Source organism: Pipistrellus hanaki, assembly GCF_964339955.1.
Source record: "Pipistrellus hanaki genome assembly, chromosome: 9".
NCBI classification, from domain to species: Eukaryota; Metazoa; Chordata; class Mammalia; order Chiroptera; family Vespertilionidae; genus Pipistrellus; species Pipistrellus hanaki.
The window spans coordinates 54,935,356-55,073,744 of NC_140511.1; the positions used below are offsets into that span (position 1 = coordinate 54,935,356).

General features: G+C 48.0%; 7 protein-coding genes and 3 pseudogenes across 11 annotated transcripts; 1 reads left to right on the forward strand and 9 right to left on the reverse strand.

Moving 5' to 3' along the window:
* The first annotated feature begins 4,322 nt into the window (after positions 1–4,322).
* On the forward strand, positions 4,323–8,974 carry TMEM86A (transmembrane protein 86A). 2 transcript variants are annotated; one of them, XM_084895507.1, is made up of 3 exons: positions 4,323–4,481; positions 6,877–7,141; positions 7,492–8,974. In XM_084895507.1, exons 1-3 carry the CDS (start codon positions 4,461–4,463, stop codon positions 7,926–7,928), a joined length of 723 nt encoding a protein of 240 aa, XP_084751633.1. In that variant the 5' UTR covers positions 4,323–4,460; the 3' UTR covers positions 7,929–8,974. The 2 variants fall into 2 exon arrangements, with proteins under 2 accessions (XP_084751633.1, XP_084751632.1); XM_084895506.1 differs by lacking the exon at positions 4,323–4,481 and adding an exon at positions 4,841–5,383.
* Positions 8,975–10,182: 1,208 nt separating this feature from the next.
* Positions 10,183–31,085, reverse strand: IGSF22 (immunoglobulin superfamily member 22). Its single transcript, XM_084895511.1, is given in 28 exon segments — positions 10,183–10,418; positions 11,692–12,021; positions 12,736–13,035; positions 13,722–13,809; positions 13,811–13,900; positions 13,904–13,933; positions 14,131–14,219; positions 14,689–14,790; positions 14,793–14,984; positions 15,647–15,743; positions 16,051–16,082; positions 16,276–16,449; positions 17,372–17,674; positions 18,713–19,009; positions 19,132–19,273; positions 19,373–19,497; positions 20,144–20,428; positions 21,296–21,568; positions 22,112–22,274; positions 22,791–22,904; positions 23,560–23,734; positions 23,942–23,973; positions 23,975–23,982; positions 24,064–24,211; positions 25,278–25,414; positions 25,650–25,784; positions 28,392–28,460; positions 28,463–31,085. Coding segments are annotated over 28 exon segments (4,032 nt in total). The 5' UTR covers positions 28,494–31,085; the 3' UTR covers positions 10,183–10,347.
* A 132-nt stretch (positions 31,086–31,217) lies between these two features.
* PTPN5 (protein tyrosine phosphatase non-receptor type 5) lies at positions 31,218–75,413 on the reverse strand. Its single transcript, XM_084895502.1, has 14 exons — positions 74,871–75,413; positions 60,845–60,921; positions 44,072–44,265; positions 43,528–43,611; positions 43,224–43,301; positions 42,623–42,864; positions 40,938–41,127; positions 38,318–38,402; positions 35,392–35,471; positions 35,068–35,205; positions 34,434–34,544; positions 32,925–33,085; positions 32,715–32,828; positions 31,218–32,301 (listed from the first exon to the last, which is right to left on the reverse strand). Exons 2-14 carry the CDS (start codon positions 60,867–60,869, stop codon positions 32,208–32,210), a joined length of 1,596 nt encoding a protein of 531 aa, XP_084751628.1. The 5' UTR covers positions 60,870–60,921; positions 74,871–75,413; the 3' UTR covers positions 31,218–32,207.
* Positions 75,414–87,745: 12,332 nt separating this feature from the next.
* Positions 87,746–88,753, reverse strand: LOC311627240 (mas-related G-protein coupled receptor member X2-like; the record flags this gene model as incomplete). The annotated part of the gene is made up of 1 exon (XM_084893562.1): positions 87,746–88,753. The coding sequence occupies exon 1, from the start codon at positions 88,724–88,726 to the stop codon at positions 87,746–87,748; it is 981 nt and encodes a 326-aa protein (XP_084749688.1). The 5' UTR covers positions 88,727–88,753.
* A 10,651-nt stretch (positions 88,754–99,404) lies between these two features.
* LOC311627298 (mas-related G-protein coupled receptor member X1-like) lies at positions 99,405–100,415 on the reverse strand (the record flags this gene model as incomplete). Its single annotated transcript, XM_084893665.1, has 1 exon — positions 99,405–100,415. Exon 1 carries the CDS (start codon positions 100,392–100,394, stop codon positions 99,405–99,407), a length of 990 nt encoding a protein of 329 aa, XP_084749791.1. The 5' UTR covers positions 100,395–100,415.
* A 5,951-nt stretch (positions 100,416–106,366) lies between these two features.
* LOC311628445 (mas-related G-protein coupled receptor member X1-like) lies at positions 106,367–107,333 on the reverse strand (annotated as a pseudogene). The gene has a single exon. The product of its transcript is annotated as a mas-related G-protein coupled receptor member X1-like (transcript).
* Positions 107,334–113,510: 6,177 nt separating this feature from the next.
* LOC311627299 (mas-related G-protein coupled receptor member X1-like) lies at positions 113,511–114,518 on the reverse strand (the record flags this gene model as incomplete). Its single annotated transcript, XM_084893666.1, has 1 exon — positions 113,511–114,518. Exon 1 carries the CDS (start codon positions 114,495–114,497, stop codon positions 113,511–113,513), a length of 987 nt encoding a protein of 328 aa, XP_084749792.1. The 5' UTR covers positions 114,498–114,518.
* Positions 114,519–118,376: 3,858 nt separating this feature from the next.
* Positions 118,377–119,337, reverse strand: LOC311628446 (mas-related G-protein coupled receptor member X2-like; annotated as a pseudogene). The gene has a single exon. The product of its transcript is annotated as a mas-related G-protein coupled receptor member X2-like (transcript).
* A 6,595-nt stretch (positions 119,338–125,932) lies between these two features.
* Positions 125,933–126,937, reverse strand: LOC311627300 (mas-related G-protein coupled receptor member X1-like; the record flags this gene model as incomplete). The annotated part of the gene is made up of 1 exon (XM_084893667.1): positions 125,933–126,937. Exon 1 carries the CDS (start codon positions 126,914–126,916, stop codon positions 125,933–125,935), a length of 984 nt encoding a protein of 327 aa, XP_084749793.1. The 5' UTR covers positions 126,917–126,937.
* A 3,840-nt stretch (positions 126,938–130,777) lies between these two features.
* Positions 130,778–137,401, reverse strand: LOC311628447 (mas-related G-protein coupled receptor member X1-like; annotated as a pseudogene). Its single transcript has 2 exons — positions 137,279–137,401; positions 130,778–131,643 (listed from the first exon to the last, which is right to left on the reverse strand). The product of its transcript is annotated as a mas-related G-protein coupled receptor member X1-like (transcript).
* Between the last annotated feature and the right edge of the window lie 988 nt (positions 137,402–138,389).

Sequence of the window (138,389 nt, forward strand, 5' to 3'; positions counted from 1 at the left end):
GATCTCCTGCCCTGGCCCAGTACCACACAGCCTCAGGTCCCTGCTGAATGCTCAGTTAATGCTCGTTATAGGAACTTGGCCTCTGCTGTGGGCACAGCCATCTTGTTACGCTATGATGGTCAATTTTCATCTTCCCTCTTTATTAGATATAATTGATTTCAGAGAGGCAGAGAGGGGAGCTAGAAACATCCCTTATAGTAAAAGGCTAATATGCAAATTGTCCCCTCAGGAGTTCAACGGACCAAGAGTTCAATCATTCACTATGACATGTGCTGACCACCAGGGGCAGCACGGAACAAAGGAAGGCACCAGCTGGCAGCTGGAAGGCCCCGATCAGCTCTGATCGCTGGCCAGGCTTAGGGACCCTACCAGTGCACAAATTTCATGCACTGGGCTTCTAGTCAATGATAAGAGAGGATCACTGATGGGCTGCCTGACACGTGCCCTGAACAGGAAGCTTCTTAGGCTTACACTGGGGATCTAGCCTGTAATCAAGCCATGTGCCCTGACTGGAATCAAACTAGCGACCTTTTGGTGTATGCAACTTCTTGGTGTATGCAATCTCAGTGTATGGGAAGATGCTCTACCAACTGAGCCACACTGGTTAGGAAGATCCCTAATTTAAATTCTTTAAGAGAGAGGTACTTGTTTTTGGCGAGCCTACAGGGTATTGATTGCCTTTAGCTCAAAATAACTCATACTGTATGCCAAAGTGGCAAAATGGGGCAGCCTGTTCTAAATCCCTCCTCTAAAAGGTCTTGAGAAATCTCACTTTCCAGAAGTTTTAGTACACTATTGTAAAGCTTAATTAAAAAAAGTTCTAATAAATTCATTCAATCTTATCCAGCTTGATTTCATATAAAATTTCCTCTCTCAAGATTCCTTTTCATAAACTTTCTACAATTTTCTGTGTCTTTTTTAGTTGGTCTTTTGTTCTCTTACCCAATTCAGAAATAATCAGGATAAAAATCAACTTTATTTCCCTAATGAAATACATCTCCATATATCATATATATTTTTTAAAATCTATTTTATTGATTTTGTACAGAGAGGAAGGAAGAGAGATAGAGAGTTAGAAACATCGATGAGAGAGAGTCATCGATCAGCTGCCTCTTGCACACCCCCTACTGGGGATATGCCCGCAACCAAGGTACATGCCCCCGACTGGAATCGAACCCGGGACCTTTCAGTCCCCAAGCCGACGCTCTATCCATTGAGCCAAACCGATTTCGGCTTCATATATCTTTTTTTTTTTTTCCCCTCAAGCTGAAACATACTTTTTTTTGGGTGTATGTAGCTGTTTTTCCTTTTATCATTGATTTTTTGTAGCTTTAATTATATATATTAAAATTAGTAACTTTTTTTTTTTTTTACTACCAAGACATCAAACAAGTTTATTTCAGATGTAACAGCAATGTTAAAATCAACAGATTTAATTCTTAACGGCATCAAGTAAACTTAGTTATTTAAGTATTTTTAAGTTATTCCCTCCAAAAAACGGAGGGAGCTGTTCTTTTTCACCCCACATACCATGGTTTCCCAATAGTTCTGTTTTTGGAGGACTTTCAATAAATTAGTAAACTGCTTTGGGGATATTTTAGAAATTCTTTCCCCAAATAAAAATGAATCTGGACAAATTATATATTGCATTGATTTCTCTGCAGATTCTTTTCCATATGCAACTTCCATATGATGTAATTTCATCCCACAGTAAAAAACTATCTGTACTGAAAAATATGATGAAATCATATTCTGCAATCGTCGAGTTAATAAAATTGTTTTAGCTTAATGATAATTTTTAAATCATATTTCAAAATAACCAACTCAACATGGGACATTATTTCAGTCTTTACTGACTCATATGAATATGAACTAGTACCCAGCTCTTCCATAACTTCCTCTTCCATAGTGGATAGAATTATTTAATACAAGTTTGATGTAGGACAATGAATTCTTTACAAAAAATTACAATTTAGGTTAAAGTCATTGATTAGTGTGGAAGAAGAAACACTATAATGATAGGGAGCCTACACCCTCAATTCAAAATTTAATATTTTTTTCTTCCTTCAATATCATGTACTTAATTGTCATAAGGCAGCTATTTGGTTTTCAATAACCACATTTAGGAACACATTCATAGGACTGATTAAAAAGTCCAGATGAAATGTTTATAGAAGTAGAGGCAGTGTTATCTCAGAAAACTCATTTATATTTCAAAATTTATTTGATATTTGGAAGTTTACAAAAATGCTGAATTCTTTAAGAGTAATAATGTGTTCTATAACTCAAGCAGTCTTCTCTTGGCAAGAGGAAGTTAAAGCTTATCCATGCAGGTAAAGGTGCTTAATGTTGAACTTTTCTTCTAAGCTTAGATTTAGACTGAATATACCCAAGAAATCAACATCGTCTTTCTACATTAGAACCCTATAAAGTTATTCATCAACTATCTTCCTTTTCTGTATTATTCTTGGCATTCAATTTAGACTATCTTAATTGAAAGTCTATTGTACTTTCACATACAATTCTTAACCTTTAAAAACCTTAATTTCTAGTGAAAACTAAGAAGTAAGCAACTGTGAACTGTCTGTTACATATTATTTTAGATTGACAAATTTCTGAAAATATTTCATAATTTCTAAAATTACTGCCATAATATGATAATGCATGATAATGTAAAAGACTGTAAAAATTGCATATGGAATAAATTAAATTTATCTACTTTGATGGCAGAAGCTTTTTATTATTAGTTTTTTTTGTGGAGAAAACTATTAAGATTTATTTGTATTTGTCCTTGGGGTCAGAGGAGTCATTTGTGCAAAAAACAAACCTTTTGGTTTCCTTTCCCCCCTTTCAGCCTTAGGAACAGGGGATGATAAATGGGCTTTGAACTGCTTCTACAGCTGTATTTCTGGTTTTGCAAAGATTTGTAAGATAAGAACAACTGCCCTCAAAACCGTAACTTAAGTAACATCATCGGTTGATCTGTTTAGCTACTGGTACACCTTCCTAATTTGCGTCTTTTCCTCTAGACACCTAGTTTTATTTTAGCTTGAGGAGGAGGCTCAAAGATTCCACATACACGAGAGGTTCAGGGGCAGAAAGTTAACTGAGATATATATGACTATGGATGAGGTAAGGTGTCTTGAGGGCTTCAAGAGGTCATTACAGGATGATAAGAAGAGCAGATGTTTAGAAATTAAAAGTCTGTCCTGTCTTATAGATAGATCATAAAGAGGTATTTCTGGGAATAAATCTTTTGTGGGCAAGGCCCCTGATTTACGTTCATTAAGGGAGAGGTTAAAGTTTCTCAGGAGCCTTCAGGGTCTTTATTGCCCTCAGCTCAAAATAATCCACATTCCAAAGGGCCATAGTTGGAGAGGCCTCTTCTAAATAAACCCTTGCTAGTACACTGTCCAGTACATGTTGGGCTTGAAGGAACCTTAGAGATCATGCACTCACATAATGAGGAAATCAAAGAATGCTAGAGGAAATGATTCACCCAATCACACAAATGAAGCAACAAAACTGGGACTAGATCCCATTTCACGTGACTGCCTATCAAGTCACCCATGTAATTCCCATGATTCTGAACACAGTTTCACATGTGCCTGTGTACCTGTGGTCTGTGTAATACCAACATGAAATCTGCTTAAGTTGTATTTTTGGCAAAATTCGTTCCCACTCACTTGGGTCCATAAATATGCTCAGGTTTGCCTGTCCACCCGTCATTTCTGGTGTGTTCTTATGCGTATTGCAGTTGTTTTATGGCTGTTTTAAGATGAAAGATGTGTGTCAGCCTGCGGTTGCTGGTTTTGTGTCTTATGTGATTACTTGGTGCCTAAGGGCAACTGTGACTATGGTAGGATTGTGGTCCCTATTTATGTGCCTCCTTTCATGTTGAGAGGTGCGTGTCTGCTGACCACTGTGCGTCCATCTGGATGTGTGTTTGTACACAGTGAAGGCGGTGGGTTTATCTGTGGCCACGTGGACTGCATGTTGAAAGGCGGAGGGGGAGCCTGTCCTTTTCTCTTATCCCCGGATTATGAGAAAACGTGGGTAAGCCGTGTGTCCGAGAGGAACGTCTGTGTCTCACCCAAGCTCGGTCCTCCCCCAAGAACTGGGGTTCCGTCTAGTTCAGGGATGCTTTGGCATTGCTTTCCCCGGAGGCCTGGCCTCCCCTCTGCTACCTCCCCTCTGCCACCTCCCCTCCGGGAGCAAAAGCCCTTGGGGACTGGGGCGGTGGGGGGCGGAGGGGCTGTGAGCAGCCTGGTCCCGCCCCCTCCCACTCCAGCCTCCCTATTGGCTCAGCCCGCGGTGACGTCGCGGGGATCGCAGCCCGAACCCCCGGCGCCCGGAGCGCGGGAGGTCTTGTCCGTCACCCCGGTCTCCTCCTCACCTTTCCCCAGGCGCGTCCGTGTCCCTGCAGCCCGGAGCCGGTGCCGGCGGCCGCCGTCTCCGCCATGGTGTCCCCGGTCACCGTGGTGAGTGAAGGAGCCAGTGAGCCGGCGTTCTGCGCGGCCCGCGCCCACCGGCCCGGGGACTGCCCCGCGGCGGGCCCAGCCCCGGGGGGGCCGGGGAAGGCGGAGGGGTCCCGCGGCGGCGGCGGCGGCGGCGGCGGCGGCGGCGGCGGCCTCCCCGGCCGGAGGCGGCCGCTGTCAGGGCCTCCCGGCTCCCCGGGCCCACGGCGCCCTCCTCCGCGCGCCCCCCGCCCTCCGCGCCGGGGAGGGACACCACGGGCACGTGACTCGGGAGCGTGACTCTGTGGATTCGTGCGTGTCTGGCCCCGGGCCGGCGGGAGCGCTGCCGTGGGTTCCCGGGGAGGGTGCGGGCGCTGGCCGCTGGGTTCTGCACGGGGGATGCGTGGGAGAGAGAGCGCGAGGGTGGGCGGGAGGGTGACTGGGTCCTCCGGGGAATCCTGTTCCCCCAAATTTTTCTCCCCTTCCTCATGGTATAAACAAATCTGGGTCCGGGTGGGGACGCACCTGAGTCAAAGCTTCGACAATAAGACGAAGCAGCAGGAAGAGGGTTTCATGATCTATGGACCCCTCTTCCTGTGCAGACTTTCTCAACTCTAACCCTTTCCCCATATTTTCTCTAAGGCTGGGCTCTTTACGACTGTCAAGAGTCTCCCCAGCTACTACTGGCTATTCTAGAAAATGGGGGGCTGGGGGAGGGGTTCGGAGCAGATGTTGCTGCTTGCAGGGGCTGGCTGGCGTGTGCTGGGGAGATCTGGGTCCGGTGGGGGCTGTTCATCTGTCTCTTTCAGTCTCCTGCTCTGCCTCCGCCCTGCCTCTGCCCTGCACTGCCCTGCCCAGCCTGGATGGGGGAGATATCTAGAGGAAGGGACTTAGTCATCTTTTCTTCCTGTTCTCGCCCTCGCAGAGTAAGGGCAGTCTTAAGACCCTGGACCCACCCATCTTCCTCTTCCCACCCTCCTTCATCAGTCTGAGCAGTCCCCAGGTGTAACTGGTGATCTGGAAACTGAGCGTGTCCACTGAGCCCTGTGCTGGACAGCTCACCCAGACAGAGGCACAGTCAGTTTGGGCAGAATGTGGGTATACAGGGCACCTTCGCCACTCTGAATAAGCTCTTAGAGACCTTGTACCAGAAGCTCAAGGAAAGGAGTTTCAGGGGATCACATATCCAGACTATCTTGGAGCTTGTTCCCCATCTCCTCCCAAGGATTATGGAGCTTTGGAACAAGCTTAGAGAGTGCCTGCAAGTGACCTTGGACACAATCTTTCTTTAGCTGCCCTCCCCCCCTGGTCCAGCTGAGTCCAAGTCAGCTGCTCTAACTTCCCCCTCATAGTTCCCCATGTCCTTCCAGCCTGTCTGCTGGCTTCAGATCAAAAACTGGATAGAGAACCCCCACCCCTTCCTGCCTCTCTTTCTGTTGTGCCTCGAATTGTGCTCTCTGGGAAATGAGACTGACACCCTCTCTTCCTCCAACCTCCAGGTCCCTGAAATTGCAGGTGTTTCAGGGGCAGTTTTGCTCCCAACTCCTGGGTCCATTTCTCTAGCCCAGTGGTCGGCAAACTGCGGCTCGAGAGCCACATGTGGCTCTTTGGCCCCTTGAGTGTGGCTCTTCCACAAAATACCACATGCGGGTACGTATGTACAGTGCGATTGAAACTTCGTGGCCCATGTGCAGAAGTTGGTTTTCGGCTCTCAAAAGAAATTTCAATCGTTGTACTGTTGATATTTGGCTCTGTTGACTAATGAGTTTGCCGACCACTGCTTTAGCCAATATCCCTAGCTCCTAACCTTGCCCATGACGGTTACCTTTACACTGGAGCCGTTGGAGTGGAGGCTGAGGAGCAGACTGGCTGAGGAGAGAGCCTGCAGGGCCTGGGGTGGTTGGCAGGTACCACCTCACTCATCCCTGGCACTCACCTGGTGTTGCCAAAGTCCTGAGCCTGTGCCCTGGCCCCACTGCTGAGGATCATGAGTTGACCAGTTGGCCAGGTGTCTCTGTGGTTTTCTGTTGACTGCACTCCAGACAGCTGAGGGCTGATGCTGGCAGAGAGGAGCTACAGGGGCTTTGGGGGAGGGACAAGGAGGAGGGAGGCAGGAAGGGTGAAGCGTCTGGGCTGCAGGAGAGGACATTATCCCAAGATCTGCTTTCTGCCCAGTGAGTGACCATTCTGGTCCTGCCCCAGGGTCAGCAATGCATATGCCCAGCAGGAATAGTGGAGCCCTTCCCCTTCCTAATGAGTGAAGCCTCAGGGTAGCGATGGGTTTGTTCACATTCTGCTGGCTGGTTGGGGCAGGCCAGACTGGTTTGTGTGTGGGAGGTGGGCCTGTCTCTGGGGTGAAAGTCCGGGCTGGCTCTGAAGTCCCGAGCTCTGAGTGCTGCCCTTGTCCTGTGTCCTCCAGGTGAAGAGCGAGGGGCCCAAGCTGGTGCCCTTCTTCAAGGCCACCTGCGTGTATTTTGTGCTCTGGCTGCCCTCGTCCAGCCCGTCGTGGGTCAGCGCTCTCATCAAGTGCCTGCCTGTCTTCTGCCTCTGGCTCTTCCTTCTGGCCCATGGCCTAGGATTCCTGCTCGCCCACCCCAGTGCCACTCGCATCTTTATAGGGCTCATCTTCTCCACCCTAGGCGATGCCTTCCTCATCTGGCAGGACCAGGGCTACTTTGTACACGGTCAGTTGCTGCAGTAGCTACCTGGGAGGAATCCTGGGGTTGGGGGCCAGAGAGTCCTAGAGGGCTAAGGATTTGGGAGCTTGGGAATAAGGATATGGGGAATCTGAGGGGTTTTGAGACCAATAACTGGGGGGTCCCCTATTGGAGGATGACCTGGCTGGTGATCTAATGATCAGTTTTGGAGTTCCTCAGGGGAGTTGGGGTCTTTACCTTTGTGGATTTCCTCCCACCCCTGTTCCTCGCTAAACAGAGCTCCTGGGTTATCCCAAATAACTCGATTCCCTCCCCGCCCCTGTACTCATCACTCACCTAAGCCTGCCCTCAGCAGCGCCTCATTCTCTCACTCCCAGGTCTACTGATGTTTGCTGTGACCCACATGCTCTACGCCTCAGCCTTTGGCATGCGGCCATTGGCTCTTCGGACGGGTCTGGTGATGGCAGCGATGTCGGGCCTGTTCTATGCCTTCCTCTACCCAGGCCTCTCGGGTCCCTTCACCTACTTGGTGGGGGCCTATGTGGCCCTCATCAGCTTCATGGGCTGGCGGGCTATAGCAGGGCTACGGCTGGTCGGGGCGGCCTGGCGCTGGACTGAGCTGGCGGCTGGCGGTGGTGCAGTGCTCTTTATCATCTCTGACGTGACCATCGCTGTCAACAAGTTCTGCTTTCCCGTGCCCTACTCGCGGGCACTCATCATGTCCACCTACTATGCTGCCCAGATGCTCATTGCCCTGTCAGCTGTTGAGAACCGGGAGCCAGTGGAAGACTACAGACTGAGCAAGGCCAACTGACAACCCCACGGGCTAGGGTCTGGTCACCTGTCCTCTCCTGGAACTGGGGTCCAGAACCTGGGGAATCTGCAAGAGTTGGCTCAGGATGGCTGCAGTTTCAGACTGAGGCAGCAGGTGCCACCTGGAAAATGGACACGTTTGATGGGGGGAGCCGGAAAGGATCTCTAGCAAAGCTGGTGGTCGAGGACAATGCTGAGAGCTTAAGAGTCAGGCCAGTATTCCTCGCTGGAGCCAGAAGTAGACATCTCCCCGCCTCCACCCCATTGGGGTTGTCACAACCCCTCTGGAGGGTGATGGTGCTCAGCTTCTTGACCTCCCCGTACTTCTTCTAGATGGAAGAGTCTGGCTCACCCACTTTCTGATCTATGTGGAATTGAGGGGGAGGGGAGGAATCTGTGCTAAGGCTTGAAGCCCCTTTCAAAGGCCCATAGTTGGGAAGATTAGATGGAGTGGAGTCTCCCTTTCCCTCACCTATCCTGTTACTTGAACAATCGCAATCTCTGTGTGGTGGGTAGGAAAGTGTGTGACCAAGTAGGCAAGAGAGGGGATTCATTGGCCTGGGAGCTTGTAGTATCAAGGACTCACGTTGGTCCCATCTCTCTCAAAGGCCAGCCTAGAGCTCAGGCCCCATATCACCACCCTCAGACCCTATCCCCAGGGCTAGGGTGAACCATGCCAAAGGAAGGGGCCAGCCTGTTTGTGTCTGTGTGTGTGCAATTTTGTCTCCCAGCCTGTGTCTTTCTCTGCCATCTGTCTTTGTACTGCTGTCTGTCAATGTCTTATAGGGAGAGGCCTCAGGGAGCTGCTGAAGGGATATTGAGCCTGGCTTGGAGAGCTGGGAGTCCCCCCAAAACACCCCCAAGTTCTTTCTTCCTTCCACTCCTGTACTGGGAGCAAGAGGAGGGGGGCTCCAATGACACTCTAGGGTCACAAGACCCAAGGCACATTCAATGCAAGGTGAGCAAGGATGAGACAACTCCATCCTTTATACTGTTCATATGAAAAAATAAAAATAAAACCAAGGGCCGCTGGCTGCCCTGCTTGTCTGTCTGTGTGGCGCTTGCCTATCCTGGAGAGGAGGGTGTGGGGCATGGAGCCAGGGGCCCTGGATGTCCTCATAGTCTGGGTCACAGTACTGGCCAGTGCATCTTGGCGCCAGGCTGGTTCCCTGGCTCTGGTAACACTGCTGGTTGGAGTGGGCCTCACTTCCCTGGTCACATGTGTGGGTGAGAATGTAGTTCAGGAGGATGGGGGATGGGTAGAATTTTCCTCTGTCCAAATTTGTCCTGAGGCACTTGCCTGTGCATGGGTGCCCAGCACCTTTGGTGGTCCTTAGTTACCCAGTGTCCTCCTGCTGCCTACCTCCTCCCTTCCTCACCCTAGGCCTGCTGCCTGTTCCAAACGATCCAGATTCCCTTCAACCATCTTCTCTCTTCTTAGACCCAGGGCTCAGTTGAACAGCATGGAGGAATGGGATTAGACTGGGTCATTCATGCTTTTGATGGGAAGCCCTGGTAGGATTATCTTTCTCCCATACTCCAGGGATATTTGCATCTTAATGGGCAGTGCTCTGACCCAGAATTTGAAAGGGAAGCCTTGGGTGGTTTTGAATAGTAGAGAGGTTGTATAGTTATGGGGATGGACAGAAGGCAAAGCAGGTCCCTTGTGGGTATTGAATGAATCAGTGATTTTCAAAAAAGGGTTTTTACAGAAAGCTCTGGTGGGAGACAGCAAAAGAATAAGTAAAGGAGGGAGGCTTAAAGACCTCTATCTCCCTGCTTTTATTTTATTTTATTTATTTTATTTTATTTTATTTTATTTTATTTTATTTTTTAAAGGGAAGGATTCCACTGCAAAAACAAGTTTGAAACCAAGAGCAGGGAGATAGAGGACTGGGATGACTAATCCTTTCTAGCTCTGAGATGCTCTAGTTCTCAAACGTTGGGAAGGTCCCGAAGCCCTTTAAACCCCAGAACTTTGATGACAGACCTACATGATGTAAAGGAATGGGAGGGAACAGGATGAGGAGAAGATGAATCAGGCAAGACTTGCCCACCCATGCCAGGAGAGGAGGGGAGGGTGCAGTGTGGCTATGGAGGAGAGGAAGGGGAAGGCAAAGGCCCAGTCAAGTGGAGGCTGGTCACTCTCTCTGTGGGTGGGTTTGGACAGCAGTCTGGGTTGTGTGAATCTCCATTCCTCTTCTACTTCCATCTCCTTGATCCCTGCTGTACACCAACTGTACACCACCCTCAGAGACAGGAAAGGATGAGCTTGCTCAGTTTATTGTTCCATCCCTTCATTGAATGTTTACATTGACAAGCACCAGAGAGCAAACTGGGTTTCCCTCAATGGAGCCATATAGAGGACAGGCCAAGAGGACCCACATCACAACATCCTGATGCCGGGACTGGGATGGAGCTCACATAAGGTACTTTGATTTCTTCTGCAGGCTCTCGGTGACTGATGCTAGAATTGTCTTGTCATCCTTGTCTGAAACAGCAAGGCAAGTGTTTGTTAGTTTAGAGATGCCAGGGGTAAGGGAAACTCCACATAGCTGGTTACTAGGCAGGAACTGCCTGGGACTCTCAATTCTTCCCTGGGGCTGGGCCCCAGTTCTAGTCTTCCAAGGTCAGCTGAGTGTGTGTAGCCAAGAGCTGCCAGTTATTCAGCACTTAATTCTGTGCCAGGCACTTCCATGCACTATCTCACTTAAGCCTCACAACAGCCCTAAGAAGTAGATGAGAAAATAGGCACAGAATGGCTTGCCAAGGTCACACGTCTGGTCACTGGTGGAGCCAGGGCCCTGGCCCATGTGTTTAACAACCAGAATTGAGTTGTCAGGGATCTCTCTCCAGCTGTGGTATGAAATCTAGCTATCTCCCACAGTGCCTTCCCTGGTCTAGTTCTGTCACATAGTTCAGCAGCCACTCTGAAGGCATCACCTCAGTGTGGCAGGCATGTCGCTGATTTGAGAGCCAGAGCAACAGGACAAGGTTCTTTCCCCAAGGAAAGGCATCTATCACAGGATGAAACAGATCTATAACTAGGGAGACCATGGACTTCAATGGACTGTCATGGAGAGTTCAGGGAGTGACAGTGGATGAAGCTTGGAGAGGTAGTTGTGGGCGGGGTTGGTTGAGATTTTGTTGAGAGGATCATGGGAAGGCGAGGGAAGTTCAGCAGGAGGGAACAAGGAAGGTCAGCTTTGCATTTAGCTATGCTACTAGCTGTGTAGCTGTGAAGACAGTAGACTGTGTAGGAAGGCATAACATACTTCCCCTACATGTGCACACACAAGCAGAAATGTGGCACATATATGCAGAGTGTGGGCATCCACTAGGTTCCCTTTAGCCCTCTCCTCATTTGTGCATCCCATTTCCCCTTATCCAAGACCAGTAGTTTTCAATCTTGGATCACTTGCAAACATTTGTAACCTGAAGATTCTTTCCATGACTCTGCCAAAGAGATTGTGACTGGGGAGTCGGTGTCTTTTTCAAGGCAAGTCTAGGCCTACCAAAGGTGGCAAACTACAATCGCCTGAGGGTTTGCCAACTCTCACATCTGCAGGGGCCAACCACATAACAAATGGAGAGTGGTACCAAATACGGCCAATGTTTAACCACCTGGTGGCAGATTAAATACAAAACATTGCCAGCCATGTGGAGTCAACAACCTCCAGGACTGCCATTTGGTGCCTCTGCCCCAGATGGGAACCCGTTTCCCATGCCCACTGCACCCCCGGCTCCTCCCGCAGTGCTCTCACCATAGACAGTGAGTGTGCAGCCGCTGCGGTCCTTGCCCAGCTTGTTCTCCACCAGCACGCTGTACTCGCCGCCGTCCTTGAGTGTGCAGATGGGGATGACAAAGGTGCACACCCCGCTGGTGGAGTTGTACCAGAACTTGGAGTTGGCTGTGATGTTGACGTCACCCTTGTAGAGGGTCACGGTGGGCTGGGGGTTCCCGAGGAAGGCGCAGGTCATGGTGCAGTCCTGGCCGCGCACCACCGTGTGGGGCTTGAGCCGAGTCAGGAAGCGCGGCGCGTGGCGCCAGTCCTTCTTCTCATACGGCTTTAGCTTGGCGCTCAGGTCTTCGACTGCGAGGAGGGGACGCAGAGGCCGTGAGCATCTCTGGGTCCCTACCAGCTCAGAAGGTGCCCTCGAGACCCAGCACATGGAATTTTGATAAGCTGGGTTAGATTCCCAGATGCCACCAACTTTGGGGACTGACTTTTTATTGCTTCCTAAAGTTCTCCTACCACCCCCTTCCCACCCACCTTACCACTTTAGGGTTTTATACTTTCCAGATCCTGGAGTCCTAGACTTCTTTCTAGCTACCAGCTTCCAAAAACTGAGGTGTTCTCCTGCTTTTAATTCCCCCTCCAAGCTTTCCTTAGTGTCCTCTCAGTTATCTATATAGCCTTGCATTTCACATTTCGTGACACTGTCCCCGCCCTTAACCCCTTCTCTCCACAGTTGCTGGACTTCATGCCCACTCCCTGCTCCTTGAAGGCCCTTCCCAGTCCTCACTGCCTTCAGCCCCTGGGCTCAGGACCACTCTCAGCACTACACCCTGCCCCTCCCCCTGGCCCAATACTGTCCCCCCAAGGGTACCTCCCCACCTCCATCTTAGTCTTACTCCTCAGTGTACCCCAAAGGTGGCTTCTCCCCTAGGCTTCCTGACCTTAATTGCTCTGCCCAGCTTCCCAATGTTCCCACTCAATGGTTCTCTGATTTTACCTTAAATCCCTGGTACCCTCTTGCATCAGGGATCTCAGGCATAACCTGAGCCCCTAAACACCCTGACTCACTCTTGTCCTTGTTGATGTGCCAAGTGTCCTCGGAGTCCAGTGGATCACTGTCACCGATTTCGTTCCGAGCCAACACGCGGAAGTAGTACTTCCTGCCAGGGAGCAACCCGGTCACCATGTGCTTGTTGCTGAAGACGCGCTCGGCTGCTGTGAACCAGGTGGCGGTGCTCGCATCCCGTTTCAGGATGACGTAGTGGGCCTCACCGTCCTCCTGCACATCGGGGCTGTGGTTCCAGTTCAGGGTCACAGTGTTGGGAACCTCCTCAAACAGCTGTAGGTTTGTGGGTGGCCGTGGGAAATCTGGAATAGGCAGAGGGTCCATCAGCCCTGAGGGGTTTAAGGCTTTATGTAAGCTTCCAGCACTCTCTAAACTTTCATTTTTTAAATAACTGACTTGTCTTACAAACTGAGTCTTTTTTTTTTTTTTTAGTATGTTTTTATTAATTTTAGAGGGAGGAAGGGAGAGAGAGATAGGAACATCAATGATTAGAGAGAACCATTGATTGATTGCCTCCTGGACTCTCCCTACTGGGGACCCAGCCCACACCCTGGGCATGTGCCCTGATCCGAAATGACCTGGTGACCTCTCAGTGCATGGGAGACACTGAACCAATGGGGCCACACTGGCCAGGGTCACCCCAGTTTTTAACCGATTATCTTCCTCTGTACCTCCTGCCTGTCACCCATTCTCTGCTGTTTTTCTGAACTTACTCTACATGTGTCCTGAAGCTCACCAGGTATGGTAGCAGAAGCTGAAACAAGGGCTTGGTCCTAGTTCAGTGCCCTTGGAGCTTCAGGACAGTGAGGAAAAGTGGCAACAACCCTTCCCATTAAGGCAAAGGCAGATAAAGTCTTACTCCGTGGCACCAAAGAGGCCTTCACCTCCTGAAGGCAGGATTGTACAGTGGTAGGAAAGCAAGCACAGAGGGAGCTACACTTTGGAGACTGTGTAGCGATGCTCCTCGAGGCTTCTGCCGCCGTCATACCTGCCACTCTCACGTGGATGTCATAGTGTGCCTCTCCGAACTCATCCTGGAGCAAGATGCGGTACACCGCCCCCCCCCCCCCCCCCCCCCGAGTTGGAGCGCTTGGTGCTGTTGATGAGGAACTGAGAGTGGTTTTTGCCCTTGGTGATAGCTTCCCTGCCCTTGGTGGGGATGCCATCTTACTGCCAGATCACGTTGGGAGGTGGTGAGCCCTGGTGGTGACAGGAGATGGCACCAGGGGTCACCCAGGTGGTATTTGGGGGCAGGTTCTCCCCCAATGTTGAGGAGTCTCCTGCCAGGCTCTGGTGTCAGGTGCCTGGCGAGGGGCAGAGGCAGAGACCACGGAAACTACAGCAGCCATCTTGGTTAAGTGGTGCACCTCTGGGGGCCAGGGTCCGGAATGACTCATGGAGAAGGCAGCATGGATGCAGAGGGCTGTCCCAGCACGAACCACCATGTGACTCTTCAGCCGGGCACTGAGGTCAAATTTGGGGGCAGCTGAGATGAAGGAGACAGAGATTGGGACATGCATCTCTCTTTCCAGAAGCCTCAGTCTAAGCCTCTCCTCCAAAGCCTTTTCCAACCTTTCCTCCTTTATGCCCTCATCATAGGCCATAAAGACATCTAACAGCTCTGCATGGCCGTTTTTTTTTTAATCTGTTTTCTCATCGGTCTTCCTCTAATTGTATGTAAAACCCTTGAGGATAGGTCGAGTGTTTTATTTGTTTCATTATCCCTCACACCTCCTTTGGCACACAGTAGGTACTATTTGGCACACAGGAGGGTTTTTTTTGTTTGTTTGTTTTTGTGGGGAAGCCCCTAGAATCACCCCTGGCTCTATCCAGGCACAGCAAGTATGGATAACTTTTTCCTGATCACAGTATGACCCAATTTCCCCCTGTGGAATGAGGTCCCAGCGAGGAAGGTTTGGAAGCTGGGATAAACCCCTGGCCCTCTGTGCTCTCACCTGGGGGTGGCATGGCACAGACCCCCTCGTCCAGCTCCACGGGCTCCCCAACCCCAGCCTCATTCACAGCCCGGATTCTGAAGAAGTATTTCTGCCTCTCGTGAGGCCTCCCATGGTGTAGCAGATGCCCGAGATGGGGATCTTTGTGCACTTGGACCACTCTTTGGAGTCTTCAGCTCGCATCTCCAGGATGTAGCCAGAGGGTGGGTCTCCCTCTGTCGGCTCCCACCAGGCCAGGGAGATACTGGAGTTGGAGGAATCAGAAACGTGCAGGCCCTGCACCAGGCCTGGGGGTTCTGGGGCACAAAACGCATCCAGTCAGCCCCCAAACTCGTTTTCACTCAATCCTGTGCCAGTTCCCACATTCAGTGGCCCTGAAAACTAACTTCACAACTTCTCTCTCCATTCTCACAGTTAATACCCTCAATACCTGACCTTGCACACTCAGCAATCTCCAAGTTCAATTCTCCCACTTGACTCAACACGTTCACCCTTGAAGTCAGTGTCCTCCAAATTCAGCATGTTATACACATTCCACCCCTCTACATACAACCCCCCAACCTTTAACCCAACTATCTCCACCACATCCTTTCACATGCAACATCGCCACCTCAACTCCTAAATTCAACACTCTCCCACCATCTACCTAGCACCACTACCCCATCCTCAACCGTGCTTCTACTACCTCACTTAATACCAGAAATACTCGGAGTTTAATAAAAAAAATTTTTTCCCCCAACCTGCCTCCTCATTGTCTCTGGCTTTCAATATTTATTTATTGGCTTTCTTATGTGTCTGAATTCTGTCTCTCTGATAGGCTGGAAGCTCCCAGAAAGTGAAGACTCCTTGATGCTTGTCCCCTCCACACCCCATTACACTTTCCCATAGAAGCATTCCTCTTTCTACGGTGAATAGGCTAATTCCACTATGAGTTTGGGCCTGGAAGCCCCTAACTCACTGACAGGGTCTCTGGCCACCACTGAGTTGGATGGTATACTGGGCTGTCCGGGGCCTGCCTTATTCACAGCTATAACTCGGAATTCATATTCTGTATCCTCCAGGACAGTGTTTCCCAAACTTCTCTCATGATGAGAATCACCTGGTGGAGTTGTTAAAACACAGATTCCTGAATCCCAACTAAGAAGTGCTAAACTAGAATTTTTGAGAACATATAGGTAAAATTGCATACCTAACTTAGTGCTCTGTATATAAATTCTGTCTGAGAGCACTAGTTAAGTATACAATTTTACCTATATGTTCCCAAAAATTCTAGTTTAGCACTTCTTAGTTTGGATTCAGGAATCTGTGTTTTAACAACTCCACCAGGTGATTCTCATCATGAGAGAAGGTTGGGAAACACTGCTCCAGGAGACCATCCACTGTGCATTTGGTGCCTGAAATGGGAATTTGAGTGGTCATGAGGCCAGGAGGTCCATGCAGTAAGAGGGCAAGGAAGAGGCGGTCTTGGGTGCTATTAAAATCCCCAAAGGAGTTGGGGAAGGGAGTATGTTCAGATCAACAGGGGTCATGGTCCATCCAGCAAAGCCTCTCTTAGTCCCTTCCTGGACTCCGTCTCCAGGAACTCACCCTGGATGGGGTCCTTGTTGAATGGCACCCACAGATTACTGCCTTTCTTCCTCCGTTCTACAATGTAGCTGAGCACTGGGACTCCCCCATCCTGGGTGGGTGCATTCCACGTGATGGTCACGGTCTCTTTGGTCACATCAGTCACTTGAGGCTGGGAGGCCAGACCAGGGGGCTCTATAGGGGATGGAGAGAGGGCAGAGGTTAAGAGAGGGAGCACATAGACAGTTGCCCACCCCATGCTGACCTCTGGCTGCCTCTTTAAAAACATACGCTCAACTTAAACCCATGATTCTTAACTCTGGTTGCATATTAATATGAAGTGGGAAGAAGAAAAGAACAAAACACACCCCACCAATAATTAGTGTCTAGGTCCTACCTCCAGATAGTTTAAATTAAGATTGAGAATCACCCACTTAAACCTAACAACATGTGTCCCCCAATGCCCCAGTTTTTAAAAATGTGTGTGTGTGTGTGTGAGAGAGAGAGAGAGAAAGAGAGAGAGAGAGGCTGTTATACTTATTTATGCAATTTATGCATTTATTGGTTGACTTCTGTATGTGCCCTGACCGGGGATTGAACCCACACCTTGGCATATTGGGGTGACACTCTGACCAACTGAGCTACCCAGCCAGGTTGCTCCATTTCTTAAGGTACTGTCTTGACAAGTTGGGACATGGGATCAGTTGGAAGGAGTGTAGCAAATAATTTAGTAATCTTAATTGAAATATTGATGTTATCAAGGGTTTTCTTTGGGAAAAGAAATCTTAGCATGGATTAAGGTTATTCCCAAAGTAACATCTCTCACTTGGGTTTGGGATGGTTTCTGGAGTGGAGAAACCAAGTGGAGTCAGGTGCCTTGAATTGTGCACAGTTTTGGAAATATACGCAGGAGTATGTTGTGCATGTGCTCTGACTGGGAAAAGTTGAGAATTCCTGCCCCAGAGGATATTTGGCTCTTACTCTGGAATCGGTCTGTCTCACGGGTGACTAGAGAAATGACCCTGTGAAATTCCCCACAGACCAGCATTCCTCACTGGCTAAAGGCCCCCGTCCTGAATCCTGAGTGTGCCACTGAGCTTGGGGCTATCTCACTGACCGATAGGATTTCCTGCAAACACTTCATCTGTCTCCAGAGGGTCGCTCACTCCTTCTGAGTTGACGGCCAGGATGCGAAACTGGTAGGCTTTTCCCTCTTCCACTTTGTTGGTGGAGAACTTGGTGTCTTTGCTGTCCACTTCGCCTATTTTAATCCAGGACTTCTTGCCGACTGCCCTCCGTTCCACTATGAACTGTGTCACAGGCCGCCCACTGTTGTCCTTTGGGGCCTTCCACTTCATGTGCACACAATTACCCGAGAGCTCCAGGAACTCCACTCGGCCCTGGGGAGGCTCGGGACAGTCTGAGGACAGAAGATGCCGTCAGCATGGAGCTTTGGAGCAAAGAGTCAAAGGGATTCATCCCACTTGCCTGTGGCCCAGCCAGATTAAATCATAGCTAGATTCTGAACTTTCCCTGTGTCCACTAGCCTTCCTTCTAAGACCTGTCCAAAGATTTGATCCTTGCCCCTCTGCCCCAGTCTCATGTCTGCCTCAGAGTGGGTAGGCTAAAGATCTGAGGGGCATTGTCAGACCCCCATCTTGTCCCCTTCCAGACAAGATCTTCCCCTCTTCTGAGCTTCCAGAACTCCAGTGTTCTCTGGTTATTAGACATGTTAGAATTACATGTCTACAAGTTTCCCTTTTGGGTTGAGGGACTGCTGGGGATACTTCACCTCTGTGTCCTCGGGACTGAGAACACAAAGAAGGTGCTAATTTTGTGACTGGATTGAACCGAATCCAAACCTTCCCACCCCACGGCTTGATGGAAATGCAGGAGGAGGAGGAGGAGGAGGGAACGGTGTCTGTGTGTTACATGTGGAATATGAGTTCACAAAGGTCAGCTTCTCATCTCTTTACTCAACCTTATGCTCTGACCCATCTCAAATCCCATTCCCACTCATATTCCAAGTTTTTCTCCAATCTCATTTTATCCTCAATCCCAACTCCAATAATCTCCCCAACTAACCTCACTTCCATCCCTAAAATCCCACTTTTTTTTTTCCTCATTGCCACCATACTCCCAACCATGTCCTCATCTCCAAGTCAAAAATAATACTTAAGTAACATTTGAAGGTCTATTATATGTTATGCACTGTGCTTTATTCACTTGAAGTAGTTACTTTAAAAAAAATCACTCTCTTCCACAGAGAAACTGAGGCTTAGGAAAGTTAATTGACTTGCCCACGGCCACCTAGTTAGGAAGTGGGGCTTCTGGCTACAAAGCCAGAACTCTATAGCCATTCTCAACCCAAATTCCAACTCTGTCTCCAGTCTGCCTCCTACCCTGAGCACTGGACGCAGGTGCCCTCAGCCCAGCCCACCCAGGGTCCTGCCCTCACCCAGCATGTTGAGGTGCAGAGTGGCCGTGGCTGAGCAATGGTCATTCTTGAGCTTGAGCAGGACAAGGCCACTGTCCTCATGCACGCAGTTGGAAATGGTGAGCAACGCCTGGTCTTCCTTGCGCTCCATGGACACGCGTTCCTCCTCTGTCACCTCCACGCCATCCTTGTACCATGTCACTTTGGGAAGTGGCTTTGCCCAGAAGGGCACCTTGATGTTCGCAGTGTGGCCCACCTTCACGGTCACTGGATGCGCAGCAAGTGCCTCCAGTAGGGAGGGGTCGATAGTAGGAGGATCTGCAGGGCAGGGATGGTAGGGAAGACTCACCCAGTAGGGATGGGGGAGGAGTCGAGGGGGTGGAGGAAGAGCATGTGGGTGGGGCAGGAGTGGCTGAAGTTTGTCTACAGTGGGACCAGACCTGCGATGAATACCGAGGCTTCACTCTCAGCGCCCTTGGCCCGGAATGTGTACTTGCCCTCATGCTCTGGGCCCATATTGGGGAAGATGAGCTTGTGCACTGCACCCTGCTTCACGATCTGCAGGCCTGGCAAGTCCATGATCTGGGGGCGGGGGGGGGGGGTGAGGGGAGGGTGTGAGTGTGAGTGTGTGCCCGCTGTTCCCCTTCCTCCAGGGTCCCCTTCCCTAGCCCCTGCTCCAACCTCTTTGCCATCCTTCAGCCACACACCCTCCACCTTCTCGTCGTTCAGCACTACGCACAGCTCAGCCGGGCTGCCTGTGGCCGCATGCACATCGGACATCTCATTCTTCACGGAGGCCAGGCGCTCTAGGGAGAAAGGGAATGCGGGCTTTGGGAAGGGGCAGGTGTACTGTATCTTTCAAAAGCATTTATGATGAGCACGAGGTTTGGAAATGGTCAGTGTGGGAATTGGAGCAAGTTAGGTGAGGGTTTGGGGAAAGGTCAATGGCACTGGGAAATGGCTGCCAGGAAGACTAGGAGATGACTAATGGGGTTGGGGTAGGGGTAGCCAATCGTTTGAGAATGCTTAGTGGGACTTATGATGCTCAGTCGAAGAAGGAGAATGGATGGTGGGCATGCAGGTGGTTGGTGGAGTTGGGATGATTAGTTGTCGTGTTGCTGGTCTGTGAGAGGCCCAGGGTCATTGGGAGTTGAGGGTGGTAAGGGTCAGTGGGCAATGGTGGGGATTGGCCAGGATCAAGGGGTGTGGGATGATCATGTTTGCTGGGGATAGTCAGAGACTAGAAGTAAAGGATGAATGAAGTGAAGGGATTTTGGATAGAGTTCAAGAGATAGGGGATGATCAGGATCTAGGTAGAGATGGTCAGAGCCTGGGAAGTCAGAATGTGGGAGATGGGGGTGGTCAGAGTGGGCAGGTAGAAACTGATCATGGTCTGGGGGAGGGTTGAAGTCATAGGGGGCTGATCCATATCCAGACTGACAGGGTGCATACCCTCCATGGTGACTGTGGCAGTACTGCAGTATTCAGTGGGGTCCCCATCCTGCATTGCGACCACGGTGTACTCGCCATCGTCACTGAGCTGTGCATCCTCAATGATCAGCTCTGCTCGCTTGCCCTCATGGCTCATGCTGTACTGGTTGCTGCACTCCAGCAGCTGCCCATCCTTCTTCCAGCACAGTGTCATGTTCTTGGATGTCAGCTCACACTCAAGACATGCACGGCTCCTCTCTTTCATGCGTACATTCTTGAGGGTGCTCACAAACTTGATGGGGATGCCTGTGGACAGAGAAACACTTGGACCTGTCCCTGACCACCTACATCCCCTTCTGCAGCTACTTGCTGCCCTGATCATCTTTTTGGCCCCAGAAAGTACAGGGACTTGTGATGTGGAGTGTGTTTACTTGCTAGCTGACTGCAATGCACTTATTTTCTGAGTCTCTGTTTCCTCATATATAAAATGGGATAAATGTCCCCTGGTAACCCCCCAAATAACTGCATCCTCTCTCCGTTGTCCGTCTTTACACATACTATTCCCTCTTCTGAGAATGTCTCCTCCTCTCCCTCCTTCTCTGAAAGCTGAACTACGTTTTGTTCTTCTTGGTAAAGCTCGGCCATCACCTCATCACATTCTTTCTGACATGGCCAGGTGGTGCCTCTTCTTTGGGCTCCTACAGCTTCTTTGTCTCCCTCCATCACAGTAATGATAATTCCATGTCACAGGTGTAAAGTGTGGTTCCCATGTACGACATGTTTCTTGGTGTACCCATCATCATCAGGTACAATTCTCCAAACCAGTTACAAGAATGTGAATAGTCAAGAGTGATATGCTGTAATATATTTAATATGTGATATAATAATTTCTTGGCCCATGATTTCCCAGCTGACAATAAGACCTTCATATATCTTGACTTCTTGCTTGAGAACGTCTGTTCTAATTCTATTTCCACATGTGCCTCTCCCACTATACTAGGAGTTAGAGGAGAGGCAAACCCTCTCTGTTTCTAGTACCGATCAAAGGGCTTTGCAAAGAGGAGATGAGTGGAGATGAATGGATGAATGGTTGAATGGATGGATGGATGACTGCCCATGTGGAAGTTGCTGTGTCATAAAGCCCACCCCTCAAGCTCTGGCCCAATCACTCATGGTCAATAGTGAGCTGGGCCTTCTGTACCAGGTCCCCCACCTGGGCAGAGAACTCGCCACTGTCACTGAGTCGGGCATCCTTAATCTTAAGTGTGTGGGTCAGACCATCCTCAGACACTGAGATTTCATACTTTTCATCCCTCTTCAGCTCCTTCCCATTGAACTTCCACACAAAGTTGGGCACTTTCTTAGAGAGGCGTATCTCAAATACAGCTGTCTGGCACTCTGTCACCTTCACTGGCTGCATCTTTCCCAAGAACTTCAGCGGCTCATCTGCAGCAAAAAGTAGGAGGGCCAGTCATTGGACTGCAGCCCTGGTCTCTTCTTAGCAGTGGGATGATGAAGGGAACATAGAGACTAAGGTGTCATTGGCCTCCAGTAGCCCAGAGTTGGGGAAAGTATCCTTCCTTTCATTCTGCTTGTAAATCCTCTCACAGTGTTTACATGATCTCCTCCCCAGGGAACTTAATGGCAATTTAAAAAAGCATTTGTGCAGTTTTAGATATGTGCCAGGAACTCTTCTAGCCAAAGTGTATATAGTAATGCATTCAATTCCCACATAGATAGATTCTACTATTGTTCCCCATTTTACAGATGGGGAAATGGAGGCAAAGAGAGGTTAAATAACTTGCCCTAAATCACACAGCTCATAGGTGACAGAAGCTAGGATTTGAATCCCAAGAGTCTAATTCCAGAGATTGTACTCTTAACAACTATGTTACACTGGCCCATGGCACTTATGATCGCATAGTCCTCTCCCTAACACCACTTGTCTCCCTGCTACATGAACTCCCATTCCCATGCCCACAATCATACCCAGCACTCTGAGCTCTGCAGTCATCCGCTTGTCACCCACAGTCAGGCTGTAGATGCCTGCGTCGTTCATATTCACGTTGGTAATGACCAGCATGTACTTGGTGCCCACCTGCTTCACATCATACTTGCCCAGGGAGTACTGGATCCTCAGTGGCTCAGTACCCTGATATATGAAACAGGTAGAAAAGCTGATGAAGTGGTTTAGGAGACTTTCAGAGGTCCCCATTTCCCAAGGCCAGTCTGAACTGGAAGACTGCCATGTCTACCTCTTTAAGCACCTAAAACACTCCCAGAGGCCCATAAGATCTCTCTAGCCTCATCCTCTGGCTCATTGGGATCCAGGGGCCCTGCCTTCCCAAAGGCCTGAACTATTACTATGATGAGTTCATTTGATGCTTTCTCTTAGAGGCACAGAGACCTCCAGGACCATCTAATCCAGTCTTTTCAGATGGGCAGACTGAGGCATAGAGGAAAGCAAATGTCTCAAATTAAGCTGCAAAGTAGTAGAACAGCTAAGAATAGAGTCCAGCTCCCAGATAGTTTTAACCATATCAGGCGGCATCCTCTTGATGGGATGGAAGAAAAGACATGGCTGATGGAAAATGAGAGGGTCTGTAAAGGGAGGGGGTGCAGAGAGGAAATGATATTGCAGGGTTGGCCCCGACTAGGTGCTCCCCACCTTGACCCATGTCATCTTGGTATTGGGGTCCTTCAGCTCCATGATGCACTCAAAGATCACCGTGGTGTCAATCTTGGTCTCTATGTCTTCCAGGGGCTTTAGAATCCGGATGGCCTGAGAGATTGGGATAACAAAATGGCAGTGTCAAGGGTGCCTGAAGCCTGCCTAGTTTGTGGCCTCAATCCTGGAGGAGCTCCCCAAGGGCCTTGGGAGAAATGACTAGACTGATTAGATAGCTTGCTTCCCCTAACTCCTGCCACTGATCAACTGGAGGATTTAGGGGAAGACAGTTAAGCTAGTCAGGGGATGAGAAAAGCAAATATGATGTAAAGCAGATGAGCACCATTTGCAGGTCTGTTACTATGGACCTGGATCCATTACATAGATTGTTCTAATTCCATTGTAGGTGAGTAATAATGACAAATTGGTCGAGTAAATGAATGAAAACAACACAAAAACAAATGAAAGCGAAAGTATAGTTTTCATTTGGTAGATGAGGACACTGAGGTTCAGAGAGATGCCCCTGTCTAGTTAAAAAGACAGTAGAACTTGGATTTGAACCTAGGTCTGTCTGACTCCAAGTCCATGCAAGTATATTAGGGAGTGAAGGGAGGAGAGGTAGAAGGGAGGTGACTTGAGTGCCTTTTCTGCTTTTGCTGTAGAGTGTGCCTTTGAGTACATGTGTGCAGGCCAGGAGACACAAAGGTGTTAGCCCTTTCGGCAGGACCCAGGCCCAGCCTGCAGACTCTGCCCCCCCATAGGCACTGACCTCCACCTCTACTTTTTTCATCCCTTTGAGCTTATTGAGCAGCCCCCGGAAGTCAGTGAAACCGTACTCCATGCAGACCTTCTCAAAATCCTTCTTAGGCACGTTGGACAAAATCTCCAGCATCTCTTTCTCATCTGTCACTTTCTTCTGCTGCTTCTTGGGAGCAGGGGCAGACCTGGGAGGAGGTGGGGACCAAGTTTGGACTCAGCAACTCCCTCTGAAGACAGAGGGAGCTTCTCCTAACCTTTAGATACCCCTCCACACTCCATGGATTCTTGGAGCAAGGGCCATTAAATCAAAGCCTTGTTGAAACACCTTCAAGAAGCTCTAGCCTGGGGGATGGGGGGACAGTACCCTGGGCAGAGGAGCCTTCCAGTCTCACCTCTTCTTCAACATCTTTTTGAAATCCATTTTTTTCTTGACCTGAGGACAGGGAGAGGGACAGGGTCAGGCAGGGGAATTGGGTTCTTAATGAGAAAGACCAGGAGGAGGAGGTTGACTCACCCTCTGTCACCTGCAAGGACACGGTATAGATGGCGTCTGCATAGTTGTTGCTTGCAATGCACTTGTAATTGTCAGAGTCGTCCGAGGTCAGTGGCTCCAGCTGGATCAGATTAGTAAGGGACAGGGGAGGGGACCATAGGGAGACTTTCTGGAAGAAAAGAGGGCATATTTGGGAGGCTGAGGCAGGAGCTGAGTGTGGCGGGTGTATGTGCGGAGGATTGAACAGCCTCTATGATTTGGAGGTAGCAGTCAGTGTGAGTGTCTGTGTTTGTAGCCTAATTCTGCATGGACTCTCCCTCTTGGTGGTGAACTCCTGGAACACTGACTTCCTCTGAGTTGTAATTCTATCTGCAGTTTCTGGCACAGGGCTAAGAACTCCTTTCTTTAACACATAATTACTCCTCTGTACCAGGGGCCGAGCCCCTGAGGAACTAGCGGTAAGACTGTCTTGGGCCTATAGCGTGGTATTTACAGCCTAGTGGAGCTCTCAGAAAGGGTTTGCTGAGCGAGTTTGTGCAAGGGTTGGCAAATAGGGGACTCTGGGTCTTTCTCAGGAGAAGGAACCAACTTTGGTTTCTGGGGGAGCAGCGAGGCTCTTTGCTTTTCACAGTGGAAGTTGGGGGCAGGACCAGTTGGGACAGGAGTAATTATAGGTCTAGGTCTCCTAGGAATCCATCTCTCCAGACTAGAGGTTGCAGAAGCTGGTTAGACCTAAGAATTACCAGCCCCTGGCAAGACTCTTCTGGAAGACTCTCCTGAAAAGCCCAGGAACCCTACCCGCATTCCCATTCTATGACCAGCCCCTCCCCCATCCCTCCACTCAGCCTCCCTCTACTCACTATGGGCCTGCCCCTTTCTGGCCACACTGGCAGTTTTGGTCTTCTGTTCCTTTAGGCTCACACACCCTTTGGAACACTCCTTCTTTTCCATTTGTGCTATCCCCCTTCCTGGTTCTGCCTTTGTTCCGGCTCTGCCTTGTCTCCCCCTGCCCCTCCCCTACAGTTTGTTCCCTTGCTCACCCTGGGAAGGCCCCAGCTTCTGACTGGCCTCTCTTATCCTGCCCCTCCTCTAGGGTAATGACAGCCTCTTTTCCCACCTCCCAGTTCTGGGGTCTCGCTGTGACTGTCTTGTGGGTGAGAGGACCCGCGGCTCCCTGGAGTAGGGTACCCCCCTCTGGCCTCCCGGGTAACTGGATCTCAGGCGGGGCCCGGAACCTTCAGCACGTGCTCCTTGTTAATGCTGTCGTAGAACATCTTGGCAGACTCCTTGATGGGGATGCCACTTTCCCGCTTCCAGGAGATGTTCGGCTTGGGGTTCCCCTGCACCTGGGCTCGGAACACAGCTTTATCCCCTGCAGCGGGCACAGGACGCATGTTCACCTGGTAGTCTCCAGGCTGCACCTGCTGCCTGCTCCCTGCCTCCTCCCAGGCATCTCACTCCAGCCCAGGCAGGAGGAGGAGCCTCGGCCTGGCTCTGACAGTGTTTGCATGTGGTGTTGATGGTGGTGGTGGTGGGGTGGCTGGGTTTATGGAAAAGAAAGGGAAGCACCTAGGAGCATGGGGAGAGATGGGATGGGGTCAACATACCCTCAGGCACGGTGACCGGCTGAGGCTTCTCCACGAACTCAGGGACGCTCTCGCCCTCAGGGATGTTGGAACTCCGAGTCACCAAACTGAAGAACTGGACAGTGCTCGACGAGGACGACTTAGTCATGACTTCCTCTGTGGTAGAGAGGTCAGAATGAACAGAGCTCAGGCTGGTCTTAGAGAACTGGCCTTTTGTTTGAGGGGATGGTGGGATCCTTCAGGCCAGTGCCAGCAGACCAGCTTTTACCAAGTAAGGAGGCCCTTAGAGCCTGGAGTCATTGTATTATGGCACATTTCAACCACTAGGGGGAGCCAATTTCTCTCCCATCCCTCAATGGCCAATCACCCTTTTTGAGCCACCTCCTGAGTACTTTTTTTTTTTTTTAAAGGAGACTTCTCTTTTGGGAATTTCTTTTTTTTTTTCTTTTCTTTTCTTTTCTTTTCTTTTCTTTTCTTTTCTTTTCTTTTCTTTTCTTTTCTTTTCTTTTCTTTTCTTTTCTTTCTTTCTTTCTTTCTCTCTCTCTCTCTCTCTCTCTCTCTCTCTCTCTCTTTCTCTCTTTCTTCTTTCTTTCTTCTTCTTAAAAATATATTTTATTGATTTTTTACAGAGAGGAAGGGAGAAAAAGAGAGAGAGTTAGAAACATCAATCAGCTGCCTCCTGCACACCTCCCACTGGGGATGTGCCCGCAACCAAGGTAAATGCCCTTGACCGGAATCAAACCTGGGACCTTTCAGTCCACAGGCCGACGCTCTAGCCACTGAGCCAAACCGGTTAGGGCTTTTGGGAATTTTTTAATCTCTTGTGATTGACTCATGGAAATCCTGGTCCCCCAGCAGCATAAGGAGGGGCTGGGCTTGCTCCCGCTTGGGAGGTCTGGTAGCTTAGCTGAGCTCTGCTGTGGGCCTTCCCCCTGCCCTCCTGTGGTTCAGCCTTCATTGCCATGGAGTAGGGATTCCTGACTGAGGAATATTCCTGACAGGAGATATTCCCAGCCCAGTGGGACTATATATGGGAATCTCACATCTGAAAGAGCATATTCAATGTGGTAATATAATTTTACATTTGGGGAAACAAGTTGTTTTTTCAATATAAACTTCACAAAATCTTATTGGCTTAGTGAGTTAATGACAATTGCTCTGAATCACGGTTCCCTTTTCTTGTCAGGAACTGTGCTAAGCACATTTCAGACATTATTTTATTTCATCCTCATAGTGACCCGGTGAAGGAGGTGCCTGTATTATTCCCACCAAGCTGAATGACGGAGGAGAGAAAAATGTGTTAAGAAGACCCGTTGCCTCTGTTCACTGGTGTCAGAGGTCTCAAACGAGAGTGTGCAGTCTGCACCCAGTCCATATATGTCTCATTTGACCTCCACAACGTTTAAACAAAAAGTATCCCTATATCTAAAAATTATGAGATTTCATAGAAGTTCAGGTTTCTGGATTCTTGTATTTCCATATGGTAACAACTAGTGGGAGGTGAATATGGCTGCCCCTTTCGATGGGGTATGTCCTCTCGAGTTGACCTCAGTCTCTTTCATGCATTTATGTTCCCTGCCTGGACCTTGAGGGTCAGTGGTTTTAAACTCTGGCCACATATTAAAATCTCTGAGAGTTTTAAAAACAAACAGCTGGTTTAACAGTTGGGTGAGGCTCAGGTATTGCTATGTTTTTTACTCCTCTCCCTCTCGTGCCCACACTAAGATGACTCTATCTCCAGCCAGTGCTGATAATCCCTGCTGTCATCACTTGAACTTGCAACTTCTGCCCTCAAGTCCCCAGTCTCCTCTTTGCTCTGCGTCACTGACCAGGAGGGGGTGGTGTAGCATGTTTATCTGGCTTTGACCTCTAAGCACAGAGGACTCTGAAGGACGGCCTGTCCAGGACTTGGAGGGAGGAGCAATGGCCGAGAGGATGGGGATTTAATATCCTGGCCCCTCGCCATTTCCTAATCACTTTTCTCTAGAGACATGACTCAAACAATCTGTTTTGGTCTGAGACCATTTCTCAGCTTTTCCTTGGATCTGTCCTCCCCAGGTCTGGTCCCCAAGGGCTGAGAGCTGGAAGCTTAGGTCACTTGTTTGGCTGTTTGTCCTCTCTTGGCTGGCAGCTCAAAGCCTTCTATCTCTTAAGTGGAACAGGGTCAGCATTACTCATATGTAGATAAGGTGGCAGCCTCCCGAACTCCCTCCATGCTGAAATTCTACCTTCAGGGATGCATGTGTTTGCCTACGGCTCTGATCTCCTCAAGTAATTAAGAGTTCACCATGCCCTGACTGGTTTGGCTCAGTGGATAGAACGTCGGCCTGCGGACTCAAGGGTTCCAGGTTCGATTCCGGTCAAGGGCATGCACCTTGGTCACAGGCACATCCCCAGTGGGGGTGTGTGCAAGAGGCAGCTGATTGATATTTCTCTCTCATCAATGTTTCTAACTCTCTATCCCTCTCCCTTCCGCTCTGCAAAAAACCAATAAAAAAAATATATATTTTTTAAAAAAGAGTTCATCAGTCACTCACACACAGCCACATGATTGATTTTTTGTAAACTGTTTTCCTGGAGAGCTGATCTGTGGGTGAACATAGGGCTGGCCGAGGCTTTATCAAGGCACAGATTAGAAGCACAGGTTAGGAGAGGGTTGCTCTTGGTATTGCAAATACTGAGGCCACCCAGGGGGTGGATGTGGAGGAAGAAAGGCTGCCCCTTCCCTCTCCCCCCTCCCCCACCAGCCCCCATTTTACTTACCTCCCACAATCTTGGTTGTCTGGGAGAAGGTCTGCACGTGGGTGGGGGAGCTGGAGAACTCCATGGACTCTGCATCATCTGCTGATGGTGAATGGTTGTCATGGTGACAGCAGGCGTGGGCACTCACCTGGGAGGACAGGCAGAGGATGAGGCCATGAAGGACAAGGAAGGGAGTAGGAGGGAGATTAAGAGATTGTGTGTGTGTGTGTGTGTGTGTGTGTGTGTGTGTGTGTGTAGAGGGGCAGGTGGACACAGTGGGTGAGAGGCAATACGCCTTTTCTGTCTGGCCTCTATCTTCTCCTCTTTGTATCTCACTTTCCCAGCCTGGCTACAAGGACCAAATGGGCTTGTCCTCCACTGAGTAATCCCAAACCATTCCAGGTTCTGGGAGGAGAGGAGGTAGGGCTTAGGTTTATCCTGCAAACCAAGGAAGGCCCAAAGCACAGAGGATACCGATGGACAGCTACATGGAACTAAGGAGTTAATGACAGGCAACAGGGCTGGAGGTCTCATCAGGAGGAATGAAGTCAGATCTAAGAAGGAACTTCCTGACTAAGCCACCCTACACTGGCCTTGGAAGGAAGCTGTGGATTTCTTCCTGGGCCTTGGGGCCCCTGGCCCTGGTGGAAGGCCAAGACAGATGACAGCTCATTATTCCAGCTCTTTCTTTTGTGACATAGAAAAGGACAGAGTTGATTTCATATAGTTTTAAAAAAACATTGGTACTTCAATCACATAGTTGAAAAACAATATAAACATCTTGGTGAAGAGGCGCCCTTCCATCTCAGCCCCCATCTCACAACCCTCCCCCAACAGGTAAGCACCGGTGGTCTCTAGGCTCCTTCATAGAAACAGGAATGTCTTTGTCCTTGTCCCCTTTTTTACGTGTAAGGTAGCATATTATACACACTATTCATTCCCTTCCTTTTTCATTTCATACATCTTGGAGGTCCCTCCATATCAGTCCATAGTTTCCTCCATATCAGTCCATAGTTAATAGCCACATGGTATTTCATCTAACCAGCATGGCAGTTTCTAAACCCCTGCTTTGCAAACGAGGAAACTGATGAACTTGTCCAAGGTCACTCAGACTGGAATCCTGGCCTCCTACTCCCAGTCCAGAGCCCTTCCAGGGGATCCCAAAGCCCTGTTCTGAACCAGGCAGTTCAAGGCCAAACTTTATCCCCCCGCCCACCCCCACCATGATCTCTCTCAGCCTGTCCTTTCTCCCTCTAGCTTCTGAGACCACCTCTGTCCCAGCTCCTGAGGTCCTTCTCAGCTCAGGAGGTAGCTTCTGCTCCTTCTTGAGGGATGAGGGAAGTCTTACCTTCATATGACCAGTCCCTCCTAACCCTCAAACGCTGTGTCCACGGCTTTGGAGGAGCAGCTAGTGCCTGGGTGGTAGAATGGTCAGTCTCCTTCTTCCGTTGCCTTAATAGTGAGGCCGCCAGGAGTCACCAGTTCCTTAAATGTCTGGCCCCTGGGGGCTATCCCTTACTCAGGCTCAGCAGCTGCCCCAGCTGACACACTGCTTTGGGGGGGATGGAGTGGGAAGAGGAAGAGACGCCAAGGCTGCAGGAAATGCTGGGCATGGGTGGGCAGGGGCTGAGGACGGTGGTCTAGGGGTACTTTACCTGTTCCTTTGTGGCAGAGGTTTTGCTTCTCACTGCTGCTGCATGAGAACTCTTTGAGCTGAGGGGCTCAGGTGTGTGTGTGTGTGTGTGCGCGCGCGTGCGCGCACGAGCACATGGACAGTCCAATGGGAAGATCAAGATGGTCTGCTATTTTGCACAAGTCCAGGAAATACCATTCATCCATGTGTGGTGCCTGCACAGCCTGTTAGCCTTCCTCCCTCTTGCCACCCCTGTCGCCCAATCCCCCAACTTGAAGGGCAGGAGGTCCCATCCCCCTGTGGGAGGGTGGCTGGACACCAGGCCCCTACCCTTGACCTCCATCCCAGCTGTTCAAGCCCCTCCTCCTTCTGTTCTCACTGTAGTCTACCTGCATGGCTAGACCCTTAACCAGCCCACACAAGGTCCTGGCACCTGGAAGGACCTGCTGGCTGATCAGCAGCCCTGCCCTGGGCCCCCTCCTGTCCGGAAATGACCCCTGCTTGCCAGGCATGGCATCACGGCTACTTTTGCTGCATCCCTGGGGGCAGGGGCAAGAATAGAACAGGAGTGTCCAGAACTTGAGCCCATGGGCAGATTCCCCAGGCCCACTGGGAGGGGTGACTCTCAAGTCCAGGCCTTAAAAGGGAAATTACCGGTTGCAGCTGCTGTTGGGATCTGTGGGGTGAGCATAGAATAAGTGTGCTGGCCAGCAGGGAGGGGCTGGGGTGGTGACCTGAAAGTCCCCCGCCTAGCCTTGGCTCTTCAGGCCCATGTGTTGGAACTGGTGCCTGGCCAGCCGCGTTGCCTTCTGTAGATGCCTGCCACACCTGTTCTTGAGGCTTTCCCTGTCCCAGGGCTTCTGGCTGGATCAGGGTGAGGGTGTGTGAGAATCCTGTCCAATGGACTTCTTTGGCTTTGCAGATCTGGATTCTCTCCATACTCCCAATCTCCACAAGGGGGTGTTGGGAGATGGACACACACACACACACACACACACACACACACACACACACACGGAAGAGGAGGAGGAGGAGAAGGAGGAGGAGGAGGAGGAGGAGGAGGAGGAGGAGGAGGAGGAGGAGGAGGAGGAGGAAGAGGAGGAGGAGGAGAAGGAGGAGGAGGAGGAGGAGGAGGAGGAGGAGAAGGAGGAAGAGATGACCAGTACTAGGAGGCAGGGAGTGGATGGGAGAGGCAATCACAGACCCAGGAGACCAGTTTTGCTCAAAATGCTCTGTTTATTGCTCTATTCAATGACCACGAGCAAATTATAAAAAGACACCAAATGTCTCTGTCTGCCGTGGAATAAATATTTAAAGTCAGCAATAAAAACACGTGGCTCCAAGATAACACATGTTGCCGAAGAGTCATGCATACCCCGCTGATGGGCTCTCAACACACGCGTGGACACAGGAACACACGCAGAACTGCACGCAGCAAGACTCCTGGGAAGGCTTCCCACGGTGACACAGGAAAATGTTTCCCAAGGATCTGGGGCGAGTTCCCAACCCGCCCTCGGAGCTCCCCGTCTCCCTCCCACCCCCACCAGGGCCCTCGTCCTCCGGGTGCACAGCCCCATCTGCCCCTTCCTCCCCAACGCCTCGCAGGCAGGTCACTGCCTGAGGACCTGTGACACCCAGAGGCCACCCAGGAGCTTCCCACACCTGACCTCCAGGCCCTCCGGCCCTCCTCCCCACCCCGATCCCAATAACTGAGGGTGAAACGCGATCTGTCTGTTGGGAGAAGCGGGGTGGGGGCCAAGCCAGGCACCTCTGCCTGGGCTGCTTAGGGGCTGGAGCTCATGACCCCTATCCTAGGCTGAGGAGACACAGTGTCCGGTACAGACAGCAGAGATGGATGGACAGACAGAACACGCTGTTCGGGACACGTGGAATGCAGCACAAACATTTTGGATCAAGTAGCAATGGAACCATGGTTAAAACTGAGGCCCCAGGTTGGCGTGGTGTGGGTCGGGTCCTGGAGCCCCAGGCCTGGCCTGGCACGTCCCTCCCCCACCCTGCCCCACTCCCCAATATATACAGTAGGAATTGCTATGTTGGGGGCAAGGGCCAGCTGGAGAGAAGGAAGCAGGAGGGGCAGGGCAGGGAGCAGGCCAGGACCTGAGGCTGGGCCCTGGGGGTGAGGCTGGGTAAGGGCCCAGCCTCAGGCCGGGTGGTGCCAGGAGGACCCCGGGGGAGCAGAGAGGTCACTCTGGGGACTGGCGGGACAGCTGCTTCTCATACAGGCTCATGACGTGATGCACAAACTGGTACTGCTCGCACGTCTGGATCATGCCGCCCCTGCCCGGCAGAGATGCATGGTGGGGAGAGGGTTGTGGAGGGATGGGCTGTGGGAGGTACCCCCAAACCCACGGAGGACCCATCACTCGCCAGGGGCCTTGTTTTTGTGGAGGCTGGAGAGGCCAACCCTAGCCAGGCCAGGAGATCCCCTCAGCACTTCCCTGTCCCTCCCAGCTCCGGTGCAGACAGCAGGGACAGAGATGGCACTCCCACCTGCTCCCAGCCTGTCCTGGCCACCGGCTGTTCCTCTCCTCTCTTCATCAAGCACCGCCTGTCCAGATCCAGCCCCTCCACTTATCCGACTTCCCTACCCCTTCAGCCAGCAGCCAGTCCGTACCCAGTGTGCCCTCCTGCCCCTCGCCCCTCGCACAGTTGGTCTCTCTCCACGTGCCCCACCCCGCCCGTGGGCTGACCTGTCCTGACGGAGCTGGCACGTGGTCTTCAGGATGTCCACCACACCCTCCTGCCGCAGCTGCTGGCAGCAGATGCTGGTGGCAATGAAGCAGCCGGTCCTCCCGATCCCTGCGCTGAGGGCCAAGGGGATGGGTGGATGAGGGGCGGGGCAACAGGGGTGGGTGGGTGGGTGGGCTGCCCTGCCCTGGTGGGTGGCTGGGAGGACCCACCTGCAGTGGACGATGATGGGGGCGCAGCGGGGCCCCTCCTGCTGGGCAGCCTCCTCCACCTCCTGCACCAGGTGCAGGAGCGGGGGCGCCCGGTCCGGGGTCTTCTGGTCGGGCCAGGACGTAAACCAGTAATGCTTCAGACCTCGCTCTTCCGTCCCGCTCTGCCCGGGAGACAGAGGCCCACCCCACAGACACGTGAGCTCTGTGAGCCCACAAAGCACAGAGACGGGGATGGGATGGGGGGAGGGAGAACACAGGGGGGAGAGGACACAGGGAGTGGGGCCTCTGGCCTCTGGCATAGACACCACATGGCCCGGTGGCACCAGACAGAGACCCAAAGCCAGCGGGGGTAGTGGCGGCTGGCCAGCGGAATCAGCATTGGTCCTCACACATCATCCAAGAGAGGCAAAGAGTCCCTTCTCCAGTTGATTCCTGCCTCCCAGTTTCTTATTGTAACCAACAGCCCGGTCACCCCTGTGCCACATAACCAGAGCCCGGGGACCTTCCTCTGTCTTGCTGTGCTTGGTCTGACTCCCCCTCCACCTCTCTTTCTGGGGAAACAGGAAGCTGGTTCCTTGGGCCCTGGGCCATCTGGCTGGGAAAGCTCCGACAGCCTCTGCTCCCCACCCCTTCCTGGCCCTTCCTGCCCTCCAGCCAGCCTTGCACCTCAGAGCTGTTCAGGTGGGCACTGCCCTCCGGGAGCATCCTTTCCAGCGGAGAGGGGCCGCTCAGAGGAACAGATGTCAGGCTTTGAGAGGGACCTTGTGACTGTCAGCATCACCGGACTTCCCAATCTATCAGCTTCCTGGTGCCTGGCTCTCCCCTTCCAGTCTTTGGGGCTCTATCATTTCTTAAAGAGAGAGCCCACTGATCCTCCTGCCTCCAAATGAACAGTCTGTTCTCTTATGCTGCTCCTGAAAGAAGCACAACTTCAGGGTGGGAGGAAACTTTCCCCCACTCTTCTGGGCTGTTTCCTATTGCTCATATTTTGTGTCTTTCCGTGCCCTCCTCCCCCCCACTATTTTTTTTTTTTTTTTTTTTTTTTTTTTTGTCACAACTTCCTCCTGCAACCCAAATGCAGCAAGGAGTGTCTACCCTCTGGTGGATAGATTGGGTACTACAGGCCGGAAGGCCTGTATCCCAGGTGAAGGGGGGGTGCTTTGAGTAGGGATCTTGAAAGTCACCATGGTCTTTCAGTTATAAGGATAGTGCTGAAGGCAGCAGGAGACCCCTTGCCCAGACGGTCCTGGATTTGGGTGCATGTGAAGCAGAGCTGGAGGCATTAAGAATAACTGTGTAGACACACAGAGAGCCCAAAGGCATAACATGCGACAGGTTTGGTCCCGCTTCTGTCCCCCCAGGGTCCATTCAGCTCTTCCTTATCCCTTGCTCACAAGTAATTCCTGGGAGACACAGGACTTGATTTCGGCTAGAGTGGACTGTGGGACCCTGTTCTGTGGCATCCTCAACAAAGCCCTTGCCCGCCAGCAGCCCCGCCCCAGGCCTCACCCTGAGGGAGATGAGTCGCAGCCGGTAATCCTCCGTGTGGATGACTTCCCGCACGGTGATCTCCACACCATCGTAGACCACCTGCTCCTCCGGCCAGTACTCGGTGCACTTCTGTAGGGCCAACATCAGGCTGCGATCCACTCCCAGTTTCCCAACCATGCTCTCCCACCAGGGCCAGCCAGGAGAGAGATAAGGTGGCCATAGGCTTGCAGTTAGACAGTACTGGGTTCAAAACTCAGCCTCATAACCTTTAGGTTACCTCCTGTTTCTGAGTCTCAGTTACCTTATGTGGAAAATGGGAGTCATATCCATCTCGAAGGACTTTCCTAGGGGGTCAGTTAAATGGGATGTTTCCAGTATGGAAGATGCCTGCATCAGCCCTGGCAGCCTAGGAGGCAGCAGAGCATTCTGCTTAAGATCCGGGGCACTGGAGGCAGAGAAGCCAGCTCCAGACTCTGCCTCTGACTGCTGGTGTGGCTCTGAGCAAGTGACTTAACCTCGCTGAGCCTCCTACTTCCTCACCTTGACTGTGGAGGGAGCCCTACCGACCTCACAAGATTGTTGTAAGACTATGGAAGCAAGAGGCTTACGGCACGAAGCTGCAGACGCCTGGGGATGGTGCAGGGGTGCCTACCTCGTTCATCTCCTCGATGTTGGTGATCATGACAATGATGGGTGTGTGCTCCTGCCACACCATGTGCCAGAAGTCGCCAACCGTGCTGACGATGGGTCCCTGAGTGGCAATGTACACCTTCTCCTCCCCACCGTAGCCCTGTGGCCAGCCAAGTCCAGGCTGTCAGGGTCAGAGGCAACGTTCCTGGGGCCCAGCACCCGCGCTCATGCTCTTCCCGGGGCTGGCAGCAGCCGCACTGGCTTAGGGACAAGCCCTCTGGAGGATGGGTCCCACCAGCTTGGGCCTCCTTTTTCAGGGAAAGGGTGTTAGGATGAGGCTACATACCCGGATGTAGTTGGCGTTGATATAGGAACTCAGAGGGTCGTCAGGATCTGGTGAAGTCAGACACACTCTGCTGTGAGGGTCTGGGGTGGGAGAGACAGGTGAGGCTGGGATCGGACGTGTGCAGTCCCTCTGGGCAGGGCCCACCTGACCTGGCCCATTCAGGGCACCCATATTTCTTCTGAGACTCTAAGTTCCTTCTCTCCCTGCCTGGTAGCAAAACATTCACCCTTCCCCGACAGCCCAGTGAGGCAGGCGAGGCCCAGGCTGAAGAGGAGGGTTGAGTGTGAGGTCCTGGGTCTCTACCTCCGTGGCATCCATGCCGGCCCCTTGTCCCTGCCCCTGCAGCTGCCCTGGATTCACTGTGCCTAACGATCTAGGGAGAAGAAAGCTAAGCAGAGAAAGGAGTTATCAGGACAGCGGAGGTAGCGAGAGTTTGAATATAGACTCTCACCAACGTGCTGAGTGTGCTTGTAAAGCACGTGGCCTTTCTAAGCCTCAGTTTTCCTCTCTGTAATATGGGGGCAAAGATACTGACTTCCTAGGTTTGTTGGGGAGACAGAGGAGAAAACAGCCGTGAACGTGCTAAGTAAAGTGCTTTATAGTTACCAAGGGCTGTCCAGACTTGGGGGATGAAAGCTGAGGAAGACTATTGGAATAAGAGGAGTAAAACCTTCCACACCTGAGCTGAGACTAGGGTCACCCCAGCAGACACGTGTGCACAAAGGGTTAGTTTCCCCCACCCCTCTTCAATCCAGTCACATGTCAAATCGCATGGTACAGGTTTCTCATAACATCCTGCTCTTCTTCCTGGGGTAGAATCTGTTTTAGTCCCGCTAGCGCCTCCCTGCACTGCCGGCTCTGTCAGCCTGCGGAGGCTGGGACTGAGGTGGAGACGTGAGTGGGGTGGGCAGGGAGCTGGCTGGGGCCCCAGGTCCTGGCTGTGGTCTAGCTCTGTCACCAGCTCACGGTCTTTTCTCTGGGCCTCGGTTTCTCTCCTGGACTAAGGTAATTCAGGTGTGCACAGCACGGGGAACGGTTAAGAGTCCGCACCACTGAGCCAGACAACCTGGGTTCAAATCCTGCCTCTTACTTATTAGCTGTGCCAGCGTGGGCCATGTATGTAAGCTCCCTGTGCCCTATCTGCAAACTGGGGCATCCCTTTCATCGCAGCCTTACTACCCTTGTAAAGGCTAAAGGAGTCCTCAGACCAGTAACTTAGCCCAGCATGCAGAAAACACCCAAGTAGCCAGATGGGTGCACTTGACTGAAAAATGGGCTTTTGGGTCCCAGGCTCCTCCTTCCTCCTCCTCTTGGGCCCTCCTGTAAGAAAAGAATTATAGGGATGCCCCACGGGGTGGGTAGAAAGTTTAAATCTGTAGGTGCTGCTGGCCCCTCTGTGCTGTCACTATCCACAGCTCTGCCTCTCCCATCCGCTTGGGAGCCTCCTGTGCCCAGGCTGTGTCTCATTCATGCCTGAATTCTCAGTCCTGGGGGCAGGGGCTCAGGAAACACGAGCAGAATGAGCGTGAGAACAAACCTCAGGGTGTCCTGGACCTGAGAGGGGACCTCTGCCAAGACTGCCCTGCCCTCTGTCACTGCCCCCAACCCCTCAGCCTCAGCCCAGCCTCTGAGGGCACAGGGTCCGTTCTTGCTGTCCACCGAGAACATCCTCTTTAGGCTTGGAGGCCTGGAGGCTCAGCGCGGCTCAAAGCCTCTGAGTAACCCAGTGCCAGGTCGGGTGATGGCCTGAGTCCCGCCCTCCCCCAGCGGCCACTCTGCACGGCCAGCGAAGGCCTAGGTTCTGGGGTACCTGAGCCCCTCCCTCCAGGTGGGGCTAGGTGGGTGTGGGAGAGCAAGACAAGGGAAGAAAGAGGTGAGCAGCCCCGAGCCGTGCCTCCTGGCCTTACATGGTGCTTTGTTTAACCGGAACCACCTAGAGGCTGCGTAACCATAGCAACCACAAGTCGATATTTTAAAAGTTAAAAATAAGTCATGACATCTTACATGTTGTTGGAGATGCTGATGGCAAAACTGCCTTTTTTTAAAGCCTTGTCACTCCATAAACGGAGTAGAGTAGGTTTGTGGGGATTCACTTTCAAACAAGTCACCCCTCCGAGCTAGCCCTGGGGCCTGGGGCCAGAACCAGGCGGGGTGACGCACAGACAGGGGCTCCATGGAAGTTACCTGAACGTGGCCTCCCCAGGACTGAAAGAGAAACCGTAGGCCACCTGGTCTCACCCCCCCCAGAGAGGGAGAATCCCTATCAGACCCTCAGGGACCACTCACACAGCCTTGTTTGAACACCTTCATTGGGGGCACCAACCCCGGACAGGCGGGTGGCTCACTCCCTCGTGGAGTCGCTCTGCCCGGTAGAGGATGCACAATGTGGACAAAATAAACTCGGGGTGGACAAAAGGGCCCAATTCTGGGGTCCCGGAGACCTGGTTTGAAACTCAGCTCCGTGTGACTGTGGATGAGCCACTTAACCTCTCTGAGCCTTAATCGCCTCTCCTTAAAACCTGCCCGCTCTGAAGAGCCCAAGGATGCAAGGACGCCCCGCTGACGCCACGCACCGGGTAGGTGTCATCACCCTTTCTGGGTTTCCGCAGAGCCGAGCACAACGCCTGGTCACGCTAAGGGTCCGGAGGGTGCGTGTGAAGGAATGAATTAGCCTCTGCCCTCAGGAGGGGGTGTTTCTCTTCATTGGGCACCGCCCCTCTCCATCCCTCCTCATGACCCTGGAACGTGGGGAGGCCACGTTCAGGTAACTTCCATGGAGTCCCTCTCTGTGCATCATGAGGAGGGATGGTTCCGGGTGGTTCCGGTTAAACAGCTATGGGTTAAGGTCTTCCTCAGGGTGAGGGGACACCCAGGGGAGGGTGAGCCCCCCCGGAGCCCCTTTACTCCCAGGGCACCGGGTACTCACTGGGAAGGATGGTTTTGTACCGGTTCTTCCGTACCAGCCCAGGGATGTCATACTCTTTCGGATCCACAAAGTTCATGGGGATTTCCTGCGGGAGGAAGGACATGGGGGTGTGAGCAGCCAGCCGTGGGCTGATTCTCAGAGATGCTTGAATCCAGGAATTGCTGTGCCCCAACTTCTAGTCCAGGGGCTGGCTTGAGAGCATGCATTCCTTCCACATTTACTATTAAATGAGTTCCTGCACACACAAAACGCAATTAAAACACTGTCGGGCACGCAGCAAGTACATAAACATGTTATCACTACTGTCTACGGAGGGACAGTCTGGCACAGAGCAGACACAAAATAAATGGTCAACAAACAAGAACAAGAGTTTGAAAAGCAATCTGGCCAGTCGCCAGCATCTCCCACACGCCCCATGCTGCAGCCACACTGAGCGGCTTTGTCGATCTGTGTTCCCACCCTGGACATCCCCTGCCCGGGACCTCGGGTTGTGCTGCTCACTCTGTGCCTCGCCCGATTCTCATCTTCTCATGTCCTTCCTGTCCGTCATCAATGCCACCTCCTCCAAGAAGCCCCCTCTGATTCTCTAGCAGGAGGGGAACCTCCTGAGTCATTCTGTGTTAAGAGCTCCCAGGCTGGGCTTCTCTGCCTGGAAGATGAGGTCCTCTGGGGCCTGGCCTTTCTTTACCACCAGCTGCTTTCAAGATTCCCGTCCTTCAGTTACGCCCGCTCCTTCTTGTTGCTAAGATGCCATTCTCCATCTTGCCTCCAGGTCTGAGCGCGTGGCATTTTCCACTTGCAAGGAGCATCCCTCTTCAGTGCTCCATATCATTTCCACTCTTCAAGGTTCCCCTCTAGACTCACCCCCCCACCCCACGTCCTCTGGGATGACTCCCCAGTGCTCCTCACTTCTTCACTCCCCTTCTATCCACCCACACACAAGGCCCTACAGTGTTCACTGTGTTTGGACCCACTAAGAACGCTCTTTGTAAAAACGAGGATCATAATACTTTCTAGCGTTGTTGTGAGACTCAAAAAAAAGAATAAAAACATGTGTGAACGCGCTGTGGGGTGGGTGTGTAGGCTGTGTTCCTTTCTCTGGGCAAGATCAACAACCATCTACTGAACAAGAAGTGCTGAGAGGACACAAGTCCCCTTCAAGGGGAGGTGATGGCGGTGGGAACTCGGGGCGGGATCAGGGGTGGGATCGTCCATGAAGGCTTTCTAAAGGCATCAGTGGGGAGATGATGTGCAAAAAGGTCCTGGAGGAGAAAAACATGGGGGTGGAGGGTGTTGGACAGGCCCTGCAGGGGCTGGAGGACGTAAGGTTAGAAAAGGGGCCTGGGGCTAGCGCAACTCGGGTAATGCAGCCATGCCAAGCTCTGCAGTTTGGAGCAGAGGGTCACAAGTTGATGGAGGCCTTCTTAGAGAGCCACAGGGAGCAGGGGGCTGGGGTGTGTGTGTGAGGGAGGCACATCGGTTCCTCATCCCCCTGGCTTCTCCCAGGAGAGACGCTCCTCAAACACTCCTGGCCCCTCGCCCATCCTGCCCACAGAGGTGGGCAAGTAGCCAGATGGGTGCACTTGGCTGAGGAATGGGCTTTTGGGTCCCAGCCTCCTCCTTCCACCTCCTCTTGGGCCCTCCTGCCAGGAAAGAATTATAGGGATGCCCCATGGGGTGGGTAGAAAGTTTAAATCTGGGGTATTAGGAAGCTCACTATTGCTACATACTTAAGCCTCATTTTTAACCTCATCTTCGCCAACAAAAATAAAGAAGATGCTGTGATCTTCTAGGACTTAGCTCTTAACTAGTTGAGCACCCAGGCAGGTAAAACAGGGGTGGCATTTACTGGGTCCCTGCAGGAGGCAGCTGCAGGCTGTCGCACATGTCTAGAGAGGAGGTGATTAGACTATCCTAAGCTACAGCTGCAGACAGGGGTGGAAAGATGTCAGAGGGGCACGACTAAGGTGTGGTGATGTCGGGCAGGAGGAGGGTGGGAAAGTAGCAGCCAGAGGGTGGACTTTCTAGAGCTTTCAAAGCACAGGGCTAGCCCTAGCCAGCTTGGCTCAGTGGACAGAGCAATGGCTACTGGACCAAAGAGTCCTGGATTCAATTCTGGTCACGGACACCTATCTCCTCGGTTGCAGGCTCCTCCTTGGCCCATGCCCTGGTCAGGGCACATGCAGGAGGCAACCAATGGATATGTTTCTCTCACATGGATATTTCTCTCTGTCTTTCCTTCTCTCTTCCACTCTCTCTAAAAATCAATGGAAAAATATCCTAGGGCAAGAATTAAAAAAAAAAGAAAAAAAAAAGAAAAAAAGCACAGGGCTGAGCACTGAAGACTCAGGAATGCCACTGGACACCAATCACCCGGATAAGCGCTTTGCACACCTTTGTGATCCCTTTTACCCTTGCACAACATCCCCACTTTCCAGATGAGGAAACTGAGGCCTAGAGGGGAAGTAGTTTGCCCGAGACACGAGGAGAACAGATAACCCAATGGTGTTCATCTATCAGTGTTGAGTTCTGGGCACCCTAGTCCGGTGCCCTGCTAGTGAGGCGACTGACCGAGTGGAGGGGTCTGTCCACCAAGGGGCAGCGGGCTCAGGGGACTCACAAAGAACTCTGCCTGCAGCAGGAAGGGGTCCAGGGCCTTTTCGTGGAGCTCCTCGGCCTGCAGGACGCGGGAGGCGCTGAGCAGGTACTCCCGGGCTGACTCCTCGCGCGGGGACATGAGGTAGCCGAAACCCTCCTCGTTGCAGCCAGGTGTGCACATGTCCAGGGTCAGGGAGACGTTGGAGCCCCTCCTGGAAGGACCGGGAAAGGGGAGGTGAGTCCCGGGAGACAAGGAGGGGCATCAGCTTGGGGCTTGGAGTGGGAAGACGAGGGACAGAGAGATCAGGGGGTGGGAACTGGGTGGGCTCCACGGAGAGGAGAGGGGTGCAATAAGGAGCACAAGTCTCAGCCCGAGGCACAGGCCTGCTCCCCGCCTCCTGCTAGAGCAGCTAGCTGAGTGAGAAGTTGGGGGCCCCAGATCCAAAGGTTCCACTTGAGGCAACCTTAACACGGGCCTCCCCTGGACTCTCCTCTGTCAGTCCCGGAGGCAGCACCCAGCCCTGTGGCCCCCAGGGAACTCCCAGAGAGAGGGCACCTGCCTAGATCAGAGCAGCAGGGCTCAACCCTTGTTGGCACAGTCCAGGGCCTGGCAGTCGGGGATGAGGTGGCCAATGGGTCAGGGACATCTCATCGAGGAGAGGCCGGGACCCTCGCTGTCGGGGAAAGAGGGGGTTCCGAGGGCAGCACGGCGGCCGCAAGGGTGTCTGCCCTGGACAGACTCTACTGTGTTCACTGTCCAAAGGCCCAGAACGGGGGGGGGGGGGGGGGAGGCCTCATTATATGGGAAGGGAAACCGAGTCCCAGAGAGGGGACAAGCATTGGCCAAGCTCGTGCAATAAGGGGGCAGCAGAGCTGAAACAAAAAAACTAGGTTTACCGACTCCTCAGTCGGTGCTCAGTCCATGACATCCTGTGTGTGTGTGTGTGTGTGTGTGTGTGTGTGAGAGAGAGAGAGAGAGAGAGAGAGAGAGAGAGAGATTGAGAGAGAGAGACCTGGCTTATCCCGCTAGCCTCTGGAAAGAGAGTGTTTACACCTCCTAAAGTGGGATCTGGGGAACACAGGAACACACGCTATAAAAATATGGTTCTGTGGTCAAGTGGCTTTGAGGAATGCCACATGCTACCCCCTTGCTGACTTACAATGAACAGGAGCATGTTAAAGGACCTGACAAGCTGAAACCGGTTTGGCTCAGTGGATAGAGCGTTGGCCTGTGGACTGAAAGGTCCCGGGTTCGATTCTGGTCAAGGGCATGTACCTTGGTTGCGGGCACAACCCCCTACTGGATGTGCAAGAGGCAGCTGACTGATGATTCTCTCTCATAGATGTTTCTAATTCTCTATCCCTATCTCTTCCTCTCTGTAAAAAAATCAATAAAATATATTAAAAAAAAATAAAAAGGACCTGACAAGACCCCCAGTAAAGAAACTTACTGGCGCGCAAAGGAATGCACAGTGAGCGTGCTCATGTATGCATGCACCTGTGTATGCCCATGTGCTTGTGTGCAGTAACAGTATTTCTTAGCATTCACCCTGGGGCCTTCTGATCAGACCTAAAGAGCGTGTGTTTACACTGGCTAAGCTATGAGGTCAGCTCGGACCTGGGCACTGGGCGTTAAGAGTCAGGCATCTGACCGGGAGCGGAGTGCTACAGGGCCCAGAGAGCCCACCCCCCCTCCACGCCTCCCACCTCTCCTGCAGACCCATGGACTTGACGGTCAGTGAGGTGGGGTCGGCCTCAGGCTTGATGTCCATCGTGCAGTCAAACACGGGCGTCTCGGGGACGGGGTCCAGGTCCAGGAAGTCATCTTCGACCTTATCTTCCATCCACTCCGAGTAGGTGAAGGAGGGCTGGCGGCTTACCGACTGGCGCCTGTCCTCGGGGGGCAGTGGTGTGGGCGGCTCTGGGGGAGCCCTCAGGAGGTGCCACACCTGGTTGGAGGGATAGAGCATCATGGACTTGGGACCATGCTGCTGCCCCCTCGCTGGTGGGAGTAAGATGGCAGGCTCCACCCCCCCCCCCACCTTGACCCCCTGACCCTTTTCTCCCTCGACCTCTTGATTTCTTGTGGATTGAGGGCTTCTGGGTGGACTGTGGGGGTTCCTAGTTGTCTTCTCCCTGCCTCGGCCCCGTTCCCCTGCCTAGAACACTGTAGATCAATTCTGAAGGTGCTCTCAGCCCGTACAGGCCACACGGATGGAGAGGGACAAACAGCCCATCCCTTAGACCTACCCAGAATGTCTAATGGGGGCTGGTGGGGATCAGACCTCGGGGTCAGGAGGCACCTTACCAGGCTGGTAACGAGGAGCACAGACAGAGAGACCAGCAGCAGACTGGGGACTTCCCACGTCCCAACGCCCAGCCAGGCCTGGGGAACACACAGACAGGTCAAGGTGATGATTGGTGGGAAGGAGGCAGAGTTCTCACCTGTTTCAACAGGGACAGAACCAAGGCTCTGAAAACCTCAGGTCAGATCGGGGTGGGAGCAGGGAGAAGAGCTCCAGGGGGTAGGGCTGCCTTCGGAACTCGGAGAAGGTTCACATATAGGAAGGCCCCCACCTGCTCTCCCTGCCCCGGAGGTCCCAGATACTTACCCTGGGTCCCAGCTGTTCCAGGAGGGTGGCGTTCTGCAACCAGGTGGGGCCATAGCCGCTGAGCCAGAACATCCCGCAGGCAAGCTGGACAAGTGGGCGGAGTTAGAGCCTGAGCTCTGCGCGCCCCTTCCCACTCCACCTGGCCCCGAGGTCCAGACTGCACAGCTGAGGGCAGGGCCCAGGCGCTGTGTGCCAAAGGCCTGAGGACTCTCTCTGGAGAAGAGCTGACTAAAGGAGTCAGGGGATAGCCCTTCCCAGGCGTCCACCCTCCCCCCGAGACAGGAAGTCCTCAGAGAGACCTTGCGGAGCCAGAGGCTTGGAAGGAGGCTGTTCCCGCTCCTGGGGTGAGGGAGGGCAGGGTGTGAGGGGTTGGCTATGGAGGCGGTAGCTCAGAACTCCAGCCCGAGGGCTGGGAGTCACTGAGGGGCACCAAGAAGGACCCTCACCGCTCCGCATCCCCAGGCGGCCAGCTGGGGAGGAGGTGGAGGGCTGTCCCTCAAGCCGCACTCTCTCCAACCCTTCCGGGGGCCTGTGATGTCCTTACCAGGAACTGGGAGGCAGCCAACAGGCACAGGCTGCTCTTGACCGTGAGGGAGTGGCTCCAGGTGCCCGGAGGTGGCGGCTTCTGAGCTGGCTCAGAGGGTGACGAAGGAGGGGGTGGCGGTGGCATTTCTCTCCGCGGGTCCGTGAGCTCTTCGGCCTGGTCCGGGGCCTCCATCACTACCGGCTGGGGGAGACCTGCGGAAGGCGGACAGCCGGCCGCTGACTCGGGGCCCGTGGGCCCACGGCGGCCGCTCCTCCTGGGGCTGCCGTGCCTTCCTCTCGATCCGGGATCCGTCAGCGTGGCTCCACTTCCAGCAGTCACCCTCGATTAGCAAAGCAATATTCACCTACCTTCGTCAGAAACAGCTAAGTGTGGGTGGACAAATTATTTCTCTTTTATTTCTCCAGTAACAGAGTTAAAATGGCAGGAGGTTTTTTTTTTCAGGGAGTTAACATCCTTGTGTTTATGCAGCTTCATTCTTTTCCATTTCTTAAGGAAACAAAAAACAACCACCTCAAACTCAATTAGAGGGAGAGAGAGGGAGAGAAAAGACAGCACAACCAGGTTGTGCACGTGAATAACCCACCCACGCCTGCCTTCCGGATTTTTCACTCCTGTGCCCTGCGCTCTGACTGGGCTTGGGGCTGGAGTCTGGACACGTGACAAGATCCTAGCTACAGCCCTCCCCCAACCTTGAGACCCCATCCCTCCCAACCCTCCAACTGAGGAGGAGTGTGGGCGGGCAGGGTGGTGTGGAGGAAAATCTGGGTATAGTAAAACTGATTATCAAATGTCTGGAATTCAGTTCTTCTTCTTCTTCTTCTTCTTTTTTTTTTTTAAATATATTTTATTAATTTTTTACAGAGAGGAAGGGAGAGGGTTGATACCTAGAAACATCAATGGGAGAGAAACATTGATCAGCTGCTGCCTACACAACCCCTACCGGGGATGTGCCCGCAACCAATGTACATGCCCTTGACTGGAATCGAACCCTGGACCCTTCAGTCCGCAGGCCGACACTCTATCCACTGAGCCAAACTGGTTTCAGCTGGAATTCAGTTCTGGGTCTGTCCCTAGTTGTGTGACCTTGGGAGGGTCACCCTCTCTCTGGACCTCAGTTTCCACACATGGAAAATGAGAGTTGGGCTCAGCCCTTGGATTTCTAACTGAGCTTTATGGAGCCCGAGTATTGCCGAGTCCCTCAGCCTGTGGAAGCTCTGCTTGTCCCCGTTCCACACACTGGGTTTCTTTTAAGATCATTTCAAAGCAGGGTTCCACCACTGAGATAGTCTGAACACTTCCGGTTTAGATCTGGGGCCCTGACTGCAGTGTAGGGATTCCAGCAGCAGCAGCCACTTGCCGAGTCCCGGATGTGGACGATCCCCTCCAAATCCACATGTCCCAGCCTACGGCCAAGAAGAGAGGGACCAGCAACAGGACTTTGTAACGCTTGACAGTGAGGTTAGAACTGTCCACGCACCGCTGTGTATACGGGACAGCAGACTCCTTTTCTGGTTGGGCGACAATGGAACATCCACAGCAAGACCACGTGAGGCGGGCGTAGTTGTCTGTCCCATGGCCTGGACCAACAGTGCCCGCAGAGCGCAGGTCCTCGGAACAGCTGCATTTCCATCACAGGCTCCTCCTTTCCAGATGCTGACCCTGGATGGCTCCCTACCTGCTGTGTTCCAGCCACGCTCCATGCGTTTCCTCAGGGGAGCCCACCCTCTGCACTTTGCACAGGCTATTCCCTCTGCCTGGAACACCCCCTACCCCCTGACATCCCCCCTCTTTGCCAAGTTACCTCCTATTCCTCTTGTAGAACTCAGTCAGTGTCCCCAGATGTAGGTCCTGCCCCATCCTGTGCGCTGGGCACCCTAAGCCTCTCCTTCGTCCGCCAGCAGCAATACCCCTGGAATGTGAGGCTTTACCTCTGCTAATTTACTTGCTTCACAGTACTCGGATGAAGTGGGTACTACCATTATCCTCGTTTTACAGAAGACCAAGATGAGGCTAGCTAATAAATGGCTGAGGTGGGTTTGAACTGAGGCAGCTGGACAGGCTCTGGGGTACATTACACTCACTACAGTTGGTAAAATTATTTGTTGAGCCAGCCAGTGTGGCTCAGTGGCTATGCATCGACCCATGAACCAGGAGGTCCTGGTATGATTCCCAGTCAGGGCACATGCCCAGGTTGCATGCTCGATCACCAGTGCTGGGTGATTCTCATCATTGATGTTTCTATCCCCCTCTTCTTCTCCCTTCCTTCCTCTCTCTGAAATCAATTAAAAAATATATCTAAGAACACTTATTTGTTGAATATCATTTCCCCCATTGTAAGTTCCATAAGGGCAGGAGTGGTATCAGTTTTGTTCATCACGATTGTCAGCGGCATTTGGCGCAAGTCCCGGCATGTAATCCTGCCATAAATACTTAGTGAATGATGAGGCGTAAGTGATCATCTTTGGCTCAGTTTTCTTAGTGATAAATGGGGACCATCATATGTACTCTGAAAAGGTGTTATGAAGACTATAGATAAAACATGCAGCCTGGTATTTTATCTGGAAGCATTTAGAAGGTGGGCTTGATACACATCAGATGATAGTAATGATTACCCAGGTCTCCCAGTCTCCTGGGTAAAACAGACCCGTGGATTCATGTTTACAATACAGTGCCTTCAGTGACCAATCTGAGTGCTGCTGGAGTCCATGGGGGCTGGAGAGGGCCTCCACTTTTTTTTTTTTTTTAATATGTTTTATTGACTTTTTACAGAGAGGAAGAGAGAGGGATAGATAGCTAGAAACATCGATGAGAGAGAATCATTGACCAGCTGCCTCCTGCACACCCCCTACTGGGGATGTGCCCCCAACCAAGGTACATGCCCTTGACCAGAATCGAACCTGGGACCTTTCAGTCCGCAGACTGATGCTCTATCCACTGAGCCAAACTGGTTTCGGCGAGGGCTTCCACCTTTGCCCACGAAGACCACAGTTAGGAAATACAGGAGCGCACAGCTCAGATCCTGGCCGGCAAGGGGGAAAGAAAAACACAACTACTGCGAAGAGATGGATCATGCTGGAAACCGAGAGTTTCCACTATAGATACGCAGAGGTTTCATTACTCAAGTGGCAAGGTCTCCACCCACACCCTCTGAAAAGCAACAGAGGGATGCTGCCAAATATGGAAGGCTGGGGGGTAACACAAGCTGGGACTTTGGACGATCCCTCCTCCTCCCTGGGCCTCAGGTGCCTTATCTGTAGAACAAGGGGCTTGAACCTGAACTCCATGCTTCTCAGATGTTCCTGCCACCCTGGGAGGACAGGGGGTTGGGTCCTGGGAGAACACAAGCTCACAGAATCTTGAACATGGCTGCTCTGTTTTAAAATTCAAGGGTGCTCTTTGTTTTATGCTTTGGTATATATACGAACTTGATTTAATATTAAAATAACGTGTGTGTTTTTTCCCCCCTCCCAAAGCTTGGAATCAAATGTATGCTTCAGGAGAATGTGCTACATTCATCCTGTGGCTTTGCCCTCAGGGGTACATGCACCCCAGTCTGAGAAGCACGGAACTCGCCAGCAATAAATCATTATGTCGATGTTATATATGATTCTGTAGATGAATATTTAATAACATGGAAAGAAATTTCAATGCTATGGAGAAAGGCAAGGTTGCAAAACAGTATGATCCCCATGGCCTAAAAACTAAGAAGGTGTAAATGTGCATATACAAAGGTGGAGTATACCAGATGTAAGGCAAAAGGCTGACGTGAGATGGTGCCTGCAGAGCCTGCTGCACCGTCAATGCCTGGCCCACAGTAAGTGCCCCATAATGCACACGATTAGTGGGAAGCACAGAAGCCAGGTGTTCACGACAGTTCTTTGGAAGAGGGTGAAATTATAGGTGACTTTTTCATTGTTTATATATTCTAGATTTTTTAAAAGAAATAAATGTGTATGAGTATATACATATGTATGTGTATATATGCACATATATTTATTTTTAGAGAGAAAAAATATTTTAAAAAAGGCATCACAGTTCTGAGATTAGATATCATGAGGCTTAGTTAATATGCCTGTTTCAGGGCCCTGACTCCCACTGGTCACATCTAAATGGATAGAAACACAGCTCTAGCTGGTTTGCCTCTGGATAGAGCATCAGCTTAGAGACTGAAGGGTCCCAGGTTCGATTCCAGTCAAAGACACATTCCCAGGTTGTGGGCTCAATCCCCACAGTATGGGGAGTGCAGGAGGCAGCTGATCAATGATTCTCCCTCACCATTGATGTTTCTATTTCTCTATCCCTTTCCCTTACTCTCTGAAATCAATAAAACTATATTTAAAAAAATAAATAAACAAATGGATAGAAACACAGACCAAAGAGATGGTTACCAGAAGGGGAGGGAGGGGGTTGGGGAGATGAGTGAAAAGAGGAAGGGGAATATAATCAATAATTCTATATAATAAAAGCCTAATATGCTAAGTGTCTGGTTGTTTGTTCAACCAATTGAAGTGTAATATGCTAATGATATGCTAAGGCTGCTCAACAGCTTGCTATGACATGCACTGACCTCCAGGGGGCAGACGCTCCGACCAGTAGGTTAGCTTGCTGCTGAGGTCTGGCTGATTAGGACTGAGTGAGGCAGGCCCTGGAGCCCTCCCATGGTCCCTCTCCAGTTGGCCAACCTCCCACATCTCTACCTGGCCTCGAATGTGTACCTGTGAGGTCCCTTTCTCACAATCCAGGGGCCCTCGGGGGATGTCAGAGAGCTGGTTCTGGTCAGATCCGGTAGGCCAAGCCAAGGGACCCCACTGGTGCATGAATTTGTGCACCGGGCCTCTAGTATTGTGATAAGTGTGCACAGTGACAGATAATTACTAGATTAAGTAGAGAGATCACATTGTAAGGTATAAAAAATGTCGAATCACTATATTATGCACCTGAAACTAATATAACCAATAAAGACTGTATACCAACTATACTTAAATTTTAAAAAATCTCAAACAAACAAACAAACAAAAAACCAAATGCCCTTGTTAGGACATGGGAGATCATGCATAGCTGTCTGAGACGCAGCCAGCTGTAGAACAGCCACTCAGAAGACAGGCCCCTAATGATGTATGATCATTGCTTCTGCATATGAAAGATGGCAGGTTAACTAACTTGCAGGAAAGAAAACTGCAGGCTGATGGGGCCCTGCACGCACATTTCAGAGACGAAGTTGGAGGCTGTTTCTTCTTCTTCTTCTTTAACCCACAGGGTGCCTGGCAGTCCTGGGAGCCAAATGAATCCGACTGGCGGGTGCTCACTGAGCACCTGGCAGATGCCCACCTTTGAGAGCAGGGTTTCGTGAAAAGCCTTTCTGGGCAGAACGCTAACACTTCTTTACTTAGGAAGGTTCACTGTCAAACACACTACATTCTGTGTACAGTTTTGGAGGGCATTCAGGGACCTCAAGTTAAGAACCCCTGACCTCAGCAGTGGGGAGCAGGGGTCTCTGATGGGAAATCATGGAAGTGGGGAGGGGGCGCATGGGGCTGGTTTCAGTCTCTGCTCATTCATGTGTGAGTCCAACACGCACTTATTGGGCACCAATGCTATACTTGGCCAAGAACGGGGAGAGGCTCAAACAGTCCCTGCCTGCACGGACCACTGTGGTCCCGGGCCCATGTGTCCTGCTGGCCTCAGGTCCCAGAGATGACGTCAGTGCTTCTCCTTGCCCTGCTCACTACCCAGTTTGGGGAATGACAACGCCATCACTGGGCAGGCTCCATGCAGTTCCCAAAGCGCCTCTGCCTTTGCTGCTCCCGGCAGCCCTGTGAGGCAGATATTCTCACCGTCAGCCCCGTTTTGTTGGTGAGAGGCGGCTGCTTCTGTCAAGGGCTGGCTTTTCAATAGTTCACAGCGAGGTAGCTGCTTTGCCACGCATGAAGCTCTGACTCAGAGGCAGCTTGCTGACAGTGATTTAAGATCGCGCCAGCTCCTCACGCGCCTGCACAGGGTGCAGGGGATTTTCCAGGCGTGGGAATTGAGACTCGGTGAGGTGAAGTGGCTGCTCAAGTCAGTGCAGACTTGAATTCGAACCCAGGGCTTCCTGACACCAAGTGATCTTTCCGTGTTGCCTTCCCTTTCCTTAGGAAAGGGCCATTGCAGCAAAGGCTGGGAGCTGGGGAGAGGCGGGGAGGGAGAGAGGGATGGAGTCCTTGTATTTGGGGGAACCCCGAACCAGCTTTTGCACCTGTTCTCCAGCTCTTGGCTCCTCAAAGGCCATCCAGTATGGAGGGAAGAGCTCCTGGCAGACAGGAGCTCCAGGTCTCAGGCCAAAGCTCTAGGGTGCCTGGGTAAAGTCTGCAGGCAATCGGCCTTCAGATTGACCTGGGGCATGTGGGAGTACTATGATCTCCTCCGTCACCCAGCACCTGAGTCCCTCCATTAAATTCGGCAGCTACTGAGTGCCCGGAGCCGGCACCGCCTGAGCTGGAACGCCCGTGGCTGCTGCTGTCAGTGACTCATCCTCGGCGCCGCCAGCTGCTAGCCCACCGGAACACCAGAACTGGAACGGAAGGCTGGCTCAGCCTGTCCCTGTTTACATGAGCAGGGAGGGCTGGTTTTGTCCCATTCAGCTTTCCCTCCCTTCCCGAACATGGCAGGGTGACCTCCCCACCATGACCACATAGTCTCAGGGAGCCTGGACTAACAGAACATCACACTCAGTCCTGCCTGGGCTTCTAGAAACAATGACGGCAGAGCCTGACAGGCCCTGAGGGACATCTGGGCTAGTTTGCTAATTTAAAAAAAAATATATATATATATTTTATTGATTTTTTTACAGAGAGGAAGAGAGAGGTATAGAGAGTTAGAAACATTGATGAGAGAGAAACATCCATCAGCTGCCTCTTGCACACCCCCTACTGGGGATGTGCCCGCAACCAAAGTACATTACCCTGACCGGAATAGAACCTGGGACCCTTCAGTCCGCAGGCCAACGCTACTGAGCCAAACCGGTTTTGGCTACTCTGCTAATTTCTTTTCTTTTCTTTTAAATATATTTTATTGATTTTTTACAGAGAGGAAGGGAGAGAGATAGAGAGCTAGAAATGTCAATGAGAGAGAAATATAGACCAGCTGCCTCTTGCACACCCCCTACCGGGGATGTGCCAGCAACCAATGTACATGCCCTTGACTGGAATCGAACCTGGGACCTTTCAGTCCGCAGACCGACGCTCTACCACTGAGCCAAACTGGTTTCGGCTACTCTGCTAATTTCTTAGGTGGGAAAACAGAGGCCCACAGGCGGGAATTGGCTGCTCAAGGTCAACAGCCAACCAATGGCAGAGCCATGATGGTGGCTGCTACCGTGACCATTATTAGCTAACACATAACGAGTGCTTACCACGTGCTGGGCGCTGCTCTCAGTGCTTTGCATATACTAACGCACTTAGTCTTCACAAGGATCTTAGAGGGTGGGTGCTACCCTCACTCCCATTTTACGAATGACAAAACTGAGGCACAGGGAAGTCAAGAATGTGGCCGAGGTCAGCTACTAAATGGGTAAACTAAGACTAGAATTCTGATGGTCTGTCTCCAGAGCCCATGTTGATAACCGACATACTAGATAACTAACTCAGGTTTTCTGCTCTCTACTCCACATCATCTGTTATTTTTAATTTTTATTTATTGATTTTAGAGATAGTGTGAGAGAGAGGGGGAGATAAGGAGGGAGGGAGAGAGAAAGAAAACTCTATTTTTTTGTTTCACTTATTTATGCATTCAGTGATTGATTCTTGTATGTGCCCTGACTGGGGATTGAACCAGTCAGGGCACATACAAGAAACCTTGGTATAGTGGGACGATGCTCTAACCAACTGAGCTACTGGGACAGGGCTAGGATCTGTCCTCTTAATTAGACTCCATGCTGTCTGTCCCAGGCTGGGCCTCCGCTGCTTCTTCCTCCTCCCCATTGGGGGAAGTCAGCCTGACAAGGAGCTCCAGTCCATTCCAGGACAGAGGGGGCAGTCTGTCTATCACACCCTGGCAGGCTGGGGCACAGAAAAACTAGATTGGGACCAAGATGATGGGAAGGTCTGGGAACCAAGTGTTGGATGCTTAGTCTGGAAGGTCAGGAGGGTTGAATGCTCTTTGCAGATACACGAGAGGCTGCAATAGGAATGGGGCAGGTCAAGAGGCAAGAATGGGCCTGGTGTGCGGGTGCTCTCAGTAGGAAGATTTCCAAGTCCTAGGAACATCTCTAGTACCTGACCCTCAAGGCTGCATTGCAGCTCTTCCTGTCCTCACACATATTGTAGCCTTGTTTCTATAGAGGTAGATTTTTATTTTATTTACTTTAAAAAATATTTTTGTTGATTTCATGAGATGAAGGGAGAGGGAGAGATAGAAACCTCAATGATGAGAATCATTGGTCAGCTGCCTCCTGCACACCCCCTACTGGGAGTCCACAACTAGGAATGTGCCCTGACCTTGGATGGAACCATGAACTCACGGTTCATGGGTTAATGCTCAATCACTGAGACACACCAGCTGGGCAGATTTTTTTTTTTTTTTAAATCTCACCCTAGGACATGTTTACTGATTTTTTTAGAGAGAGAGAGAGGGAGGAGGAGGAGGAGAGATATCAATGTGAGAGAGAAACATTGATCAGTTGACTCTAGTACGTGCCCTGACCTGGGATCAAACCTGCAACTTTTGGGGTACGGGACAACGCTCCAAGCAGCTGAGTCACTGGCCAGAGCAGGGGGGTAACTTTTGCTAGTGGCTCATAGTAAAAGCTTTGGAGTCACATAGACTTAGGTTTGAGGCCTGCCTTTGCCATTTACTACCTACGTGACCTTGGGTAAGTGACTTAGTCTCTCCTCTGGACCAGCGGTCACCAACCTTTGGACCCCACGACCACCAGTTGGTGACTGCTGCTCTGGACAATAGATATACAATTTGCCTCTTGGATTCTGAGCATACCATAAAGTAAAACCTGCAAAGAGCTTAACCTGGTGCCTGGCCCACGTGAATGCTCAATAATTTAGAAAGGAGGGGGAAAGAGGGGAAGGAAAAAGAGAGTTGAGGCAGAGGCAGCAGTAAGGGCTTCCCTTTCATCTGCCAGGTGGGCCCCTAGGAGGACAATGGATCCCTGTCCCCACGTGGATAGGGGCTTTGAGGATGGAGCTGTGGATAGAGCTCCTGTGGATACGGACCGGGGGTGGCAGAATTGGGGCAGCGTTGTCTCTGCCAGTTATTTAAAACCAGAATGCTAACAAGCTTTCAAAACAAAACACAACTCAAGTACTCTTTGGATGGGATGTAATAAAATGGTTCTATCTGAAACAGAACCAAAACAGCTTTGTTGCTGCACACCAAGGCCCAATTCTTTGTGCCTCTCTGGAGTGGAGGCCCAGAAGTACAAGGGTGGAAAGGTCAATGAAACTCTGAGGGTGCAGCATCCTCCTCCCCCAGCACTGAGACTAAAAGAACCCATAGAAAAGTCCTGGGGCAATGGGGTGCCAGAGGTCTCAAGTGCTCCAGACTTAGGCGCAAATGCATGGGAGGGCATCTTCCATCCTTCCATTTCACAGATGAGAAAACTGAGGTCCACAGAGTAAGGACCAGGATTGGCACATAGGTCTTCAGCCCTCTGGTTCAGTTCTCACCCACTAAGGCAACATGGGAAGTTTCAACATGGAAGCTGAGGTTCCCTTTCTTGCTGTCTGTGGTGGGGGTGGGGGAGTGGAGGCATCTGCAGGCCCACTGCTTGAGGGAGCAGCTAGGCCAAGTGTCTAGGAACACACCGGGGAATGCTATGCAGCTCTTAGGAGCACCACGAAGGACCTCAGAAACACTGCTGAGTGAAAAGAATGAAGTCTAACAGAACACGGCATTGACAAAGCAAAACACACGCATGTATAACTTCTTAAGTTACAGAAAGGTCTAATTACCACATTGTACACCTGGGACTAATATAATATTGCATGTTAACTGCAACTAAAAAAACAAAAAAAAAATACTAAAAAAAGAAATAGAAAAGTATATGAACACAAAATATTGCAGCAAAATATAACTGATACAAATAGGGTTTTTTTTTTTTTTTTTTTTTTTTTTTTTTTTAAATCTATTCCTTGGTTCATGAGGGTCCACATTGGGGAGAGGCAGGCCTGAGAGGCTGGGTGTGGTTGAGGGTCAACCCTGGTGCTAGGTGCCAGGATGACCTGGGTGGGTAGCTCAGGCTGGCAGAGGGTGACCCTGGGCTGGGTGGAGGACAGAAGCACAGTTTAAACAAGTGCTAGGCCCCAGACTGGGGGCTTTATGAGGACAGGGGCCGGTCATTATGAGGTTAAGTTGTTCCTTAAAATGCTTTGACAGCTGGTTAACAAAAACAGGAACCAGGACCCTTCTCATTCTTCAGGTCACAGGAAGCCTTCCATAATCCCCCAACATAGGGTTTCATGACTGTTGCACTCTTCCATGGAGTCCTACCTCTTTGAGAGCGGGCCTCCGGTCTGCCTTGCTCTTCACTGTATCATCAGTGCTTGGCACAGTGTAGGGCCCAGAGTAGCTTCTCAATAAAAAGCTGTCAAATTGATAAAAGGGTCAGGCTGCCTTTTCAATTGGCCCTTGTTGGCTTCTGGCCAAAGAGCTGATCCGTGCTGTGGTGGTATGGTCATGAAACTACGACCTGTCCTCGCTGATGGCCAGCGGGAGTCGCTGCCAGATTAGGACAGCAAAGGTTTCCTGAATACAGGCCTCCTCCTTATTTCATAAAAGGCTGCCCACGATGGGCAGTGGCATCTTGCTGAAACCTAGACCTTGTTTCCCTCAGAGAACATGATGATACAGAGCCGAAGGCTGGTGGAGGATAGATTTCAAGGTCCAGGGACTTAGGTAGGGAGTGGGTATCAGAGCCACTGGCCCAAAAGGACAGCTGCTCCTATCAAACAGATAATGAATGGCTTACCCCAGTGGTCAGCAAACTGTGGCTAGCGAGCCACATGCGGCTCTTTAGCTCTTTGAGTGTGGCTCTTCCACAAAATACCACGTGCGGGCGCACATACAGCACGATTGAAACTTCGTGGCTCATGCGCAGAAGTCAGTTTTCAGCCTGGGCGAGTCTATTTTGAAGAAGTGGCGTTAGAACACTCAAGGGGCCAAAGAGCCGCATGTGGCTCATGAGCCGTGGTTTGCCCACCACTGGCCTACCCAAACCTTAGTGTCTACTCACAACCTTGAATACAGCTAGCTAATCATGACATCCTATAATCTCAGGGTGGCAGTGACATCATGGCTCCGGCCAGCAGCCAGCCACAGGAGGGTTGTGGAAACGCCCTGTTCCCAAGAGCAGTGTTGTCCTCAGGCCGGGCCCTCGCTCCCTCTTCTCTGGCTGTGCCACTCCCCATGGATGAGCAGTCCCCAGGGCACAGGAGGTGTGCCCATCTCCCCTTTCCAGGCCATGCTCTGGCTTCTGGGACTCCAAAGCTCCTTGCCCAAGGGGCTCAAAACCAGCTTGGGTGCAGGACCATCCTTCTGAGGGTGGACTTGGCCTCCTGCTTAGGGATCTTTAGGTTTGAGGGGTGACCAAGGAACAGCTATTGGGGCGGGGTGTAGATCACGCTTAGACACCAAGACTGACATGCCCACATGCATGCACACAGGGGCCCTTGCAGTGCAGAACTGAGCAGCAGGTGATGTACCACTTGGGGCCCCATATGCAGTCTGACTTAGGTCCCTGCAAATGTTAGGAGCAGTTCTGCCCATGAGCCTGAGCACTGGAGACACAGAGCAATACTTGGTGATGTAATGCTATCACTAGTTTCTACTGTTGCCTATCTCCCCCCACTCCTCTGCCCCGCTTCCCTGAAGAAGCTGCTGGTCCAAAACTAGGCCCACATGGGTGCTGGGTGGGGAAGGAGCGGAGGCCCCAGCACCAGCCGGGTTGCCTGGTTTCCTGCGAATGTGAACACCTACGCGCGGAAGAGGGGGGAGTGTGAGTTGGAATGTATAAATGTGTTTGGGTGACTGTGAGCAAATAAGTGAGCAAGCAAGGAGGAATGAAAAAGAAGGGTGACCACGTGAAAAAGAGCGTGTGCATGAGGGGAAAAGAAAAATAAACGTGTGCATGTACATGGAGTGGAGGAGGCATCCAGGTGCACACCCAGTGCCCGCTGCAGTGCCTAGGAGCAGTGGGCAACTGAGGGCCTGGGAACAGGGCACAGAATGGGAGGGAAAGAGCATACCTGCTGTCTGTATGGGTGCATGAGAAGGGGCATGGTTGTGGGAGAGAAAGAGATCTAAAGAGGGAAGGCGAGAGCAAGCAAGTCTGCCCATCTCTAAAAGCTTGTCTAGTGGAAGGGGATGCATGATGGAGCCATGGAGCTAAGACAGCCCAAGTGTGCGAGAGGAAGACTGGCAGGGGTGTGAGCTTGAGGGTGGGGGTGTGCTTCCTCAGGGCTCTGTGAGACAGAGAGACATGGTTCGTGTATGGGTGACTGTGTGTGGTTGTGTGCACATGAGTAGGTAAGCATGAGGCTGTGACAAGTGAGAACACATGTGAGTGTGCGAGCACATGCGTGGAGTGCCCCAGGGCTGTGAGCAAGCATGCCTGTCCCTGGGGCATCTATGGGCTGCGTGAGGTGTTGGCGATGCCTGATCTTTTCACCCAAAAATGTCAAGCAGGGAGGGCTGTAGGACCTGCTCGGCTCCGGTGACTGTGGCTGGGAGTGTTGGCTATGGTGCCCCAGCCTGGCAGCGCAGTGCGTGTAGGAATAAGTGAATCATCAGGCATGCTGGCCCCCACTCTGCCTCGCTTCTGGTCTTGCCCAGCAGGGAAGACAGCTGGGAGAGGGAGAGATTACTTGAGGACTGCGTTTTTACACTATCGTTATGCAATTGCTTGCAGTGCCCATGGGCTCATTCTAAAGGGCCAGCGCCCAAATTCTCTTGGTCCTTAGCCTGCCATCTCCCTTTATGTCCAAGTTGCAATTCAGGTTAGTGCCGTGTTTGCCAAACTCATTAGTCAACAGAGCTAAATATCAACAGTACAGTGATTGAAATTTCTCTTGAGAGCCAAGTTTTTTAAACTCAAACTTCTTCTAATGCCACTTCTTCAAAACAGACTCGCCCAGGCCGTGGTATTTTGTGGAAGAGCCACACTCAGGGGGCCAAAGAGCCGCATGTGGCTCGCGAGCCAGTTTGCTGACCACAGGGTTAGTGTCTTCAGCTGATGAACATTTGTGGACATCTACTCCCTACCAAGTTCCAGAACCAACCGCCAGTCCTTTTCCCACCCCTGGCCTTCATTTCCCCATAGCACTTACCTACCATGCTATATATTTTACTAATTATATTTGTCTGCTGTCCCTTAATAACAAATGCCTGTGTAGCACATGCTGTGTACCAAACACTGTCCTAATTCCTCGGTTACTTCATTTAATCCTCAAACAACTCCACCTGGCAGTGAATATTATTCTTGCCATTTGGTAAATGGGACGCACAGGGTAAGCAGCTTGCCTGTGATCACCCCGTGGTAAGTGGTGGGGCCACCCCAAGTCAAGGGTCTCTGCTGTTAACCAGGACACAATACTGTTCTGCAGGGCTGGACGTTTTCTCAGTTTGATGCACGGTTTAATCTTCGGTGCTTTATGAAAGAGCTCGGCACATGCAGATGCTCAGTGACTAGCTAGTGAAGGAATGAAGAAGTGAGCGGATGAATGTTAGACATGGAAGATGACACAGAGAGATACTTGCCTTCAAGGAGTTCATGGTTCCATTGAGGAAACAGGCAAAAGTTACTTCCATATCATATCAAGATGGCTCTGTGGGGTCTAGAGGAGCACATGCCTGGCCTCTGGATGGCAGGGTTTTCCAGGGGAAAGGGCAGAGAAGGGGATATGCACAGTGACATCAATCATCTCCTCCAAAATTCTGCTTGGGGACAGACACCCCTTAGCTCTTCCTACCTCAACCTATAGGATTCCAGAAGATGGTGGTGGCTCTATGGTGACAATGGAAGCACAATAGGGTAGTGGCCAGGAGCGTGAGCTCTGAATAGATGGCCTGGAGTGAATTCTCACTTTACCAAACACTTGCTAGGTGACCTGGACAGATTCCCTCACCTGCCTGGGACTTGGTCCTCTTATCTATAGGATGGGGATAGCAAATGATGCAGACTCCCTAGGTTAGTGGAGGGGATTACATGACATATACATGTAAAAGCATTTGGAACAGTGCACAAAGCACAAGAAAGATAATGTGCCAGCTCCAATGGAGATTATCAACTTCGATTCTACCTTGGTTGCTGGCCTTCAGGGAGGAATGGGAGAGAAGGGTGGAATTAAACATGCTTATTACTGTGGCCTTCCTGCTGTGACTTCATCCTATTTTCCAGAAGCAACTCAAAGCAGAGCCAAGACTATGGCTGCTTTTTTTTCACCACTATTACCCATAGCACCTAGTATAGGACCTGACAAATAGTAGTTGTTCAATAAATGTTTGTTGAATAAGTGCATGTGTGGTTTTACTTATTTAACTTTTGTGAAGATAAATAACCATTTTGTTGTTGTTTCCATTTACAAATTAGGTAATAGAAGCCCAGCAAGGTTAAGTGACTTGCCTGTTAACACACAGCCTGTAAACAAAACAGCCAGACTCAAAGGCCAAAACCCATGCTCTTTGCTCCCCCGCATGCTACTCTCTGGACAAATATACATCATGTCCTATTTTCCAAAATGGATTTTGTTTTTTCCTAGCCAGTAGGGCCGTCCCTGGTTGTAGAATCATCTCCGAATTCTATGACTCACATCTGAATCACGGAACTGTTCAGTAGTTGAAAGGGACTTTTGATGTCATTGTGACCTCCCACCCATTGTGGAAATTTCCTCTCCAATGTCTGTCCAGAAAATACTTGAATGCCTCCAGTGACGAAACACTCATTTTCTTCCTCTTCAATTAACAAGTTCTATAAGTGGACCACTTTTAGAGTCAGAAAGAAGGTTCTGCGTCTCATGGGCCAACAGGCCTCCTTTTAGTTTCTATGTACTAGGCTTATGCCATCTTCCTTAGAGGCACACAGAATGAATCAGCTGCCCCCTTCACAAGACAGTCTTTCAGAGAGTCACAGACAGCTCTCACATCCCTCTGGGGAATTCTCTCCTTCACGTTAGTTGTTTCTAGTCCCCACAACTGTGGAGTGGCTCCTGTCCTAGACCTAGGCCATCTCATCAGGCAGTCCAACGTGTTTTGATCAAGGGTACCGCCTACTGGATAAAGTGTGAATTGCACCATGGGTTCTGCTCATCTGAGGACCTTCAGCAGTAGCTGGGACACTGGCTCATGGTGTGAATAAAATAACTGATTATTTTATTTTTCTTTAAAGCCTCACCCAAGGATATATTTTTGATTTTTAGAGAGAGATGGAGAGAGAAACATTGATATGAGACAAACATCGATTGGTTGTTTTCTGTATGCACCCTGATGGGGGATGGAATCAGTAACCTATGTAGGTGCTCTGACCAGGAATCGAACCTGCAACCTTTTGGTGTACAGGACGACACTCCAAGCAACAGAGCCACTGGTTGGAGCAATAACTGCTTATATTAAAGAGTCATTGCTTTAAAGGCATACCTAGTTATCTTAAATATCCATCTTAAAGAGTGTCACTGAAGTTTCCACTCTCAGGTGCCTTGTCAATCAAGAAATTTCTGACAAGCTACAGGTTTGGGTTTTCAATATTAGAATTCAAATGGCTGTTATTTTTTTTAAATATATTTTTATTGATTTCAGAGAGAAGAAGGGAGAGGGAGAGAGAAACATCAATGATGAGAATTGCACGCCCTCTACTGGGGATCGAGCCTGCAACCCAGGCATGTGCCCTTGACTGGAATCAAACCCAGAACCCTTCAGTTTACAGGCCAACGCTCTATCTACTGAGCCAAACCAGCTAGGGCTGTTTTTTGTTGTTGGTTTTTTTTTTTTTTTTTTTTTTTTTAACAAAAAGGTGTTGAAGGAAAGAAATTAAAATGGTAATTTTTCTTTTATTTCTCCCCCTTGCTTTATTTTCTAATATTTCTACAATGGATATTTGTTATAAGAAGAAAACAAAAACAAAAAGTTTCTAAAAAGAAAAACAACATGAAAATCTTTCCCCACCTTCCTTCCCTTTATTCCTTTCAAGGCTGCTTTTCAAGACTTGGGCATTGGGTCTACAACTGGGACATCTGCCTCCAGGGGCAGGAGCACCTTGGTAACATTTCTGTGGTGACACGACCGGTGGTTCAGACAGCCAGGCTCCCCCTACTGTCCACAAGTGTGGTCAACCACACAAGCAGCATAATTTGACATTCACAACCAGGCTTCTCAACAGGGCTGTCAGGTAGTTTCTCCACATTGTCCACCCCACCTTGGGTTCATGCCACAGTCAAGTTGTGTTTCCCAATCTTACCTCTTGAAATCTGCACAGCACACTATTGGTCAGTGGTCATGTACTGGCCAGCCCCGGACGCCCAGTTCTCCTCCCTCCCAGCACACCCTCAGCCACCCGCTCTTCCCTCCATGGGAGCCAGAGCAGCTCCAAACGATGCAAGACATCAGGGATTAGAAAAACAAATCCCCACTTAAATGAAGATCTATGGACCAGCTGAGTCACTCCTCTCAAGCAAGTTCCCAGCTAACCAGGCTTTACTCCAGCCCCAGTGTCATCTGGGGCTCTCTCCCTCCATCTGGAACTCTGGGGGTGGGGGTGGGGGAAGGGGGCATCTGGGTGCTGGGAAGACTCACCCGGCAGCCTCTCACTGCAGCACATGTCCAGGGCCCCTCCCTCGGAGTCATCAGCAGCGTGGTTCTCTCACTCCCTCCTGCAGCAGGATGAGAAAACAGGAGATGAGGCTGGCATCAAGACAACCACGAGCAAAGATCAGAAGCCTTCCTTTCTTGTGCTGTGTCCCTTTGAATAACTCTACCCCACTCCATCAGGAGGACCTTAGGAAAAACCAACAGAAGGGCCAAACTGCAGAGCCAGAATTCTGCAGGTATCTTCTATGTGACAATAGTGACAGTAGCATCACTATGACAACCTTCCTCCTCCTCCTCCTCCTCCTCCTCCTCCTCCTCCTCCTCCTCTTCTTTCTCCTCCTCCTTCTTCTCTTCTTCCTCCTCCTCCTCTCTAGATTTCAAGGGGGGGCTTACCATGGGCAAATCACTTTACAAATTTTATCACAGAGTCTTCCTTGCAACCTCATGAATTAGGGATCATTAAGCAGGCTCAGAGAAGTTCAAGAACTTGCCCAAGGTTGCACAGATCATTTGGGTGGGAGCTGGTATGAAATGACAGTCTCGGACTCCAGGCACATGCTCACTACTGTGCTGTTCTGACAGTTACCGTGGGTTTAAGAGTTGGAAGCCCTGGTGAGCAAATAGAGGGGTCTGAGTAACACAGTCTGTGCCCAGTTCCCCGAGGACTGTGAGTGCCCTGTGCCTCAGGCAGTGGACAGTGAGTGGTATGCAAAGCTCTTCTCCGGAAATAGCTATATGTATTTTTTTTTTTTCATATTCTAAACGTTCTATTTCTTTCTGAAATGAGAACACCCTCTTTCTAGATCATGATAGGGCACCTTCCAGGACTACAGTGGGGTCTAGCTTTCCTCCTTTACCCAAGAAGCTGGAAGGTTGCTGTGGACCAGACAGACCCCTTGAATGCCTGTAGACAGACATCATCTAAGGGCAACTGCACAGCTCGCAGGGGCTCCCGACTGTGGGAATGGCTGGAAATGCAGGTCCACACTGCAGCCCGCCCCCCCGCCTTTCATGTCTCTGACTCCTGGCAATGGATGGCTGATCCAGGGCTGGGCACACCAACCAGGCTGGGTCAATCAGATGGTCTTGCCTGCACTTTCAAACACACTCTGGAGGGCCTGTAGCCTGGGTTACTGGGGCTGAATCACGATAGCTGCAGTGCCCTGGAGAAAAGGTCGGAAATGTCGGAGCTGCTGCATTCTGGCCCATCCTGAGTCTTGACTGGGCAGCATGTCCACCGAGGCCGCGAGATGCCTCAGAATCCTTTCAATAACTTCCAACATGTTAGCTTCAGCTAGTGGGATTTGATTTTTGAGATTGGCAGCCAACAGGATCTTTTATTATTGCCCCACTAGCATACTACTTTCAAGAAGTCCAATAGGTGAGCTGCTTCTCTGCCCACCAGTCCTGCAATCCTGCCTCTTGGACCGGTCCTGAGGCTGGGCTGAAATAATAAAGGGCAGACATGCCGGGTTAACACTAGGAGCTTGCAGCTGGTATTGCATTTTATTTTTTCCTCATTGCAATTGGCACTGTCTCTGAGAATCTAAAATCTCAGAGCCGAGCTCTCCTGCAGGGAGGGCCCTTTAAAAGTCTCCTGAGTCTTTCCACCTTTCTCCCTCTCCACTACTCCATCTTGGTCCAAGCCAAGCATCTCATGCTTGGTGTACTGAGGCAATCTTTTTATTTTATTTTTTTTAATTGATTTCAGAAAGAAAAGGAGAGATAGAAAGATCAACGATGAGAGAGTCACTGATCGACTACCTCCCACACGTCCCACACGAGGGATCGAGCCCACAACCCAGGCATGTGCCCTGACTGGGAATCGAACCATGACCTCCTGGTTCATAGATTGATGTTCAACTTCTGAGCCATGCAGGCAGGGCATTGAGGCAATCTTTTAACTGGTCTCTGGCATCCACTCAGGCTGGCCTCCAAAACATTCTCCATATGCCCCAATGCATACATATGGCTGCATAGGTTGTGCATTTTACAACCTGTACAACTGAATGGGGCAGGCTTGAGCTAGAATCAACTCTTTCCAAACTCAACATTTATCACATAAGCTTCCTTGAAAAACGACTTGAATGGCATCATACTGCACTTGGAACAAAGATAAAGATCCTTTAACAAAGTTTACTTGACCTCGCATGGTCTGACCCACCTTTGTTCCTCCAGCCTTATTTCAGGTCCCTTTCCTTCTTGACCTCTGCCCTTTGGTCAGGCTCTTTCATGCAGGATGAGTTTGTACATACTTTCTCCTCTACCCAGAAAGCTCCCCCATTCTACTTCTCAGTAATAGCACTTGACACAATTTGAAACTTCATTTTGATTTATGCCGTTATTTGATTAACATCTATCTCAACCATTAGACCAGAAATTACAACAAGAAATGGTTGGGACCACCATTTCTGTTTTATTTTCAAAGTCTCACACAGTGGCTGGCTCGTAAATACTTGCCGAAAAAATGAATGTTGCCCTGACGATCTTGAATCTCCAACATGGTTACCTTCTAAGCTGCCTGGCTTTCAGAACTTTGTTAAGCCACCTGGAACCCTCCTCCAGAGCTGCTGTCAAGAGCGGTCACAGAGTCACACATCTGGAGCAATGACTGTGCAGAGGAGGAAACTGAGGCACAAAATGGGGTCTGACTTGTCCCAGGTCGTACATCGCGACCACGGAAATTGGGATCAAGAATGCCTATCCCTGCCCTAGCCAGTTTGGCTCAGTGGACAGAGCATCAGCCCATGGACTGAAGGGTCCCAGGTTTGATTCTGGTCAAGGGTACGTACCTTGCTTGCAGATCAGGGTGTGTACGGGAGGCAACCAATCTCACATGGATGTTTCACTCTCTGTGTCTCTCCCACTCCCTTCCACTCTCTCTAAAAATCAATGGGAAAATATCCTCTGGTGAGCATTAAAAAAAAAAAAAAAGAATGCCTATCCCTGACCTCCCAGTTCTGAGAAAGAGCTTTTTCTTTATCCTAAAGAGCACCCCCACCTAAAGACAGACTGTGAGGGTTATCTCCTCGCTGGGGGCAGAAAAGTAACCAAGATATCCAGATACCTCTGGAAGGGGCCCCAAGGGTGACTCACAGATGCTTTTACACCTAAGCCTCCAGGCCCGAAGCTGTGTTTAGAATAGCTTGGTGCTGCATGCGTGCAGAGGACTCTATAAATAAGCTTCCTAGAAAATGACTAATTTCATAATCAGAAAAGCAGAAAGAGTAGCACCTTGAGTTTGCAGAGGAAAATGGAACAAGAACCTGCAGTCGAAGGACTCCGGGTACCCTAGACCACATGTCTAGGCTGTTCAGGGGAGGGTTTTAATTAGATTCTCAAAGAGAAGATGGTCTATTCAGGCTGCATGGAGAAGCCCAGTCTCTGGGCACTGCCCCCCCTTCTCCTCACCAAGAGCAGAAATAGCTGCTTGCAGTAGATTGCTGCAGGCTCCTTCTAGCTCCTTCTCCACTTCTATCAGCGGGCAAAGGAGCAGAAAACCGTGACAACAGGCAGCGACTTGCTGGAGTGGCCACCCACTGTTGCTCTTTGAACCAGAAAACCCTGGAGACAAAGAGACATCACCTCGCCTGTCCCTCCCTCGGTGATGGAGAATGTCGGGGAGGGAAGGGAACCTTCCCAAAGCCATTGCCTTATTTAACAAGCAGATGCTGAGCATCTCCTAGGAACAGGCACCAGAGCTGTCCCAGGAATACAGTGACGGACACGCCAGCCCCTCCCTCCACAACTCCCAGTCCTCCTGGGGAGACACATGTGCATGAACCCACACCCGCGTTCATTGATACATGCATGTGACACCTTGGGAAGAGCTCAGCTCAGCTGTGGTGGGGGTGGAGAGAGGAGGACGTCTTCTCCAAGGGGAAGATAGAAACTGGTTCCTAAAGGATGTTCCCAGGTGGGATGTTCCCAGGCTGATGAGGGATCACAAGGGAAAGACTTCCATTGCATAGTGCACAAAGCAAGAGCCAGGCCCGGAGGCTCGCGATGTATGGAGCATTTGGTGCTAATTGGAAGCAGGCTGGTCAGTGGGATGAGGAAGCCATAGGGGCTAGGCCTCAGCAGAAAAACACGAGCAAGAAGCAGGCCTGGCTGCCGGGAATCCTGCCTCCTGGGGTGGATTCCACCTGACCATGGGGCTCCCCCACAATGAGAGGTGCCAGAGGCTCCTCTACCCTGGCCTGGGCCGGGGAGGGCAGTAACAGGAAGGGGAGCCAGCAGCTCTGTCTGAGGAATGGACATTAGACCCAGTTTAGGGCATCTGATCTGGCCCCAACTAACTCCTTATTTTTTAAAAAATTGTGGCAAAATTCACATAACATAAAATTCGTCATTTTAACCATTTCAAGGTATACAATGCAATGGCATTTAATACATTCACAATGCTGTTCAACCACCACCATTATCTAGTCCTAGACATTTTCATCACTCCGAAAGGAAACCCCACATCCATTAAAGAATTATTATTCCCGTACCAGGCCCTGGCAACCACTAAGCTTCACATTTCCATATATTTGCCTATTCTGAATATTTCATATAAATGGAATCATATAATGTATGTAGGTCTTTTGTGTCTGGCTTCTTTTTGTTCAGCATAATGCTTTCAAGGTTCATGCAATTTTAACAGTACTTCATTCCTTTTCTGGCTGAATATTTGACTGTAAGAATATGCTATACTAGAGGCCCATTGCATGAAGATTCATGCAATAGATCCTCCTTTCCCTGGCTGCAGGCACTGGTTTTCCTCCGGCACCCGGGACCCAGGCTTTTGCTCTGGCTGCAGCAGAGAAGCCAAGCCTTGAGGCTTCTCTGCTCCGGCCGTAGCTGAGAAGACAAGTCTTTTCAGTCTTCAGTCATCTTCAGTCTTCACTTGGGCTAGAGCCTTCAGTCTGCTCTGTGCTTGAGTATGCAAATTAACCCTACAGCTTTGTTGGGTTAATTTGCATATCCACGCCTGATTGGCTAGTGGGCACCATGGAGTTATGGTCAATTTGCATATTTCTTTTTTATTAGTGTACCGTTTTTGAAATGAAAAAAAGTCAACCGAAAATCGGAGGCAAAAGACCAAAATTGCACAAAAATTACCTGCAGATCTTGACAGCAAAGTAAGTCTTTTCTTTGAAGTGGGGGGTAGTCTTATACAGCGAATATAGGCCTAAACATGTTTTAACTGTAAAATTAGGGGGTCGTCTTATACGCTGGAAAATATGGTAGGTTTTATTTATCCATTCATCAGGTGATGAGCATCAGGATTGTTTCCTCCTTTGGGCCCTTGTAAACAGTGCCTCTATGTATCAAAAGTTTCACTGAAATTCTATCCTCAACATGCTCATGACTTGGGGCAATTCCCTCTCACCCAGGTCTCTGAGGTCTCATCTATAAAATAAGAAGTCAGACTCTAAGTCCCTTGCAGCTTCAATATCATCACATCATCAGTTCATTCACATTTGTGAAGGTTCTAGTAATGTGTACCACGCAGCTACCCTACTTGTGTTGGGTGCTGGAGACCCCTGGCCCAGCCTGCCCCATCTTCTCAGAGATTGCGGCTGGTTGGGGAGACAGAACAGGCAACTGCTGTGGCTGGGTGATGTGTTCTATCAGAGGTCCATCCAAGATGGGTTGGGAGCACTTCACTTCTACCTGGGGGTGGGATGGGAGATGAGTGGTGCTGTTAGGAGGCATCCTAGAGTGGCCAATTTTAGAACATCCAGGTAGGGAAACCAGAGTAATGACTGCTTAGGCAGAGTGATAGCTGACAGGTTTGGGGAGGGAGGCGGAGGAGGAGCTGGGGTGCTGAAACCAGGATTCCTGGATGGGAGGCTGAGCCCCCAGGAATCTCCTGTCCTGACCCCAGACTAACACGCCCTCTACCTTGGGCTTTACACTCGGAAGCTGCTGGGGCCCTCTAGACACCCCTTTCTGTCAACACAGAGCTCCTTCTACCCTCCGGAAGCTCTGACCCCAGCAGACTCCCCCATTCCCTGAATCAGACCTGTCTACTCCCACCTCTAGGCTTTTGCTTATGATGTTCCCTCAGCCTAGAATTTCCTTCCCCCTCCTGCCCAATCTTACTCATTCCCAACATTACCTCTTCCACAAAGCACTCCCAGATCTCTGGGAACAATCAAGCTCTCTCATCTCGGCCCCCGCCATCTCACACTTTGTCTGCTGCTGTAGGTAGCTGTTTATGCACCTGCCTCCTCACTGGGCTTCCAGTGACTAGGAGCATCCCAACACCCTCAGCCACCTCTGCACCGCAGATGTTCAGCACAGGGCTTGAGTCTGTAGATGTACAAATGGTCAAATGGAGGGCCTGGCAGGGTCTTGGGGGGACTTCGGGGACTCTGGAACGAGAGAGTCTAGCTAGGAGCTTCACAGTGACAGCCAGGAAAAGCCCATATGCCATCCAGATTTCATCAGCATGGTCAGTGTGCAGGGCAGAGGACATGCTGGTCCCAGGAGAATAAGCGATCAGGCTGATGACCTCATGCAAATGAGCCCCAGGTCCCAGAGCATGCACAAGGAGAGGGCTTGCCCTCCATCACGGGAGAGCTCACTCTCTTTACTCCCTCATCATTCATTCCCAAGATGGGGGAAGGTGCCATCTGGGACCAGGGCAGGAAGCTTTCTCAGCGAAAAGCATGAATGCAGGAGAGAGGCCAGTTTTAGAACATCCAGGTAGGGAAACTGAGGCAAGGGTGACTTGCCTCAAGTCACATGGTGTGTGACCAGCTGTTTCCAGGTACCGTAGTTCACAAAATCCTGATTTTGTTTTAGGAGCTCTCTCTCTCTCTTTCTCTCTTCTTCTGGGGCCCTGTCTGTTCCTTGTCGTAGGAAGGGCCCAAGACCAGGGGCCAGCCACCTGTCATTCTGTGTCTTACCCCAACGCTTTCGGATAAGTAGCCTTTCTGCCTAAGTTGCTAAGACCAGTTTTTGTTGCTGGCAACCAAAGGACCCAGACCGATACGTGCAGCAAAACTTGTGGAAAGATAGGCGCTGAGCCCAGGACTCCCAATGCTTAGTTCACTGCTATTTCTATCCTGCCAAGCTGCCTACCCTCTCTGCCCAGCTGTCCACTGTCCAGCCATCTGTCCCCACGTCTGAGCAGACTGCAAACTTGGAGAGTTCTGCATCCCAAACACGGGGTCTGAGTGTTCTCTGCTTGGGATGTGCCCGGATAAATGATGCCTTCTCCTCCATCCTGCTCTGTTGTTAGGAGACGGGGGTGTGAGTGTGGCACAGACCCAAGGAAAGGGAAGATGGAAGTGTGCCGGAGAGGCCCAGCCCACAGAGATGCTACAAGCTGACCTTTCTTTAAGGTCAAGCTTCAATTCTGGAGCTGTCATGGTTTAATGAGGCAGATGGTGGTGGGGCGGTAGGAAACCAGCAGAGGGCGCTCCGGGTACCTGGAAAACCAGGCCTTGTGCCGTGGTGCGTAGGCAAAAGCTGCGCCACCAAGTGCGGAGGGCAGACCCCACCAACGCCAGTTATTGGTGGAGGACTGTCCAGCTGAAATGATGAGAACCTGTTGCGGGTAGTCTTGCCCTCATGGTGGACAGGAGCCCAAAGTAAGAGCAGGAATTCAGAGTTCAACATTCATCTGGTTTCACTCTGCTCTCCTAGACTGAAAACACTCCATTCTGCCCCGTCTCTCGACATCCCCTCGATTCCCCAGGCATACAGCTTAATTTACAAGGAGAAAACAGGCGATCACAAACGTGAAGGCGAGATCACACCTCTTGTGGGGGTGGGGGTGGGCGTTCTGGTATTTCCATGTAGTTTGACACACGCTCTTACCAATGACGTGGTGGAATGCACTTTGTATTCCCTGGAAAAGCCCCATCTTCCCACCTCTGCTTGGAAAACTCTTCCAACACTCTGCTCAAATGTCACCTCCTCGGCGGAACCCTCCCTGACTCCCTCCGGAAGATCTGGGTACTCCTTTCTCTGTTCTCACCTCTGCGCTTGGTAATCACCTATTGATTCCTGTATCTCCACCTCACACCATGGGTTAGGATCCCTGCGGCCTTTTTTAACCGAGTACTTACTGTGTGCTGGGTACAGTGTCAAGCGCTGTGCATGACATCATTCATTTCTCACTCTAACCCCATGAGCTAAACCCGGTTATCAGCCCCTCCTACACATATGGAGATGGGACATGAAGAGACTGAGTCACTTGCTCAAGGTCACACAGTTGGTAAGCAGAAGAAGCAGGCTTCAAACTGGGTTTACCTCCACGCTAGGCCCAGCCTTTATTTAAACCATTAGGTTTACAGCCTCTTCTATGAACTTTCCTGTTTCCCATGCTTAATACTCTGTGTGGCACTAGGTACACATTCAAGACATATTTCTTGGAAAAATAAATGAAAAGTGGGCTAGAGTTGGAGCATGTATAAAGAGCTCATTAAAATCACCACAAAGCACAGGCTTTGGGATTGGGCTGCTCGAGCATGAATCAAGGCTCTCTCACCGGCTGTGATCTTGAGCAAGATACTTTACTCCTCCTTGCCCCAGTTTTCTCATCTGTAAAATGGACCAGCAATAGCATCTAACTCATAATATTGTTGAGTTGAGTGAACAGGATGATTGTAGAAGAATGCCTTGCACATGGCACACTATATGTTAACTGATATTACTGTTGCTAAGAATGTTAACAGCACTCAGTCTCACTGTTGCTTGTCTGGCTCTGACACTGGCTCAGTCCTAGCACCTGGCCTTCTGCCTTCTGCCCTGGCAGGCTCAGTCTCTGTCTTGCTCATCTGCCTTCTAAGATGGAGGCCCTCCACCACTGGAACTAGAATGCCAGCCTAGCCTGTACTGGCTACACACCCAGCTTGATCACAAATGACTTTGTGCTCTGGTCCCCACCTGCCTCTGGTTTCAGCTCTAGATGTCCCTGATGCCAGGCCTGGACTGCCAGGGCCACCTGTACCTTGCTCCAGATCACCCAGGATGATTCTTTTTGACATCGGCTGTGAGCTTCACTGCTTGCAAAACCACATCTCATGGAGCTTGTAGCATGCACAGAGGGAAAGCTGGAGTTCAGAGCTAGGTTTGCCCCCACCTGCAGCTAGAGAGGCCCCTAGCTCCAGCCATACCCCACTGCAAGTTCCAGTCCTTTGTCAGGGCCCCTCCCTCAGTCTCTGATTTAACCCTTCTGTGCTTGAGCTCAGCTAAGCTGGGAAGATCCTGGCACTTTAGGGTTTGGTGGAAGAATCAGGTAAACTGATTCACAGAGGCTGCATTAGCTGGTCTGCAGCTCCTGTCGGGAGAGAGGAGTGTGAGCCAGGAAGTCAAATGGAATGGGAAAGAAAAAAAAAAAAAAAAGCCAGATGGGAGCAGGAGTCAAAGAATTCAGATTGAATAAATCTCAGCTGCACACCTACTATGTGCCAAATATTTCCCAATCTATTTCACTAGACTCTTGTGTGAAGATGACATCATTACTCCAGTTTGTATAGGAGCTAATAGGCACTCAGAAGGGCTGTGGACTGGCATGAGAGCAGGTGAGTGGTCTCTCTGGTCCTGCTCAGGTGCCTGATGGAGAAGACAGGACAGAGCCTGGGCCAGGGTGGCTGATTCTCTCACTGCCCTGTGCCAATGGACAGCTGGAAACCAGGGCCCAGGGTGGGCTGACAACAGAGGTCTTTAATCCAGGGCAGAAGCCCTCGAAACACGACGGGCTGACAATTCTGAGGTCATGCACCCTAAGGCAACCATGATCCTCAGGAAAAAGATGGCTGTGGAGGCAGAGAGAACTGGCTGAAATCTTATGCTCTGCTACCTTCTCCTCTCACAGCCCCAGGCCAGGGTCTGACCCCTGAGCCTGTGTCTTCCTCCGGGACATGGGAGTACCAGGGGCTGCCTGCCGCAGGGGAGTGGTAAAGACCACCACTTCTGTGGTTTCCTCTTCCTAGAATGCTTTTCTTCTCCCAGGTCTCCTCCTCACTTCATTCAGATCTTTGTCCAAATATCGCCATATTCTTCTTCTTTTATTTATTTATTTATTTATTTATTTATTTATTTATTTATTTATTAAACATATCTTTATTGATTCCAGAGAAGAAAGTTGAGGAAAAGAGAGATAGAAACATCAGAGTAAGAGAGAATCATTGACTGGCTGCTTCCTGCACGTCCCCTACTGGGGATCAAGCCTGCAACCCAGGCCGTGCTCTAGACTCGAATTGAACCTAGGATCCTTCAGTCCGCAGGCTCACTCTCCATCCACTGAGCCAAACCAGCTAGGGCCAAATATCACCTTCTTAGAGACAATTCTATTTAAAGGCACATCTCTTTCTCTACTCTTGTCCCTCCGTCACTCCTCACCCTGCATAATTGTCTTCAGAGCACTGCTCACCCCTTGAAATGTTATATATCTTTGCTTATATTTCATTTTCCATCTACCTTGGTAGAGGTTGGGCAGGAAGTTCACCTTTTTCAGCAATGTGTCCCGAGAGCCTAGGACAGCCTGGTATGTGACAGATGTTTAAATGCATTTGGAGAATGGAAGAGGGAATGAACGAGCCAGCTCTTAACAGTTTGGGATGCTCCGTGAGCCAGTCTTGTAGGAGGATTCTTTATGGTTCCCTATCAGATCCATGGCCTCCACTCCTAAGCCTCCCCACTCTTCCCCGTTGGACTCTTTCTGTGAATGGCATCCTTAGCCACTCCAGATCGAAGCCTGGTCACCATTGCTCATTCCTCCCTCCCTCTAGCACACATATCCAACCAGCTGCCACTGCAGTCTCCTGCATCAACTCCTTTTTCTCTTCATTCTTACAACCACCCCCAGTCCAGCCCCTCCTTGTCTCTCATCTGGACCACCCATTGTTTCCTACCTGCCTCCCTGCCAGCAGGTTTTCGCCCTCCAATCTGTTCTCCACCGGGCAGTCAGGATGAGCTTCCTAATGGTCAGGTTTGATCACGTCTCTGCCATACTAAAAAACTAAAGACCAATCCCTTAGCTCAGCACTCAATGCCCACAGCCACTGTCTCCACCCTCCTACCTGGACTTCCTTCTCACTGCTCCTCTTTTAACCTTTTTGAACCAGTTGGAATGAACCGTTTTCCAGTATCTACACAAGCCCTAGCTTCCGTGGTAGTTGGCTCCTTGAGTATGGCTCTTAGGCCAGCTTAGGAGAACCCTAATTGAGTAAATAACAATGTACTTACCTATATAGTTTAAGTTTAAAAAATTTGGCTCTCAAAAGAAATTTCAATTGTACTGTTGATATTTGGCTCTGTTGACTAATGAGTTTGCCAACCACTGGCCTAGAACCAGCCCCCCCCCCCCCCCCCCCCCCCAAGGCCTACTCTCTGCTCATGCTGTTTCCACTACTTGCAATAGTTTCCAATCCTTTCTTCTACTGTACAAATCATTTAGACCCAGCTCAAACGCTACCTGGCATCTCCACAAAGCCATTCCTGATCTCCTGGAAGAACAAAACCCCTCCATCCTCTCAACTTTTTCCAATCTCTTTTTTTTAGGGCAGGTTTTGGAAAAGGACAGGCAAAATGACAGAGGAGAAAAAGTTCAGAATGTGGAGTCAGATACCTCTCTGGCTTGGAGGCTTTCACAGGACACCCCTGTAGACAAGTTGAACAGAGTCTGAACTTCTCCATCTATAAAATAGCAATAGTAACACTACTGATCTCAAGTGCATGCTATGAGGATTAAGTTATAAGTGACAGGGTGTAAGGAGAGCTTTGACACTATATAAATTAATAAATTAATCACACTTAGGTGTGAAATACCTGGTAAACAAAAAGTGCAACTTCTCCCAGGAGGTTGCATGAGCCCTAAATCTAGGAATAGGTCAGTGGGGAGAAGGTTTTGAGGAAGAGGGACTTTGAGGCCCTAAAACCTCATGTCCTTAGGCAATCTGAAAAAAAAAAAAAACACGAAGTGGAGGGTATAACCATAAAGCTGAGGCCCTAAAGCTACCAATTCCTGAGCTTATTTTATACCCCCTGCTAAGTTCCCTACATACATGGTCTCATCTCTTCTTATTTTCTCGCAGAGTAATAGACGAGGACAACCAAGATCTCTCAAGATCAAAGCCATCCCTTCTCATTCCTCCCTCCCTCCAGCACACATATCTAATCAGCCCATAGCTGTTAAATCAATAAGTGTCCCCAACCCTCAACAGCTCAGACCAGAAAGATATCCTGAACCTCTTCAATCCAATTATCTTATTTTTTGGATGGAGGAACTGAGACCCAGAAAGGCTATGAGCATTGACCAAAACTGCTCGGCCAGTAAGGAACATTGGGCCTGGAACCCCGATCTTTTCTCTCTCAGGGTGGGAGCTACTGTCCTGCAAAAACCCAAGGGCCCCTACTCCTTACGAAGTCTGTGCAAAGGGTCCTTCCAGAGCACACAGCCAGTTAGGGGGGACTGCAGTATGAATGGTGGATCCTGGCGTCACATCACCTGGTCACCCTGGCTCTGCTCCATGCCAGGCTGCTCATCCCACGCAAGAAGGAAGCGCTTGAGACTAGTGCCTCAGGCCCCGAGACACTGATTACTGCTCTCCGTGCCAACCATCCCGTGCAACGCAGTCTCCTCAAAGGTGACTGACTGACTTTATCCAGTCACCATCCAGCTTGCACTCCTGCACCGTACCTCCCGTGGCACCCTCTCTGTGCCAGCTCTGGGGACACCCAGCTGCCCTTGAGCTGCCACCAGAGCCTGTAACTCAAGCTTCCTCAGCAGCTCTGTCAGCAATACCCAACACACATCAGGAAGAGATGGCCCCACATAAAGAACTGGGGACCTCCACAAAGCAACCATGAAAGAGGCTGGTGGGATTAAAGACCCAGCCTTTACAGAGGAGGGAAGAGTGACTGGGGAGGCACACAGGCAGGTCAAAGTGGGGGGAGGGGATGGCTCCTTGGATGCTACATCACCTGGTCCAATCGAGGACACAGGCTCAGGGACGCCTGAAAGAGCCAGGATGAACACCGTGGTATCTGACTTCCGGTTCAGGACTGATTCATTCTCCCAAACTAAATCCCAACCCTGGAGTGCTTGCATAAGAAAGCTCTCCTCTGGGCCAAGGAGGCAAATTAAAGGTTAACCTTTTTATTAATTTTTTTTATTTTTCTTCAGTAAGAATGGTAGCAAATGAATGGCACATGACGCTCCAAGTGGGGGCGAGGGAGGAATTACAAAGACTTTCCTGATACACTAAGATGAATTTTGGGATTCTGGGTCTTCAATGGGAATAGGAGCGAATTGTATGGGGGGATGGGGATGAGTATAAAAGCCAGGGACCCTAGATTCTAATGCAGGCTTTGCGGCTAACTCTCCGGTGACCTTGGTCAAGCCATCTCACCGGGCCTCAGTTTCCCCATCTGTAAAAGGAGGGGGTTAAATGAACTCCAAAGGTTCAACTGGTCCTGACACGATCTTTGGTGAGGTAGCCCCTCAGAGCTCAGACCCAGGCCATCTGCAGGCTCTGCAGAAAAAAAGGGGCATTCTGGGAGGTGGGGAACGCACTGGGCTGTTATTTGGGTGGTGGGTGGGGAGTGGAGGTGGGTTAAGCTGTAGGGGTTCGGGGTCGCGAAGCGAGACGAGGCAGCCGCAGTTGACAAGCAAACAGGCTGGCGGCGGCGTCCGGTCTCCCCCCGGAGCTGCAGCCCCGGAGAGGCGACGCAGCCCAGAGCCGCGCACCAGCCTCGGCCGCAGGGGCTCAGACCCAGACCCCCACCTATCCCGATCTCTCCTCCCCGGAACTGGGTCCGAGCTCCGTGGGGAATGGTTGCCGCTCCTTCCCGACTCCCCAGCGCCCGGCCTCCTCCCCTGGGTGGGGACCCCACCCCTGGTCCGGGGGCGCCGGGAGCCCCGTGGGGGCGTGGCGGGGGCGGGCGCCAGCTTGGGTCCCTGGGGGGCTGGAGGCGGTGTCCGTGGCGAGGCCGCTCCGGGGAGGACCGCGCGCCCCCATCCTCCCGGCTCCGCACACAAAGGCGCCGACGGAAACGCCACACTTACCGGCCAGAGCGGGCTCCGGGCTCCGGGCTCCGGGCTCCGGGCTCCGGGCTCCGGGCCCAGGGCTCCGGGCGCTGGCGGGCGGGCCGGAGGGCGGGAGGAGGTTCGCGCGCGGGGGTGCGTGTGTCTGCGTGTGTCCCTGCGAGTGTGTGCCCGTGTGTGTGTGCCGGGAGCCGCGCCGAGCTGTGTGCGTCTGCGTGTGCGGGGGCGGCCGTCCGTCCTTCTGTGCGCCCGCCCGGCGCTCCGTCCCGCTCTCCGTGCGCGCTCCTCGGCCGGGCCGCCCCACCGTGCGCCTCGGCTGCTGAGACGCGGGCGCAGCCGCCGGGTGGGCTCGGCACCCCCCTCCCTCCCTCCCCGGCCCGGCCCGGCCCCGCCCCGCCTCCAGGCGGGCTGGCGCGGCTCCCGGAATGGCGCGGGGCCGGCGGCGGGGGGTGCGGAGTGGGGGTGCCCGGCAGCGCCCTGGGCCCGCGCGGGGTCGAGTCGCAGACCCTTAGTCCCTGATCCACGTCTTCGGGCCGCCTCTTTCCCCGGCTGGGCTCGGAGTCCCCGCAGGCACCGCCTCCGCGCTGAGGCTGCCTGGGCTGGGAGGGCGGGGAGACCGGAGCACCACATCCATTTCATTCATGATTTTCCTCCTCTCCGCAGCCCCAGGCCTGGGTGGCGCCGCTAAGGCGACCTCCAGAGGGATCGCGGCGGGTCGTGTGCCGAAACCTGTAGGGAACGAACAGGCAGACCGATGGGAATGGGGGGAAATGAGACAAAGGGGTCAGAGCCCAGTGGGGAGGGGGCTGTGGGCTCCCCGCCGGATGCTCAGGGGATGCCCGCACCTGCACAGTGGAGAGGTTGCAGACCGGAGCGCACACAGTGCCAGGTGCCCAGGACGCGCTCCAGGGCTGGGGGGTGGCACCCTCCTTCCACCCTTCCCTGTTCAGTCCCTGTCTGGGGAGCAGGACACCCCTCTTCCAGCTCTAGCCCTTCTGACGCGTTGGGGGACACACACCTGTCTTGACTTTCTCCTGGGCACCAGGGGCTGGCAAGGAGCGGCCTACAATCCCACAACCCCTAGGCTGGCACCCCGTTGGGCGGAGGTTCCAATGTTTTTTATTTTTATATTCATTTATTTATTTGTTAATCCTCACCCGACGATATTTTTCCATTGATTTTTAGAGAGAGTGGAAAGGAGAGGGGGAGACAGAGAGAAACATCAATGTGAGAGAGACACATTGATTGGTTGCCTTCTGCACGCACTCCGAACCTGGGCCAGGGAACCTGCAACCAAAGTATGTGCCTTTGACCTGAATAGAACCCGGGGACTCTTAGCAGGCTGATGTCCTATCCACGGAGCCAAACCGTGTAGGGCCAGTTTTTTTTATTGTTTACTAGAGACCTGGTGCATGGATTCATGTACTGGTGGGGTCCCTCAGTCTGGCCTGCAAAGATTGGCCATCTGCAGGCTTTCTGACATCCCCCAAGGGGTCCCAGATTGTGAGAAGGCACAGGCCAGGCTAAGGGACCCCACTGGTGCACGATTGGGGACAGGGAGGGACAGGGAGAGGGCTCCAGGGCATATATGGCCTGTCTCATCCAGTCCTGATCACGGGGCCCCAGCAGCAAGCTAACCTACAGGTTGAGCATCTGCCCCCTTGTGGTCAGTGTGCATCATAGTGACTGGTTGGACACAGCATATTAGGCTTTTATTACATAGGATTTTAAGCACTGGGCTGCACAATTTGGGGATTCTAAGCTCCATTTTTACACAAGGAAACCTCCAGCCACCATCCTCTTTCACCCGGTTGTCCACAACAGCCTTCTTACTGGTTTCTCTGCTTCCACCCTTGGCCCTTTGCAATTGATTCTCTAGACAGCAATCAGAGCCATCCTTTTAAAACATAAGTCAGATCAGCCAAAACCGGTTTTGCTCAGTGGATAGAGTGTTGGCCTGCGGACTGAAAGGTCCCGGGTTCGATTCTGGTCAAGGGCATGTACCTGGGTTGCGGGCACACCCTCAGTAGGAGGTGTGCAAGAGGTAGCTGATCAATGATTCTCTCTCATTGATGTTTCTAATTCTCTATCCCTCTCCTTTCCTCTCTGTAAAAAATCAATAAAATATACTTAAAAAAAACCCACATAAGTCAGATCACATTGCTTCTTTACTAGAACTCATACAAGTGAAAGCTTGAGCCCCTATAACAGCCTGCTAGGCTTCCCTTTAACTTTCGAATCTTCTTAACAGTTCAGTCATACTGGCCTTTTTTTTTTTTTTTTTTTTTTTTTTTTTTTTAATGTTTTTATTTCAGAGAGAGAAAGGGAGAGGGAGAGAGAAATATCAGTGACAAGAGATAATCATTGATCAGCTGCCTCCTGCAAGTCCCACACTGGGGATCTAACCACAACCCAGGCATGTGCCCTGACTGGGAATCGAACAGTGACCTCTTGGTTCTTAGGTCTATGCTCAACCACTGAGCCATGCTGGTTGGGCACACTGGCCTTTTTAATGCATTACCAACATGGAAACCACTTTGTGGCCTCAGGACCTTTGTACTGCTATTTTCTCTGCCTGAAAACTTACCCCATGGCTTGCTCTGTCATGTCTTAAATATGTCACTTCAAAGAGGCTGTCTAAGATCATCCTATTTTAAATTGCAGCCCCCCCCCCTCCCCACTGCATTTTCTCCATTGCAATCATGATTTTTAATTTGGGTTCCTTACCCCTCAGGCTCACTGGCCCTTCCCTACCAGCTCTCCACTCCGTGCTCTGGCCTCTCAGTCCTCCTGCCTCAGCAGTCCACTCTGTTCTCTAAACAAGCCCCACATGTCTAACCTTTGTTCATGCTGTGCTTTCAGCTGGAATGCCTCCTCCCCACGCCCCCCACCATGTGTCACTTAATGTTTAAGGCCCAGTTCAAATACCTCCTTCTCCATGGAGCCTTCCTCATCTTCCCAGGGACACTCGGCCTCGTGCCTTTTTGTTTGCTGTAACAGCAATTCCTCGCCATTTCCCCCAAGTGCTCTGTGGACTCCTGGGATAGGATTGAGTCTTCCCTCTCCCTGATTCCCAGCAGAGGGGGAACCAGCAGTACCTCCTTGTGGACCAAGGGCAGTGAATGGGAGGCCCTGGCCTGGGCCTTGATTAGGTTTTTTTAATTTTTTATTTTATTTTATTTATTTATTTTTTTTTTTAGGAGGGGCACAGAGTACAGGTAAATCTTGTTATTCCCAAGTAGTAGTTTCCTTCGAGGTGAGGAGAAGGACCAATGTCTGATAACCAGGCCACGATGCTCCTTCAGCCTGTATGGAAGTGTGGGCAGACATGTCAGCAAGTGCTCAATGACACCTTCTCCCCTGGAGAGCATCATCTCTGTCACTCGGCCAGCAAAAGGCTGACGGCTTCAGTGTAACAATAGCAGCTACCATAAACGAGGGCTTACATCGTTTTATGCGTTTTCAAGGTAGCGCTTTATTTAATCTTCATGGCAACCTTGGGAGGTAGGCATTGAATGTTTTCATTTTCAGAAGCGGAACAAGAAAGAATACGTGACTTACCAAGGTCCTCCAGTTGATATGTGAGGGGTGTTGTGTGTTTCAAATTCAGACCCAGGGGATACCAAAGCTTATAGAGCCGGGAAGCCTTAACTGGGAAGGCCCTGGGGGCTGATGGAGGGGAGGGGAGGGGCTTCGGAAGCCTCAGTGAGGTCACTGCATTTGGCCTGGGCCTCACAGTTCTCTATCAGTGGTGGCTGTGATGTCCTGTACTGGAGGCTGGTGCTTGCCCTTCATAAAGGCAACTTCAGAAGGCCAGAGCTGCCTCTCCAGCATTCCTAGCTATGTGCTCTGGGTCCAAGCCCAGTTCCAGCTGTCAGATGTGGATAACAATGCTCATCTCCAAAGGTTATGGGCAGGAAGAAGCGTGATGATCTCCCTAGGAGGTAGGAGGAGCTCAAAAAAGATCTTTCCCCTTCTTGTAGGGAGTTCCTAGCATATAGGGCTATCCTTAAACTAGTCTTCACAGGGCCTGCCCTGCCCCCCCTCTCATTGAAGAGTGTCCTATCCCTATAGTCCGTTGAGTGCTGCCCTGGGGTGCAGGTAAGGAAGGAAAGTCTAGCATGTATTGAGGGCTTTACCAATATGCTATCCATGCTGCTTTCCTTCATTCTCTTTCATCTGCACAGGCACCTTGGGGGGAGGTACTATTATTACTGACAAGGAAACTGGGGTCCAGAGAGGCCCAGGGACTTCCCCATGGCCACAGCACTCAGTAGTTAATAGAAGTAACAATTCTGCACCAGCACCCTTCCCCCTAATCCCATCACCATGGGAGGCAACCCCCATCCAGTTCCTTTCTCTCCTCTGATCCGGGAAGAAGGAGCGTTCTCTGAGAACCGTGGCAATAAAATAGTGGTGAGGTTGGGAGACTTTAGGCTTATGGGGTCATTTTGTGTGACTCATTTACTCTCTCCTGATAGAGGGAGGAAGAGGGGTTTGGGAAAGAGAAAGATGACCTGGTCACCAGAGAGTGTCTTGCTGGTGGTTTCTGATGGATGATTAGAAAAGAGGGTCCATGTCTTTTGCTTTTGTCCTCACAAGTCACTCTATTGTAATAAAATGTTTTATTTTTGTGAAGATGTTCCTCTCTCTAGATTTTTATTTATTTACTTACTTATAACCCACCCCAAGCCACAAAAGATTTGAGGTAGTTTGCCACAGGAGCAGAAACCATAAAACAGTGTTACAGTGTCAACAAGGAGAGAGAACCAGGACCAAGGAAAATGTAAATAAACTTGGAGAGATAAGACCAAGGCTTAATGAGTGTAGCTGATTTTTACTGAGTTCCTGCGTGCAAAGGAATGTATGGACATCATTTCATATGACCCTTAGAAGAACCCTGTAAGGCAGGTGCTATTATTATCTTCCTTTTGAGGTTCAGGGAACGGAGGCTCAGAGAGATTAAACGTGATGCCCAAAGTCATGTAAGCAGCCAATGGTAGAGCCAGTATTTACATCCAGTTTGGTGCTGGAACCCGTGTCCTTAACCACTGTCTTGTCCTGCCTCTCCAAGGGACAAAAGACCACACATTTGCAGACCACAGGGGCCTCTAGAGGTCTGAGCCTCAGATTTGGTTCTGATCTTGGATGTGAAAAAAAAAAAATAAGGGTAGGTAGGTGGTCAGTTTCCTATTAATAATGCGCTCACCTCCTTCAAGTCTTGACTCAAGTATCGCTTTCTTAATGACACCCACCCTAACCACTCTCCTGATAGTAGGTGCTCAATAAGTTTTTGTGAACACTTCAGGGATTATTTCAGAGAGGAAGAAACAGGTAATCAATCTAAAGTGACGAGGTAGGTTGTGTTCTATTTACTAGCTCATATTTTCTTTAACTCCACTCTTCTTTTCTCCCTTTCTTTCTCTTTCACCTCGTTTCCATAAAGAAGTTGAGGCAGCTCTGGCACTCAGCTTTCAGAGCAAGTTTTCCAAGAGGGTTTCCTGAGGGTGGACCCTTAGGGTTCCTGAGGCCAATGACCTCATTATCACTGTTTCAGCAAATGTATCAGTGGGATTCTCAACGAACCACACCTAAATCAGCAAAGGTAATTCTTTTGGGGGAGGGAGAAAGGGGGAGGAGAGGAGGCGGATTCTAGGAAAAGTGTCCAAGTACCATTCCCAAGGGATTTGGACTTGGAGCAGATGCTATGGGGATGGCGATGGGAAAATTAAAAGCAGAGTTTTCCTGTGAGACTATTGACTTAAAGGAAGAGGACATCTTTGCATTCCCTAGACTGCATATCTGGAGTCCTATTTCCTGGCTGCAAGGCTGAAAGTGGAAAGCCAGGGATGGAAGCAAGGTGTGTCAGGAGAGAATGTGAGCTGAGACAAATAGCTGGGCTGTGTGCAGGTGGGGCTGTGATGTGATCTCGCTGGAGTGGCTCTCCACAGATTGGGACCATGCCTCTGGGGGCCATGGACACCAGCCTGCCAGCTCAAGGGGAAGGCCAAGGGCACCTGGCTGCTGGTCCCGGGAAGAAACATCAGAAATACTTGTCTCAGGAGGAGCGGGAGTTAGAAGTCAGAAGTTGGTCACTACTCTGGGCTATGGCAAAACGGAGTCATTCAACTGGTATTTTATTTTATTTTATTATTTATTTATTTATTTTTTGTTTTGTTTTGTTTTTTATTTTATTTTTAATTTTTAAAATTAAATTATTATCTGTGTACATATTTTAACATTGCCCCCCCCTCCCATACTTACCCTCTCTCCCCAGAGTTTTGTGTCCATTGGTTGTACTTATATGCATGTATACAAGTTCTTCGGTTGATCTCTTATCTCCCCCAGATCTCCCTACCCTCCCAGCTGTAATTTGAGTCTGCTTGTTGCTTTACTATCTTTATATCTGACTTTTGGTTCATCAGTTTATAATGTTCTTTAATATCCATAAATGAGAGAGAGAACATCATGCTGAGTGAAATAAGCCAGTCAACCGGTATTTTATGAAGGGCCTACTGCGAGGTAGCCATTGTTCCAGAAACTGCATACACGTTAAGGAGCCAGACAGCTTCTCTGCTCTCATGGAACTTACATTCTAGTGGGGACGCACTGCCAATGAACCAGGTTAAAACAGTGGATGAAAGGATAATTTCAGACTGTGATAAGTGCAGTGAAGGAGAAAAGGGGATGGGGTGATAAGAGAAGGTGGGGAAGGTCACTTTTGAGTGGGTGTTCCGAGACAGCCTCCCTGAGGAGAGAACTTCGAACAGGTTCAAAGTTACTAGAAGGAACCAGCTGTGCACAGCTGGAGGAGAGGGCTCCCAGGCACAGCAGGAAGGCCACAGGGAGAGAGGTGGTGGGAGCAGAGGGCAGGAGCCAGACAGCATGGGTCCTTGGAGGCGGGGGAGCAGCTGGGCTTTATTCTAACACACGTAGAACCTACGAGGGGTTTCTAAGTGGGAAGAATAATCAGAGCTGGACTTGACGTGGGGATGCTAGAGAGCGGCAGCCGCATAGAAGCACCGGGAATCTCAGCCCTTCTGCTCTCGAAGGACCCCGAGAGGCTGTGGAGCCTTGTTCATCCCTCAGTACCCACACCAGATACTGTGGCGGAAATCAGACTCCAGAAGGGCCCTGGTTGGACTACAACCAATTCAAATTAGTTTCCACTGTTAAAAAGCAGCTAGGACATTTCAAGTACAAATCCATATTAAAATAACAGAAGAGCTGGCAACTTCAGGCTCATATGCCTCCATGACAGTCGGCATATGGAGCTGGGAGGCTGGATGGTAGGCCAGTGGAGCTGGTAGCAGTTACTCCCTTGAGGCAGGGCATGCCCAGTTCGCCGCAGTCCCTACTCTGATCCCCATTACCGAGGGCAAGTGTTAGCTGACATTTGTCAAGACGCTTGCCCTGTTGTTTTTCTGAGAGGGACAGGTCACATTTCCTGTAACATCTGAAGTACTCTTACCTGACCCAGCTTGCCTCATTTCCTGGCCTGTGAAAGCGTTTGAGTTCTGACCCTGTCCTTCCCCATCTGTGAGTCACACATCTCTCATGTGTGAAGGCTGGTATTTGAATACGATGATTCCAAGGCCCTTTCTAGTTCGGGCTCCCGAGGCTCTCAGAGTCCGCACTTCAGAAATGAGCTGGGCTATTGACAACACTTAATTGTTCTGCAGATGGTTTTTGAGGGATTGCTCACCCTTGACGCTTTTGTCCTCAAATTATGATTAATCTGTGCCCTTGGAAGAAAAATGCCTTTTGTTTTGGGAGTTTATCCTTCATCGTTTGATTTTGAAAGAAAAAAAATAAAAAGAGGAGTATTTCAAACAATGCAGCTTAGCTGCAGTTGCTAGGAAGACAGAGCAGCAGCAGAGGCTGCTTGGAGACAAGGCCTTAAGAAAACTCTTGAATTTTCCTTACCCCTCCCTCTCTCTCTCTCTCTTTGTCTCTCTCTCCTCTCTTTCGAGCAGAGCTATCATAGTCAACAACCCCTTTTAAAATGACCAATCTTAATCTGCAATAGAGTTTAGGTTGTCCTGAATCCAAAGGATTATTTCTAAAGACCACCCCATCAGCCAATCTATTCTCAGCGAAACAACCTCCAGATAGGCATTTGACCTTGGGCAAATAACTTATTTTCCTCTGGGCCTCAGTTTCCCCATTTGTAACATAGAAGGGTAGAGGGAATGCTTGGGTGCTCTCAAACGTAGTTCCTTTTGGCCCTAATATTTCAAAGGGAGACTGCCAGAGATGTAGAGAATAAGGTAACACCGACAGGTGAAGTCTCTACGACACTCCTTCCACGTTGGCAAGGCCCTGGAGCCCCTTTACCTCGAAGCCATACTGTTTCCCCGTAGGTCTTTGGCTACTTAATCAGGGCTAAAGGATTTCTTTCTATTCACTCTTCTCAGTACATGTAATGTGCCCTGCGTATCTGCTTTGACAGGCAATCTTACTTTTAGCATCATTCCTATGTAGTAGGAAGGGCCAGTGGCAGGACCTAAAAGTCTACGATGATTTATTGTTCTAAGTTCAGAATGGCTCTCAGACTGTTGGACGCAGGCCTGACTTAAGGGACTAGTTAAGCAGCAAGTGCGCCCTCTGGTGACATATGTAAAAATTGCAGAAAAATTCAGCCATTCAACAAATACTACCCATTGAATTTAAATCCTGCCTCTGCATAACTCTCAAGACAGGATAAAGAAATGTGCATACATGTCCTGTAAAGTAATATACAGGCTACAGATGGGAAGGTTATTGTCCCTAAGTTTGTATTTTCACTCTCAGAGACAATTTTTGCCCATTTGGCATACCCACTTATTGCCTCTCAGTTCTTGGCCTAGCAATTGGGGTAGAGCAGTGATTTTCAACTTTTTTTTTTTTTTTTTTTTTTTTTTTTTTTTTTAAATCTCATGGCACACTAAAATTCTGCGGCACACCAGTGTACCTCTTGCACCACTGGGGTAGAGGGTATATGGAGTTTGACACTGCCATTCTCCAATTACACCTCTCTCTCAGAACAACAATGGAATTGGTTATTTCAAGAGGGAATCAGTCAGCTCTCAGTGGTTGGAGATGTAGAAGCAGTTGTTTTAAGAATCATTGGGAATGCTAGAAAAGGGTAGAGATAAAGTTAGATTCACTTATTCAAATGATTAAATACTTATTGAGTACCTACCTTAGGAACTTCTGAAGTGATAAGGTGCACAAGTTATGAACAAAGCAGTCATTGTTTTAAGAGTTTACATTTTATCAGGGTGAAACAATGTTCTTTTTATTATTTATTTATTTATGTATAAATATATATTTTTATTGATTTTTTACAGAGAGGAAGGGAAAGGGATAGAGAGTCAGAAACCTCGATGAGGTTGAAACATCGACCAGCTGCCTCCTGCACACCCCCCCACAGGGGATGTGCCCGCAACCAATGTACATGCTCTAGACCAGAATAGAACCTTGGACCTTTCAGTCTGCAGACCGACGCTCTATCCACTGAGCCAAACTGGTTTCGGCAACACTGTTCTTTTTAAATCAGAGGTTCCCATCAGACCAGCATTTAAAATAATGCTAGTCATGTCTGACAAACAATTATAATGATGAGTTGTCAGGGCTTTGGTGTACTAAGGAGATTTGTATATCAAAACAAAAGCAATCCAGACATCACCCTGACATCACCCTGACAGGCAGGAGCCCTATCCCTGGCAGCTGTTCTAGATCATGAAAGTGGAATCTGAGGGAGGCTGGTTCAAGGTTTTCATTCTTCAAGGTACAATGGTCCTGGGTGTTGCCTGTGCATGAGAGGAGGGAAGAGAGAGGAACAGATATAGACATTATAAGTTGCATCTATTTATATATAACTCTATCTATCTATCTATCTATCTATCTATCATCTATAAAAGGCTCATATGCAAATTGTCCCCTCGGGAGTTCCACTGGAAGACCGGGAGTTTGATCACTCACTATGATATGTGCTGACCAAAACGGGGCAGCATGGAATGAAGAAAGGCCCTGGCTAGCAGCCGAAAGGAAGACCCCAGTCGGCAGTCAGAAGTCCCCAATTGGCTCTGATTGCCGGCCAGGCCTAGGGTCTTAACTCTGCACAAATCTCATGCACCAGGCCTCCAGTATATTCATAAGTTGTCAGAGATGGAAGGCATCTTAGAGATGATCTCTTCTAAAATCCTCATTTTAGAGATGAAGTAACAGATGCAGAGAGAAGTCATAATTAATGATCATTAGCAAATTGGAACTAAAAATTGAATTTGCATATACTGATAATGAGAACAAGCATATTACAAATAAGTATAAAATAGTGTGATTCCAATTTAGAAACCAAACAATAACTCCCAAATGAAAGAATATGAGAACTCTCTAGAAAAAGAGGTAATTGAAATGGAGATGAGAAATTTATCTGACATAGAGTTCAGAATAATGATGTTAAAGATGCTTAACAGAGTGAAAAAATATATAGTAACTATGAAAAGAGAACAGTCGGAAATAAAGAATAACATAGCACTAATAAACAAAACACTGGAAGGAACACATAGCAAATTAGGGGAAGCTGAAGACCGGGTCAGTGAAAGAGAAGACAGGACAGGAGAAAATAGCACATTAAAAACGAGGAGAGCTTAAGGAGGCTGTGGGGCAAGGCTTTATTTTCAGACTCCAAGAATTCTTTAGTAGAGTGCTGTTCTCAGATCTCCCACAAGAGGGCGCTATTGCGCCCGCCTCCCTTTTAGGGTGCTGTTCTGGGAATGCCTACATCTCTGGGTAACAAATCCGAGAACTCTGCTGCATTCAGTGCTGCTGGAGCTGGAGAATTCCTCTGAAGACAGCACTCCGCAGACTTTCCCAACCAATTGGTGTTTACTAGAGAGGAAACTTCCACATTGTTCAATGCTTTCTGAATAGTTTTTGTGCCTTTCTGGAAATTATACAGTGTCTGTTTGCTTTCCCTGTTGCCTTCTCTTTGAGTCGAAAAATTTGTCTTAAACTCAGGCACCTTCTAGGATTGTTAGGAGTATCAAAAGATAATAAAAACAGCTGTTAGGATCTAGCTTTGTAAATGAAGGGCTACACAAAGGCAAGAGCTTCTGCTTTCAAATCCCACTCCTTTCTGAAGCTGCCCACCTTTGCACCCCAACCCACAGAGTCCTAATCAACCTCACCCTCAGTGACCTGAGATGGGAGCTTTTGGTAGCCAACATCTCTCAGAACGCTTTACTAAGATTGATACCTCTGATAAGCAACTGCTGTTTGGACAGAAAAGGCTGTCCACCTAGCAGAATGTGCAATGTGGCGTCAGTGCAAATGTCAAGCGGGCTCCGAATAACCAAGGACAGGGCAGCACAGGTCTGAACAGAAACATCATTTGACACTAGGTTGTGTGTCTGGCTGGCTCACAAGTCCTTCATTGTCCATGTTTGGAACGACAAGACTTTTCCTTTTTCTGGTGACGGATTCTAATTTCCTGAAAAGGAATAATGGTTTGTGAGTAAATGATGTGACAATGCCCAGACCCTGTCTCTAGCAAGCCGTACAAGGCGTCACGTGACCAAAGCAGGACCAATGCGCATCTTCCACAGGTGTTTTTTTTTTTTTTTCCCCCCAACTTGAGGCAGCAAAGAAGTTTCTTTTTCATTGGGAGCCTCTAGGGAAGATCTGGGGAGAATGCTTTATCCCCTGAGATCAGGACTATGAGCGCTATTCCCATCTGTTCCAGGGGACTCTTTAAAAAAGGCTATGGCCTTCAATATAATATTGAACGTCAAATGTGATTAAAAAACAATTTTAAAAAATCTTTTAATCACTTTAAAATCATTTTTTTTTAAAAGAAAATCTTTATTGTTGAAAGTATTACATATGTCTTTTTACCCTCCACCCCACACCCCCACCATCGGCCCATTTTAGCCTGTACCTGCCCCCCACCCCCAGGCGTTCATCACCCTATTTTTGAAGTCCAATCATTGTGCATATATGCATGTGTTTTTGTTATTAAGGTGTGAATTTTTTTATGTTTTGGATACAAGTCATTTAGTAAGTGTTTGTTTATGAAACATACAAACAAAAAATGCTATGGTCAATTAAATTTATGTTTCTGAAAACAAAAAAACAAACAAACAAAAAAACTATCTTTAGGTGGGCTGTATGTACACCAAGGGGATTATACGTGACGCAGTTCCCCAGGGGGCAGAAATCTTGGTCTAATTTTAAGCCTTGTACCTGGCTTAAGTTGCCTGATCTATAGGACTCACTCAACTTACTTCTGGATTTCTCACTGAGGAATTCATCCTCTGAGGGAGGAGGGAAAGTCAGGAGCCTCCTCTCTAGCCATCTTACTTTCAATTGTATGTCTACATTCTAGCAATGGAAATCCGGAAGACAATAGCCTTATAGAGACAGTTTAACCACATACATATGTAGGTATATATTATCTATATACCATATATCACTATATGCAAAATGTATGCACCTGCTTTGAATAAGTATAAAGGCAGTGTTTATTAAAATACGTTTCATTGTCAAAATTGAGCTGTCTGCTGTTCAAGCGGGTATACATTTTTGGGGACACTCTGTTTATATTCCACACTATCCTATATAATAAAAGCCCAGCGACCACAATTATGTAATGACCAGAACGACTGGTTGACCAGTTGCTGTGAGGTGCATTGACCACCTCTGGGTTCCTCCCCTCCGGCCCACAGTCTCTGATCGCCGAATAGTGAATGGGGAACCAGGGTGGGTGGTGGTAGCAGGTGGGACTGGGTGCTGGTGAGCAGACAGAAGATGGCCCTGATTGTAGGCTAGGCCTAGGGACCCCAGCCTCTAGTTAATATATAAAGTTCTATAATAAGCATTCCTTCTCTGACTGAACCCTGCTTGGTAGAGAATCACTGTGTGAAACTGCTCCCCGAAATCTCCCTGGTTTCCTGAGGAAGGCTTCCGCTACTTTTCTTCGCCTCTGTGTCGTCCTCCAAAGCCCTCTGCAGGACCAGCTTGAGGCCTTGCCTCCGCTGCCTCCGCTGCCTGAAGGAGCCGACAAAAAAGTAGATGATGGGGTTGGCGCTGCTGTTAAGACTAGGCAGGATGACCCACGTCTTTCTAAGAAAATAGGAAAACGTTTTACTGCAGGGTGTCCAGTGACACAGAAACCATTTGAAGCTGAAGGGCAGACCGAAGACGAAGACGACCAGCACGGTGAGCAGGATGACCACGTAGAGCCTGGTCAAGGGCACCCGGTGGGAGCCACACAGCAGTCTGGCCAGCAGGGCCAGGCTGGACCCAGCGAGCAGCACAAACAGCAACGTCAGCCACGCGGCGATGATGAAATCAAACGCCCGACACCAAGTTGGGTCACGTTTCCTCACCAGGAAGCCACAGTAGTTCCCTTCCAGCATGCTCAGCAGCAGGGACAGGGCCCAGAGCAGGGCACACATGCCCGCTGACCAGTGTCTGGGGCGGCTGTAGCGGTACCAGATGGGCCATAGGACAGACAGGCAGCGCTCCGTGCTGATGGCGCTGAGAAAGCTCAGGCCTGAGATGTAGGCAAAGATGGACACAGTGATGAAAATGTAGGGGATGGAAATACACGTGGAACGAAAGTTATTGGTGAATGTCTGCAGGGAATATGTAACCTGGCAGCAGAGGAAGAGGAAGTCGGCCCCCGCCAGGTTGAGGATGTAGATGGAGAAGGCGTTCCTGCGCACGCGGAAGCCCAGCAGCCAGAGCACCACCGCGTTCCCTGCCAGCCCCACCAGGGCCACGGTGAAGACCAGCACGGCTGGGGTCAGGGTCGCTTTGTTACATTTGGAAAGAGCCTGGTCACTTCCATTGGTTGGTGTGAGCTCGGTCCCCCAGGCTGTGGCAGTCATATTTGTGCTCTCAAACCCTGCAGTGGTGACCCTGGAAGAAAACAAGGGTTGACAAGCGCCTGGTAGAATCAGTGGTTCTCAGAGCCATCATACTATGTGCCATTTCTGTTCCGTGCTGCAGAGCTGGGAAAGGAGGGTCCAGAGGTTAAGATATTAATGGAAGGCCACGCAGTTGAATACAGGAGCCCTTCCCTGCCTCAGAAAGGCAGCCATTGTTCCAAAATCCAGAGGACTCACGTGGGCAGAGGTCTCCAAGTGGCAAGGGCATGCATCCTCCTCCTGGGTACAGGGAGGAATCAAGTGCAGAATCATCCATCTTCTCTAGAGGGACAAGCTCCCAGGGCCCTGATTGGCCAGAAAAGGATGTGGGAGGGAAACTAGAACCTCTACGATCCCTGCTCAGAAAACTTAACACTCAGTAAGTCTGTTTTCTAGCATATCATATGTATCATCCTTATCAAACTGGAAACTTCATAAGGACTAAGTGGAGCAACTGTTGCTCACTATTGTATTGCCAGCATTTAGCACGTGTCCTGTAGAGACCTCTATTGTAATATAATCAATTAAAACAGGGAGAAGATGAGGCCTAAAACATCAAAGGGATTTTCCTGGGTTCTCACTGTGAAGTGGGGACCCACCACCATCCTGGAGCCCTAACTCACACTTTCCCACTATTCCCTGTTACATCATTCCTTATCTCTGAGGAGTTCCAGAAAAATCTTTATGTGAACTCAGAAAGTGAAGGACAAGCAGGGGTGCAGAGACAGCCCCCAGTATTTATTCTCTTCTTCTGTCACATAATGATTCTGAGAGTTTTAAGACCAGAGAAAGGACCCTATTTCCTAATTCCCTTAATACTGATGGCATCATGTGACTAGGCACTGGCCAATGGGAGGCAAGTAGAAGTGATGTCCCCAATCCCCAGTCAGACCTTTAATAGCAGGAGCATGGCTTTCCCTACTCTTCTTTTTCTGTCTGGGAGATGAATGCTTAAGTGTCTGGGAGCCATATAGGACCATGAGGATGAGGACACCTGACTAGGGGTAGGGAGAAGCAAGTTGGAAGGAATGCTTGTGTATGAATGCCATGGAGACTCCAGTCTAGGTTGAATACACTTTGTCTCTTATTTAAGTCTTTACTACTCTAACCCATCCTATATAATAAAAGGCTAATATGCAAATTGTTCCCTCGAGCCAAAGTTCTACTGGGAGTTTAACCAGAAGTTCCACCAGGGGGTGGGGCTGGCCGGCAAACTGCCCGTGCCCTTCCCCCAGGCCGATTTGGATTGCCCAGATCTGGGTGGGCTGGTCAGACCCCACTCATGCACAAATTCATGCACTGGGCCTCTAGTAAAGAATGTTTCCTTTTAAAGTTACATTTCAATGGCAAGGCTTTTTTTTATTTTTATGGATTGGGTGATTGCTTCATAAAAGTGAAACTAGAGAAAGAAGGTGCAAACAGAAGAAAAAATTAACTGATGAAGGTGAGATGAGAAATTGTTTGATGACATCAAGATAAAGAAAAACCCAGGGAGTAGAAAACTGTGAGGTCAAGGAGACAGGAGGGATAGTATGCATTTGCTCGGAGGACCTCCTTTTCATCCTTCTCTACCCTGTTTGGCCTCCTAAGAGAATGGCCTCTATGTACTGATAGGGGGACTTATAATCAGATAGAGCACCTGAATTAATCTGAAAAATGATCATATTATTTTAAATCTTAGAACACATGTACTTATGTGAATAGGAGGCTAATATATGTGAATAGGGAGCTAAGTTCAAGGCCTGTGTGAAGCGATTGAGGAAGTGACTCAGCTGTGAATCCAACAAGCAGAACCGATAAGCATGGTCAGACCGACACATGTTGATGAGATGAAGTCAAAACATCATCTCATCAACATCAACTCACCTCCTGATGACTAAAGGACAATAGCTGATGTCTGCAAACCTCCAGGACTGCATGTAGCTGCATTCCATTCCCAGCCTCACTCTAATCCTTCCCCCTTTATAATCCTGTCCCCTGCACCTTGCTGTAAGACAAGGATTTGAATGCTTGTAAGCGCCTTGTTCTCTTGATTGGATAGCCTTCTCAATATATACCTTATATGATTCAACCCCACTTTCATTGTTGGACACAGCAACAGGCAGCCTGAGCCCACCCAGGGGTTTTCCTGGTAACAGTATCTCATGAGTGAGACCCCGGTCCTTCCAATTACTGGTTAAATAGAGCTACCAGGAGACTGGAGGGCAGGAAAAAAGAGATTTGGCCTTTTCACCTCCTGGCTCTCTCCCTGCTGAGCAGTGTGTTGACCTGGGCCTGCTTCTCCACCTGGCTGGTGGTCCTCCCTGTTGCTGCTGCTATGATTATGGCTATGCTCTGTGTACTTGCTCTTTCCTAGGCCCCTTTAAGCTTCAGGATGGAAATAGTGCTTCTCTATTGCTTACCTTAGGGTGCTTCACTCTGCATTGTCACTATCCTTTAAATCCGCTCAATAGTCTCACATGAAACACTCCCCACTTACCCCAGTTTGGGCAGTTCACCCCTGGTACTCTTGCCATATCCATAAGAGAAGAGGGGGAAAAAGAAAAGAAAAGAAAAGAAAAGAAAAGAAAAGAAAACAGTGAAATTTGACTTAATAACAGCTCTGATTTGGGAAGCAATGCTCACATTCTACTTTACTCCCTAAATTAATAGTTGAGGCAACATTCTCTCTATAACAACAGATTTGAATGGTTGGAGTGAAGGGGAACCTATGAAGAGATGGGTCAGATGAGAGAAAGGTTCTGGTTGACCCAATTTGCATCTCTAACAGTCAGAGTTGATGCACCCAAAGATTCTAGAGGAGAGCTTCACATTTCCTGTGTTTCCCTGAAGGATGCACTAGAGCCCTTGCATGTAGTGCCCAGGAATCATGGGGATGGGAACGTAGAGCAAAAACCATAACTGGCTTTGGACATAAGTCAGTTCTGGGTATATATTCTTACCTTTCTTCCATTCTTCTGGCCTGAGGTGGAGATTGGACCTCTGATGAAGGGGAGAGTTTTTCTGGGACTGAGTGTTGCCAGAAACACATCTCTGCCCTCTAAATCGGGAGATGTATGAAGGAGCCGGACTGAAAGCTGGTGACTAAGCAAGGTTTATCAAGATATTGGACAGAACTTGCAATTTCCTGTGCCAGGACTGTGGGCAAGTCAGAGACCAGAGCTGTTTGAGACATGATCTCTTACTGAGATGTTTCTCATCATTTGCCCTATGTCCACTCACCTATCAGCCACTCCTGTCTTACCCCATCCGGTCATCCTCCTGGTAATCACTGTTGTGAAACCTATAGTTGAAGACTGAGTCTGGGGAGCAATGTCAAACAATGTGAGCTTGCATCGTGATGCTTTAAAACTAAAGAATAAAATATATTGTAGGGTGATTGAAAGTTTACCATGGCCCAAACCCATTTTTCTTGTTTGTTTGTTTTAATTATCGTAGCAACGTGCATTCTTGTGTATAATTTCCCTCCAAATGATAGAGAAGTAGATACAAGTGACAGTCTCCCTGAATCCTGTTCTTCAAAGTTCAACCTATTCTTACTTCCTTTATTCTTAAAGTTATGTTTTTAATTTATTGACATTAAGAAGTTGATCAATTGGCATCCCTTTTAAACACAAGGAGTTCAGCACACATAACATTCTTCTTCCCTCTTTCACTTCATCTAATTTTAAAATTTATTTTCATTTGGTGTAAATATTGAAAATTTAACTCTTATCTTTTATGTTTTCCTTTCATGGGCCTCATGCTACAGTCAAATTAAGTTACTTGTGTACTCTTTTAAAATCCTCATCTGAAGATATGCTTATTGATTTTTTAGAGAGATGAAGGGAGACAGAGAGAAACATCGATGTGAGAAACATCAATTGGTTGCCTCTCGGACACACCCCACCTGAGGATCAAACCCTCAACTTCGGTATGTGTCCTGACCTGGAATCGAACCCAAGACCTTTTGGCTTATGGGACAATGCTCCAACTAACTGAGCCACACTGGCCAGGGTGAGTTACTTGTTATTTTTAAAATGTCATTTGGATTATAAACCATTTCAAATATTCAGAAAAGTTCTTCAAATGGGCTCATTCAGTGAATCTATAATAATAAAAGCATACTATGCTAATGAGACTATTCGTCCTTCCAAACGACCTTCTGGATGAAGCCGGGGCTGCGAGGGAAGTCTGGGTCCAGGTGCAGGAGGGAAGCCGGTGCCAGCAGCCGGGGGAAGGAAGGCCTACTTTTGCAAGAATTTAGTGCATCAGGCCTCTAGAATTTAATAAGGATCTTATTATAGACTGACTTGTGTCCCCCCTCAAATTTATATTTTAATGCTAAAATCCTATTTCCTAGTTATATGACTATTTGGATATAGGGTCTTTAGAGAGAGAGAATTAAATTAAATGAAGTAACTATAGTGGGCACTTATCTAACATGACCGGCATCCTTATAGGAAGTGGAGATCAGGACACAGATACATATGAGGACAGAAGAGAAGATGCCATCTATAAACCAAGAAGAGAGGCCTCAGAACCTGACAACCCTCCCAATACATTGATCTCAGAATTTTAGCCTTCAGAATTGTAGGAAAATAAATTTCTGTTGTTTAAGCCACACAGTTTTGTGGTACTTTTGTGTGGCAGCCATAGCAAACTAGCATAGACCTACTGTGTCCCAGGGATTGGAATGCCAGTGTTAACAACAGCCATAAACTAGAGCAAAGCCTTTTTGGAGCTTAGACTCAAAGGTCTGACTGAGCTGTAGACTGAAAAGAGAGGAAGTCTGAAGGGGTCTTTGTTTATTAGAAGTTGAGAAGTTGGATCCAGAAAACCATATGTAGGGAAACTGATCAATGAAACAAATGTCTCAGAATTAGAACCAAATGCATATGGGAATTTATCACATGACAAAAAAAAAAGTATATTAAAATAGTGGGTGTAACATGAACTTTTTGGTGAACTGAATTGGGATCACTGGTGGCCATCTAAAATAAAATAAAGTTGGCCCTAACAGGTTTGGCTCAGTGGATAGAGCATTGGCCTACAGACTCAAGGGCCCCAGGTTCGATTCCAGGCAAGGGCATGTACCTTGATTGCAGTAGGGAGTGTGTAGGAGGCAGCTGATCGATGTTTCTCTCTCATTGATATTTCTAACTCTCTATCCCTCTCCCTCCCTTCCTGTAAAAAAATCAATAAAATATATTTAAAATGAAGTAAAATAAAAATAAAGTTGGCCTGGCTGGCATGGCTCAGTGCTTGAGCATCGACCTATGAACTAGGAGGTCACGGTTTGATTCCCAGTCAGGGCACATTCCCGTGTTATGAGCTTGATCCCCAGTGTGTGGCATGCAGAAGGCAGCCAATCAATGATTCTTTCTCATCACTGATGTTTTTTTCTCTCTCTTTTTCTCCCTTCAGCTTTGAATCAATAAAAATATATTAAAAAATAAATAAAGCTAAATATATATATATATTAGGACAAATCTATATATAATTCAAATACTTAAAAATAAATAATGAAACTATATTATTACCTGGAGAAACCACAGGAAAGTTTTTTTCCCCCCCTCAATTTTGGGAAAGACTTTCAAAGTATAGTACAATATTCAGAAGGCATTAAATAAAAGATTAATAAGGATGAGAACAAAAAGAACTTTTTTGGTATGCCATGAACCATCACAATTACAAGATGAAAAATGAGTTGGAAAAATTTGGTAACTCAGATAAAAGAAAAATTACTAATTCTCCTATTTGTAAAAGTTCCTGTAAAATGATAATTCAAAATTTAACAAGCCAATAGAAAAATGATTATACCGTGTTTCCCCGAAAATAAGACATCCTCTGAAAATAAGACCTACTTACAGGTTTCCTTCTGAGTGACATATAAGGCATCCCCCGAAAATAAAGCCCCCCCCTAGGCTAAACGAGAGATTTGGTCCACTGATTCTGAAAGAAATGGAGTCACAAGAAATTCACCAGGAAATTCAGGAATTGCATTGTTATGATGATGTTCCAGAAGATGATGACATGATTGTCATTGAATAATGAGTAAATTCTTGATACTGTAGAATTCACAGTTTGTCTGGTTTGTGTTGAAAACTACCGTACTACCATACCATATACAGGTAATAAATTTCCTTTATTTTCATTTAACAATAAATGTGTACCATATTCTTGTTCATGGAAAAATAAGACATCCCTGAAAATAAGACCTAGCGCATCTTTGGGAGCAAAAATTAATATAAGACACTGTCTTATTTTCAGGGAAACAGGGTAGGTCATAAATTCACAATTTCTCAAAATAAAAATAGCTCTTAAACATGGAGAGAAACCAAAGTAATAATAACAGATATGAAAATTAAAATTACATAGAGTTTTATTTTACTCATTGAAATATAAAAGATCAAAACTTTTGGCAGTGTCCTCTGTAGGAGATGGTGTTATAAAATCCACTCTCACACATTTCTGGTGGGAGTGAAGGTTGACCCACCAGGGAGCGCTATTTGCAACATGCATAAAAACATACCAAGTGTCATACTTTTTTCTTCCTGTAATTCCTCATCTAGGAATTTGTCTCAAAGATATATCTGTACATATCCTAGAGATATATGTATAACGTTAATAAATGTAGGATAATTTGCAAAAAGATATTGGAAACAGCCAAAATGGCCATCAATACTGCATAAATTATGGTCCAGTGGAATTCTGTGTAGCTATATACAAACCTGATGTGGAAGGATCTCTAGAATATATTAAATTTAAAAAAAAGAGTACAGAACAATGTATATTTGTATGAGAAGAAATAAAGATACATTCATATGTATTATATATTCCTTTACAAACAAACATATCTACATTTAATAATTGTTTAGCATTTAATAATTCTGGAAAGAATTTGAGAAACAACTAATAATTATATTAATCTTTGAGAAGACACAGATGCCTAAAGGCCTAGAAAGGGAATGACAATTTTCAATGTGAGCATCAAAAATATTTTTAAACTGGTTGAATGTATTGCATTTTCAAAAATAAAATTTTAAAGCAAGGAAAATGAATTTGATGATTTAATTTTAAATAAAGATTTAAGAAGCAAAAAAAGATAGGAAGTACATGAAAAAAATATAAAAAGATGAGAGAGAAAGTGGAAGGGAGGGAGAAAGAAAGGGGGGAGGAAGAAAGATACAGAGATAGAGATAGAAAGATAGAGAAGGGGAGCTATGGGGGGGAGGAGTAGGCAAGAGATACAGAGATAGAGAGATAGAGATAGAAATAGAGTGGGGAAGGGATGGGGAGGAGCAAGGAGAAGATGGGGGCAAGAGAGAGAGAGAGAGAGAGAGAGAGAGAGAGAGAGAGAGAGAGAGAAGAGAAGAGAAGAGAAGAGAAGAGGGGGAGGGTGGAGCCAGAGCCTAGGAGGTGAGGAAGTAAAGATAACCAAGTATAGAAAACTCATTTAAGGAGATTTGCTGTGAAGGAAAGAAGAAAAACCAAGCTGTGGGTGGAGCGGAATGTATTTTAAGCCAGGAGATAAGATAACATGTAAGTATAGTGTTGGGATGATCCAGTAGAGAAGGGATTATTCAAGATTCAGGTGGGAGAAGTAATAATTGGGTGTGTCTGTGGAGGAGAGGGGTAGGAACCTGCATGTAGGTGGAAAGGATGGTTTAGGGTAGGAGCATGCAGAGCTCTTTCCTGACCTGAGGAAAGGCAGGGAAGTGAGCTCAGAGGCAGGTTGCTGGTAGATTTGGTGGGGACATTCTCAGGAGGGCAGCATCTGAGACTGATAAAAGAGTGAGGAGGGGGTTTCAGGAGAGAGATGGAGTGAAGTGTTTCCCTTGGAGATTGAGAGGGTAGTTATGGAAAGGGTACCTGATCGCTCAGCAGAGCTAAGTGGATACTTGTGGTTTGTGGACATAAATTGAAAGTGAAACCATTGGTTGTGTGTTGTTTTCTAGCTGCACTCAGCTCCCTAGAAACAATCATGGAGTTAATGGAGAGTTTGATTCAACCAGGGCAAAAGACTTGAACTAACACTTCACCAAAGGAAATATATAGAAGGCAAATAAATACATGAAATACGTTTTGCATTCCTAGCCATTAGGGAAATACAAAATTAAAACCATGATGAGATACTATTACACACACCTTAGAATAGCTAAAATTAAGAATACCCATTCATTCAAGTATTGACGAGGCTTTTGGAAAACTGGATCTCTCATACATTGCTGGTTGGAAAGTAAAATGGTATGGCCATTCTGGAAAACTATGCATTTTCTTAAAATTTTAGAGGTACACTTACCATACAACACAACAATTACTCCTGGCATTTATTTTAGAGAATGGTAAACTTACGTTCACATAAAAACCTCTATACAGTGTTCATAGAAATTTTATTTATAATAATAAAATTGGAAACAAACCAAATGTCCTTCCACTTGTGAATAGTGAAACAAAAGGTAATACATCTATACTATAGAATACAACACAGTAATTTAAAAAATGAACAACAAACTATTGATTCATGCAACATCTTGGATGGATCTTGAGGTCATTGTGTTGAATGAAAAAAGTCAAACTCAAAGTCGGAATACTGTATGATTCCATTTATATAACATTTTTGAAATGACAAAATTATAGTGATGGAGAAAAGATCAGTGGTTGCCAAGAGTTTGGAAGGGGCACAGGTTGGGTGTGTCTACAAAGAGTTGCCCAAGAGGACTCTTCTGTGACAAAAAAAACAGTTCCAAATCTTGAATATGGTTATGATTACATGAATCTATACATGTGATAAAATGTCCTAGAAATATACACAATAAAAATGTGTGCATGTGAAACCGGGTGAGATATGAGTAAGATGTGTAGTGTAAATAACTGTATTCTACCCAGGTCAATTTTTTGGTTTTGAAAATGTTCTGTATTTGTGTAAAATGTAACCATTGGCAGAGGCTGGGTGACAGGCAAATAGGAACTCTCTGCAGTAATTTTGCAACTTGTTGTTGGTCTATAATTAATTAGATTGAAAAACTTGTTAGATTTACTACCTACATGGACATTGCAGTTACCAAGAATGAGAACAAGGTTTATGCTGGAAAGAAGATTGTAAACTAGGCATGTAGGCCCTGAGATAATATAATAAACATTCACACAACCACCATTAAATTTAAGTATTTATTAAAAATTTATCATATTTGCTTCTAATATCTCTTTAAAATGAAAAAATAAAATTTTGCAGGTAACTAAAGGCCTAACTTTCGCTCACTGATCTCTTCAGAGCATCTGAAATTGATATGCATTATTCTCTCACATGTTTAACAGGATGTTTAAACAGCTCAGATCTAAATATCAAGATACTATAGATACTATATTTCTAAAGAGATAGGAGATATCATGCTGAATTTAAATACGAGATTTCTGATAATTGGTTACCAACTCTTATGCCATCATCCATATCAAAGCTGTGAGCAATTAGAATTGAAGTTTTATATGAGGCATAAAACATTGAGTTTAATTTAAAGATAAACCATCTCTCCTGCTCCAATGTGGCCTTTTGCAGGCTAAAAGACTTGTCCAGAAGAGGGTGCATTCTTTTGTTTCTCCCTTCCCACTTCCTCCAACCCTTGTCCTTGTTCCACCGGCCGTTGTTTTTAGATGTGGTTTCCGACCCTGTAGGGTTGGACATATCCTAGAGTCATTGTCAGGAGAGCAGGACTTTCCTCTTTGGTTTGTCCTGCTTGGGTGACCTTGCTGGCGATGTCTGGACTTGACAGTATTGTAGAGTTGACTCTAACTCATTTTGCAAAACTTATGCCAACCTCTGACACTATAAAGCCACAAGAGATATGGCTCATTACTCACTGCACTTTAGCCAATGATCCATTAAAATTTTTTTTTAAAATTTATTTTAGAGAGAGGAAAAGAGAGGGAGAGAGAAATAGAAACATCAGTGATGAGAGAAAATCATTCATTGGCTGTCTCTTGCATGCTCTCCACTGAGGACTGAGACTCCAACCTGAGCATGTGCCCTGACCAGGAATTAAACTGTGTCCTCCCGGTTCATAGGTCAACACCCAACCACTAAGCTACATGGGCCAGGCTGATCCTTCTTAAAAGTGATCTATTGTAGCAACTGTGACCATATATTTGGGGTGTCAAAGGGAATGAAACTTGTTTGCACACTGGTCACCATTTTCTAAACAACCTTTGTACTTTTATTAGCAATAACACAATAAATGCCTCTTTTCCAATTTCTATTTGTCCAGTTCTTGTTTATCTTTCCTTGCCTGTCTTAAAAGGTTGGTGTGGCTGGCTCATGTGACAGAGGGTACTTACTAGGTAAATTATAGTTATCAGTTCAAAGGCCAAGCATTTCAAGAAGCCTTTCCTGATCCACTTGCAAAGAAAAGCATTCAATAAAGAAATTCAGCGGACAATTACATGAGAAATTTATTGGTAATGTCAGGAATGGTGGTGAGGCATAACTTTCAGATTAATGAGAAAAAGTAGAGCATCCAGATTAAAAACAACCCATTTGAAGAGACTAGAGGATCACCGAAGCATTCTGAGGCTGAGGCTGAGAGAAGACTAGAGACTTTCCAAGCCTGGCAGGGCAGCAGTGAGTCCCAAAATTACTTCATACTGAACAGAACAGAGGCTCTCATCCCTGTACCAGACTGCTTCCTGTCATGTCCAGGGTTTCCCCAGGAAGGCTTTCACCAGGTTCATCCACCTCAGGAGTGTCCTGCAGAGCCCTCTGAAGAATGAGCCTCAGGGTGTGTCTCTGTTTCCACCATCGCTGCCTGAAGGAGCCAACGAAGAAGTAAATGATGGGGTTGGCACAGCTGTTGATACAGGACAGGAATATTGCAATCAGGTAAAGACAGAAGACCGTCTTTGAATCACTTCGAAACCAGAAAAAGAGGAACCAGATGATGCCGAAGGGCAGGCCACAGAGGAGGAAGACCAGCACTGTGAACACGATAGTCACATAAAGCCTGGTCAGTGGCACCCGGTGGGAGCCAGACAACAGTCTGGTCATCAGGGCCAGGCTGGACCCAGAGAGAAGCACAAATAACAAAATCAGCCACGCCACAGTGATGAAATCCAAGACTGAACACCAAACTTCATGCATATTGCTAATCAGGAAGCCACAGTAGTACCCTTCCAGCATGCTCAGCAGCAGGGACAGGGCCCAGAGCAGGGCACACAGGGCAGGGGTCAGGTGTCTGGGGCGGCGGCAGCGGTACCAGATGGGCCACAGGACAGACATGCAGCGTTCCGTGCTGATGACGCTGAGAAAGCCTAGGCCTGAGATGTAGGCAAAGACTGACACAGCAAAGACAAAGCCGCCCATTACTGTACTGTCAAAACTCAAGTCAAAAAGTAAACCTAGGGCACGTATAAATAGACAGCAGAGTAAGAGGAAGTCGGCCCCGGCCAGGTTGAAGATGTAGACAGAGAAGGCGTTCCTGCGCATGCGGAAGCCCAGGAGCCAGAGCACCACCGAGTTCCCTGCCAGCCCCACCGGGCCCACGATGACCGTCAGTATTTGCAGAATTATGATCTCTGTATAATGTTGATGAACGGCCTGAGCACTTCCATTGGTTGTTGTGAGATTGGTCTCCCAGGCTGTGACAGTCATATTCATGCTCAGAAATGCTGCAGTTGTGGGCCTGGAAACAAAATAAGACTTGAGCACCTGCTCTGTGACCACTGACCCCTATGGCCACCCTGTCCATGGGGAATGGAGGATTCCAGAAATTAAGATTCTCCCTGAAACACACAGTCTTGGAGTCCTGGAGCCTGAATTTAAACCCAGTTCTCTCTGAATCTTCCAGCCTGGGCTCATTATACTACAACACAGACCCTCCAGGTACAACCTCTCCACTCACCATCCAGCCCATGACATGTGCCGTGGAGGTAGGAGGAGAAGAGTCTGCTCAGGTCTTGTGGAGGACAACAGGGTTCTGAGTTCCTCAGTATTTGTGCTCTTGGAGAGTGGCTTTCATTTGACAGCAGGCTCAGTAACTGTGAGTTGTCTACTCACCAGGGAGAAAGGATGTTATGACTTAGGCTCATGAAGGGACTGAGACCCCTTGTTAGGACAGAGTGGGGACACCCAAAGCTCTTGCATTAGAATGTCCCAGTGTGTCGTCTTTATGAGGATAGACAGTGATTACTCTTTCCATTGTTGAGTCTCCAGGGCCCAAGTCTGTGTGGGGACACAATGGGGCTGTCAATAAAATTTTAATCCACAAATGAATGAATGAGGAGCCAAAGGGAGGAAGAAAGTTTGCATTTAATAAGTATAATAGTTTTTTAATGAAGAATTTTAAATGTACTAGTAAAACAGAAGTCAGCACTTTTAACTCCACCACCCAAAAACAGATATGTAACAATAACAAAATTCCATTTCTAAGTATTCATTCTGTGAAAAGCTCTCGTGTATTTTAAAGAATATTTTTATGCCTGTAGACATCTCCTATCCAGGTGGGAGGGGATTCAGGACTGAATTAAACTTCTCTGCATTTTAGAGGAGAAAGAGGCCATTTTGGGAAGGAGAGAGACAGAGGTGGCCAAGGGTGTCAATAGAGGTAGTTGATGCAGAAGTGCAGAAGGGGCATTATTAACTGGTTTTCCTATAATACGTGTAATGGGAAACCCACTCATTGTCCCTACATGTGATTTGGAGTAGAGAGTTCCTTGCAGATCAAAGAATTGTGTAAGAGAATTCTCCTGGGGGGTGGTGCAGGTATGAAGTGCTTAATTCTATCTTACAAAGGGCTTTGGATGAAAAGAGGGAAGCTCTTGCAGAATTGAGGTGAGATACACAAGCCAACTCACACATAGGTGAAGAGGAGCAGCTGACGAGTGGTTACCCGGTATTACCAATTTTAATCCCCCATATAGCCCTATGAGGCCAGTACTATGTTTACTCCCATCTGACAAATCGGAAAAGATGACCACAAGGAGGTTGAATGACATGTTCCAGTTCTTACATGCACAAGTGGAAGAGCCTGGATCTGAACTCACAGGTCTGTGTCAGATCTTCCCCCATTCCGTGCTCTGAAGTCCCACTACTAGAGTGGTGTGTCCAGTACACATGCAGTTGGTAAGGCAGGAAGCAAGTAACTCTCAGGGACATATCTCAAATGGAAGCTCATTTGTGTGTTTTATTAAGCTCAAATAGGCAAATTTGTTAAGTAAGAAAGAAGTGAAGCTTATTCAGTGTGGAAGAAGAAGTGGGTGGAATCCAGCTGAGAACAGACCAGAGATTCCAGGAGTTGCTTCTTGCCTTTGGAAACACACAGTCAATTCTTGCCACATATTAGCCCTTTTAATCCAAAGATCACAGGGTAAACAACAGGTCCTGGTCTCTTGGAGCAAAGCCTGAAGCTTTAGCACTGTTCTTTGCCTCATGGTGGGATGAGCACCTACCTACACTCTTCATGTGAGCTCAGAACATGAGAGAACTGCAGGGGTGCAGAAAATGGTAGTTGGTCTAAATACCCATTTAGTTCTCTCTCACATAGTAATTCTGTGAGCTTTAGACTAGAAATTGGATTATAATCCTAGTTTCCATTCCCATTTGATGGCAGCATGTGACCAGGTGGCAGTCATTGGGAGATGAGCAAAAGTGATGCAACTAATTAGGTTGTGCATTTTCTTCCCCTCTCCTCCTCGGGATGGAATGCTGATGAGCCTGGGAGCCCTGCATGAGAATGAAATCACCTCTCTAGGGCAGGGGAACAGTGATTTGAAAGAGCACAGGTGTCTGATGCCTTGAAATCACCAGTCAAGTGCTAGTAACCTCTCATAGATTACTTTCTAGGGATACCAAAATCATAAATTGAAATTCTTAAGAATATTTGTCTACCACCACCCTGAAAAATAACGTACATTCCATCCTCAAGGCATTTATGATGAGAGATATTATTTCTAAGATGTGATACCCAGGAGGGGGTGCCAACATTTCAAATAAATAAGATGTCAGAATAAGTCGATCTAATCACAGTGAGGGGAAAAAAAGTCCTTGGAAATAGGAACAAGAAGAGGCTATAAGAAAAATGGATTCTCTCTATTTGATGTCAAATTTCCTTTTCTCAGCATCTCTATCCACTGCTGCATCCTGGGAGGACACATCTCTTTGCCTCACCACTGGGCTCCCTTTTCCTCTGCCTCCTGATTTCTTTCAGGAAAAGTGACACTGACAGCTGTTATAGGGCAGGAGGAGGATGATTGAGGTTTTACTCCCTGCCTCTCTGCCTTCAGGCTGTGAGCTTGCCGTGGTGGTGTTATTCTACCTAAGGAGAGAGCCCCTGGCTGTGGGCCTTTTTTGGGTCATAGTGAAGACCACTGCTACAGCCACAGCCTTCCCTGAAACTTAACTAACCTTTTGCACTTCACGATACTTTAGGTGTCTCATCTTGCTCATCCTTTCTACACATTGTTTTTTATTCAATTCTCTTCAACTGCCCCATTTGTTTGTAGCCTTGTGTTTTTGGCTGGTACAGGAAAGGTACCTACATATAACAAACAAACTCATAAAATAGCAAGGTAATGTGTGAAATCTGTGGTTACTAACATCAATTCAGGTTTAAAAGCAATGTATCTGAAGCACATAGGACCTGGATTGTCACAGCCTAAGCTATCAGCACCCAAAGCTTCCCTGAGGGAGCTTCTTGTCTCTGGACTCTCCTTCATGGGTGCTCATGGCTCCTTGCATGCTACTCCCCAAGAAGCACTCATGACCATGTGGACTAAGAGAGAGAAATCAAAATTGCCTTTAGAGAAGATAGTTCTGAGCTGGCTCTTACCTGAGCACCATCTTCTGGTTGAAGGTGGTTAGTAGAAAAAGAGGAGCTTTCCAGGGAGTGCTGAACACCAGAGAATGCTCTTCTACCCCAGATAGGAGGAGTCTGCAGGAGCAGGAGTGGAATCTGATGACCAAGAGGCTTATCAAGATGCTGGGCTGCCAATGTGACTTCCTGCACAAGGGGCAATGGCAAGTGACAATCTGTAGATGTGAGACAAGGGCCTCACAAGTTCCTTCACATTTGCCCTGAGTCCAATGTCTTTTCCTCTCCCCATCTTACCCCATTTGGCCCTCCTCCTGTGACAAATGTTTAAACTGGAGCCTGTCTCTGCTCACTGTGGGAAGATGCAGGAAGCCCACCCAATAGGCAATATGAGCTTCCCTAGCTAAAGTGAGTTTCCTTGGCATTCAGTGCCCTGCATGATTGAGCTCATGTGATCTGTTTTTATTTATTCCCAGGTGTAATGTTTGCACATTAGTTTATTTCAGAGGACACAAGTGTATCCTATATAATAAAGAGATAATATGCAAATTGCCTATCACTCCAACACACAAGGTAGCTTCTCCATGTGGTCAATGTTGGCTGCCCCCATGTGGACACAGGATGGCTGCCACAGATGGCCAGTAGGAGAGGGCAGCTGTGAGCAATCAGGGCAGCAGGAGAGGTCAGTTAAGGGAATCCCAGGCCTGCAGGGAGGGCAGGTGTTGGGTACCAGGCCTGCAGGGGAGAGCAGTTATGGGAACCAGTCTTGCAGGTGAGAAAAGTTGCGGGGAACCAGGCCAGCAGGGGAGAGCAGTTAGGGGTGACCAGGTTGGCAAAGGAGGGCAGTTAGGGGTAACGTGGCCAGCAGGGGAGGACAGTGAGGGGTCACCCTGCCAGCAGGGAAGGGAAGTTAGGGGCAATTGGGCTGGCAGGGGAGCAGTTAGGCATGGATCAGGCTGGCAGGGGAGTTGTTAGGGGGTGATCAGGCTGGTAGGCAGAAACAGTTAGGGGCAATTTGGCAGGCAGGCAGGCTAGTGGTTGGGAGTCAGCAGTCCTGGATTGTGAGAAGGACTTTCAAATGCTCGTTTAGGCCTGATTCTACAGAGATCTTGCCTAAACCACCAGTTGGACATCCTCCCAGGAGTCCCAGGAGGAAGAGGTGGAGGCTGGGCTGAGGGTCCCCTCTCCCTGTGCACAAATTTCATGTACCCAACCTCTCTTAGTTTATAATACTGTTTTGTATATTGGGAAGTGGCCAAGTTAGTAAATCTTAAAGTTTCTCATCACAAAAGAAAAAAAAGTATCTATGTGTGTTAATGGATGTTAACTAGGCATAGTGCAATGATTATTTTACAACATATACAAATAAGGAATCATTTTTTAAACACTTGAAACAAATATAATGTTACATGACAAATATATCTCAGTAAAGCCTGGCAAAATCATATTCCAAAAGTATACACACATAGAGTAAAGGAGCCATCACTGAGATATTTTCACCCTCAGATGATCATTTATCTGTTATCCCAATACCATGTGTTTCAGGATGCAAGGAAAGGGCCATTCTTATGGGATTGGCTGTTCCAAGCAAAACTCTGCCTGAAAAGCGAAGCTGCTCCCATGAGGCTCTTGTTACACAGACCCACAGGGTGTGGAGATGCAGCCACACCCTGCCAGTTTAGTCAGCAAGTACGAACACCTTTATCTCATTAGAAACAGGTGTTTGATCTTCCAATTTTTGGAAGATTTCATAAAAGAGTGGGAGCTGGGTAGGAAATCCTGTGCTGCCCATTCCATAGGGTGCTTTACACAGCATGTTTATTTTCTCAACTTATCTGGAAGTTTTATACTCTCTGTCTATTTTACAGTCCATTGCCTTAGCTACTTAATACTTGGGTATAAAATATAAATAAATGAGTAGTTGAACCTTGTAAAAGTGTTCACTTCTAGATCATTAAAGCAAATTAGGAGAAAATCTTCTTTCTGAGCTGAGCAGCCCTGACCTTGCCTTTTTGTGAAGAAAAATGTGCCCCTTCCTTCCCAGTAGTCAGAGCCCTGCACCTGGACACAAGGTTAACCAGCGGATTTTATTTAGGCCCCTTCTCCTCTGCCTTTGTTTGGTGCTGTGGGTAAACCATACAGCTCACCCCAGAAGTCTGCCCTCCTCATGAACACCAAACACTAAGACCTTAGGAAACTCAACCTCTGTTTCCATCCACGCAGTTTATGGGCTCTTTGACTGGATTATGACTTCTTTTCTCCCCAAAGACATTAAGCAGGTAATGTTTTGAATAGCGTTTGTTCAAATGTATTCCCATAACATCCAATGTTTTTGCTCACCTTCACATTTCACATCTCATGTCTTCCATTCCTCAAAGCACATTCTTCAGGAGTTCTTTTCATGAGAGTGTGTGGGTGGGAGCAATGGAGGACAGCTCAGGGCCTGTGGAGCTGTCAGTCAGGCACTCTGACTGGTGGTCCTGAGGGGTTGTCCTGTCTAGAGGAATGTTTGAAGGAGAACCAGATGGACATTGGACAGTTTGGCCTGGGAAGGAGGTCCTGTCCACCTGGAGAGCAGTGGAGGCCTGCCTTCCATACCCTGTGGAATGACTGGTTCTTCCCTGCCTTGTAGTGACCTGAGTCAAGGGGGCAAGGCTGTGGGCAGGAAAACCTGGAACTCTGTGGCTGAGTCTGGCAGCCCTAGGGACTAGAACATTTGGCCTGGTCAGAGCCTGGGAGGAGGCTTTGCCCAGTGAGGGCCAGCAGTACTGGAAAAGTGGATTGCCCCTGAGCCAAACAGGCTAAGGGTTTTGTTTTGTTTTTATGAAAGTTTAATGGTTTCCCCAGGAAGGCTTTTTCCAGGTTCATCCATCTCAGGAGTGTCCTGCAGAGCCCTCTGGAGAACCTGCCTCAGGATGTGTCTTTGCTTCTGCGATTGCTGCCTGAAGGATCCAAAAAAGAAATAAATGATGGGGTTGGCACAGCTGTTGACACAGGACAGAAGTAATACCTCCATGGGAAGATGGAGGACATTAAAGTCACGTGGAAGCCAGAATAAGAGGAACCAGTTGATGCCCACGGGCAGGCCCCAAAGGAGGAAGCCCAGAACTGTGAGCACAATGGTCACGTAGAGCCTGGTTAGCGGTACTCTGTGGGGGCCACACAACAGTTAAATCATCAGGGCCAGGCTGGACCCAGAGAGAAGCACAAATAACACTAACAGCCACGCCACAGTGATGAAATCAAATAACTGACACATGGAAAAGCTTATAAAATCTAATAGGAGGAAACAGATATTTCTATCCAAGATGCTCAGTAGTAGGGACAAGGACCACAGCAGGGCACATGTGACAGCTTACAGTTGCCTGGGGCGGCAGCAGCTGTACCCGATGGGCCACAGGACAGACAGGCAGAGCTCTGTGCTAATGGCAGTGAGAAAGCTAGGGCCTAAGATGTAGGCAAACATTGCCACAGCAGTGAAAATTATGTAGACTTTATGGGGGACAAAATCTACGTTGAAAATTGAATCTAAAAATATATATAATCTTGTAGCAGAGGAAGAGGAAGTCGTCCCCCACCAGGTTGAGGATGTAGACAGAGAAGGCATTCCTGCGCGTGCGGAAGCCCAGGAACCAGAGCACCACCGCGTTCCCTGCCAGCCCCACCAGGGCCACGATGGCTGTCAGTACTCCCAGGATTATGTTCTCTGTATAATGTTGATAAAAGGCCAGATCACTTCTATTGATTCTTGTGAACTCGGCCTCCCAGGCTTTGACAGTCATATCCATGTTCAGAAATGCTGTAGTTGTGGGCCTTGAAATAAAACAAGACTTGAGCAACTGCTCTATGACCCCTGACCCTGCAATCTCAGTGACTGAGAGTGGTTACTCAGCCGGGAAAAAGGAGGTTATGACTGAGGCTCATGAAGGCAATGAGACCCCATGTTAGGACACAGTGAGGACACCCAAAGATCTTGCTTTAGAAATGTCCGAGTGTGTCAATTTTATGAGGATAGACAGTAATTACTCTTTCTATTGTTTAGTATCCAGGGCCCAAGTCTGTCTGGGAACACAATGGGGCTGTCAATAAAACTTAAATTCACAAATGAATAAATGTATGAATGAACTAATGAGGAGCTCTAGGGATGAAGAAAATTTGGATTGAATATAATATAAAAATTTTTAATAAAGAATTTTTTTAATATATATCTATTTTATTGATTTTTCACAGAGAGGAAGAGAGAGGGATAGAGAGTTAGAAACATCGATGAGAGAGAATCATCGATCAGCTTCCTTTTGCACACCCGCTACTGGGGATGTGCCCGCAACCAAGGTACATGCCCTTGTCCGGAATCGAACCTGGGACCTTTCAGTCCGCAGGCCGACGCTCTATACACTGAGCAAAACCGGTCCCGGCAATAAAGAATTTTGAATGTAAAACAGAAGTCAGCACTTTTAACTCCACCACCAAAAAAAAAAATGTTAGAAAGACAAAATTCCATTTTGAAGCATTCATTCTGTGAAATGCTCTTGTGTGTTTGAAAGAATATTTTTATGCCTGTAAACATCTCCTATCCAGGTGGGAGAGGATTCAAGACTGAATGAAATTTCTCTGTATTTTAGAGGAGAAAGAAGCCATTTAAAAAAAAATATATTTTTATTGATTTTACACAGAGAGGAATTGAGAGGGATAGAAAGTTAGAAACGTCGATGAGAGAGAAAGATCGACCAGCTGCCTCTTGCACATCCCACACTGGGGACGTGCCCGCAACTAAGGTAAATGCCCTTGACCGGAATCGAACCCGGGACCTTTAAGTCCACAGTCCTACGCTTTATCCACTGAGCCAAACCAGTTTCGGCGAGAAAGAAGCCATTTTGGAAAGGAGAGAGACAGAGGTGGCCAAGGGTGTGAATAGAGATAGTTGAGACTGAAATACAGAAGGGCCATTATTTACTGGTTTTCCTATAATTCTGTAATGGGAAACTTACTCATTGTCCCTGCATTTGATATGGAGTTAAGATTTTCTTGCAGATCAAAGCATTGTGTAAGAGAATTCCCCTAGTGGTGATGCAGCTGTGAAGTGCTTAATTCTATTTTACAAAGGGCTTTGGATGAAAAGAGGGAAGCTCTTGCAGAATTTAGGTGAGATTCACAAACCAACTCACACATAGATGAAGATGAGCAGCTGATGAGTGGTTACATGGCATTACCTCTTTTAATTCTCCTGATAGCCCTATGAGGGAGAGCTATGCTTACTCTCATCTGGCATAAAGGAAAAGACAAACACAAGGAGGTTGAATGACATGCTCCAGTTCTCATGTGCACAAGTGGAAGAGCCTGGATCTGGACCCACAGGTCTGCGTCATAGTCTTCCCATGGTCCCTGCCCTGCAGCCCCACTACCAGGGTGGTTTTTCTGGTACATGAGGGGGTAAGGGTGGGGCAGGAAGCAAGTAACTTTTAGGGAAAGTTGACCAGATTTTAACATTGGTAAAGCTTGACACCATTGACCAGGGTGGAGGGGGGTTCTTGATTAAAAATTTTGTCTATATGGAGCAACAAAAATTTTCATAGAACGCAAAAATAGTACTGTAATATATATTTATTTAAATATATCTTATTGATTTTTTTACAGAAAGGAAGGGAGAGGAATAGAGAGTTAGAAACATTGATGAGAGAGAGACATTGATCAGCTGCCTCTTGCACACTCCGCACTGGGCATGTGCCTGCAACCAAGGTACATGCCCTTAACCAGAATCGAACCCATGATCCTCTAGTCTGCAGGCCAACTCTCTATCCACTGAGCCAAACCGGTTTCAGCCTATAATATATTTTTAAAAATTTCAACATAAACACAATTTATGAATATAATAAATAAAAAAATATGCCAAAGATTTTATTTTATTATTATTTTATTCTTTGGCATATTTCTCATTTGAGTGAATTTTTTTTTTTTTAGTAGATTGCTGTTGTTGTTTAAATGGTCATGAAAATTTTCACAGGAATTTGTTAAATTATATTTCACACATAAAATGGCTTTCAAAGTCTCAACACTTAATTGTGATTTTTCTGATGTCCATACTTTATTTACCGTAGAAAAAACACGTTCAGTCACAGCATTAGTTCCTGGTAAGAAGAGCACATATTCCACAATTCTAACAACTGATCAACAATGCGAACTTTGATAAGTAGTTCTCAATAATCAGTTATCAACAATTATCTGTTATTATTAAAGTTTAACATTATAAATTTAACAAAAATAATATAAAACTCATATCCTGGCTAAAAAGCCACATGTCCGCCAAAAACCGTATATTCCCTTCCCGTTCTCCTGCAGTTCCCTAGCTTGTCCTGCATTCTTTCCAAAAATCGGGACTTTTTTTTTTTTAAATTATTATCTGTGTACATATTTTAACATTGCCCCACCCCCCCACTACCATACATACCCTCCCTTCCCAGAGTTTTGTGTCCATTGGTTGTACTTAAATCAGGACTTTTTAAAAAAATGCCACAGGATGGGGGACAAATTGTTAAAAATCGGGACTGTCCCACCAAAGGCCGGACATCTGGTCACCTTATCTTAGGGTCAAATCAAAAATGGCAAATCATTTGTGTGTTCTATTAAACTGGAATAGGCAAATTTCACAAATAACAAAGAAGTGAAGCTTATCCAGTGTGGAAGAAGAAGTAGAAAACAGCTGAGAATAGACCAGATGTTCTAGGAACTTCTTCTTGCCTCTGGACAGACTGAGTCAGTCAATTCTTGCCAGATTCATCCTGGGCAGACTCACTCAGTAGAATCAGACCCACTACACTTCAGTCTGTGGGCTGCCACTCAAACCACTGAGTCAAACTGCTAGGGCTTGTCTCCCTTTTTAAACTCAAAACTCAGTAATGATGACTAGATCTGTCTGGGCTTTGTGTTTTTTCTTTGTTGTTGTAGTTCACTATTGTATCTTTGGCATTGAGCACATGTCCTTTAGACACCATCTTTAATAATATCATCCTTTAACACAGGAAGAAGCTGGGGCATGAATCTAAAGGGTCTATAATCTGAGAGAAATATAGGTAATCTTCCTTTCCTACCCAATCAGGTAGAACAATCATATATAATAACTAGGTTGTATGCAAATTGACCATCACTCCAATACATAAAATGGCTGCCCCCATATGGTCAAAGATGGCCATCCCAATGTGGATGCAAGATGCCCGGTACAAGATAGCTAGCAGGGAGGGCACTTGTGGGTGATCAGGTCTGCAGGGTGGGCAGTTGGCAAGGACCCTGGCCTGCAGGAGAGGGCAGTTGGTGGGAACCAGGCCTGCAGGAAGGGTAGTTGGGGGGAAGCAGACCAGCAGGTGAGAGCAGTTAAGGGGAACCAACCTTTAGGGGTGGGCAGTTGGGAGAGACCAGGCCAGCAGGGGAAGGCAGTGGGAGAAACCAGACCTTCATGGGAGAACTGTTGTGGGTGATCACGCCTCCAGAGGAGTGCAGTTGGGGATGACCAGGCCTGCAGGGGAGATAAGTTGTGGGGAACCATGCCTACATGGGAAGGCAGTTGGTGGCATCCAGGTCAGCAGGGGAGGGCCATTAGCGGTGACCAGGCCTTCAGGGGAGGGTAGTTGAGGGTGACTAGGCCTGCAGGGAAAGGCTGTTGTGGTTGAACAGGTTAGCAGGGGAGGGCAGTTAGGGGCACCAGGCTGGCAAGGGAGGGAAATTAAGGGTGTCTAGGCCAGCAGAGAAGGGCAGTTGTGGGAAACTAGTCCTGCAGGGGAGGACAGTTAAGGGCAATCAGGCCAGCAGGGGAGCAGTTAGGTGTTTATCAGGCTGGTAGGGAAGTGGCTAAGTCGTGATCAGGCTGACAGGCAGTAGTTAGGGGCAAACAGGCAGGTAGGCAGGTGAGTGGTTGGAGCCAGCAGTCCTGGATTGTGAGAGGGATGTCCCACTGCCTGTTTAGGCCAATCGGGCCTTGATGGGTAATAGGACATTCCTCGAGGGGTTCCAGATTGGAGAGGGTGCAAATTGGGCTGAGGGACACACACACACACACACACACACACACACACACACACACACAAACACACACCATGCACATATTTTGTGTATCGGGCCTCTAGCTTATGAATAACTATCTATGGTTTAGGACAAGAATTTTTATTACCTCATAAGTAAATAATATATTAGAGGCTTCACATGTATTAACTGTTGATGTTTATGAAATATTGGGTCGGCAACCAAGTAATTGCGGGTTTCACACATATATGGCTTCAGTTGAATTTTTAGGTTTGCAGACGTAGTACAAATGTAAAACACATTTTGTTATTTGATAGTTGGCTATTCAGCTGTTAATCAGTAAAAAAAGTTTTTTGATCTTTTTTGTAGTTTTCGTTTGGCGTTCGTTGAAAAATGGAAAATCAAAAGGAACATTTTCGTCATATTTTGCTTTTTTATTTCCGCAAAGGGAAAAACGCATCGCAAGCTCATAAAAAGTTATGTGCTGTTTATGGTGACGAAGCCTTAAAAGAACGGCAGTGTCAAAATTGGTTTGCCAAATTTCGTTCTGGTGATTTTTCACTCAAAGATGAAAAACGCTCTGGTCGTCCAGTTGAAGTTGATGACGCCCTAATCAAAGCAATAATCAATTCGGACTGTCACAGTACAACACGTGAGATTGCAGAGAAGCTTCATGTATCACATACATGCATTGAAAATCACTTAAAACAACTTGGCTATGTTCAAAAACTCGATACATGGGTTCCTCACGAACTGAAAGAATCACAGTTAACGCAAAGCATTAGCAGCTGCGATTTGCTAAAGAAAAGTAATGAAAATGATCCATTTTTAAAACGACTGATAACTGGCGATGAAAAATGGGTTGTTTACAACAATATCAAGCGGAAAAGATCGTGGAGCAGGCCAGGTGAACCAACTCAAACAACATCAAAAGCTGATATTCATCAAAAGAAGGTTTTGTTATCAGTTTGGTGGGATTACAAAGGAATTGTCTACTTTGAACTCTTACCACCCAACCAAACGATCAATTCTGATGTCTACATTGAACAACTAACGAAATTAAACAATGCAGTTGAAGAAAAGCGGCCCGAATTGACAAATCGAAAAGGTGTTGTATTCCATCATGACAGTGCAAGGCCACACACATCTTTGGTCACTCGGCAAAAATTAATGGAGCTTGGTTGGGATGTTTTGCCACATCCACCATAGAGTCCTGATCTTGCACCATCTGATTACTTTTTGTTTCGATCTTTACAAAACTCCTTGAATGGTAAAAATTTCAATAATGATGATGATGTCAAATCGTACCTGATTCAGTTTTTTGCTAATAAAAACCAGAAGTTTTTTGAACGTGGGATTATGATGCTGCCTGAAAGATGGCAAAAGGTCATTGATCAAAATGGGCAATACATTACAGAATAAAGTTATTTAGTTCCATGAAAAAATTGTCTTTGATTTTCTTTTAAAAATCGCAATTACTTAGTTGCCGACCCAATATTTGTCATATTTGCACCTGGCAGAGTCATTTTCATTTGTTTTCTAATTTATTCCCCACTATGATGCTATGAGTAGAAAATTTCATAGCATTTGACAATGAATTAACTGAAGCTTGGAGAGGAGAGCTGTAGAACCAGGACTTCAGACCTGGACTTGTCTGATTTGGACAGGGATTCTTTTTGTTGCAATGAAGATTGTAAAGAAAAAGCATTCAATAAAGAAATTCAGATCACATGAGAAATTTATTGATAATGTCAAGAACTATGGAAAAGTATAATGTTTGGACTAATGCTTTCTCTGAGAAAACCTTGAAAGACTAGATAAAAACAATCTATTTGAAGAGTTTGGGGAATCACTGAAGCATTCTGAGGCTGAGAGAAGACTAGATACTTCCAAGACTGGCAGGGCAGCAGTGAGTCTCAAAGTTACTTCAGAAAGATCAGGACAGAGGCTCTTCATTACTGCCTCAGTCTGGTTCCTGACATGTATAGGGTTTCCCCAGGAAGGCTTTCTCCAAGTTCATCCACTTCAGGAGTATCCTGCAGAGCCCTCTGAAGAACCAGTCTCAGAGTGTGTCTCTGCTTCCGCCATCGCTGCCTGAAGGAGCCTACAAAGAAGTAAATGATGGGGTTGGCACAGCTGTTGACACAGGACAGAATCTCTGCAGTCTTAGAAAGATGGAAGAGGGCAAGATATTCATTTGAAATCCGGAATATGAGGAACCAGTGGATGCCATAGGGCAGGCCACAAAGTAGGAAGACCAGTACCGTGATCATGATGGTCATGTAGAGCCTGGTGGGCAGCACCCTTTTGGAGCCACACAACAGTCTGGTCATCAGGGCCAGGCTGGACCCAGAGAGAAGCACAAATAACAAAATCAGCCATGCCACAGTGATGAAATCCAACACTTGACACCAAACATGATGTACTCCCCAATTCAGGAAGCCACAATAGTACCCTTCCAGCATGCTCAGCAGCAGGGACAGGGCCCAGAGCAGGGCACACATGATAGCAGACATGTGAGTGGGGCGGCGGCAGCGGTACCAGATGGGCCACAAGACAGACAAGCAGCGCTCCGTACTGATGGCGCTGAGAATACTCAAGCCTGAGACGTAGGCAAACATTGCCACAATTGAGAGAAATCTGTTAATTACTTCCCAGGCAAAATAGATGTTGAAAATTTTAAATAACAAATATATAATATAGCAGCAGAGGTAGAGGAAGTCGGCCCCCGCCAGGTTGAGGATGTAGACAGAGAAGGCGTTCCTGCGTATGCAGAAGCCCAGGAGCCAGAGCACCACAGCATTCCCTGCCAGCCCCACCAGGGCCACAATGAGTGTCAGTATTTGCAAGATTTTCTTCTTTGTAAAATGTTGATAAAAGTCTGGATCACTTCCATGGGTTTTTGTGAGATTGGTCTCCCAGTCTGTCACAGTCATATTCATGCTCAGAAATGCTGCAGTTGTGGGCCTGGAAACAAAAGAAGACTTGAGCACCTGCTCTATGACCACTGACCCTCATGGCCACCCTGTCTGTGGCGAATGGAGATTCCAGAGATCAAAAATTGAAATTCTTAAAAATATTTGTCTACCATCACCCTGAAAAATAACGTACGTTCTATCTTTAAGGCAGTTATGATGAGAAATAGTATTTCTAAGATGTGATACCCAGGAGGGGTGCCACCATTTCAAATAAATAAGATGTAAGAACAAGTCAATCTAATCACAGTGTGAGAGAGAAAGTCCTTGGAAAAAGGACCAATGAATAAAAATGGATTCTCTTTATTTGATGCCAAATTTCATTTTTCAGCATCTCTATCCTCTGTTACATTCTGGGGGGACACAGCTCTTTGCCTCACCACTGGGCTCACTTTCCCTCTACCTCCTAATTTCTTTCAGGAAAAGTGACCCTGACAGCTGATTGTAGGGCAGGATGAGGGTTAACTCACTGCCTCTCTGCTGTCAGGCTGTGAGCTTGCCATGGTGGTGTTACTCTACCTAAGGAGAGAGCCCCTGGCTGTGTGCCTTTATTTTTTGGGTCATAGTGAAGACCACTGTTACAGCCACAACAGTCCCTGTGCTCTGTAAACTTAACTAACCTTTTACACTTCATGATGCCCAAGGTCAATAGCTCTCTATTATGACTAATCTTTAGGTGTCTCATCTTGTTCATCCTTTCTACACATTCTGTTTTTCAGTTCTCTTCCATTGCCCTATTTGTTTGTAGCCTTGTGTTTTTGGCTGGTATAAGAAAGGTACCTACATATAACACAAACTCATAGAATAGCAAGGTAATGTGTGAAATCTGAGGTTAGTAACATCAATTCAGGTTTGAAAACAATGTATGTGAAGCACATAGGACCTGGGTTCTCACAGCCTAAGCTCCCAGCTCCCAAAGCTTCCCTGAGGAAGGTTCAGTCTCTGGCCTCTCTTTCATGGGTGCTCATGGCTCCTTGCACGCTACACCCTAAGATTCAATCATGACCTTGTGGACTAAGAGAGAGAAAACAAAATTGCCTTTTCGAGAAGATAGTTCTGAGCTGACTCTTACCTGAGCACCATCTTCTGGTTGAAGGTGGTGAATGGAAAAAGAGGAGCTTCCGAGGGAGAGCTGAACACCAGAGAATGCTCTCCTACCCCCAGATAGGAGGTGTCTGCAGGAGCAGGAGTGCAACCTGATGACCAGGAGAGGCTTATCAAGATGATGAGCGTCCGCTGTGACTTCCTGCACAAGGTGCCCGAGCAAGTTTGATTCTGTAGATGTGAGACAAGAGCCACATGAGTTGCTTCATATTTGACTTGAGTCCAATATCTTATCTCTTTCGCTCCCCGTGTTACCGTATCTGGTCCTCCTCCTGTGACAAATATTTAAACTGAAGCCTGTCACTGTCCACTGTGGTGGTGTGCAGGAAGCCCACCGAATCGGCAATATGAGCTTCCATAGCTAAAGTGAGTTTCCTTGGCATTCAGTGCCAAGCATGATGGAGCTCATTTAATCTTTTTCTATTTATTTCCAAAAGTAACGTCTGCACATTAGTTTATTTTAGAGGACACAAGAGTATCCTATATAATAAAGAGATAATATGTAAATTGCCTATCATTCCAACAGACCAGATAGCTTTCCCCATGTGGTCAATGTTGGCTGCCCCCATGTGGACACAGGATGGCTGCCACAGATGGCCAGGAGGACAGGGCAGTTGTGAGCAATTAGGCCTGCAGGGAAGGCAGATGGTGGGTACTAGGACTGCAGTGGAGGGCTGTTAGGGGAAACAGTCCTGCAGGGTAGGAAAGTTGGGGGGAATCAGGCCAGCAGGGGAGTGCAGTTAGGGGTCACCGTGTTGGCAATGGAGGGCAGTTAGGGGTCACCTGGCCCTGGGGGAGGACAGTTATGGGTCACCCGGCCAGCAGGGAAGAGAAGTTAGGGTCAGCAGGGGAGCAATTAGGCGTGGATCAAGCTGGGAGGGGAGTTGATAGGGGGTGATCAGGCTGGCAGGCAGAAGCAGTTTGGGGGCAATTTTGCAGGCAGACAGGCTAGTGGTTGGGAGTCAGCAGTTTGGATTGTTAGTAGGACATCCAACTGCTGGTTTATGATTGATTCTACAGGGATCGGGCCTAAACCACCAGTTGGACATCCTCTGAGGAGTCTGAGAAGAAAGAGGGGGAGGCTGGGCTGAGGGACACCACTGCCCCTCTCCCTGTGCTCAAATTTCGTGCACCCAACCTCTATTAGATTATAATTCTGTTTCATATATTGGGAAGTGGCCAAGTAAGTAAATCTTAAAGTTTCTCATCACAAGAGAAAAACAAAGTGTCTATGTGTGGCAATGGATGTTAACTAGGCATAATGCAATGATTATTTTACAACATACACAAATAATGAATCATTTTGTTAAACATTTGAAACTAATATAATGTTATATGAGAAGTATATTTCAGTAAAGCCTGGCAAAATCATATTCCAAAAGTACACACACATAGAGGAAAGAGTATCTCCACTGAGATATTTTCACCCTCAGATGATCATATATCCGTTTGCCCAATACTATGTGTTTCAGGCCATGAGGAAAGGGCCATTCTTATGGGATTGGCCATTCCAAGCAAAACTCTTCCTGAAATGGAAGCTGCTCACATGAGGCTCTTTACACAGACCCACAGGGTGTGGAGATGCAGCCACACCTTGCCAGTTTAGTCAGCAAGTATGAAAACCTTTATCTCATTAAAATTAGGTCTCTGATCTTACTACTTTTTGAAGATTTCATAATAAAGTGGGAGCTGCGTAGGAAGTTCTGTGCTGCCCAGTCCATCAGGGGCTTTACAGAGCATGTTTATTTTATCAACTTATCTGTAAGTTTTACACTCTCTGTCTATTTTCCAGTCCATTGCCTTAGCTTCTTAACTCATTAGTGTAAAATTTAAAGAAATGAGTAGTTGCACCTTTTAAAGTGTCCACTTCTAGCGCACTAATGCAGATTAGGAGAAAGTCTTCTTTCTGAGCTGAGCAGTCCTGACCTTGCCTTTGTGTGAAGAAAAATGTGCCTCTTGCTTCCCAGTAGTCAGAGCCCTGCACCTGGACACAAGGTTAACCAGAGGATTGTATGTCGGCCCCTTCCCCTCTGCCTTTGTTTGGTGCAGTGGGCAAACCATACAGCTCAAACCAGAAATATGCCCTCCTCATGAACACCAAACACCAAGAACTTAGGAAACTTAACCTCTGTTTCCATCCTCCCAGGCTACGGGGCTCTTGGACTAGATTTTGACTCCATTTTTCACCAAAGACATTAAACAGGCATTGTTTTCAATAGTGTTTGTTCAAATGTGTTTCCATAATATCCAATGTTTTTGCTCACCTTCACATTTCACTTCTCATGTCTTTCTTTCCTCAAAGCACATTCTTCATGAGTTCCTTTTAGAGAGCATGTGGGTGGGAACCATACAGGACAGTTTAGGGCTGTGGAGCTGTCAGACAGGCACTCTGACTGGTGGTCCTGAGTGGTGTCCTGTCTAGAGGAATGTTTGAAGAAGAGCCAAATGGAGACTGGGCAGTGTGGCCTGGGAAGGAGGTCCTGTCCACCTGGAGAGCAGTGGAGGCCTGCCTTCCATACCCTGTGGAATGACTGATTCTTCCCTGCCCTGCAGTGACCTGAGTCAAGGGAGCAAGGCTGTGGGCATGAAAACCTAGGCCTCTGTGGCTTAGTCTGGCAGCCCTGGGGACTAGAATATTTTGCCTGGTCAGAGCCTGGGAGGAGGCTTTGCCCAATGAGGGGAGCAGCACTGGAAAAGTGGATTGCCACTGAGCCAAACAGGCTAGGGATTTTTGTTTTGTTTTTATGAAAGTTTACTTGTTTCTCCAGGAAGGCATTTTTTAGGTTCATTCACATCAGGAGTATCCTGCAGAGCCCTCTGCAAAACCAGCCTCAGGGTGTGTTCTTCTTCAGCCATCGCTGCCTGAAGGAGGCACCAAAGAAATAAATGATGGGGTTGGCACAGCTGTTGACACAGGACAGAACTAATACCTCCATGGAAAGATGGAGGACATTAAAGTCATGTGGAAGCCAGAATAAGAGGAACCAGTCGATGCCCATTGGCAGGCCCCAAAGGAGGAGGACCAGTACTGTGAGCACAATGGTCAAACAGAGCCTGGTTAGCAATACCCTGTGGGGGCGACACAGCAGTCTGGTCATCAGGGCCAGGCTGGATCCAGAGAGAAGCACAAATAACAAAATCAGCCATGCCACAGTGATGAAATCAAATAACTGACACATGGAAAAGCTTATAAAATCCAACAGAAGGAAACAGATATTTCTATCCTGGATGCTCAGTAGAAGGGACAAGGACCACAACAGGGCACACATGACAGTTGACAGGTTCCTGGTGCGGCAGCAGCTGTACCAGATAGACCACAAGACAGACAGGCAGCGCTCTGTGCTGATGGCATTGAAAAATCTCAGGCCTGAGATGTAGGTAAACATTGCCACAGCAGTGAAAAATATGTAGACTTTATTTGGGACAAAATCTAAGTTGAAAATTGAATCTAAAAAATACATTATCTTGCAGCAGTGGAAGAGGAAGTCGGCCCCAGGTTGAGGATGTAGACAGAGAAAGCGTTCCTGTGCCTGGGGAAGCCCAGGAGCCAGAGCACCACCGTGTTCCCTGCCAGCCCCACCGGGGCCACCATGGCTGTCAGTACTTCCAGGATTATGTTCTCTGTAAAATGTTTATAAATGGCCTGATCACTTTTATTGATTGTTGTGAACTCGGCCTCCCAGGCTGTGAGAGTCATATCCATGCTCAGAAATGCAGCAGTTGTGGGCCTGGAAATAAAACAAGACCTGAGCACCTGCTCTATGACCACTGACCCTCATGGTCACCATGTCTGTGGCGAAAGGAGGCTTCCAGAGATTAAGATCCTTCCTGAAACACACAGTCTTGGAGTCCTGGCGCTGAATTTAAACACAGTTCTCTCTGAATCCTAGAGCCTGGGATCCTTCTACTGCAATACAGACCCTCCATATACAACTTCTCCTCTCACCATTCAGCCCATGACATGTGCCATGAAGGCAGGAAGAGAAAAGTCTGCTCAGGTCCTTTGGAGGACAATAGGGTTCTGAGTTTTCCAGTATTTGTGCTCTGGGAGAGTGGCTTTGTTTGACAGCAGGCTGTTAGAAGCTCCAGTGCAATCTCAGCAACTGAGAGTGATCTACTCACTGGGAGAAAGGAAGTTATGACTTAGGCTCATGAAGAGAAGAGACCCCTTGTTAGGACAGAATGAGGACACCCAAAACTCTTGCATTAGAAATGTCCCAGTGTGTCATTTTTATGGGGATAGACAGTGATTACTCTTTTCCCTGTTGAGTCCCCAGGACCTAAGTTTGTGTGGGTACACATTGGGGCTGTCAATAAAATTTAGATTCAGAAATGATTGCATGTATGAATGAACTAATGAGGAGCTCAAGGGATGAAGAAAATTTAGATTGACTATAATATAAAATTTTTTTACATGAAGAATTTTAAATATAAAACAGAAGACAGCACTTTTAACTCGACCACCAAAAAACACATATGTAACAAAAGCAAAATTCCATTTGTAAGTATTCACTCTGTGAAATGCTCTTGTGTGTTTGAAAGAATATTTTTATGCCTGTAGACATCTCCTATCCAGGTGGGAGAGAATTCAAGACTGAATGAAATTTCTCTGTATTTTAGAGGAGAAAGAAGCCATTTTGGGGAGGAGAGAGATAGAGGTGGCCAAGGGTGTGAATAGAGATAGTTGAGACAGAAATACAGAAGGGGCATTATTAACTGGTTTTCCTATGATACATGTAATTGGAAACCCACTCATTGTCCCTACATATGATTTGGAGTAGAGAGTTCCCTGCCGATCAAAGCATTGTGTAAGAGAATTCTCCTGGTGATGGTGCAGGTACGAAGTGTTTAGTTCTATTTTACAAAGGGCTTTGGATGAAAAGAGGGAAGCTCTTGCAGAATTTAGATGAGATAAACAAACCAACTCACACATAGATGAAAAGGAGCAGCTGATGAGTGGTTACATGGTATTACCTCTTTTAATTCTCCTAATAGCCCCACGAGGCCAGTGCTATGCTTACTCTCACCTGGCATAAAGCGAAAGATGAGCACCAGGAGGTTGAATGACATGCTCCAGTTCTCATGTGCACAATTGGAAGAGGGTGGATCTGGACCCACATGTCTGTGTCAGAGTCTTCCCCTGTCACCTGCCCTGTAGCCCCACTATCAGGGTGGTTTTTCAGGTACAGATGGGAGGTAGTGGGGCGGAAGGTAGCAACTTTTAGGGACAAATCTAAAATGGCAAATCGTTTTTTGTGTTTTATTAAACTGGAATAGGCAAATTTCACAAATAACAGAGAAGTGAAGTTTATCCAGTGTGGAAGAAGAAGTGGGTGGAATTCAAATGAGAACAGACCAGACATTCCAGGAACTTCTTGCCTCTGCACAGACCCAATCAGTCAATTCTTGACATGTTCAGTCTGGGCAGATTCACCCAGGAGAATCAAACCCACTACCCTTTAGTCTGTGGGCTGCCACTCAAACAACTGAGTCAAACCTGCTAGGGCTTGTCTCCCTTTTTAAACTCAAAACTCAGTAATGATGACTAGATCTGTCTGGGCTTTGTGTTTTTTCTTTGTTGTTGTAGTTCACTATTGTATCTTTGGCATTGAGCACATGTTCCTTAGACACCATCTTTTATAATATCATCTTTAACACAGGAAGAAGCTGAGGCCAAAAGAGACAACAGATTTCCCTGAGATCTGGGTGAACAGCAGTTGCAATGCAAGCCCTGGTCTCCTGGAGCCCAGCCTGAAACTTTAGTACTGTTTTCTGCCTCATTGTGGGGTGAGCACCTGAGCAAAATCTTCACGTAAGCTCAGAACATGAGAGAACTGCAGGCGTGCAGAAAATACTAGCTTGTCTAAATATTGATTTCCTTCTATCCCACATAAGTGTTCTGACATTTTTAGACCAGAATGTGGATTTTAATTCCAGTTTCCATTCCAGTTTGATGGAAACATGTGACCAGGTGGTAGCCAATGTAAGGTGAGCACAAGTGATACAACCAATTAGGTTGTTCATTTCCTTCCCCTTTCCTCCTCTGGATGGAATGCTGGTGAGTCTGGGAGCCCTGCATGAGAATGAAGTCACCTCTCTAGTGCTGGGGAGCAGTCATTAGGCTGTTTCTGAAAGACCACAGGTGTCTGATGCCTTGAAATCACCAGTCAAGTTCTAGTAACCTCTCTCGCATAAACTTCTAGGGTTACCAAAATCATCAATTGAAATTCTTAAAAATATTTGTATAGAGCTCAGTGTTTAAACAATGTACATTCCAACTTCAAGGAATTCATGATGAGAGATTATTTCTCAGACATGACATCCAGTAGGGGGTGTTATCAGATCAAATAAATGAGATGTAATAACAAGCTGATCTAATCAGAGTGTGAGAGAAAAAGTACAAAAGAAAAGCAACTAGGAAGAGGCTATAAGAAAAATGGATTCTCTTAATTTGACGTCGAATTTCATTTTCAGCATCACTACCCACTGCTGCATCCTGGGAGGACAGATCTCTATGCCTCACCACTGGGCTCCCTTTCTCTCTGGCTCCTTATTGTTCTTAGGAAAGGTGACACTGACAGCTCATTGTAGGGCAGGAGGAGGGTGATTGGGGTTCAACACCCTGCCTCTCTGCTGTCATGGTGTGAGTTTCCATGGTGGTGTTACTCTACCCAAGGAGACAGCCCCTGGCTGGGGGCCTCTTTTTTGAGTCATAGTGACCACCAATACAGCCACAGCCTTTCCTACATTCTTGCTACTTATTATTCCCTTTACACTACAGGATGCACAATGGCAATAGCTCCCTACTATGATTTATTTTTAGGGACCTCTGTATCCTTTATTGATTTCCCTTAGTCTTGCTAAGCCTTTATACATAGTCTTTAAAAAAAATATTTCATTGATTTTTTTACAGAGAGGAAGAGAGAGGGCTAGAGAGTTAGAAACATCAATGCGAGAGAATCATTGATCAGCTGCCTACTGGGGATGTGCCCGCAACCAAGGTTACATGCCCCTGACTGGAATCGAACCGGTACCTTTCAGTCCGCAGCCCAACCCTCTGTCCACTGAGTCAAACAGGTTTCTGCTATACACAGTCTTTTTTATTAAATTCTCTTAAATGGCCTTATGTGTTTGTGCCTTGTGTTTTTGGCTGGGATAGGAAAGATACATGCAAAGAACAAACAGATGGACAAACAAAGTCATAGAACAGCAAAGTACTATGTGAAACCTGAGGTTATTAACAATTCACGTTTCAAAACAATGTCTGTGAAGCAGAAAGGACCTGTGTACCTCACAGCCTAAGTACCAGCATCCAAATCTTTCCCAAGGGAGCTTTATGTGTCTGGACTCTCCTTCACGGGTGCACAAGGTTCCTTGCAGGCTCCACCAAAGATGCACTTGTGACCATGTGGACTAAGAGGGAGAAAACAAAACTGCCATTGATAGAAGATGGTTCTGAGCTGACTCTTACCTGAGCACCATCTTCTGGTTGAAGGTAGTGAGTAGAAAAAGAGGAGCTTCTGAGGGAGTGCTGAACACCAGAGAATGCTCTTCTACCCTGGATAGGAGGTGTCTGCAGGAGCAGGTGTGGGACCTGACAACCAAGAGAGGCTTATCAAGATGCTGGGCAGCCCCTGTGACTTCCTGCCCTAGGGCCACTGGCAAATGAGATTCTGGAGATGTGAGACAAGGGCCTCAGGGGATGCCACTCACTTGCCCTAAGTTCAATGACTTATCTCTTACTCTCCCCATCTTACCCCATTTATTCCCCTCCATTGAGGAGTGTTTGAACTGGAACCTGTCAATGCCCATTGTGGCTGTGTGCAGGAAGCACACCCAACAAGCAATGTGGGCTAATATAGGTAAAAAAGAGTTTGTTGACCTTCAGGGCTTTCATGTCCCAGCTATTCTGATCTGTTTCCATTTACTCCCAGGAGGGAGAATGCATAACAGTTTATTTCAGAGGACAGAAGAGTATATAAAGTAAAAATGTAAAGTCTCTCCTAATCTCAATCACCAATAGCAACCGATGTTTACAGTTCTCATTTTAACTCGTTTACAAGTTATTTTATAGCTTCGTGTAACTGTAATGAAATCTCCTTTCTAGTTGTGACTTATTGATATCAACAACTGTGTATGTTGTGTTCCCTTTTAACAGGTAGAGAATGTGGCATACCACAGGCACAACTTATCACCTCTTTTTCTTTCTCTAAGACATTTGTTAGCTAGATTCTTTTCACATGATGTGGGGACAACCAGTCTTTTCAGCTTTAGCTGTTATGATTTTCTTTCATTTGCTCACGCTGCAGCCAAATTGAGTTACATGGTATTTCCCTAGAAACTTAACTATGAAGCATTTGAAACAACAAGAGAAACTTGTTCACTCATTTCTGTGTTTACCCAACTCTCCTAGTACTGTGTGCCTATCTTGTGCCAGGTAGTGATCCAGGCAGAGAAGATTGCAAATGCTACCAGAGGACCTTTCCCAGGCCCAAATTCCAGGATTGTGCTTATCTAAGGATATCATTTCCCCTCAACCCAGAGAACCCAGTGAGATTAGAGGTAGGCCAACTCATTTATTCAGACTTACCCTTACAATGCCCCAAGTTACAACACTAAGCATGAATCTAAAGGGCCTATAGTCTGAGAGAAACATAGGGAATCTTCTTTTCCTACCCAATCAGGTAGAACAATATTACATAATAACTAGGTTATATGGAAATTGATCATCACTACAAACTTAAGATGGCTGCCCCCATGTGGTCAAAGATGGCCATCCAAATATGGACACAAGATGCCTGGCAAGATGGCTAGTAGGGAGGAACTTATGGATGACCAGGCCTTCTGGTTGGGTAGTTGGGGAGGACCGTGGCCTGCAGGGGAGGGCAGTTGCTGGGAACCAGTCCTGGAGGGAGGGTAGTTGCGGAGAAGCAGTGCAGCAGGTGAGATCAGTTAGGGGCAATCAGGCCTTTAGGGTTGGGCAGTTGAGAGCGACCAAGCCAGCAGGGCAGGGCATTGGAGGGAACCAGTCCTTCATGAAGGGGGTGCTGCGGGTGACCATGCCTCAGGGGAGTACAGCTGGAGATGACCAGGCCTGAAGGGGAAGGAATTTGGGGGCAACCATGCCTGCATGGGAAGGCAGTTGGTGGCAACCAGGTCAGCAGGGGAGGGCACTTAGGGGTGACAAGGCCTTCAGAGGATGGTAGTTGAGGGTTACTAGGCCTGTAGGGAAGGGCTGTTGTGGTTGACCAGACTGTCATGGGAGGGCAGTTAGGGGTGATCAGGCTGGTAAGGGAGGGAAATTAAGGATGTTGGGGCCAGCAGAGAAGGGCAGTTGTGGGCAACCAGGCCTGCACGGGAAAACAGTTAGGGGCAATTGAACCAGCAGGGGAGCAGTTAGGCATTTATCAGGCTGGTAGGAAAGTGGCTAAGAGTTTATCAGGCTGACAGACAGAAGTAGTTAGGGGCAATTAGGCATGCAGGCAGGTGAGCCATTGGGAGCCAGCAGTCCTGGATTGTGAGAGGGATGTTCCACTGCCTCTTTAGGCCCAATTGGGCCTTAACGGATAGTAGGACATTCCTTGAGGGGTCCCAGATTGAAGAGGGTGCAGGCTGGGCTGAGGGACACACACACACACACACACACACACACACACACACACACACCCCGACACACCATGAACAAATTTTGTGCATTTGGCCTCTAGTTTTTGAATGACTATTTATGGTTTTGGAAAGGAATTCTTTTTTTTTCTTAACTTATTAAATATTACCTCATAAGTCAATAATATATTAGAGGCTTCATATGTATAAACTGTTGATGTTTATGAAATATTTGTCATATTTGGCGCCTCAGGGAGTCCTTTTCATTTGTTTTCTAATTTATTCCCCACTATGATCCTATGAGTAGACAATTTCACAGCATTTTACAATGAATTAACTGTAGCTTGGAGAGGAGAGCTGTAGAACCAGGACTTCAGACCTGGACTTATCTGATTTGGACAGGGATCCCTTTTGTTGCCATGAAGATAAAGATAAAGCATTCAATATAGAAATTCAGATCTCATGAGAAATTTATTCGTAATGTCAAGAACGATGGGGAGGTATAATGTTAGGACTAATGCTTTCTCCAAGAAAAGCTTGAAAGACCTGATAAAAAACAACCTATTTGAAGAGATTGGGGAATCACTGAAGCATTCTGAGGCTGAGGCTGAGAGAAGACTAGATATTTTCCAAGCCTGGCAGGGCAGCAGTGAATCTCAAAGTTACTTCAGATAGATCAGGACAAAGGCTCTTCATCATTGTCCCAGACTGCTTTCTGACATTCCCAGGGCTTCTCCAGGAAGGCTCTCTCTAGGTTCATCCACTTCAGGCGTGTCCTGCAGAGCCCTCTGGAGAACCAGCCTCAGAGTGTGCCTCTGCTTCCACCATCGCTTCCTAAAGGAGCCAACGAAGAAATAAATGATGGGGTTGACACAGCTGTTGACACAGGACAGACATAGTAAAATTATGTAACGATGAGGGAGGAAATAATATTCATTAGAAATCCAGATTATGAGGAAATTCTGGATACCAATGGGCAGGCCACAGAGGAGGAAGACCAGTACCGTGATCACTACAATCATGTAGAGCCTGGTGGGCGGCACCCGTTGGGAGCCACACAACAGTCTGGTCATGAGGGCCAGGCTGGACCCAGATAGAAGCACACATAACAAAATCAACCACGCCCCAGTGATGTAATGCAACACTGGACACCAAACAAGAGGCACCCTCCATTTCAGGATGCCACAGTAGTACCCTTTCAACCCGCTCAGCAGCAGGGAAAGGGCCCAGAGCAGGGCACACATGATAGAGGACATGTGAGTGGGGCGGTGACAGCGGTACCAGATGGGCCACATGACAGACATGCAGCGCTCCGTACTGATGGCACTGAGAATGCTCAGGCCTGAGATGTACACAGAGACCAACACAAGCGAGAGAAATTCTTGTACTTTAAAAATAAAATCTAACTTGATAAATGGAAGTAAAAAATTTGTTATCAGGCCACAGAGGTAGAGGAAGTCGGCCCCCGCCAGGTTGAGGATGTAGACAGAGAAGGCGTTACTGGGCATGCGGAAGCCCAGGAGCCAGAGCACCACCGCGTTCCCTGCCAGCCCCACCAGGGACACGATGATAGTCAGTATATCTAGGATTATTCCCGCTGAATAAAGTTGAAGAGCGGCCTGATCACTTCTATTGGTTGCTGTGAGATTGTTCTCCCAGGCTGTGACAGTCATATCCATGCTCAGAAACGCTGCAGTTGTGGGCCTGGAAACAAAAGAAGACTTGAGCACCTGCTCTATGACCATTGACCCTCATGGCCACCCTGTCTGTGGCGAATGGAGATTCCAGAGATCATAAATTGAAATTATTAAAAATATTTGTCTACCACCACCCTGAAAAATAATGTACATTCTATCTTCAAGGCAGTTATGATGAGAGATATTATTTCTAAGATGTGATACTCAGGAGGGGCGGTGCCAACATCTCAAATAAATAAGATGTAAGAACAATTCGATCTAATCACAGTGAGAGAGAGAAAGTCCTTGGAAAAAGGACAAATGAAGAAAAGTGGATACTGTTTATTTGATGTCAAATTTCACTTTTCAGCATCTCTATCCTCTGCTACATTCTGGGGAGACACAGCTCTTTGCCTCACCAATGGGCTCCCTTTCGCTCTGCCTTCTAATTTTTTTCAGGAAAAGTGACCCTGACAGCTGATTGGAGGGCAGGAGGAGGTTTAATTCCCTGCCTCTCTGCTGTCAGGCTGTGAGCTTGTCATGGTGGTGTTACTCTATCTAAGGAGAGAGCCCCTGGCTGTGGGCCTTTATTTTTAGGGTCATAGTGAAGACCACTTTTACAGCCACAGCCCTCCCTGTATTCTGTAAACTTAACTAACCTTTTACACTTTACAATGCCCAAGGGCAATAGCTCTCTATTATGACTAATCTTTAGATGTCTCATCTTGTTCATCCTTTCTACACTTTCTTTTTTCAGTTCTCTTCAATTGCCGTATTTGTTTGTACCCTTGTGTTTTTGGCTGGTACAGAAAAAATATATATAACAAACAAACTCATACAATAGCAAGGTAATGTGTGAATTCTGAGATTACTAACATCAATTCAGGTTTGAAAACAATGTATGTGAAGCACATAAGACCTGGGTTCTCACAGCCTAAGCTACCAGCACCCAAAGCTTTCCTGAGGGAACTTCTCGTTTCTGGACTGTTCTCCATGGGTGCTCATGGCTCCTTGCACACTACACACCAAGATGCACTCATGACCACGTGGACTAAGCGAAAGAAAACCAAATTGTCTTTTAGAGAAGATAGTTCTGAGCTGACTCTTACCTGAGCACCATCTTCTGATTGAAGGTGGTGAGTAGAAAAAGAGGAGCTTTCCAGGGAGTGCTGAACACCAGAGAATGCTCTGCTACCCCCAGATAGGAGGTGTCTGCAGGAGCAGGAGTGGAACCTGATGACCAAGAGAGGCTTATCAAGATGCTGGTCAGCCCCTGTGACTTCCTGAACAAGGGTCACTGGCAAGTGAGATTCTGTAGATGTGAGACAAGGGCCTCATGAGTTGCTTCATATTTGACTTGAGTGTAATGTCTTATCTCTTCTGCTCCCCATCTTTACCCTAACTGGTCCTCCTCCTGTAACAAATGTTCAAACTGGACTCTGATTCTGCTCACTGTGGGAGTGTGCAGGAAGCCCACCCAATAGGCAATATGAGCTTCCCTAGCTAAAGTGAGTTTCCTTGGCATTCAGTGCCATGCATGATGGAGCTCATTTGATCTGTTTCCATTTATTCCCAGGAGTAATGTATGCACATTAGTTTATTTTAAAGGACACAAGAGTATCCTATATAATAAAGAGATAATATGCAAATTGCCTATCACTCCAATATACAGGATAGCTTCCCCCATGTGGTCAAAGTTGGCTGTCCCCATGTGGACACAGGATGGCTGCCACAGATGGCTAGCAGGAGAGGGCAGTTGTGAGCAATAAGGCCTGCAGGGAGGGCAGGTGGGAGTACTAAGCCTGCAGGGGAGGGCAGTTAGGAAAACCAGTCCGGCAGGGTAGGAAAGTTGGGGGAAGTTGGCCAGCATGAGAGAGCAGTTAGGGGTCACTGGGTTGGCAATGGATGGCAGTTAGGGGTAACGTGGCCAGCAGGGGAGGACAGTTATTGGTCACCTGGCCAGCAGGGAAGGGAAGTTAGGGGCAATGGGGTCTCCAGAGAAGCAGTTAGGCGTGGATCAGGCTGACAGGGGAGTTGTTAGGGGGTGATCAGGCTGGCAGGCAGAAGCAGTTTGGGGGCAATTTGGCAGGCAGGCAGGCTAGTGGTTGGGAGCCAGCAGTTCTGATTTGTGAGAAGGGTATCTAACTGCTGGTTTAGGCCTGATTCTATAGAGATCCGGACTAAGCCACCAGTTGGACATCCTCTGAGGAGTCCCAGAAGCAAGAGGTGGAGGCTGGGCTGATGGACACCACTGCCCCTCTCCCTGTGCTCAAATTTTGTGCACCCAATCTCTCTTAGTTTATAATACTGTTTTGTATATTGGGAAGAGGCCAAGTAAGTAAATCTTAAAGTTTCTCATCACAATAGAAAAAAAAGTATCTATGTGTGGCAATGGATGTTAACTAGGCATAGTGCAATGATTGTTTTACAACATACAGAAATAATGAATCATTTATTTATACACTTGAAACTAATACAATGTTATATGAGAATATATTTCAGTAAAGCCTGGCAAAATCATATTCCAAAAGTACACACATAGATAAAGTAGTCTCCACTGAGATAATTTCACCCTCAGATGATCATTTATTTGTTATCCCAACACCAGGTGTTTTGGGCCATGAGGAAAGTGCTATTCTTATGGGAATGGCCGTTCCAAGCAAAACTCTACCTTAAAAGGGAAGCTGCTCACATGAGGCTGTTTACACAGACCCACAGGGTGTGGAGATGCAGCCACACCCTACCAGTTTAGTCAGCAAGTATTAACACTTTTATCTCATTAGAAACAGGTCTCTGATCTTCCTATTTTTGGAAGATTTCATAATAAAGTGGGAGCTGCTAGAAGTCTTGCGCTACCCATTCCATAGGGAGATTTACAGAGCATGTTTATTTTCTCAACTTATCTGGAAGTTTTACACTCTCTGTCTATTTTTCAGTCCATTGCCTTAGCTACTTAACACATAAGCGTAAAATTTAAAGAAATGAATAGTTGCACCTTTTAAAGTGTCCACTTCTAGCACACTAACACAGATTAGGAGAAGGTCTTCTTTCTGAGCTGAGCAGCCCTGACCTTGCCTTTGTGTGAAGAAAAATGTGCCCCTTGCTTCCCAGTAGTCAGAGCCCTGCACCTGGACACAAGGTTAACCAGCGGATTGTATGTCGGCCCCTTCCCCTACTCTGCCTTTGTTTGGTGCAGTGGGCAAACCATATAGCTCACCCCAGAAGTCTGCCCTCCTGATGAACACCAAACACCAAGACCTTAGGAAACTCAACCTTTGTTTTCATCCTCCCAGCTTCCTGGGCTCTAGGACTGGATTTTGACTCCGTTTCTCCCCAAAGTCATTAAACAGGTATTGTTTTCAATAGTGTTGGTTCAAATGTATTCCCATAATATCCAATGTTTTTGCTCACCTTTACATTTCACATCTCATGTCTTTCATTCCTCAAAGCACATTCTTCACGAGTTCCTTTTAGAGAGTATGTGGGTGGGAGCCATGCAGGACAGCTTAGGGCTCTGGAGCTGTCATATAGGCACTGTGATTGGTGGTCCTGAGTGGTGTACAGAGGAATGTTTGAAGAAGAGCCAGATTGAGACTGGACAGTGTGGTCTGGGAAGGAGGTCCTGTCCACTAGGAGAGCAGTGGAGGCCTGCCTTCCATACCCTGTGGAATGACTGATTCTCCCCTGCCTTGCAGTGACCTGAGTCAAGAGGGCAAGGCTGTGGGCAGGAAAACCTGGGCCTCTGTGGCTGAGTCTGGCAGCCCTGGGGACTAGAACATTTGGCCTGGTCGTAGCCTGGGAGGAGGCTTTACCCAAAGAGGGCCAGCAGCACTGGAAAAGTGGATTGCCATTGAGCCAAGCAGCCTAGGGCTTTTTGTCTTGTTTTAATGAAAGTTTAATGGTTTCCCCAGGAAGGCTTTTTCCTGGTTCATCCACCTCAGGAGTTTTGTGCAGAGCCCTCTGGAGAACCAGCCTCAAGGTGTGTCTCTGCTTCCCCATCGCTGCCTGAAGGAGCCAAAAAAGAAGTAAATGATGGGGTTGGCACAGCTTTTGACACAGGACAGAAGTTCTACAGTCTCGAAAAGAGGTAAGAGGGCACAATATTCATTTGATAACCAAATTAGGATGATCCATTGGAAGCCAAAGGGCTGGCCACAGAGGAGGAAGACCAGTACCGTGATCATGATGGTCATGTAGAGCCTGTTGGGTGGCACCCATTGGGAGCCACAAAACAGTCTGGACATCATTGCCAGGCTGGACCCAGAGAGCAGCAAAAGTAACAAAATCAGCCATGCCACAATGATCAAATTGAACGCTTGACACCAAACATGATGCACACTCGAATGGGGGAAGCTACAGTAGTACTGTTTCAGAATGCTCAGCAGCAGGGACAGGGCCCAGAGCTGGGCACACATGATAGCGGACATGTGAGTGGGGCAGCGTTAACGGTACCAGATTGGCCGCAAGACAGACAGGCAGAGCTCCGTGCTAATGGCGCTGAGAATGCTCATGCCTGAGATGTAGGCAGATGTTCCCACAAGCGAGAGTAATCTGCTAGATACTTCCATGACAAAATATAAGTTGAAAATTGAATATAAAAGATATATAATATAGCAGCCGAGGATGAGGAAGTCGGCTCCCGCCAGGTAGAGGATAAAGACTGAGAAGGCGTTCCTGCGCATGCGGAAGCCCAGGAGCCAGATCACCACAGCGTTCCCTGCCAGCCCCACCAGGGCCAGGATGGCTGTCAGTATTTGCAGGATTATTTTCCATGTATAATTGTAATAAGAGGCCTAATCACTTCCATAAGTTGTTTTGAGATTGTTCCCCAGGCTGTGACAGTCATATTCATGTCAAAAAATGCTGCAGTTGTGGGCCTGAAAGAAAACAAGACTTGAGCACCTGCTATATGACTACTGACCTTTATGGCCACCCTGTTTTTGGTGAATGGGGATTGCAGAGATCATAAATAGAAATTCTTAAAAATATTTGTCTACCAGAACCCTGATAAATAATGTACATTCCATCCTCAAGTCAGTTATGATGAGAGATAGTATTTCTAAGATGTGATACCCAAAAGGGGGGTGCCAACATTTCAAATAAATAAGATGTAAGAATAAGTCGATCTAATCACAGTGAGAGGGAAAAAGAATCAATGAAGAAAAACGGATTCTCTTTATTTGATGTCAAATTTCATTTTTCAACATCTCTATCCTCTGCTGCTTCCTGGGAGGACACATCTCTTTGCCTCACCACTGGGATCTCTTTCCCTCTGCCTCCCAATTTCTTTCAGGAAAAGTGACACTGACAGCTGATTGGAGGGCAGGAGGAGGGTGATTGAGGTTTAAGTCCTTGCCTTTCTGCTGACAGGCTGTGAGCTTGCCATGGTGGTGTTACTCTACCTAAGGAGAGAGCCCCTGGCTGTGGGCCTTTTTTTGGGGGGGTCATAGTGAAGACCACTGCTACAGCCACAGCCCTCCCTGTATTCTGATAACTTAACTAACCTTTTGCACTTCGATGCCCAAGGGCAATAGCTCCCTATTATGAATAATCTTTCTGTGTCTCATCTTGTTCATCCTTTCTACACATTGTTTTTATTCAATTCTCTTCAACTGCTGTATTTGTTTATAGCCTTATGTTTTTGGCTGGTACAGGAAAGGTATCTACATATAACAAACAAATTCATAGAATAGCAAGGTAATGTGTGAAATCTGAGGTTACAAACATCAATTCAAGTTTGAAAACAATGTATCTGAAGCACATAGGACCTGGGTTCTCACAGCCTAAGCTACCAGCACCCACAGCTTCCCTGAGGAAGGTTCAGTCTCTTGACTCTCCTTCATGGGTGCTCATGGCTCCTTGCACGCTACACCCTAAAATGCACTCATGACCATGTGGACCAGTGATTCCCAAAGTGGTCTATATCGACCCCCAGGGGTCTATGACAACCTGCAAGGGGTCTACGTCAGCGAAAAAAAAATTTGGGGGTCCATGAAATGAAAATGGGGGTCCACGATAGTGGATCTCAACATACACTGATAGTACCTATTTACTTACATCATATTATCTTATAATATAAAAGCATATAAATTATTTATAAAAGTACCTATGAAGTAAAAAATTTATTATATATGTTTATAAAATTGTGTAAGTTGTAGGATAAAAACCTGCACATAATGATATACCAGTATCATCTTGTTACAAGCATACGCGCAGTAAACATTCTTGCCAATTTTTGTCTCAAAGCTTCGCGAACTTGCACTGACTTGTTCAATTCGTCACTCTATAAATATGAATGTGAGAAAAATACGTTCATTCGTTTCCTGAATCTTGAATAGGAAAGTGCTGAGAAAACATTTAAAAAAATATAAACTGGTAGTTTATCATACAAATTATAGTGAATCAGTGTTATTTTGTTTGAGAATGCCGGAGAAAAGTAGGTACATTATTTTTTATTAAATTTTATGTTACGTATATTTTATTTTATTTAAAATTTTATTTTGAGTAGTTTTAATTTAAATTCAATAAATAAATGTATAAAACTTAACATGTGTTTTTATTTCAAGTTTTTAACACTAAACTTCACTACAGTTAAAAATTTACAAAAATATCAATATCAGGTAAGTAGGGGGTCTACCCAAAACTGAAAAACATGGCAAGGGGTCTACGGCACAAACAAGTTTGGGAACCTCTGATGTGGACTAAGAAAGAGAAAACAGAATTGCCTTTAGAGAAGATAGTTCTGAGCTGACTCTTACCTGAGCACCATCTTCTGGTTGAAGGTGGTGAGTGGAAAAAGAGGAGTATCCGAGGGAGTGCTGAACACCAGAGAATGTTCTCCTACCCCGGATAGGAGATGTCTGCAGGAGCAGGAGTGGAATCAGATGACCAAGAGAGGCTTATCAAGAAGCTGGGCGGCCCCTGTGACCTCCTGCACAAGGAGCACTGGCAAGTGAGATTCTGGAGATGTGAGACAAGGGCCACACAAGTTGCTTCATATTTGCTGTGAGTCCAATGTCTTTTCTCTTCCTCTCCCCATCTTACCTTAACTGGTCCTCCTACTGTAACAAATGTTTAAACTGGAGCCTGTCACTGCCCACTGTGGGAATGTGCAGGAAGCCTACCCAATAGGATTATGAGCTTCCCTAGCTAAATAAAGTGAGTTTCCTCGGCATTCAGTGCCCTGCATGATCGAGCTCATGTGATGTATTTCCATTTATTCCCAGGAGTAATGTATGTACATTAGTTTACTTCAGAGGACCCAAGAGTATCCTATATAATAAAGAGATAATATGTAAATTGCCTATCACTCCAACACACAAGATAGCTTCTCCCATGTGGTTAAAGTTGGCTGCCCCCATGTGGACTCAGGGTGGCTGCCACTGATGGGCAGTAGGAGAGGGCTGTTGTGAGCAATCAGACCTGCAGCGAGGGCAGTTGGGGGGGGGGTAGTAGGCCTGTAGGGGAGGCAGTTAGGGGAACCAGTCCTGCAGGTGAGAAAAGTTGGTGGGAACTAGGCTAGCAGGGGAGAGCAGTTAGGGGTGACCAGGTTGGCAATGGAGGGCAGTTAGGGGTCACCTGGCCAGAAGGGAAGGGAAGATAGGGGCAATGGGGTTGGCAGGGGAGCTTTAGACATAGATCAGGTTGGCAGGGGAGTTGTTAGGGGGTGATCAGGCTGGCAGGCAGAAGCAGTTAGGGACAATTTGGCATGCAGGCAGGCTAGTGGTTGGGAGTCAGCAGTCCTGGATTGTGAGAATGACATCCAACTGCTCATTTAGGCCTGATTCTACAGGGATCGGGCCTAAACCATCAGTTGGACATCCTCCGAGGAGTCCCAGAAGGAAGAGGTGGAGGCTGGCCTGAGGGACACCACTGCCCCTCTCCCTGTGCACAAATTTCGTGCACCCAACCTCTCTTAGTTAATAATACTGTTTTGTATATTGGGAAGTGGCCAAGTAAGTAAATCTTAAAGTTTCCTCATCACAATAGAAACAAAGAAGTATCTATGTGTGGAAATGGATGTTAACTATGGTAGGCATATTGCATTGATTATTTTACAACATACAAAAATACTAAATCATTTTGTTATACACTTGAAACTAATATAATGACAAAAATATCTCAGTAAAGCCTGGCAAAATCATATTCTAAAAAGTATACACACATAGAGAAAAAGAGTCTCCACTGAAATATTTTCCCCTCTGATGAAAATTTATCTGTTAGTCCAGTACCATGTGTTTCAGGCCCTGAGGAAAGGGCCATTCTTATGGGATTGGCCATTCCAAGCAAAACGCTTCCTGAAAAGGGAAACTGCTCACTTAAGGTTCTTTACACAGACCCACAGGGTGTGGAGATGCAGCCACACCCTGGCAGTTTTGTCAGCTAGTATGAAAACCTTTATCTCATTAGAAACAGGTCTTTGATCTTCCTATTTTTGGAAGATTTCAAAATGAAGTTGGAGCTGGGTAGGAAGTCCTGTGCTGTCCTGTCCATCAGGGGCTTTACAAAGCATGTTTATTATCTCAGACTATCTGGAAGTTTTACACTCTCTGTCTATTTTCCAGTCCATTGCCTTAACTACTTAACACATTAGTGTAAAATTTAAAGAAATGAGTAGTTGCACCTTGTAAAAGTGTCCACTTCTAGCACACTAACGCAGATTAGGAGAAAGTCTTCTTTCTGAGCTGAGCAGCCCTGACCTTGCCTTTGTGTGAAGAAAAATGTGCCCCTTCTTTCCCAGTAGTCAGAGCCCTGCACTTGAACACAAGGTTAACCAGCGGATTGTATGTCAGCCCCTTCTCCCCCTTTGCCTTTTTTGGTGCAGTGGGCAAACCGTACAGCTCACCCCAGAAGTCTGCCCTCCTCATGAACACCAAACACTAAGACCTTAGGAAATTCAACCTCTGTTTCCATCCAAGCAGTTTAATGGGCTCTTTGACTGGATTATGACTTCTTTTCTCCCCAAAGACATTAAGCAGGTATTGTTTTAAATAGCGTTTGTTCAAATGTATACCTATAACATCCAATGTTTTTGCTCACCTTCACATTTCACATCTCATGTCTTCCATTCCTCAAAGCATATTCTTCAGGAGTTCTTTCCATGAGAGTGTGTGGGTGGGATGCATGGAGGACAGCTCATTGCCTGTGCAGCTGTCAGACAGGCACTCTGACTGGTGGTCCTGAGGGATGTCCTGTCTAGAGGAATGTTTGAAGGAGAACCAGATGGACATTGGACAGTTTGGCCTGGGAAGGAGGTCCTGTCCACCTGGAGAGCAGTGGAGGCCTGCCTTCCATACTCTGTGGAATGACTGGTTCTCCCCTGCCTTGTAGTGACCTGAGTCAAGGGGGAAAGGCTGTGGGAAGGAAAACCTGGGCCTCTGTGGCTGAGTCTGGCAGCCCTGGGGACTAGACCATTTGGCCTGGTCAGAGCTTGGGAGGAGACTTTGCCCAGAGAGGGCCAGCAGCACTGGAAAAGTGGATTGCCACTGAGCCAAACAGGCTAGGGGTTTTTGTTTTGTTTTTATGAAAGTATAAAGGTTTACACAGGAAGGCTTTTTGCAGGTTCATCCACCGCAGGAGTGTTGTGCAAAGCCCTGTGGAGAAGCAGCCTCATGGTGTGTCTCTGCTTCTACATCGCTGCCTGAAGGAGCCAAGAAATAAGTAAATGATGGGGTTGGCACAGCTGTTGACACAGGACAGAAGTTCTACAGGCCCAAAAAGAGGAAAGAGGGCATGATATTCATTTGATAACCAAATTAAGATGATCCATTGGAAGCCAAAGGGCAGGCCACAGAGGAGGAAGACCAGTACTGTGATCATGATGGTCATGTAGAGCCTGTTGGGTGGCACCCATTGGGAGCCACAAAACATTCTGGACATCAGGGCCAGGCTGGACCCAGAGAGCAGCAGAAATAACAAAATCAGCCATGCCACAGTGATGAAATCAAATAACTGACACACGGAAAAGCTTATAAAATTCAACAGAAGGAAACATATATTTCTATCCAGGATGCTCAGTAGTAGGGAAATGGACCACAGCAGGGCACACGTGACAGCTGACAGGTGCCTGGGGTGGCAGCAGCAGTACCAGATGGGCCACAAGATAGTCAGGCAGCGCTCTGTGCTGCTGGCAGTGAGAAAGCTCAGGCCTGAGATGTAGGCAAACTTTGCCACAGCAGTGAAAAATATGTAGACTTTATTGGGGACAAAATCTAAGTTGAGAATTGAATCTAAAAATTATATAATCTTGCAGCAGTGGAAGAGGAAGTCGGCCCCCACCAGGTTGAGGATGTAGACAGAGAAAGCGTTTCTGCACATGGAAATGCCCAGGAGCCAGAGCACCACCGCATTCCCTGCCAGCCCCACCAGGGCCACGATGGCTGTCAGTATTTCCAGGATTATGTTGTCTGTATAATGTTTATAAAAGGCCTGATCACTTTTATTGATTGTTGTGAACTCGGCCCTCCAGGCTGTGACAGTCATATCCATGCTCAGAAACGCTACAGTTGTAGGCCTGGAAACAAAACAAGACTTGACCACCTGCTCTATGACCACTGACGCTCATGGCCTCCCTGTCTGTGGTGAAAGGAGGCTTCCAGAGATTAAGATTCTTCCTGAAACACACAGTCTTGGAGTCCTAGTGCTGAATTTAAACACAGTTCTCTCGGAATCTTAGAGACTCGGCTCCTTCTACTGCAACACAGACTCACCATCCAGCCCATGACATGTGCCATGAAGGCAGGAGGAGAAGAATATATTCAGGTCCTGTGGAGGAGAATAGGGTTCTGAGTTTTCCAGTACTTGTGCTCTGGGAGAGTGGCTTTGTTTGACAGCAGGCTGTTAGAAGCTCCAGAGCAATCTCAGCAACTGAGAGTGATCTATTCACAGGGAGAAAGGAGGTCATGACTTAGGCTCATGAAGGGAAGAGACCCCTTGTTAGGACAGAATAAGAGCACCCAAAACTCTTGCATTAGAAATGTTCCAGTGTGTCATTTTTATGGGGATAGACAGTGATTACTCTTTCCACTGTTGAGTGCCCAGGACCTAAGTTTGTGTGGGAATACAATTGGGCTGTCAATAAAATTTAGATTCAGAAATGAATGAATGTATGAATGAACTAATGAGGAGCTCAAGGGATGAAGAAAATTTGGATTGGATATAATATAAAATTTTTTACATGAAGAATTTTATATGTAAAACAGAAGTCAGAACTTTCAACTCCACCACCAAAAAAGACATATGTAAGAAGAACAAGATTCCATTTCTAAGTATTCACTCTGTGAAATGCTCTTGATTGTTTGAAAGAATATTTTTATGCCTGTAGACATCTCCTTTCGAGGTGGGAGAGAATTCAAGACTGAATGAAATTTCTCTGTATTTTAGAGGAGAAAGAGGCCATTTTGGGAAGGAGAGAGACAGAGGTGGCCAAGGATGTGAATAGAGATAGTTGAGACAGAAATATAGAAGGAGCATTATT

What these genes read in the sequence shown, in the direction of transcription:
- TMEM86A (XM_084895506.1), top strand. Translation starts at nt 5,321, where the DNA reads ATGGGGGAGATATCTAGAGGAAGGGACTTAGTCATCTTTTCTTCCTGT. An exon ending in CCTGTTCTCGCCCTCGCAGA is followed by an intron (nt 5,384 to 6,876) that starts GTAAGGGCAGTC and finishes TGTGTCCTCCAG; the next exon opens with GTGAAGAGCGAGGGGCCCAA. An exon ending in CCAGGGCTACTTTGTACACG is followed by an intron (nt 7,142 to 7,491) that starts GTCAGTTGCTGC and finishes TCTCACTCCCAG; the next exon opens with GTCTACTGATGTTTGCTGTG.
- PTPN5 (XM_084895502.1), bottom strand. Translation starts at nt 60,869, where the DNA reads ATGTGCTGCAGTGAGAGGCTGCCGG. An exon ending in TCCATGGGTCTGCAGGAGAG is followed by an intron (nt 41,128 to 42,622) that starts GTGGGAGGCGTG and finishes CGGTCCTTCCAG; the next exon opens with GAGGGGCTCCAACGTCTCCC. An exon ending in TGCCAGCTCCGTCAGGACAG is followed by an intron (nt 32,302 to 32,714) that starts GTCAGCCCACGG and finishes TCTGCCGGGCAG; the next exon opens with GGGCGGCATGATCCAGACGT.